Source organism: Carex rostrata, chromosome 3 (assembly GCF_964058835.1).
Source record: "Carex rostrata chromosome 3, lpCarRost1.2, whole genome shotgun sequence".
Classification (NCBI taxonomy): Eukaryota; Viridiplantae; Streptophyta; class Magnoliopsida; order Poales; family Cyperaceae; genus Carex; species Carex rostrata.
In genome coordinates this window covers 13,295,357-13,439,535 of record NC_135920.1, presented here as the reverse complement: position 1 = coordinate 13,439,535, position 144,179 = coordinate 13,295,357, and the positions used below count along the sequence as shown (strand labels likewise).

The 144,179-nt window shown below is 34.2% G+C and overlaps 7 protein-coding genes and 1 long non-coding RNA gene across 19 annotated transcripts; 4 read left to right on the top strand and 4 right to left on the bottom strand.

Moving 5' to 3' along the window:
- The first annotated feature begins 32,103 nt into the window (after positions 1 to 32,103).
- GATA2 (GATA transcription factor 2) lies at positions 32,104 to 33,885 on the top strand. The gene is made up of 2 exons (XM_078299647.1): positions 32,104 to 32,865; positions 32,985 to 33,885. Exons 1-2 carry the CDS (start codon positions 32,521 to 32,523, stop codon positions 33,660 to 33,662), a joined length of 1,023 nt encoding a protein of 340 aa, XP_078155773.1. The 5' UTR covers positions 32,104 to 32,520; the 3' UTR covers positions 33,663 to 33,885.
- LOC144551608 (putative glucuronosyltransferase PGSIP8) lies at positions 32,474 to 128,233 on the top strand. The gene is made up of 6 exons (XM_078299646.1): positions 32,474 to 32,485; positions 124,190 to 124,533; positions 126,158 to 126,416; positions 126,977 to 127,178; positions 127,274 to 127,421; positions 127,507 to 128,233. The coding sequence occupies exons 2-6, from the start codon at positions 124,262 to 124,264 to the stop codon at positions 128,048 to 128,050; spliced, it is 1,425 nt and encodes a 474-aa protein (XP_078155772.1). The 5' UTR covers positions 32,474 to 32,485; positions 124,190 to 124,261; the 3' UTR covers positions 128,051 to 128,233.
- On the bottom strand, positions 37,459 to 40,414 carry LOC144551973 (QWRF motif-containing protein 7-like). Of its 2 annotated transcripts, XM_078300081.1 has the most exons (5): positions 39,769 to 40,414; positions 38,632 to 38,868; positions 38,413 to 38,502; positions 38,220 to 38,327; positions 37,459 to 37,825 (listed from the first exon to the last, which is right to left on the bottom strand). In XM_078300081.1, exons 1-5 carry the CDS (start codon positions 40,288 to 40,290, stop codon positions 37,685 to 37,687), a joined length of 1,098 nt encoding a protein of 365 aa, XP_078156207.1. In that variant the 5' UTR covers positions 40,291 to 40,414; the 3' UTR covers positions 37,459 to 37,684. The 2 variants fall into 2 exon arrangements, with proteins under 2 accessions (XP_078156207.1, XP_078156208.1); XM_078300082.1 differs by lacking the exon at positions 38,220 to 38,327.
- On the top strand, positions 50,876 to 59,167 carry LOC144551607 (uncharacterized). Of its 4 annotated transcripts, none has more exons than XR_013510838.1 (10): positions 50,876 to 51,022; positions 51,243 to 52,427; positions 52,937 to 53,021; positions 53,443 to 53,551; positions 54,338 to 54,450; positions 54,734 to 54,831; positions 55,468 to 55,544; positions 55,916 to 55,990; positions 56,595 to 57,926; positions 58,724 to 58,810. XR_013510838.1 is itself a non-coding variant. In XM_078299644.1 (10 exons), exons 2-10 carry the CDS (start codon positions 51,300 to 51,302, stop codon positions 58,872 to 58,874), a joined length of 1,899 nt encoding a protein of 632 aa, XP_078155770.1. In that variant the 5' UTR covers positions 50,876 to 51,022; positions 51,243 to 51,299; the 3' UTR covers positions 58,875 to 59,167. The 4 variants fall into 4 exon arrangements, 2 of the variants coding, with proteins under 2 accessions (XP_078155770.1, XP_078155771.1); XM_078299644.1 differs by having other exon boundaries at positions 57,864 to 57,926; positions 58,724 to 59,167; XM_078299645.1 differs by having other exon boundaries at positions 50,877 to 51,022; positions 57,871 to 57,926; positions 58,724 to 59,167.
- LOC144551606 (uncharacterized) lies at positions 80,586 to 88,876 on the top strand. Of its 4 annotated transcripts, none has more exons than XM_078299641.1 (10): positions 80,586 to 80,735; positions 80,955 to 82,142; positions 82,652 to 82,736; positions 83,158 to 83,266; positions 84,053 to 84,165; positions 84,449 to 84,546; positions 85,177 to 85,253; positions 85,625 to 85,699; positions 87,573 to 87,635; positions 88,433 to 88,876. In XM_078299641.1, exons 2-10 carry the CDS (start codon positions 81,012 to 81,014, stop codon positions 88,581 to 88,583), a joined length of 1,902 nt encoding a protein of 633 aa, XP_078155767.1. In that variant the 5' UTR covers positions 80,586 to 80,735; positions 80,955 to 81,011; the 3' UTR covers positions 88,584 to 88,876. The 4 variants fall into 4 exon arrangements, 3 of the variants coding, with proteins under 3 accessions (XP_078155767.1, XP_078155768.1, XP_078155769.1); XM_078299643.1 differs by having other exon boundaries at positions 80,587 to 80,735; positions 87,580 to 87,635; XM_078299642.1 differs by lacking the exons at positions 87,573 to 87,635; positions 88,433 to 88,876 and adding an exon at positions 86,304 to 87,540.
- LOC144551612 (uncharacterized) lies at positions 126,331 to 127,037 on the bottom strand. Its single transcript, XR_013510840.1, has 2 exons — positions 126,911 to 127,037; positions 126,331 to 126,429 (listed from the first exon to the last, which is right to left on the bottom strand). It is a non-coding gene; the product is annotated as an uncharacterized LOC144551612 (long non-coding RNA).
- Positions 128,234 to 128,406: 173 nt separating the features above from the next.
- Positions 128,407 to 131,139, bottom strand: LOC144551611 (Polynucleotidyl transferase, ribonuclease H-like superfamily protein). Of its 2 annotated transcripts, XM_078299648.1 has the most exons (6): positions 130,789 to 131,139; positions 130,556 to 130,615; positions 129,941 to 130,053; positions 129,673 to 129,741; positions 129,502 to 129,553; positions 128,407 to 128,783 (listed from the first exon to the last, which is right to left on the bottom strand). In XM_078299648.1, exons 1-6 carry the CDS (start codon positions 131,053 to 131,055, stop codon positions 128,610 to 128,612), a joined length of 735 nt encoding a protein of 244 aa, XP_078155774.1. In that variant the 5' UTR covers positions 131,056 to 131,139; the 3' UTR covers positions 128,407 to 128,609. The 2 variants fall into 2 exon arrangements, with proteins under 2 accessions (XP_078155774.1, XP_078155775.1); XM_078299649.1 differs by lacking the exon at positions 129,673 to 129,741 and having other exon boundaries at positions 130,789 to 131,124.
- A 1,095-nt stretch (positions 131,140 to 132,234) lies between these two features.
- Positions 132,235 to 137,500, bottom strand: LOC144551605 (uncharacterized). Of its 4 annotated transcripts, XM_078299638.1 has the most exons (4): positions 137,078 to 137,193; positions 135,368 to 136,757; positions 134,458 to 134,524; positions 132,235 to 133,974 (listed from the first exon to the last, which is right to left on the bottom strand). In XM_078299638.1, the coding sequence occupies exons 3-4, from the start codon at positions 134,458 to 134,460 to the stop codon at positions 132,547 to 132,549; spliced, it is 1,431 nt and encodes a 476-aa protein (XP_078155764.1). In that variant the 5' UTR covers positions 134,461 to 134,524; positions 135,368 to 136,757; positions 137,078 to 137,193; the 3' UTR covers positions 132,235 to 132,546. The 4 variants fall into 4 exon arrangements, with proteins under 4 accessions (XP_078155764.1, XP_078155763.1, XP_078155765.1 ...); XM_078299637.1 differs by lacking the exons at positions 134,458 to 134,524; positions 135,368 to 136,757 and having other exon boundaries at positions 132,235 to 132,776; positions 132,813 to 133,974; positions 137,078 to 137,500; XM_078299639.1 differs by lacking the exon at positions 135,368 to 136,757 and having other exon boundaries at positions 137,078 to 137,182.
- Positions 137,501 to 144,179: the final 6,679 nt, after the last annotated feature.

The following is a 144,179-nucleotide window of genomic DNA, read 5'->3' as shown; positions in this document are numbered from 1 at the left end:
ACCTAAAACATCTAGAACCACTTAGGACAAATGCAAACACAGAAAAATTTGCGCATTATTACAGGCCTATTTTCCTAGTCACTAACACGGCACAGTATTACAGGCCTAATTTTCTAAAGAGCCCAAAATTGGGACTCATTTCACTATTTCATAGGTTTAGGCCCACAAGCCTGCATTTATATAGAAAGACAGGCCCAATTATTTTTAATGGCCCAATAAAGCTCAATACTTGTAGTGAAAACGGAAAATCAAAATCCTTTGTATGAAAAAATTAATAGGGGAAAACTATCATGAAACATTTATTTAGAATAAATCACGCTTCTGTATGACAAAAAAATATGTAGGATGAGATTACTAGCAATTTTGTAATGCATAAAATTATTGTATGATTAATGAAAGTCTGAAAGTGATAGCCTTGATTCTCTTATCTGTGAATTATTTGTCACTTGACAAATTTTTATTTTTAACAAACTGGTCATTTTTTTTAACAACGATTTACTCATGATAATATTATATAATTTTTTTGAAAGTAATTAGAAGCAAAAATATATTTCACGACCAATAATTGGAGCGAAAAAATATTTTCCAGTCCATAATAGAAAATGAAAACTGTTGCAAGGAAAAAATTGATAGAGATGGAATTAATATAAAAATGGCATCATTTTTATCGAATAAAGCAAGTCAGACGAGCAAAATAATAACATGTAATTTACAAGGGGTTTGTCAGCTAAGAAAAAAGAGGTGAGAAAAACGATTAAGATTAGACAAAAGAAAAAAAAAATATAAGATGAAGAATTATTAGACAAGTCAGTGGTCAAATGTTTGACTGAATCAAACAGTTGTAGTTAGAACTCTATAACAGAATTAGTTAGTGGTTAGAATGTTAGATAGTTTGTTATGATATAAAGCTCCCTTGTAAATACAGGGATCTGTAACAGAGCAATTCAAGAAATGAAATAAATAAATTCAGTGTGATTAACATTATACATATTTCACATTCCAACAGAATTATTCCTCAAAAAGGTTATTTTTATTCGAAGTCCTTAGTAGAAAGATAGAAAATGGATTGCATTCAGGTATTATCATGGTGTATGTACATCATAATGTTATCCTTCAATAATTAAAGCCCAAATAGGCCTGCTTTCTAGCAAACACCAGTGGCCTGAAATGCCTAAAATGTGGAGAGAATCCAACATATTAGACGTTTAATGTATTACTAATAATTCACTTGCATCTTTGGCACCAAATTACATTTTATATTTTAAAATTTTTCAAAGTCCAAACAGAAAGATTCAAACTGTTCAACACGATGAACATATTAAAATGTGCTTGAAGATCAAATTTTATTCTTTTTTATTTTTTTTACCATTTATTAAGTATTTTACAAAATCATTGTTTTCAGACCATTGAATTTTTGTACTCATTTTAATAAATAGTAAAAAAATATTTAAAAATGTAAAATTTAATTTGCAAGCACATTTTAATATATCCATCATGTTGAATGGTTTGAATCAGCTGTTTGGACTTTGAAAATATAGGGTATAATCCGGTATCGCCAAAAAAGAGTGCAAATTGATCCCTCCTCAGGTTTAACAATTGTATCTCTTTCCTGCACGTCCTATTTACAATCCGGATATGTTCATTTATTTTTCCGAAAAATATTTATATGTAATAATAAAAGTGTTATACCATGCATTAGTTGGATTAAAATTTCCCAAAATTGTATTTAAACTTATTCAACAAAATCACTAAAAAGAATTTCCGCACAAACATTCAGTGAAAAGTGATAAACACTTTGTATATTTTGTATAAACATTTTAAAATTAAATATAAATAACTACTGCGAATACTTTTGAAATACAAAAAGAATACATAAATGGAGTATAAGAATGATTTTTCTATATAATTTCGACTCCTTTCATAAGAATTCACATCAGTTACCTAACTGAGCACAATTACAATCAGACGGTTCTTTTAGCCTGACACGGATCTCAAAACGGACCCCTACAGTCTCCACAAGAACCGGATTGAGTCTGGTTCGACTGGGATTAGGATATCATTTTTAAAAACAAGAGAGCACCACCCTGGTAATATTCTATGCTCCATAATTGTGTTACTAGTAATCGTGCCCGTGCACAGCAACGGGAGCAAATTATGTAGCAGAAAACATTAAGCTCCTTAATAAAGAGGAGAGATAATTTAAATCAAATTTGTAGAGAAAAATAGTTAGATACTATATTTATCTACAAGATAACACATGTGAACTCTAGTGTAGTAGTAAGAATTTTGGCACCAACAGAATCCAACTAGGTTCGAATCCCGCCTTCAGCAGAAAAAAAAAGAAAAAGGGTGCGCGGTGCACAAGCTCGGTCTGCAGGTGCCGTGCGTGGTTCAGAGGCTCGGTCCACGGGTGCGGCGTGCGGTCTACGGGCACTGGGATCATATGTGGCGCGACCAATGCATACTTAAGTGTTGAAGCTCATAATTTGGAAAATTCATCTATGTGCGATCTGAAAATTCAACGGCTGAGCATCATTCTGAAAAAAAAACAGTAAATCAGAATCCTTGTAGGATCTAGACATTAAGCTCCTAAATAAGGAGGAGAGATGTACACGGAGGTTAAAAATACCAGTTTAATTACATGCCCAAGTGGCCAAGTTGAAGTCTTTACTTCTAGTTGGATCAAACAATTTTTTTTTACTAAGCCTACCTATGCTCATTGTTTAATTGATTATTAAATGATTTTTCTTAGTGATAAATTGCTTCCACTTGAATAATCCAAAACTTAGTATTTATTACGAATGCATGACGCTTCCTTAAAAAAAAAATAGATATATAAATTATTGTTACGTTGGATACAAACTTGCATGAACAGTGTCCAAGGTCAACACTACCAATGGTTTTGTAGAAACCCAGAAAATAAAAATATTTTAAAAGCCTCGGTACCAAACATTTTGGGGATAGAGTTGCATGCATTGATTGTACAAATGCAATTTTTACATTATATCTAATGTTGTCAAGTTGTCATTTACTGTTTGTGTATTTGGCGACAAAGCACTGGCAGTATGGTGGATAAATTTGTCTTATTACAGTAATAATTTTTTCTATGAGATAACAGTAATAAATTTTAACTTGTTATTCGTTTCTTACATGCCGAGCTGTATTTTCACATGCGTATGTCGTGTACCACATTTTTTGAAATATTATATATATAAGAAAAAAAAAATTAAAGCTCAAAAATAAAATAAAATACAAATAAATAAGAAATATTTCAATTTTTTTTGTGCATGCATAGACGACATTTTAATTTTATGGGATGTTGTCATTCCTCTCAAGTCTCTACACACAGGTATATTAAACGAGGACGGTTCAAATGTCTTTATTTTTTGTGCCTTCATCGTGTCTTCATTTTTGAAAATGTTAATAAATCAAAATTTAAAACTTAAAAGTCAAACTAAAACGGTTGGATATGATCTACGTCATTTTATCTATGCATGTGTAAAAATTGTGACATTTCAACATTATTTTAGTTGTCATCAAGAACTTGTAAACACGTACTAATGTAGATAATTTCTAAATATTGATTTTTCAAATGATTGATTCACATGAAAACAAAATTAAAATGTGATAATATTTTTTTATGAGTACAGAGAGGAAATAACATAGATCACATATCACGGTTTTATTTTGACATTTATGATTTAAATTTTAATTTATTAATGTTTTCAAAAATGAAGGCATGGTGGAGGTACAGAAAATGGAGACATTTGAACCCTCCTCATATTAAATAATACATTTCTCAATTACTGTTAATTTATTCATCTTTTGTCTTTTAACCTGCCAAACATAATACATTTACTAATTAAAACTAGCTCATTATTAAAATGAGTTCAAGTTTTGTCAACGGACACCTCGACCGGTTTAGTGAAAACCTCGACAAACAACTTAACACTGTTTATTAATTTTTAGTGTAAATATATTAACATTGCTATTTTGATTTTATACAACACACAAATAATGAAATGAAAATGAAAAAAAATATATGACTCGCGTGACATATGAACTTTTTCGTTGCCAATATTTTAGGTCCCAATTAGTTCCTGATGTCAAAATTTGATCTCAATTTTTAATGGGCCTTAAAGTATCCTAATTTTATGAGCCATGTGAGAATTTGGATGGAAACCATCAAAATCAAAGAAAGCAGAATAAAACAAAGCTTCGAGGCTATATTTGGTGGAGAAATGTAGCGGAGCGATAAACAGATCCTCGAGCATTCGAGTAATATTGTCGTAGGCTTCATATTTTATTAATTTATGATTACACTGCTTACGGTTCAAATTTTTTACATTGGCTTAGAATTGTCTGTTTTTATTCACAATTGTTGGAGGTAAAGTTATTAAATTATTTAATATTTATAAAGAATTTTTCATTTGAATTTTAAATCTGGAGATATATTGACATGTCAAATCTAGGGGCGGATTCATGTGGTGGAGATCGGGCTCCCTCTTGAAATTTTTTTTGCCCCCTCTGGATATTTAATTTGTAATTCGGGTTAAATTTTGGATTAAAATGAAAATAAATTTCTTAAATTATGATTGGTAATTAGAATTATAAGTTAGAGAATGAGAAATTATAAGTTAAAGCATTGTTTTATCGAGTATCTAATTAGTTAATGGATTTAAGTCCGATTAGTTATTTAAATCTGATTCGATATTTGTTTGTTCGTCCTGACGAAAATACTGAGTCCGCTCATGATCAAATTTGGAGATATAATTGATCAAAATACTTGAGAGGAATAACAAAAGCAATCATGCTAATATTGACATGTCGATAAAAGAAAAGAGTTTCATATAACTTAATATGTACAATATTATTTCTGTTTGATTACAAATTAACAATAATATATGCTTGATCTAATTAACGAACTTCTGCAAACTTTATCCCAGTTATCCGGTACCATTATTTATAGGGGAAATTAGATCCATGCCACTTCAAAACTTCAAATTTAGAAATATGCCACTTCAAAGTTTTGATTTTGTTAAATGCCACTCCAAATCTCACTTATTAAGATCCATGCCACAAATACAATATGAATGTATAATTTTAACTTAACAATTTACATAATAATTGAAGTTACCAAAATAACCTTGATCCAAAACCCTCCTCTCCACACAAAATAAATGGCAGTTTGGGCGATAAAAACAAAATAAATTGAGTTTGAGAGTTCAAGAGAGTCTGAGAAGGAGCTGGTTAAAATTGAGGAGACTTTAGAACGGATAAAGAATGAGCTAAGCGAGACTAAAAGGACAGAGCTGGAAGCTTCCATGAACATGCGTTGGCCCAAATTGGTGACCTGAAATTAGCCCTGAAAAACACAAAGAAGAGTTTTGAGATTATGCTTGATGAAGTAGTGTGCCTCCGTAAAACTGTTGAAAAGCTTGAGACTGAAGCAAAAGCTGAGCAAAACAATCGTGAGTTGAAGGAAAATGAGGTTTTAGACTCTAAACAACAGTCTGAAGAGGAAATCGTGGCCCTGAAGGTGGAGGTGGACAAGGTTGCGGCATCTCTCAAGGGCACAGAAATGGAGATGCAAGCTACAAAGGAGGAGAAGGAGCAGCTGCTGGAGAAGTTACATCAAGCAGAGTTGCAAATAAATGCAGCAAGCAAGGCAATGGAAGAGGCAAGAACAGAGAGCTTGCAATTGAAGGAAAGGACGTTGTTGGATAAGGAAAATGAATTGCAGAGTATCACGCAAGAGAATGACGAACGACGGGTCCGTCAATCAAAGGCTGAAGAGAGGATAGATGAGTTGAGTTCTAAGCTCAAGGAGGTGACTGTAGAGAAAGCCCCAGAAATGCTTGAGGAAGCAAATTCCGTGTTGCAATAGAGAAGCCAAAAGTGGACGAAGAAGAGTCTCTTGATAGGTGCAAAGAGGGTATTTGTGGAATATACGAAAATAATACTCAAAATACAACATTTTATGTTTATTTTTTATTAGAAATGTATAATAATTTGGTATTAGTGACATGGATCTTAATAAGTGAGATTTGGAGTGGCATTTAACAAAATCAAAACTTTAAAGTGGCATATTTCTAAATTTGAAGTTTTGGGGTGGCATGGATCCAATTTCCTCTTATTTATAATCATATCTCATTTTAATATACATATTTTAAGGCAGGCCTACTAGCCAATAGCACTCTTTGGTAGCGATGTACTTCCCTAGAGAATCCAAATTCTCTCTGTTCTATTTCTTCATTTTTTTTTCCTTTAATGAATGCAATCCAAATTCTCAAGTCTCAACTGAAGCAAAGGATGTCAACGGTACCAGCTTAAACGCATTGGAAATGCAGCCCATGGGCCTTCTAAATAAAAAAAAAATATATATATTTAAAGCATTGTAGTCGAGAAGGTCAGCGGTCAGAGAGAACTTTGCTGCCCGAGTCTTCTCTCTCTCTCGTATCTCTTAAGCTTACGTTATAACTTGACTTTAATTTTGTGCTTATGATTTAATTAATTATAATTTAAGGTGGCGGTGAGTTGTTCCATGATTGAAGGAGCTAATTTAGACTAGGCAGGCTACCTTCACCTTGCCTTTGTCTTACATACATACTAGCTAGACTCGAGTTAATTAATTTACATGAGTAGCATCCGTAGAGTTTATTTAATTCATTGTCAAATATATGGAGCAACTTTGTCAAATCAAATTAATTTGATACGATATGATTCTGGTTCTGTCTCTTTCGCTGAATATACAAGCCAAGGCATGTGATCAATTTTCTTTTCTTTTTTATAATTGTTGTGTGACGTGAAGTGGTTAAAATTGTTGTGTCAAATCTCAGAGTATTTAAATTTCAAAACTCAAATCACATGATGTTTTAACATACCGCATAGATATAATTATAAAGAGACGGTTCAAATGCCTCCATGTTTTTGTGTCTCCATCATGCCTCCATCTCTCTCCATCATTTTCAAAGTTCAAACAGTCGATCCGAACCGCTCAATCTAACCTCCATACTAAAATATGTTTGGAGACCAAATTTTATATTTTTAGGAATTTTTTTACTATTTTCTTAGATAGGTACAAAATCAGTAAATCTGAACCATCTAAAAACAGTATTTTTTTACCTATCTAAAAAAATAGTAAAAAAATTCCTAAAAATATAAAATTTGGTCTCCAAACATATTTTAGTATGGAAGTTAGGTTGAGCGGTTCGAATCGACTGTTTGAACTTTGAAAATAATGAAGAGAGATGGAGGCATGATGGAGGCACAAAAACATGGAGGCATTTGAACCCTCCTCAATTATAAAAATATATTTTATTTCTTCCGAAATTTCACCAACATTAATTTACGTGATAATTATGTTCAATTAATTAGATCAAAATTTATGCGGTTTTAACATCCTTTTATGCGGCAATAGTACGACTAGAGTGGAAAAAACGTGCGATGTCGTGTTGTGCCATGACTAAAAAATCAAGGGGTGGTCACGAGACGCAAACGGCCACGTCACGTGAGTCACGTCGTGCCCAAACATGCTGTGATCAAACATGTCCCGCGTGACCATTTAATCATAATTTAAGTTAGTTTATTCAAGATTCACCATTTAATCAATATCTAATGATTTTAATAACACATGTGCGTTAAAAAAAATTAATTAAAATGAAAGGAAAAAATATCACCTGTAGATAGGGGTGTCAACGAGCTGGCTAGGTCCTGGCTCAGCCTTTTAATTCTGGATCGAGCTACAGCTGACCGAGCTGGATCTAGGACATCCGAACTAAAACCTTAGCTTGAATTCGTGACAAGCCAATCCGAGCTAGTTTGTTGGGTCTGACTGGATCTTGTTTTAACAAAAAAATAAATTCTACAAACTTTTTGAATCGAGCTAAACCGAGCTAGACAGTATAAAATGCACACAAATTCATACAAATTCACAAATTGATGCATAGCCGAGCTAGCTCGCGAGTAAGCTTGACCCTAGCTTGAACTAGTTAATTCTGGACCGAGCTAGTGGCGAGCTAGCTCATTAAAAGCTTGGTCCAGTAATGAACGAGCTGTTAGCACACGAGTCAGATACGAGTCACAATCGAGCCACGAGGTACGATTTTTTTTTGCCACCCCTACCTGTAGACTTTGGTTGATGCTACCTCCAATTGTGAATTTGGTGTAATCTATGTAATAAATAATTAAATGCACAAAGAAAATGTGAAAAAAAGAGACTAGAGTTGTAATCAGAATATTTTAATTTGGAAAACGAAGGTTCTCTCGTTCTTTCATACGCAACCTTAAGAATTTTATATTCTGGTATTTGTCTATGGTGGCTAAGTGTTGCTCTTATACAGACGAATTGGTACTTGGTTACATTTGTTATGAATAAAAAATATATAGAGCTGCTCATATGTATGGGTTCCAATGATATACCCTTTTAACCGTTTGTTCGATCCGTATTGTATTCAATAAGGACTGTATAGATAAAGTATTTTTTTTTAATTTATTGGATATGAATATCGGTAAGAATTTTTTTTCTTAACTTATTGGATAAAATTATGGATAAGAGCTATTTTGTACCCATTACTTTAGGGTAATTAATAAATTAAATTATAAATGTCATTTTTTTTATTTGTACATATAACTATATAATTTGATTATTATAATTAGATTGATTTATATTAAATCTAATATTTTTTATTGAGTAATATATAATAAAATTAGTTTTTTCCAACATTTTATGAAGTATTTTTAATTAGTAATCAATGAAAAAAAAATTATAGAGTGTTATATAATTTTATTTAATTAATAATTTATATCTTATAAAATAATGGAATAATAAATTATAATTTTTCATATGTTATGATATTAGGGATCTTAAGAGTAAGATAAAGATAAAACCAATTTTAAGTTGGACATAGTGCAATCAATTATGATGATGTTATAATTTTTCATATGTTATGATGTTATGTTATAATTTTTTCATACACACTCTTTCGCAATCAGTTATTATATATTTTGCTGTGATCAAACATGCCCCGCGTAATCATTTAATTATAATTTAAGTTAGTTTATTTAAGATTCACCATTTAATCAATATCTAATGGTTTTAATAAAACATGACTCGCGTGACTATGTACCGTACCGTGATTAGATTCACTATTTTTCACGTGACGTGCCGTACTGTGCCAAAGTTTCAAAGAATAATCATAGCACGCGAATGATCACAACATAGAACACACGAATCATGACATGTAACTAACACAAGTACCGTGCCGTGCCTTAGCCATCTCCGCCGTGCCATTTTTTCCACTCTAAGTACGACGAATATAACATCACTCAGTAAATTAATGTGTGTGTGTGTATATATATATACACTTAGTAACAAAAGAAACAAGCACATAAACAAAAACCATGAATGCTTCATGGAAATATATAGCCGAAAATTTCGGTGAAAATAGATACACGATTGACACTGATCACTAGCGGAGTAGAATAATTTTGATATCTGACCTTTCACGGGAAAAAGAAATGCGAAGAAATTAATCAAAGCATGCGGTATCGAATTCTTCCACCGTTCCACGTGACATTGATTATCCCTCATTTATTAGCTTAGCTGTTAATCCTTGTAATCCAATTCATGGTCAATGCTAACTTACATGCCTCCTTTGACAACAATATAGTAGCATCATTCGTGTACAGTTCAAGTTTCTCCTAAATTTTTTTAGTTAGAATTTGAAAATAAAATATAAAAAATCAAAAGTTGGCAGTGTATTGAAAAAAATAAATAAATACAATTTAGCTAGCAGGGTGGAACTAGATTTTCGAACAATGAAAGTCAAATACATAATAAGCTGAAATTTTTATTTATACTATATTCCAAAAAAGACCACAAACTCACGTTTTTCCCAGGGTCGCTAATTCAATCTGCGGCCCCATTCTTGAAGGAGGGGGAGGCAAATTAAATTGGAGGCCCCCTAAAAACCCAAAATGCACTGTAATATACTGATATTTATGTTTTTGGGGGCTCCAATTCAATCAACAGCCCTCTAACAATGGAGTTGCAGATTGAATTGCAAGCCCTGGTATTTTTCCAATTCCCCAATTTCATAGGGGTTTTTTTTTTTGAAATGGTATTAATAAAAATTTCGATACAATGAAAGTCAATCATATAAGATTTCTATGCAAAAGATGAAGATCAATTTTACAATTTATTCTAAATTATACACAAAATCACAAAAATATTTTGAATAAATGATCTGTCCTGGTAAATAGGACTCATATTATGTTTGAGTCTCGCCCCTTGACAACACACATACAATGTTTGCGTACCCTCAAAAGAGTAAAATCCAAAAAAGATATTCACAATAAAATTTAAAAACAGTGTGCATACATGTTATTTGTGACATTGAAAAAAACAATTAGTAAAGTTAAGATAAAGTTAGACTAGCATCTACACCCTAGCAACTTAAATGAGTTTCTAAATAATTGTTAACTGCCTTTTAGAAATTAAGATATCTAAAATTTCTAACTCTCACATCCTTGAAATTAATTTTAGAGTTTTTATTAAGTCACGTCAGCAACAAAATAAAAAGGAAAAGCAATTTTAGCCAATTATTTGGTCGGCATATAGTTTATAAACAATTTCTTAATAAAAAAAATTAATGCATAGTTTCTAAATAAGAAATTCTCTCACATTCGTAAAACTAAATTAAAAACTACCACATTATATTATAAACTCTAATAATTTCAGAGATGTAGATGCAATATTTACGAATAATTTTTTATTCAAGATTCAAAACATATAACTTCTGACACAACGGTATTGTTTTTATTCTATTTTACTTTATTTTAACTGTTGTGTGGACCGTAATAATCAGTCTTAAAAATACTCTTTTAAAACCCCAGTGAAAAAATCAACGGCAATAATTTTGAAAAACTCAAAAATTTCGTCATTGTTTATATTCATTGCAAACTTGAGGACTAATATGAAAATTCTTTGCATTCTCATCTCGCTTTCCGTTGTTGGTGATTTGTGGTAACCTTCACCTTATTGATTAAAAGAAATAAGACAAATAAATATATTCTATTGAAAAGGCCCTTATCAATTCAGTACCATATAATCACAACATGTACCTTTCTTTCTCCAAAAAAAAAAAATGCACCTTTCCTTTTTTTTTTACTTGTTCCATTTATTTTTTAACCCCATTAACACTCCCCTTAAATTCTCTCCTTATCTTAATTTGATTCTGATAATATTAACAAGAGATTAGTGTTGGGATTGACTCTCTCCTTCCTGTTTTGTATCCAAATAATGAAAATAAGTTTCTTGATTCTCCCCCAAATATTTTTTTCATGTTTTTAATTCAATTAAATTCAATTGTTGGATATTGCATAGTCATCGTCAGTCACTTCTATATATTGTCGTACTTAAGAAGTGAAAGTTCCGGATTATCTTAATTGTGATTTCAAATTTTGCACGATAGAAACAAAATATGTTTAAAAACAATGTTTCATGCGATCTAATAACTCTATTTAAATTGCATTTATTTTGATAAATTTCTTGACTATCAAAATTTTTTACTCTGATAGAAATTTGAAAGATTAGACAGATTAGACGGCCCTCCATCTTTCTCTAGAAAATCAAATCATTATATCCTTATGTAGACAAATATTAATAACTAGATTTTGTATAAGCGAAATCGAGCAAAGTTATGACTCTAGCATATATGTAAAGCCCACATATTTTTTTTTAGCCAATTTTTAAAATATTTTAATAAAAATAACCAGGGTCTGATAAAAATTTTAAAAATGTCTAAAACGTGAAAAAAATTCACGGTCCTGAATTTTAATTCGGAACCACGAAAAAAATCCACAGCTCCGAATAAAAATTCGGAACCGCGGCAAAAATCCACGGCCCCGAATAATAATTCGGAACCGCAGAAAAATTCACGGCCTGTTTTTTTTTTTTTTATGAAATCATTTTTTTTATAATATATGTATAATGAGGAGGGTTCAAATGCACCCAAATTTTTGTGCACCCAAATGCATCATATCTTTCAAATCCTTTTTCTCTGTTTTCAAAGTCTGAATAGTCAATCCAAACCATTAGATGCGATCTATATATTAAGATGTGCTTCGAGACGAAATTTTACATTTTTTGGAATTTTTTTACTATTTATTAAGCCACTTTGAAAATCGCTGATTTTACATTTTCTGGACTATTGGATCCACGATTTTCAAAGTGGTTTAATAAATAGTAAATAAATTCCAAAAAATATAAAATTTCGTCTCCAAGCACATCTTAATATATAGATCGCATCTAACGGTTCGGATTGACTATTTGGACTTTGAAAACGGAGAAAAATGATTTGAAAGATATGGTGCATTTGGGTGCACAAAAATTTGGGTGCATTTGAACCCTCCTCATGTATAATATATTATATATGTATATGTATATATAATATATGTATATGTATAGTATATGTATATGGAGATAGGCTAATGTGCTTTCGGTAGCATATGGGCCGAAATACACACGGTCCAAATTTGAAATTTTAAAATTCAAAAAGTCGATCTGAACCGTTCATCTTGTGCTCCATATTAATATGTGCTTGGAGACCAAATTTTACATATACATATACATATATAGAGATGGGCTGTGGTGCATTGCAATGCATGGGCACCCTTGTGCATTGGACTATAAATCACGGATTCAAAGTCCAAATGACCAATCCAAACCGTTCATCTTGTTCTTCATATTAATATGTGCTTGGGGACCAAATTTTATATTTTTTGAAATTTTTGTACTATTTATTAAGCCACTTTGAAAAATCACCGGGCCATGGATTATATATACATATACATATACATATACATATACATATACATATACATATACATATACATATACATATACATATACATATACATATACATATACATATACATATACATATACATATACATATACATATACATATACATATACATATACATATACATATATCGCTCGGGAAAGGGAGGACGAGACGGATCCGAATATCGCTCGGGAATTTTTTTCCGCGGTTGCAAATTATTATTCGGGGCTGTGGATTTTTTCCGCAGTTCCAAATTTTTATTCTGGGCCATGAATTTTTTCCGCGGTTCTGAATTTTATTCTTGCCGTGAATTTTTTTTATATTTTGGGCATTTTTAAAATTTTGATCAGACCCTAGTTATTTTTATTAAAATATTTTAATAATTAGATAAAAATAAAAATGTCGGTATGTAAAGTCTACATAGGTGGAATAAGTTTGTCTCAATTGATGTTTCGGTGGTATTCGTAATTCATATGAAAATTTGTATTCTTTTTGTGTTGTTGTTGGTAATATTTGTGTTTATTGGCACTTTTGTTTGGTAAAGTTTGAAGTCAAGTCATTTAATTGTTTTAATATTTATAAAGAATTTCTCATTCAGGTTTTTAATATGCAATCTTTCACACGGAGAGCATGGCTTTAGCCACTAGACTAAAAGTTGATTTTCTTTTTATTGGCACTGTTATTGTTGTCTTTCTTGATATTATTGTTGATGTTGTTATTGTTGTTGTTATTATCTCCTCGTCAGCTACATTAAAAATAAAGATGAAATAGAAATGTAATGTAGATATTCTTATGTTGCATAATGTAGCTGACGAGGATACTAAAAAGTGTTGCGGTAAAAGAGGGTCGATTGCAAACTTTTGTTGGGATACTGAAAAATTATTCGAATAATTTGATCTCTTAAGCATATTTTAACGTGGATATCATGTTAAACGGTTCAGATCTTTTGTTTGAACTTGGTAATCAAAAATAAAATTAGGAGAGTCCGATTGGAGCATGAAACAATGGAACATTTGAGTCCTCCTCTGATCAGATTACACCGTATCAAAATATATATTGTCCAAGCTACATGAAAAACGCTGGGTTGAGCCGAAAAAACACTCTCGAAATAGTAAATTTCTAATGATGTATATTCTCACAATTGAAATATAAAATATTTATATGCATAAAAAAAATTCTAATGTAAAATCGAAGACGAGCTGGATCCCACATAAGATGTTAATTAAACCATTCTTTCTTGTTATTTTATTTTGCTTAGGAGGTCAGTCAAACCATAAAAGGCGATTATATAAAGCTATTAATCTTATTTTATTGTTGGGGAAGTTAATTAATACCAGTTGGACCCTTTTCTGACAAAACGACAAAAAGAGTAGCGCACTATGCTTCTTTCTCATGTTGCGTCGTTAATACAGTGAATAAGGTTCTATATACTTATTATAGTACTCTAGTTTTTAAAGTTTGAAAAAACTATAGCACGGCTGCTAGCTATTTAGAATTATTATATATATAAAAAAATAGTTAATAGCGTTATAACTTTTGAACTCTCAAAAAACTATAACGTAACTATTGTGTAAATATAGCTAATTATTTAGAACCCTCATAGTGAATAATATATACAATAGAGGGAGAATCCATATCCTTTGGGGTTTTTTTTCAAAAAAGAAGGAAAAAAAGACAGAAGTCAAGACTCCAAATTTCATACTCATGTTGAGAAGCGGATTCAGACTTTCAAATTATTACGGGTCAAAATGTAAAGGAGATCAATCATAGAGATCAATTTTACAATATTCATAGTATTTTACTCAAAACTATATCAACAATTATGTATAGATACAAAATTTTTTAAAAAAAATTGGAGGTCATCAATTGAGAATTCAGATCAGCTGAAATTCCAAAGGGAATTTCAGGGTCCTGCAATTCCAAACTCTCCCTATCTCTCTCCTCTCTATTCTTTCTCTCTAATCTGTTGGTTGAGCAATAATCTTTTTCATCTATTTGACTAATTTGTAAAAACATACAATTATTGAATTTTACGATATGTTCTATTTTTTGAAAGATATGTAGGTTCAATTCGAATGAAATTACATTATGGAATACTTTGACTGAAGAAGACATGAAGACACTTATTAAGAATACAAATTGTAAAATCAGAAATTTGGTAAAGTATGTTTGAGGCTGTCTAAACAGGGATAAAACGTTGGTAACGTTTTATACTTGTCAGAAGTAACAAGCTGATCAAAATCAGAAACAAGTTACAACGTTATAACGTTTTATAAACGTTGTGACGATTTAAAAACGTCGTAACGTTATATAAGCGTTGTAACATTTTATGATGTGTTTATTACAATACAAGTAATAAATCCTAGTTGATACTCAATTCGGTTGCAAGTGTACAAACTTGTCAAGTAGTACTTAGGGATCGTCTCCACAGGGACAAGTTGGAATATCAACTCTAACCTAACAATTTAATTTAGTAAAAGCCAAATAAAAAGGTCTTTTGTTTGTTCAAGTGGTTTGTTTGATAGTGATCAAACTGAATTAAACTAAAGTCTTAAGGCGAAATTCGGTTTTTAACAAGAATGAGAAATTAGGGTTTCTTAGTGTCCCTATCCACTAATGTCATGATTAATTGGTTTATTAAATTTGTTCTTATAATTATGAAGGCACAGTTGGATGTTATAAGTACAAAGTGATATCTCTATATTAATACCATCTTTAAATTAAAATAAACGTCACCTCTCGGTACTTAGCTACACTAATCTAAAGTCATTAAGTTCTTTACTGTCCCAATTGATATACAAAGCTATTCTTCACCTCTTGGTACTTGGTATAATTTTCTAACCTATTGGGTAAAGCCCGTATAAGACAAGCGTCGCCTCTCGGTACTTAGCCTATCAAATACCCTGTTCTTTATGGTCGGGACTTAATATTCAATCTCTCAATTGCAAATACCAAATCCTAGGGTTTCATGCGATTTCGATTAAGTCTTCACAATCAATTAAAATAAAGAATAGATCATAACAAAGAACAAGAACATATAAAATAAAACCAACTAAATCATAACAAAAGTTTCAAGTACAGCCCTAATCAACCCTAGAAAAGCCCTTAGCCAGTCATGGCTAAAACACAAATGAAATCAAAAGAATAAAAGAGTTCCAAAAGAAAGAAAATAATAAAACCGGTTGATCAATGGTGTTATCTCCTTCCTTCTTCTCTCTTCCTTGCTTTTCCTTGTTCAAAATCAGAAATTCTGCCTAAAAAAACGTCCTCAATCTATTCTACAAGTCCCATTTTATACCCCCTAGCGAAACCTAGAAATAAATCCCTAAAAATAGCAAATTTGGGCTCTGAACCGCCTTATTGCGGGCTGCAATAACATCTATTATGGGTCGCAATGAGTGGAGGCAGTTAAGAATTTGTCGCGCAGAAAACTGTAAACTCATTTCGGGCCGCAATGGATTTGGTTACGGGCCGCAATGAAAGTGCAGGAAACTGTAAAAGTCAATTTGAAACGTTGTAACGGTTTACAAACGTTATAACGCTTTATGTATGTCAAAATGTTAAGTACAGCTGTACCAAAGATTAAAATTCAAATTTAAACGTTGTAATGTTTTAATTAAATTTGAGCTTCAAAGAGCATCTATTTTGATCACCTTTTTACAGGCGAAAATGTTACATAACGTTTTGCTGAGCTGTCAGAAAATTTAAACCCTAAAATTGCACTTTAGACTAAAACGTTGTAACGTTTTATGTCAAACAACTCATTTTTTAGCTGACTCTATAAATAGGTGATTGGGTTTTCTTCCCAATTCACCTGAGCCGACCCTAATCTTCTAAAAAGCGATTTTCTCAGAGCTTAGCCTACTCCATTGTTGTGAGAGCTTAAAACTTTAAAATCCCTCAAACAACCTCAAACACACTTCACTAATCTCAAATTAGATTAGGCTAGAGTGATCTATTGAGTGTTTTTCTTGAGTAGCTTGAACTAAGAGACCTTGTTCTCATCTCTTTAAGTTGGCCGTTTGACTTCTCTCTTGGTGTGTAAGGGCTCAACGGTTCACAAGTTGTAATCTTTTCGTATTGGGTAATAGAAATGCGCACCACTCAAGGTTGCGAAGCCCCGGAGACGTAGACCTTTGTTTTGCCGAACTCCGTTAACATCCCGCGTGTCAAATTTCTCTAAACTCATCTATTTACTTTCAATTGCAATTTAATTTCCGTTTTTGTTCAATTAGAGGTGCACTTAGTTTAACATAATCAACTCTTTGATGAGAGAGAAAGAAGAGAGAGGAGAGAGATAGGGAGAGTTTGGAATTGCAGGGACCTGAAATTTTCTTTGGAATTTCAGCAGATTCAGATCCATCAATTGAACTCCCATAGCTTGACCATACCTCTGACTCTGCCCATGTTATTATAATAAAATATTTTCTTCATCCGGATTTCAAACCTATGATCTCTACATCAATTGAACTCCCATAGCTTGACCATACCTCTGACTCTGCCCATGTTATTATAATAAAATATTTTCTTCATCCGGGTTTCAAACCTATGATCTCTACATCAGAGACCATATATTTTTGCCACTAAACTAAATGCTAATTCTTCCATATTATTTTAGTTAATGAGATAGAATATTTCAAACTGAAACTAAAATTAGTTCGCTGTCTATTTAGAATATAGAGGGTCCGTTTTAAGATTTGTGACGGTTTGAAATTAACTATTCAAATCTCATCCTGCACAGTCAGTTATTGTATTGGATTGATTTGAATTCATGGAGATGTACAGTGGGACGCTTTCAACTTTTTTTTAAGGATTGTAAATTGATAAAGATATAGTGAAAATAGGTAAAAAGGTTTATCATATAGATCTTAATAGAATGCAAAAAAAAATTAAAAAAAAATGCATTCAATTTGCGCTAAAAAATTTCAATTGAAGAAAACAAAATGTATATCTTGCAAATAAGTTAAACAAGACAATATTAAGTATGTTGAATTTAGATTCTACAAAGTGTGAAATAATATGTAAATATAGTTATCAATATTTTAAAAGTAAATTTTACGCAATATAACTAACAATATATATAAAAAAAAAATTAAAAAATTATTAATTTTTGGACATCATAATTGTTGGACATCATAATTCTTAAAATATAAATGAAGCAACAAGAATAAATCAAATTTGGTTGAGAAAAAAACCAAAATCACCTTTTCAATGACTCTCTAGTGTAATTTATATTTTCCCATCTACAATATAAATTAATTAATTTTATTTATCAGCATGATCATGGATATCCATTTCTCTGTTAGCATAGTGACTAGATACATGCATTACAAGTTACAACATTGGATTGCAACAGGAAAGAAAATTTATTCTAGATTTTTCTTCCTTCAATGAGATTACGCCAACACAGGAAACACAATTTTTCATGAAAGCTACAATACAGACCGTGGTCCATGTACACCTATATGGCGTGGAGCATGCTGAGGGATAACACGTAGGCCCATAACAAACAAGGGCCTATTGGGCTAACTGAGATTAAAGTTAAACAGGACTCCGTAGTCTATTGATTGAACAAGTATTAATTTATTGTTTTTGTGCTTTAATTATGTCTCATATTATTATTTTTATTTTAAAAATTTAAACAGTTGATATGGACAGCTTAATGTGATGTTCATTATAAATAATGTGCTTGGAGAACAATTTATTTTATTTTATAGAATTTATTTACTAGCTAGATAGATACAAAATCACATTTTTTGGATAGATCAGATCTTCTGAAAAACAGTGATTTTATACTTATCTAAGCACATTTTAACATAATTTTTTTAATTATAAATTTAATCTCTAAACATATTTTAATACAAAAATAATAAGACATTTTATCCTTATTTTTGATAGACATAGAGTACCATTACTTATTATGTGCTATAATAAATTAATAATTGAGACACGAAAATAATAATATAATTTAAGCCCTCTTGATGGACGAAGCGTGCCTTTACTTGTTATTTGTTATAATAAATTAATAATTGGACCAAAAACAATAAGACATTGTATCCACACTCATCCATACAAACAACCGAATCTAATATTATAATTTTGTTTTAAAAGGCATTTGAGTATGTGGGCCTACAAATTTTTAATGAAAAACATTAAAAGGAAAGAAAAAAAAAATCTTACATCATGCATCATGCATACCGGCTGATATTAACCCCAGGTTCTGTTTAGGTCAGTCTTGTAAATAACGGTATGCAGTTGTCCGACAGACAGAGTATCGTCAAGTGATTAATCGAAAATAATATAGAATAATCGGTTATAGTCGGAAATAATCAGTTAATTAGTCGAAAAATTCATGACAGTTTGGTCACCGCCTACGACTAGTCTGCTGATTAATCAGTCTAAACGGACGTTTTTTACAACACTGGTTTAGAGTATTTATTTGGTTCATATAATTTGATATCAAGGGGATCAAGTTTTGGCCATAACTTGAAATTAAAATATGATAAACTACCTTACAGATCTCTTTACTAACAAAACATAATTCAGAACTTGCTTTTGAGTGGGTTGAAAACTTCTTTCATTTATTTCATAATAAAAATTTTAAAACTGTTCACACTTGGAGAAGATAAAATGGCAAGAAAAAAAAAGAGTGCAATTTAAACGTTTTCTTTTAAATCTTAGTAGAGAGTAGAGACTACCTAGTCAAGAGCAATTTAAATATTGTTCACACATACGCATGCAGTGACTTCTCTGGTAACACAAATATTTTTCTTTCAAATTTTCGCAAAAAACTGAGAAGTCGTGAGAAAAAATCAACACTAGAATATAGGATGGCAAGGCTGAATTAAGGGCTTTTATGTTTGCTTTAATTTTTCTAGTGCCTTAATTGTAACCAATATCATTTTCTTTGTAATAATTAATTTAGTTGTACTCTAATTTCATCAGTTGCTGGACTTCATTCCCATCATTCTACTTAATTAACGAGCCTTCATTCATTGATTTAATTCCATTCTCTTTACACCCTGTTTGGATGGAGAGTAGGAAAGGAAGGGGAGATGAAAAATAGAAGAGAATGAAATGAAATAGAAAGGAAGATCATCATATTTAATTTCTTTGTATTTAAATGATTAATGAGAAAAAATAAATTTAACTTTCTTTTCTATCTTATTTCTTATTTGGTCTCCAACATAATTTTGTCAACTAAATACTATTTGACAAAAAAAATTCTTTTCGTTCCATTCTCTTCCTTCCTCTACTCTCCATCCAAACAAGGCGATCTTCTCAGATATCCATCTCATTAATATGTTATACCAAACTTCCATGCATGGATAAAAAAAACAATTAAATCTAAAAGAAAAAAAATCTACCAAAAACAGTGTGAAAAAAAAAATTCTCAGAGTCCTGACAAGCAAACCCAATTATGATTGACAGGTGGCAGCAATCAGCACCATTCCTTGGTTAGCAGGGAAGAGAATAACGAGGTGCTTTTGCTTCCTAGTTGTTACCATGAGCAAGCATAATAAGGGGAATAAATTAACGGTGGCTGGGTTATAACCGACACGTGGCAGTCATACGAAAGAGGTATGAAAGCTACTTCCACATGCTTTTCTGCACCATGTCAGAAGCCGAAGGTGGAGCAGGACCCATTCTATGATTCTAATCCCCATAAAAAAGCCCCCTGAGAAGTTTCCAACCGACACCTTCACGTTTCCATATCACTTCTAATTTACTGTACCAATTTCAACGAATCACAAGACGCTCAATATAACAATAATAAATGACGCCATGTCAAACAGTTTTACACAGACAGGGAGCGGCTGTAATGGTTCCATCACACTATGACAGTGATGTAAAATGAGTTGTAAAGAATGTATAAGATATACTGTGTAGCTCCCACATGGTTCTCAAAAAAAAAAAAAAAATGTATAAGATATTTAGTGTATTTAATGTGCACATATTATATACGATATATATCAAATTAATTAAATAAGAGTGCATAAAATATTTAGTATATTTAATGTGGATATATTATGGACGAAATATATAAAATATAGGAATTAATAAGAATAAATAAAATATTTAGTGTATTTAATGTGGATATTATAGACGATATATATAAATAAATTAATCTAAGATGGGCAAAACAAATAATAATATGAAATTCTCTATAGCCTTTATATATGCACGTATGTGAAAGTCACATTTCGATTTTATTTTAAAAGAATTCAAGAGCCTGAATTGTTCAAAACAAGAGCATCCTGATTTCATTGATCAAAATTAGATGAATTGTGTACATAATCATTTTTTTATGTCGTAAAGAAAATAGAGTAATTGTGAATACTTTTGAAATTGGATTACGCGTCCTCTACAATAATGTACTGTTTGAGTTCATTTTTGAACTGTAAGATCAGAATTCATACTAATTCGGTCCACGCTCATAACGTTCAGAGCGACCCCTATAATATTAGTATGGATTTAAAACTGACGGTCCAGAGCTTAATTTAAAAGTTGAGTTAACTCAAAGGATACGAATTCTTCAAATCGTAGGTTTATTATGTGGAAAATAAGAACAAATCAATTTAAGATTAACCATGGTTAATTTGTCTAGAAGAACGCCTTAATAGATTTTTTTTTTTTTTTGCTTTTTTCGCGCTCCATATAAATGTACCAACAGTTTACTTTATTTATATGCATTGTTGGGACTTCCGTTATATGCTAAAAAAAATAGAAAATTTACGTCAATTTACAAATTATAAGAAGATTAGCTCATGACTCATCACAATTTGATCATTTGAATTTTTTTTCCTGTATATAATTTTGCGTACTGTTTGGTACTTAATATAGATATGAATTGTTACACTGACCTAAAAATAAGAAAATATCTTTTTCCTTTTTTTTTTTGGTCTGGCCCACGGATTTATTACACATAAAAAATCTACTTAAAACGGAAACTTTTTCGGAGCATATGCTTACATGATCTTTTGATTGGACACAAACTGTTAATTTACAGGTGAAGCTTTTTAAGTTTCAATCAAAAGATTTTTTAAATATCAGCTGAATTTGTCAGATTGTGGGCCATTGAAAATTGTCTGGATAGTTCCATTTAAATTTTCCTATCAATATCATATCCCATCCCAAGAAACAAGTACTTGACATTTGGAACATTTTGTAATGGAAGTTGAATTAAAAATTCTAACCTATATACGAAAAACCTCATTTCGATGAACTTCATTCATAAATAGAGGTTGAGAATACTTAATCTACAATAAAGGGTTAAAAAAAATGCCGACAAAAATGTATTAAAAAAGACGATCTTAATCCGCAATACGAAATCGGTGTTCAGAAAAATTAAGTCAAAAAAATAAATGATATCAAAAGAGGTTTTATCGAACAATGTCATCATATATAGAAAACAAGATCAAACGAGTCTCCTCCACTTTTCAATTGTGACATATCAGAGGGAAGGATAGATCTGTGTAAAGTTCTTTTTTCATTAGCTAAATTAGTAAGTATATTGGTAAAGACTGTTACACACAAGCTATCTTCTAAGGTCATTATAGAAAATAAAATTACATATATAGATATATGCATATGAGATAATCCAAAATTTAATTTAATTTTTATATATTTTCCAAATACCAACTTTTGAATCTAAATACCAGAGTTTAAATTTATAAGAATCTTATAAAATTTATTAATTTTGTACTTTTTCAGTACAACTTAGAGTCGTATAAAATTTAATTGCAATTAATTACACGTTTCTATTATGATTTTTATATTAAATAGCTAATATATATGTGTAAAAATAATATAGTTTTTTTAACAATTCAAATTGAAAATGCCCATGAAATTCGTTTATCCAACAAAGTAAATGTTATCCAACTTTTATGGTATTCATTCGTTATCTTTAAATTTCGGTTAGATAAGTATGGGTCCCCTCGGATCCCACGGTAAATATCAGAATTGTCCAGACAATTTTCATTTAAGTACTTGAAGTTAAGTTGCTCGCTCCTAACTAGGGGTGTAAATGGATACGGATAATCCACTCTGTATTCGGAGATTATTTTAATTCAGATTAAACAGATACGGATAATTACGGATATAGATATGCATATTTTTTGCATATGGTGAAATAATGATGGATACGGATTATTTCATGAAGGTGAATATGTGGGAATATGCTAGCATGCTACACGCAGCATAGAGGTCCTCCGTGCAACGGCTTAATATTTGACTTTTCAAAATCCTAACGGTCGATCCGAACCGTTCATCTTGTTTTTCATATTAATATGTGTTTGGAGACCAAATTTTTTATTTTTTGCAATTTTTTTACTATTTTTTTAGATTTATTGAAAATCGTTGTTTTCAGCAAATCTGGACCATAAAAAAACAGCGATTTTCAATAAATCTAAAAAAATAGTAAAAAAATTCCAAAATATATAAAATTTGGTCTCCAAATACTTTAATATGGAGAACAAGATGAACGGTTCAGATCGACCGTTAGGATTTTGAAAAATTAAATATTGAGCCGTTGCACGGACGGCCTCTATGCTACACGTAGCACCGTAGCAGGCTCCTGAATATATGTATTCTTATCCGCAATTATCCGAATCCGAAATTGCTCCCAACCAGCTCCAACTTTATTGATTCTGATGGAAGTTGTTATATAATTATCTCATATATATTTTAGTCTTGGTTGTGGGATAAATGATAATACGATATGATTTTCAATTTAACATCTTTTTCGTTAGTGCTGGTGCTAAAATAGAGTTATTTTATTTCCTTTTTACCTTCATTTCTTCACTCTTCATTCTTTTCCATTCAACACTTTAGTCTATGAATGTAGTACGCTTTTAGTCTATGTTAAATTGGTTTTAGCCATTGTTTGAAGACAACAACAATGAATTCTTTTGTATCTTAAAGTGTGTATAACTAAATTATCCAACAATTATTCGTTTCATATACATATTATGTATTTGTAGATTATTCGTTCCGTATTCGTATCCGTTTAAGGCGAATTTAGTTTTAAATTTTAATATCTGTATCCGTATCTGTTCATTGAAAAGTGAATACGGATATAATGTAAGCATTATCCGCTTCGAATCCGCTCTGTTTACACCCGTATTCCTAACCCCCAATAAATTAAATAAAAATAAATAAATAAAACGATAGAAAAACCTAATCGAAAATATCACAACTAATAAATAGAGCATGAGCGCACCGGAGCTAGGATGGGGCCCACAATGTCAATGGCAGCGCGTGCTCTTATCTTGTTAAAGGTCTCATTAAGGAGACAAAGCTAGCTTTTTTGAAGGTTAATAATTGAAACAATATAAGCAACTCCATAGGTTCAGTCACGTGCGTGCAACAGTGCGCACGAGAGAGCACGTGACCCGTTGATTCCGGGCCCCCGCTCCTCGGGATCCTCACCCTCGTCACGTGATTCGATGCCCCCGCACACAGACTATATCCTCTGCAATTTTATTCCCCATCGCACCAATGAAATCATAGAATTATTTTAAAAATAGTTGTTTCCTTTCACAACATCTTGGTACGATATACTGCAGGACTAGGATTCTGAAAACATCAGATCAAAGAACAATAAATAATTTGGCTTGATTTTTCTAACAATTAAATTGACAAATTATGTAATTTCAAAATTCGATAATTCGGAGGAATTGGAGAGGACACAGGGTAAGTGCACTTGGGTAGACGGGGGTAACCTGCTGCTCTGCCGAGAATTTTAAAATACCATTTATTTATCAATTTGCTAGCATTTGTCAAAAGTTTGTAATTTAATCACATACTGTACGATTAATTCTGTCGTAAGTTGGTCAAAATCGGATTTAAAAGTTAGCCATGTGCAGGAGCAAAATAAATTTTCTCATGTGAATTCCCCGTACCTTATTGTATCTGTTACTCAAAAAGTTACAACTCCTTTTGTGTTGTGAACATTAAGGATCTGTTCGACCGTTTATTGTGCGTGTGGAAAAAAAAATATTTACTCAGACTTCTCAAAAATCAGTCTACACGCACATTATTTTAGCCATTCAAAAATTTATATTCCCGTTCTTATTTCTGTTCCCTTTAGACGGCCGAACAAACCCTAAAAAATATGATTCTGATGGGAATTTTGGTTTGACTAAAATTACCAAATTTTACTCTGCAAAAAAATTATATTGACAAAAATTATATTCTAAAAGGAGATTATTTTATAAAATTGGTTTTATATCTAGTAATTGTTGGAGAAAATATATATTTTTTTAAAATATTAAAAAGGTATATAAAATAAGCAAATACGTTTAATTGGTGAAATTTTTTTTTCTCAAGTGGATTTTGAATCATAGGTATATCAAAGATAATTTTAAATTAAGACAAGAGAAATTAGATATACGAGTTATCTAATATATATAAATAAATAAAAGACAAACCAAATTAATGAGAACACATGATGTGCCGTGACTAAAGAGTTTGAAACTTAACCCTCTATATTTATTATTATAAATTTGAGAATCTAGTAATTAAATACATCTAGATTGACAGAAATTTTAACAAGTAAAAGATTAATGGCAAACATTCATTTCTGCAAATATAGTCATATATTTGTGTATATCAAATGTCATTAGTGCGCATTACTACGAAAATACATTAATTACTTTTTGACTTTTTGGTGTTATAACAACTATAATTTTAATTTTGTGTGCATATATTGATGCTCCAATATTGTAATTGAAGTCTTTTTTGACAATTTCGAATTTAATTTAAAATATAAATCATAAAATAAGGAGAAACACATGCACAATCTACTGTGCGTGCAAGGGTGAAAGGGGTGCATATGATGGATAATACTTGCCCTGTTGCCCAATGCGTTGCACACTTGTACAGTTGTACTTATCCATCATAGAGTGTATCAATCCAATAAGTTCAATTTAAGATGAACGGATGAAATTAACTGAATTCAAAAAGGATAACGGTGTTTCATGATAATTTTTGAGCAAAGCAATAATACTGCTTTTGTTGGAGGATTTTGGAGTGGTCCTGGACCGTACAACTGGCGGCCCGATGCGTCTAGGACCTGTGAGAGGGTAAAATGTGGGGCCCGCTCTACCAGTTGTAGGCGCTCAAGTTCCAGTTGCATAATTTATTGGCTTAAGTCTCTCAGGATGTTGTTATAATCTGTGTAGCCTTTCGTGTGGTATATTGGTCGTTTAAATAGAAAACCTGACTGGGTGGATAGATACAGAAAGTAAATTGAACATAATCAAGAAAATATTTTATGTATTGAAATATTTACATTCAAAATGTCATCTATGAAATTAAATTTTAACTCACATTCTAAAATAGAATAGCTAGAGTTTCTTAATTTATTATGGGCTATTAGAATATATAATGGTTATTAATTTCTCAAATTTTAGACATAATAGCTAGTGTTGAGTTAGACTTTTCAACAATAAAATAGTTAAGATAGATAGGGAAATTTTGGTCTGTTAAAATTTCAAATCGAATTTAAAATTTGGTAGTTTGAGAATTGGATCTCGAATATGTAATTTTGGAGTCAAATATTCCGAATATTAACTACTAACTAGGTTACAAAGTAATGATCATTTTTTTTTTCAAAAACTCTCCAAATTATTTTTTGAATTGTACATGCAACAAGATAGTTATCCAATATTATACATGAACTTAAGAAAAACATTTAATTTAATTTTAGAAAATGTCAATATATATATTGATAAAGTTTTGCATAACAAACAAACAAAATATTTTTATATTATAAACATATTATATTCCAATTCTAAATTGGACTAAATAGATTGATTTCCAAATCACAACTTGTCATTGGGGGTGGAAAAAAAACTTGTAGGTCGTCGCTCGATCATAACTCGTATCTGACTCGCTCGTTAACAACTTGCTTGTTACTGGACCAAGCTGTCAACGAACCAGCTCACCACTAGCTCGGTCCATAATTAACGAGTTCAAACAGGGGCCTAGCTTGTTCGCCAACTCGCGAGTTAGATTGGCTAGGCATCAATAAAGAAAGAAAATTGATTAAAAAGATATAATCAAGAATTTGATGTGTGTACAATAGCTATGGGATTAGCAGGGGCATCTTTGATCCTGGCCGGAGGAACAATTACTAGATGGCCCCTATGTAGGACAAATACAAATATAGATGTATTAATGATAGAAGCAGAAGATATGCTTGAACTTTGTAACACAATTACAGATATTTATGCAAAAAACACAGGTAAACCTATAAATATTATACAGAAGGATCTGGAAAGATACTCTTTTATGTCGGCAACAAAAACTTAAGATTATGGGATTATCGATCGCGTAGCAAAGTTCAAAAATGAAAATGAATTTGTGAGCATTTTAAACTGCTTAGCTCGGTCCAGCTTGGTTCAGCTCGATCCAAAAAATTTGTAGAATTTATTTTCTTTTTAAAGTAAGATCCAGTGAGCCACCTTGTCAGCTCGCGAGCTAGCTTGGGTTGGCTTGTCACCAATTTAAGCTGAGGTTTTAGCTCGAATGCCCTAGGTCCTGCTCGCTCGGTTCAAAATTAACAAGCTGAGCTAGGACCTAGCTCGGACCGAGGCAGCTCGTTGCCACCCCTACTTGTCATTATGAATTATGATTCTGAAATATTTTAGTAGTTGCAGCTGTGGTCTAGATGCCAGTGACTCGGTGCGTCAGGGTGGTCTCTTAACCCCGCCACGGAGGATAATGCTATGAACAGGCTGTAAATGTCGGCGTTATCGACCCAATGCAGGGGAGCAGCACACAGCCGTTTCATTGGTGGAGACCTGACTGCTATGTTCGGATTAAGCATGTATGTTCCTCTCCATTTCCGAGAATCACTTGTGCCTCCTTCACTCAAGTTAAAGATGTCTCAGTGTAATTTTAAATCTAACCTCTCCTAAACTGAACCACTCATTTACCTTGTGGGGACAAGTAGAGCAAAAGAAAATGGAGACAACCATTAAAGAAAGGAATGGCGAATATTACCAAAAGGAACTTTTACCGCTGGAGCCAGTTGGCGCGCGTCGGGACTTTGACGTCGGATAACCAGTGTTTAATTTGATAAACTGCAATTATTTTTCTACTCTGGTGCTCCCAACGGAACTTTGGTATGGGGATGTTGAAAAAAAGTATACTATTCCTCTACAATAGCTCTTGGTAGAATTAACATGTTCTTCAATTTCTCTAGGACAAGCAAAATTGTGTCGTGGCAGTTTTTAATGACAACACATATGTTTCCTTGAGCTGTTTCCATTTATACCTTAGAAAAAAAATAAGTATAGATTTCTTATTTGTTATTATTTTGTACTTCCAATTTTTTTCTAAACAAGAATTAAATTGTAAAAAAAAACACAGAAGAATTCAGGAATTAAAGGAAATTCTAGAAGAAAGAATTCTACAGCACGCTCTGACAAGGAGTGGGCCGTGGTCACTTGGGACAGGTGAAAGAAAAATAGTTAAAATTAAAAGTAAACGCTACGGAGGGGGGAGAGAGGTGCGGCGGTGGTCCCAGCCTGCGCCGACACTGTCCACGTGTCATGACGTCAACACCCTTTATCTGCGGTAACAACCTTGGTATCTTCTTTGCTCTCTTGGCCGGGTGCCAAACAGAGAATAACACCAATCAGACATCTCATTTTATATCCAATCAATCGCGTTTCGTGACGTGTTGCGCAGAGAATTGTGTTTGGTGTTTCTAGCTCTACAGGGATATTTTCAACCAATGCTTAAACAGCATTACCGCCGCAGTAACTGCACAGCCAGCAATAGCACTGCCAGTTGGCGTCACCACTATCATTTTGTTGTCAGAAGTTGGATGGTAGATTGATAAATGCACTCCTGCTTTTGGGCTTGTCATAAAAAATTGCTTAACCGTATATCTTTCACATTTTACCAATGCCGCAACGCGTAATCAATCAGCGATTCAGCGGTCATTAAACTCTTTCATGCAATTTTTTTTTTCTTTCTAACAAATTTATAGTTACTGGCTCAGAGCATCTCCAATCCAGCAATTAAAATTAATTGCTAAATTAATAATTATGAAAATTTTAAAAATTAAGCAATCCACTCTTACATTAGTGCAATCAACCAAATAATTGAGAATTAAACATTTGGTCAACTCATCTTTAGAAAAAAGATTTCTTATTAAGCAATTCTTTCCAACAATTGCTAAATAAGCAATAGCCATACAACCCAGCAATTACAAAAACAATTGATACATCAGCAAAAAGCAATCCATAAGCAATCACTGTTGGAGATGCTCTTACTGCACTCTGATCGAGTCATCCAGGGATCCGTATTCTCTCAGGTACCTGAATCAACACAATTAAAATGGACGGTTCATATTTACTTTTAACCGGTGCCTGCTCAGGATGCTGTAGGGGCAGAATTATTTGTGCTTTGAGATTTGTGTCAAGTTAAAAATTTCATCTTCAAGCCGTCCTATTTAATTGTACGGAGTCGGGTGACCTGAGAGGATGTCCAGTACTCCACCCTACTCCTTTCCAACTTTAGAGTTCGTATCCTATATATACTGCAAATTTCAAGTTCGGAATTTAGACAGTGTGATTATAATTCGAATCAATTCAGTTCAAATTGAAAATTCAAGAGGCCTTGTTAATATTTGTGTCAATACAAATCAAACTGTTCAAATACTCAGTGGCAGAACTAAGACATCTATTGATCATCTAGCCTCCCATATTTCAATTTTTTAGTTTCATACTGCAAATGCTTTCTTTAATAACTCAAATTTTGAATTACTGCAGATGATATGAATTTTCCAATTTCATAGGTCATGTAACTTGGTTCCTGCTAGAAATTAAACCAAGGTCCTTACCATGGAAAAAAAATGTCGCGATTAGACTGTAGTCGGTAGCGATTTCTTTTTTTAAATCAATAAGAGTTGATGATCCCCATAAATTTTTTTTTTCAAATCTGATAATTTGTTTAATTTTACTGTATATATCTAGGTCTACCACCATATTTTTTACTAAAATACTCCATTAATTGAACACTTTACTTATAGGAACTATATATATATGATTAAATTAATAACTATGGAATTCTAAAGTAGTAAAAGTATATAGTTGGCTTATTTGTTTTTGTTTTTTTGCATCCATCCATGACAATAGAATCAGTAATGTTTAACTCACCCACCGTAATCACTTTATTTTGAGGTCAAGATGAAAAAAAAGATAACTAGCCAGAGCAAAATTGGTAAATTCGTCAATCGCCTTAATATACCCGAATTCATATCCTCTGCATTAACAGAACATCCGTCAGTATATAGATCTGGATCATCCAATTTTGATCCGCACTAATATTAAAGAGCCTCGTACATCATAGATTCATAGGCGTGGGCCGGATTGGCTCCAATCCTGATCAGACGGTCGAGATGAATTGAACTCAAAAGATGCTCTTTTGAGTTAATGCAGAAGATACAGACTCAATATACCCCTCGTCTCATTGGGGAGGCTACAATATATTTACCACTTCAGAGTACTGCCTCATGTCATTCACTATACTAATAAATGTAGTACCCGTCCTTGTACATTGACAGTTCTTGTACCGTATGTACCATTTGGTACCAACCTTATAATTATTGAGATTAGCCCTACAAGCCTGTAAGGTACAAAATTAAATTAAGGTCATTTTCTAATATATACTTTTGTGTAGGAATTGATGTGGTTGTATGTTTTAAGAGAAATTGCATTTACACCTTGTTTGGATGGAGAGTAGAGGAAGGAAGAGAATGGGAAGGAACAAAAACTTTCTGTTGAATCGTGTTTGGTTGATAAAATTATATCGGAGGTGAAGAATATAGAATGACTACATTGTTTCCTCTCTCTCTCTCTCTCTCTCTCTTTTTCTATTGCGCTTAGTTATTTTGAAAGCTTAAATTAAAAATGTTTAAAGTACTTTTATAGTCATACCAATTCACACAATTTTAATTAATTTTGTCAGTAATGGATTATTCATTTTTTTAATTTAATTGCTATATTTTTTTTTGAACCTTTTGGTAAATAATATTATTAGTTAATTCTAATATCGTTTGTGTGGAATATAATACTTGATTTGACCCACAAGGAATTGATTTCCAAAAAAAGGTTAAGATGTTATATCCCCAAAATTTTAGAACTATTTTGAGAGTAGTTTTGTACTTATTTCAAAACACAAAAAAATTACAACAAATTATTTTTGGATATGTTTAATATATTTATTATGGTATTGAAGAGAGTCGTAACTCGTAAATAACCAATTTTAGACATTTCTAGTTTTATCTTGTATAAGTCTCTAGTCAAGTCAACCATACAATGATCACTGTATATATACTTTAAACCGAATTGACATGTCACAACACCTTAAAATAAAGAGTGGTGAAGTAAAATTAGTACAGAAAACGTGACGTAATTAATGATATGAATACAAGTACAACTATGGGAGATGTGATGTGAGTAGAATTGCAAGTAACTAGGGGTGCATTTATCAAAAATAGTAGAGTTTGATGGCAATTGTCCCTGTTAGTTACCATTGATCACATCATGCATGTGCTGATGTGCAATAGATGGACTTTTTATACCAAAGTGAACTCTGAAGGATAGCAAGGTACGTAAAGGCCGGTGCTTCATAGCCTTATAATGTACTCTAAATGTTCCTCTATATATGCTTCTCCCATTCATGCCCTTTACGGTAAGCGACAATTTAACAATTATATAAAGTTACATGATCAATAGCTATGCAACTTTTTTCTCATAATTGAGCTTAGAGATTTTCATACTAATGTATTTATTCCCCATTTCTGTTTGAGACTTTTGTATATCAAATAGGCATAAATAATTGAGAATATTTTTAACATTTTTTTTTTCCAAGGTCCTTTCCACATTCATTTGTAATTAAATTCCAAGTCCATGGATGATGGATGTATAAATCTAACAAGGAACTACGTAGGTACGTACGTAGGACTTTTCTCTAACTCAATAAAGTGTGTCACTATTCCCATGTTTTGAGTGGCAACCGAACAGTCCTTACTGAAACCAGTAGGAAAAGGGAATTAATGTTGTTGGCGATATATAGCTAGTAAAAGTAAATTGAAGGGTGCATTGAAAATTTGCAACGTACTTGTAACAGTTAGAGTGTACAGTCAGTGTGCCAGTAGTCTCAGCTTCCTAAGAGGAGCCGCCCCTATGAAGCTAAATTCTTTAAAGGGAAAAAAGCGCGTTAATAAATTAACCTCAAGTCATGCAGTCACATGGACAGAGAGATAAAATAAATTTATGAAAGAGAGAGAATCTGAGAAGAGAGAGAATAGAAGCGGTGAAAATAATTAATTAACTAGAATTTAAAGAATTACATTATAAAGGAGTACTTGAGAAAGAGAATGGGACTTGGTATGGATGCATTGCATGGGTCACGTTGCTCCTGTTGTCATCCTGGGTTGCAGTCTCTTTTGCTCCATTATTACCTCATCCTTTAACCCTTCCCTTCTCTCTCTTAAATTTATCCACCATTATTTTTTTTCCTTGCCAGCTCAATTTAAGGTGCCAGATTAAAATCCCCCAAAGCCTCTCTCACTATTTCTCCTCACCCCACTCTCACTCCTACTAGGGGAAACAAAAGTAAAGAAACGAAAGCACAGTCGTACCTTGAAACAATGGCACATCAATGGGAAATGCAAATGACAATGGATCACTATGGCATGGGCATTGGAGGTTCCTACTCAAATTACTCAAATATCAACGCTGCACAGATGAATAGCGCCAGTGTCTCTAATGTGAATCCAGCTTACTATTATGGGGTGCCATCAAATAACGATTCTGTTCGCGTCGACGAAATGCTGGATTTCTCCCATGCTCAGGAGTTGTTCCCCATTGCTTCGGCCTCGCCTTTGGCCGATCATAACCATCTAATTGCTGTGAAGGCTGAGCAGTCTCAGACCGCCAGCGCCAGAAACTCCGTCTCCTCCTATGATTCCTTCGCCAATGAATTTTATGTACCCGTAAGTATTAATTGTTACAAAACCCTTATTAATGAAAATGTACATCGTAATTAAACAAACTCATATTTCCGTGTTCTAAGTTCTAACGAATTATATTTTTTGTTGTCGTGAAATTGTAGAGTGATGAGGCAGCAGAGCTAGAATGGTTGTCGAAATTCGTCGATGATTCGTACTCCGACATGCCTTCCAACATGGGCGCCAACATGGCCAACTTTATGAATGTGTCAAATGAGACAGGCCAACTCGGTGCGGAGAATTCATCTGCCTCGGCAGGCCGTGGGGCTCGCAGCAAGCGTTCTCGGGCCACATCTGCAATAGCAGCTGCGTGGCACTCGCTAATTCCACCGCCACAGTCGTCCCCCTCAACCTCTTCCTCTTCTTCAGATTTACCCAGTAAACCCTCCAAGGGGGGCTCTGCAAACCGAGGCAAGAAGGCCGGCATCGGAAATGGAGGCACCGAGGTTGGTCTCGAAGGAGGCGTTAGGCGGTGCACGCACTGTGCGTCAGAGAAAACCCCGCAATGGCGAACCGGGCCTCTCGGGCCCAAGACGCTTTGCAATGCTTGTGGTGTCAGGTTTAAGTCAGGTAGGCTCATGCCCGAGTATCGGCCAGCGGCGAGCCCAACTTTCGTTCTGACTCAGCACTCCAATTCGCACCGCAAGGTAATGGAGCTGAGGCGGCAGAAAGAGATGATTATGATTCGTCACCGCGACAATCCTTCCGCGGCAGCAGCCGCTGCAGCAAACGCAGCTGCTGGAAGGCCTGAGATGCTCTACCACGACTATGGCGTATGTTAGTGTGTTCTCAGAGTGTCTTGGATACTTCTCTTGAGTAGAATTGAGTTCGTTTTTCCATTTTTTTTTTCCGATCCTGTTAATTGTTATCTTCTTTTTTCTAATTTTCTGATGGAACTTTTATGTCAGCATAAAATTCAAAATTTCTGGGGGTTTTCTTGGACGATAAATTGTAATGATCCGACGAAGGAAATTTTTTTTTTCGCGTATTTTGGCACAATTTTCCATAAATTCCAGTTTCTTGTAATTTGCGACCATATTGTGTTTATTATACGTGCAGCATGTAAACTAATTTGATCGTAAAACTAAGAGGAGAGATGCTTTCCAACTTTTAATTTTTTTAACTTGTGAAGGGGAGAAAAAAAAGGTGGGAGTTGATTTCAATAATGGAGAGAGGAGAGAGAGGAGAGAGAGGAGAGAGAGACGGGGGGAACGGGTGAGGTGGGGAAGGGGGAGTGGGAAGGCACGTGATCACGTGACTTGCTCCAGTGGGGGACTGAAGCCTTTGTCAGGAGAAAAAGGCGAAATAAAAATTCTGGTCACGTGATAGGTCCGCTGATGACGATAGATGAGGAAAAAAAATCGAATCTGAACCTGGCGTGTCCTCTCTTGTGGCCAACTCTGTGGGCTGTGGCTGCCACTCACTCTCTTTGTTGGCTTCTGTGGACAAAAACAAGTACGGTAATTTGTCGTAAATAAAATACATATATATAAATGGGATGCTATTGTTCTCTATTCAAACTTCCCTAAATCATGACGCCACACTTCTTTTATGTTATCCGTTTATTAAAAAAAAGTAGGTCAAACTTGTATATGTTTACTTTTGAAATGTACAAGTTTACATTTGGAAACAAACTTTTTTCATGCCAAAAGACTCCACACCTAGGAATTGTCATCATTGGACGGTATTAGATTCGCTATCTCGTCTCATCCCGCATTCCCGTTCATCTTTTAAAACAAGCTACACACTAGTAAACTTACCATATTTTGCATAGTGTTTACGTACACAGTCATATTTTGCAAAGTGAATGTTGTGCTGCTTTTCATATTGTTACCAAACTTGAGGGAAGCCTTCACAAAGCCCTTCCTCATATAATGGGCATCATAATTTTTAAAACACGCCGGCATTGCTACCGTCTTGTTTAGTTTTATAAATTTAACAAAAAGTTTGCCTGCAAATTATTTCTTATACTTTTCTTATACTTTGAAGGATTGGGCCTAGGCCTTGCTAACGTTGGGCCATTGATGGAAAACGAAATTTTGAGAGAATCGGTATAATTGATCAGCCTCTAAAAGTCTTTTTTATTTTATTTTTTTATTTTGTAAAGTAGTGGATTCAAAATACACCAATTTTATTAGAAACTATAAAGACCAAGTTCAAGTACCTAAAACAGATAATCTATAATTCCTTAATAATTTCCAAAAAAGGGTCCTGGTGACTGTCTTCCTCCATCTCTGCCAGGGATGTGCGGATCTCCACCACCTCCTCCTCCGCTCGGATTTGATCTGGTAATTCCTTAACATTAGAGGAAATTATGAGGTTCAAGTTAAAAAAGAATCATCATTCTGAGATTGACACCAGAAACAAGTTAAAGCTATAATTTTAGTCCCTAAAGCTTTGGCAGTGGAAGGGGCAGTCTTGACTTTGTTACGCACAAGTCAAACTGTCCAAATTACTGCCCCTATGACCATTTCTAACAATAATCTATCTTTAAAAGATATACATGCATCTAAACCATAGATCCTAAAAGTCTGTTGTCAGTGAAAGCATTTTCACTTTTTTTTTATGATAACATGCAATGATGCACATGTACTGATGTCCACTTGGATAAAGATATTGATAGAGTTAGATTGACATAATACAGTGCACAAGCTATAAAGTCAAAGTGAAAAAGTATATTACGGTTGCGCTACAAGAAGTCAGTACAGCTCTGTCAAAATCTTTACTCAGTACACTATAGGTTCATTTCAATTATTAGCGGCGCACTACAAATCGGGCTAACATAAATGTATTTCCATAAAAAAAAAACATAAATGTATTGGATTAGTTAGTTTCATAAATCTTAAGATGCTATGAGTTGAAGCAAAAATTGGTTAAATTTTTTTTCCCTTTTTTTCTTTTTATCTTGAAGTCACACTTGCCGCCACCGGGACAGGTTTGTGGAGCTATTAGGTCATAGATCATCTTCTCTTTGAAATGGTTACACAGGCTTCTAGTTGTTTGTTGTCGGGCTTGGTGAACAAACTGTTTGACACCTAGCAAGTAATTGTCAGGTATGGAACAGATTTAGAAGAATTTTACCTGGTCACTTGAAGAAAAAAAAAACACAGCAACATACCTGGTAGAAATACAAGAAAAACGCATAATAGTACCAGTGTACCAGGGGCACAGTTACTGTTTAGACTACAAGTGAGGTAATAATTTGAGTACATTTCATTAATTCACCTTCTAAGTACTTTATAGCACAGGGACAAGAACCAACCAGGTACTGAGATGGGTGAAAGCGTACCAGAATCAAATGCATGAGGTAACTGCACAAGCTGGAACGATAGTTGAGGAGATGGTCATGCTGTCAATCTATTTGGTTGTTGCTTTGAGCTGGAAAATAGAATCATAAGCAGTTTGGGACCTCTGGCGTGATTTACTGGATTTAATCTTTTTTATTTACTCTTATGCCCCTTTTGATAGAGGTTATCGAAAAATACTATAATTAATGTACTTAACGTCGTCAGCATTTTTATTTCGAAAAAACCACTGTACTGAAAGGTGGATAAATATTTATATTTGCAATTTTGTAATGGATCTAGTTGTCTAATTCCACAGAACAGTGATTAGCTATGAACTTAATTAGCCGTATCTAACTCAAACTATGTCAACCTGTATGTACAATTTCATAAAAAAGATTTACCCTCTCCTTTCTACACAGATTATGAGTTTTATAATTTTGAAACAAAAAAATACAATACTTTGACTTAGCAATTTGCCTTGACAAGAAATAGAGGTGGTCTAAATCCCAAACCTAAAGTCCATATAAAAATAAGGGGAAACACATTAATGTTTAGTGAGATCATGATTACAAAAGCTCCTCAATGACATTGTACTTTGAGGAGCCACGACGAAACAGAGGCAAGGAGATCTCTTGCTAGACCATTTAAACAGCCATTTGGTTTTGATTGCAAAATTGGTTTTTCACAATTTCACTTCCATATTTTAAAATTGGATTTAAGCAGCAATGAGACACAATGTTGTGAGCTCCATTGGCTTGGTTTCTATTTGGTTTTATCTTCTCGTTGCAGTTCAAGCTATGCTTTATAATCCAATGATTGGCAGTAGCCTCAGAAAGAAGAGATTGAAGTAGATGCCTATCAATTTTTTATATATAGCAAGTAAGCACATATCATTTATCAGAATTCACAGATAATCGACATACAAGTACTCAGAAATGATTTTTGTTTGATCATCACAACCACATTAGGGTTTCTAGCGTCATATTACTTGGCAAAAATAAGTGAAGATTCAAACTCTTGCTATTAGATTAAAGCATTACCAGCCTACACAAGGTAAAATTAATACAAAGAGGGAAAATTGAACCAAAGCAAACCATAAAATTAGGAACAATCATTCTGATAGTATAGGTGTGTCATATTTAGATTGGAGTGTCTGCTTGGGATCAGATACAAAATTACTTCCCTATCATGAAATTTGTAAGTAATGGAGCAATTCAGATTAAATCAGACAAACCAGACTCAACAAAGGCACAAACTGATGCACTGTAGAAACCAAAGTACAGAATACCAAGAAACTTATTATCCATGCTTATATTGAAATCAGCCTGATATATTAAAATTAGGTGCAAATACATGTGCAGTCAATAAGTATAATTAATTGTGAGTCTAGTTCATGTACAAGGCTATTGCCTCTGGCTATCAAATTGCCGTGGTATACTCTGAAATGATCACCAGCATACATTATCAAAATAAATATGTCATTGCTTGTGATAATTAAAAAGAATTAGTTAGATACGTTAGAAATCAATGGTAATAGACACAGGCATCTGCCTTAATGTCATATACCGATGCAATGCCAATGGCTTGGATAAGGCAAGCTTCTCGTCCTCTGATTTTGTTGCTTGAATCAAGCTTGCTCTTAAGCTTACTTCCTCCATCTGTATGAGAGGAAAAAGAAAACGAATTTAATTTCTTGAGGGTTTATTTCATAAAGTATTGATCCTTGATTGCCTTAACCAGTTCAACACTATACCATCATCGGCTACATCATGTTTTAGCAATTGTTTTGAAGAGAAATTAATTTTAAAATAGTATAATTCAGTTAAGTTTAGTAAGGGTAGGAAATATCTGCAACATTCTAAGAAAACAAACTGTATTAAGTAAAAGTATCAAGGTTCTTGATTTTATGTCGGAATTGTGCAACTTCAGAGGAAATTAACTTAAATCTTAAATAAGAGAGAAAACCAACTCTTTTTGTCAATTTTTTTTTTCTTTTCAGTAAAGAAAAATATGCTATGCAATAAAATTTAGAGGAAAAACTCAAAAGTTTACTTGTAGCCGAGTTATCTTTTGACATAGATTTGTTAGCTGCTGTAAACCTTCCATCTCTAATAGGATTGTCTTGGTTAACTCGACGAACATTAAGCTGATAGTTTCTGCCTACAATTTAAGAAAAATGAAAAAAAAAAATTGGCTATAGTTTACAGAAAGATTTAATTTCGAACTTAGATAAAAATTTGCATACCATAGAATAGAATATCTTGGCTTTAACTTCAATATCTTTCATTATATCCATGGATACACGCAAGCATCTGTGCAGTGATACAATATTTGCCTACAATATATTAACATTACACATCGATCACAGCAAAAACAAATATAAGAAAACTAATTTCTAGATAGTAATTTTTTTTTTAATTTTGCAATAATTGAAGAAAAATGATGTTTCTGGATGTCTCTGTACCTGAGCTCCCTGTACCAAAGGAAGAGAAAGGCAGGTGACACCTAAGACCTTGCCAAGCACAGCCACGGCATCGACGTGAGGTCGTGCCACTTGCTCCCATTTCATAAGCAATTTCACTTGTACTATAAGCATCGATTGCAGCTTCAACTTTAGCCTCCCTCTCTGCAAAAGAACTCGCTTCGCTGTCACGACATTTCTCATTTCTGCAAGCCTCAGCCAAGCATAGAATAGCTTCCTCTGTCCATTTAACCCATATGAGCATCAATTTTTTGAAACTCCAATACTTTAAAATCAATATTATGAAAGAAAAAGATTAGAAGGGAAAGAAAAATGTAACCCTGTGTTTTCTTTATGGTACGACGCTTAACCCTTTGATTTCAGTATTTATTATTTATATAAAATTTCTTGATATATAAAAGAAAATCGAAACGGTTTTACCTTTCAAATATATAGTTTAGTTCTGCATAGTAAATCAGCCCGTAATTTTGAAAGCCCAAACTTACAGCCCATTTTGATATATGGGCTCCTGTTTTTATTTCGTATATCACAATTTGACCCGCTAAATTTAAGGGCTTAATAATAGAATCCAACAATTAAATGCTTCCCACAATCCCACGTCTCTCTAGGAAAAGACAAATCTCGTTCTTTTTCTCCACAGAAATATTTGTAGTGAATTACTGTATTACTGATTAATGAACTTTTATATGACTAGTCACATAATTTCTGCCACATTGATATCCAGACAATTCAACAACGAGGCGGGGCTCCAAGCGCTACAGTCCAAAAAAAAAGATTCTTGCCAATAGTCTGTTCTCACTTCTCAGTTCCCGTACAAAAATTAAATCACATAAACAACCCATTAACATTTAACCATAAAAAGCAACATTAATATACTAATAATCAAATTATTAGTTGTATCCGTCAACCTATCTCTCAAAAGTCGACCTTCCCTTCTTTAAACACCGAAAGTTGTGATAAATTAATTTAATTGGAAGAAAACCTCCCTTGCACTTACAATGTTGCCACGATTCTTAATGCGAGTCAATGAATTGCAAACATAATTTTTTTGCATATTTAAAAATAAAATAAAATAAAGAATAACAAATATGCAAATTTGAAAACTTCCATCCAACCTACCTGAGACACAAATTGCTGGCGGTTCTTCACCGCGTCGGCACGGGCATTGACGAACCTCCATTGCACCAGCTGCGCCAAGATAATCCTCAACTGATGCACCGTCTCCTCCTCTGCCGGGTCCACTTTCTTCCTCCTTGCGAACAACCCCATGACACCTCCCATACCGCTTCCAACTCTTCCTAAGTCGAGACTTTTTCGCTGTGGTACTGCTGTCTCTATCATATCCAATGACCGGCCTGGAGAGAGCGCCCATGCAGAGGCGCCACGTCTCGGGCTTGGCTTTCGACATGAAGTCTCGGTGCAAAAAGAGCGCCTCGGTGAAGAATAAGATGTGCCTTTCAGAGGAGAGGTGGCAGTTTTCGTGAAAGAGCGAGTGATATAAGATGCGAAAGGAGAGGAGGTGTGATCGGGCGAGGAGGAGACCGAGTGACGGTAAGGGGATGCAACGCTACGGCTGATCGTTGGGTCTTCTTGTTGTTTTTTCTTCTTTTTCTCTGATGTGATCTTTGACCTGAAATCCATTGTATGGTTTAGTTGTAGATCAAATTGAATTTTTGGTTTGGTTTGGTTTTGGTGCGGAGTTTCTGGCGGGAGGGGTTGCGAAAAGGGAAGGAGGACTTGTTCTTGTTTTATTGTCGTTGTTATTTTAAGGCTTTGGTTATTATTTAATTATTTGATAAACTGTCAACCATTTTGGGGTATACAAATAGGTGAGATATAATTTCTCTGTGTACTCTCCAATATTAATTAATTAAAGATAAAGACATTTGATAATTGACATCTCTTTCTCCAAATGTAAGTTTTCCTTGTGTACTCTCCACGATATTTTGTAATGATCTTCGCTTTGATAATCTTCATTACAAACTTCTATAACATTGACGCGACACACTAACATATAATATTATATAGAGAGGGTTCAAATGCCTTCATTTTTTGTGCCTCCATCATGTAGAACTTTAATAATTCAAAATTTAAATTTTAAAAGTTAAAATAAAACCGTTAGATATGATCTATGTTATTTTCTCTATATACTCATAAAAAATTATCACATTTCAATTTTATTTTTATGTGAATTAATAAGTTGAAAAATCAACGTCTATAAATTATCCACATTAGTACGTTTTTTACAAGCTCTTGATGACAATTAAAATAAAATTGAAATGTCATAATTTTTTATGAGTACATAGAGAAAATGATCTAGATCATATCCAACGGTTTTATTTTGACTTTTAAGTTTTAAATTTTGAGTTATTAAAGTTTTAAAAAATGGAGGCATGGTGGATGCACAAAAAATGGAGGCATTTGAACCCTCCTCATAATAATATATTATAAAGAGTGAAACTATGTTACTTTGCAATACACATATAGATTAATGCATGTGAACTGATCAATATATTTGTAGACAAAATTTTATAATTATTTTAAAAATTACTAATTTTTACAATAGATAGAAATTACGTGATCTAAAAATTTTAGACCATTCAAATATAATAATTTTATAAATATCTAAACAAATAATGCAAAATTTCTAAAAAAAAATATAAAATTTAGTCTCAAAATATATTTTCACATAAAAAAATTCATATTAAACAGTTCAGATCAACTATTTATAATTTTAAAATGTAAATATAAATCTATAACACAAACTTTATCCGCATGGTAAAGTATCATAGCCTCACTCATAAATTCATAATAATAAAAATGCATTAGAGCAATTGGAATATCTAAGAGGAGTAGAACTAGGGTGTTCTTAAGTTCACCAAATTCCTTGGTGAACTCAAGTTTAAAACCTATAAAATTGGCTTTAAATGACGAATCTGAATTGTTGAAACCCGCCTACCTTATGTGTGATACGTCTACATGCGAGAATTTTAAACATTCTAATTAATTTAGTATAAAGCCAATCGGTCAAAATTAGAAGGTTAATAAATTAATTTAAATACATTTATTTTTTGAACATTTTTTACCACTTGACTTTATACTAAATTAATTCGAATATTTAAAATTTTCACATGTACACGCATTACTCGTAAGATAAACGGATTTCAACAGTTTAGATTCATTATTTAAAGCCGATTAAACGAATTTTAAACTTAGGTACACCAAAAAACTTGGTGAACTTAAGCACACCCTAGTTCTACTCCTAAAAGCAGAGCTCTTGTCATCTAGAGACAAGAGTGAAAAACGAAGACATGAAAAATTAAAAATTTCATTCAATACAAGGTTAATATCTAGGTTGACTGTTAGCACGAATAACTAGATGTCAGGTGTATTTCCAATCTTTAATTTTGTACAAACTAGGATAGTGTTGTATTGTTAAAGCAATACAGTATTGGGGAACGGGAAGCCGACCCTGGCCTAAGAATAAAGTTTATTGAAAAAAAAAAAAGAATAAGGTTTTTATTTTAATGTTGCATTTATGAAAGGAGCGCTTTTAACAATGCAGATAACGATTGTGATTCCAGTATTGAAGTATCTGTTGTTAAGAAATAATTAAGGACGAGATAATTGAATAATCTTATACATAAAAAAACACAGGGAAGGTGACTAGAGAATTTTCTTCAAGTATCCGATGGTGACACGGTGGACATTGGAGATGGTAAATGGGACCTACTAGAGTCAATTTGATTCTTCTACCGGATTTAGAAAATTGTAAGTTTTGCAAAAATTGAAGTACAAGTATGGTGTTTTTAATTTTATTTAAGAGGTTTGATGAGCTTAGCTCGAAAATTTATCGGATTAATTTCAAACAACTAATTTAAGTAGTTGTAAATTATTGACTTTACAATTCAAAATTTAGTATAAAGTTAAGCATTAAATAAATCTCTGAGCGTCCTTTCAAGTATTTAATGTCTAACTTTCATTTTTAACACTCATATCAAAGTGTTTAAAACTATGTTTATAACTTTTTATAATATTACTCGCAAATTTTTAACCTCTATCTACAAACATTTAAATCCTAAATCTGGATAATTTTAAACTTCTAACAACTTTTGTTTTAAAAACAAAAAAATCCTTTTACCTATTAATTTTTCCAACGATTCATTAATAATTTTGCAAATCTAAAAATACGAATATTTTCACTCGATTTTCTCTTTAAAATAAGATCCATGAAGAAATATTTTTGAATTATTTTCAAGTCATTGTTTTTAATTTATTTTTTTTAAAGTAAAGTCATGAGCACTTTAAATTCTCAAACTTTTAAACCTATAGACATCGGGGTGCTAGATGCTGTGGCGAGAGCGTAACAGGAAACTACTCACGCGACATAACAAAATGGTGATGGATCTTGCCAACCACACCGCATTAGATATTTTAAATTAACATAAAAATATATAGACGAGTTTGATTAAAAAAGACATGATCCTAGAGTGGACGAATATATAAATAATTAGCTAAAACTTTTGTAAATAACTATTTTCTTAATCAATAAAAATGTCAGCTTCCTCTAATTTAAAAAAAAAAAAAAATCTGTCACGAATGTTAAAAAGATCCGTAAAATTTAACTTGGTAAGATTGATGCGCATTATGATCAAGTTTATTTATTTGAATTGAAAGTAGAGGAAGGAAATAAGAGAATAAGATAATCTCGTGGCTTATTCTTATTTGATTAGATGTTTAATGAAAAATTAAGATTAAATGGTATCAATGTTACTCTTTTATTTTTATTTTAATATTGTAAAAAATTTATTTTGTTAATTTTCAAATCGAAGTGTAATAAAAAGTAAATAAGAGAATGAAAAATATAATAACTTTTCTTTCCATTCCTTTTTCTTTCCCTCTTACTTTTCACCTCCTTTTTCTTTCACTTTATGTGAACCAAATATAGAAATTTTTGTTTATAAACTATAATTAGAAAAAAGATTTTGATGAAACCAACATGATTATCTTTTTTTTTCTTACAAAAATCATAAGATCCGAAATGCCATTTCGGTCCTAGCCATTTTCACAGATTTCAAGAAAAAAATACGTTAAAAAATTATAAAAGTACATGGGACCGAATTGTCATTTCGGTCCAAAAAAAAAAAAGAAATTCAGGACCGAAATGCCATTTTGGTTCTTATGATTTTTGTAAAAACAAAATTAATCATGTTAGTTTCATCAAAATCTTTTATCTAATTATGGTTTATAATTTTTTTTCCCAAATATAGTGTTAAGAGATCCGGATACCTAGTGATGAGAGGAATCTAGCAGGGGGAGAGGGGGGGTGTCCGATTGGCATCAGACCAAATCCCGTTCGATGGGCTGATGGAATCGTCGAATCTGCTTTAGGATTCGCGCCCGCAATTTCGCGTCTGCTTTAAAATCCGTACACACGAATCCTAAAGCAAATCCAACGGTTCCAACAGCCCATCGAACAGAATTTGGTCTGATGTCCATCGGAAACCCCCCTCTCCCATCTAGCAGGACCTTTTTTCATATGTACCGAAGCCTATACAAATACAATTAAAGAAAAATAATAAATAAATAAATAAGACTTAAAAATATTTTTTTAATATACAGGACCACTAAAATCAAAATAATACCACATCAAACCACAATAGATTATTCTGATTAAAAGCAATTATTGCAACCCTTTTTAGTATTTTTTTCATCTTCATACAACAAACATTTTTTTTAATTCACATCATTAGCCAAAAGGCTCTAAACCGTTGACTCCAGGTCACCCCCAATGCAAGTAACTTAACATTAAAAAAAAAAATCTAAAAATATTTTTTATTTGTTGGAATTAAAAGCATATGAATGATTTAATTAAGACTTCCAACTATTTTAATTCCGACCTAGATTTGTTGATTTTTTTTATGAGAAATTTGTTTGAGGGCCATTATCTTTAGAGTTGGGAGTACAAGGACATGTACTCTGACACTCTACCTATACTTTTAAAATTTAAATATTAAAACGAAATATATATTACACTGTAATTAATAATCTATGATGAGCACTTCATGAAATTGAAGAATTGCCTGTATTAATTTGGTTATGGACTATTCATTATAAATGTGGTGAACGACACCTGTGACCAAACAAATTTATGAAATCAAAATAAGAGGAAAGATGCATGACTTGCTTACCTCAAAAAAAAAAAAATTAAATGAGAGAAAAATCATTAATTTTAACGTTTTATTTGTCTTCAATCATTAGAGACAGAGAGAGCTAGCAACATTGGTGAAGGAAACAGACAAGTTTTTATCTCTCTCTGTTTTTTTAAGAATAAAATGAAGGGTTACAATTTTCGAATCATTGTAATAATTTTGAAGTTACAAACTCTACCGTAGAAAATAATATTTTAATTATTAAATAAGACATGATTTTTCGCTTACTTTTTTTATTGTTTTCTCTCATTTCAATTATTAGAGACGTGAAATGGGACCTGATCATACTCAGCTCATTAAATAGTCAATTTGAGTTGATAACGAGTGAGTTATTAATAAATTTTAGCGAACAAGTTACAAACTATTTACATGCACTCTGAAAATTTTGAGTTATTTGAAATTATGTTTGAAAATACAACATAAAGCCCTTCAATATTTTTTCTTCATTTAAAAATAAATTTTCTTCTAATATTTTTCAGAATTCTGACACCTTCTCGATTTTATTCAGACATAACTTAAAAATATGAATGAAATAACTAAACGTGAAAAGTCATGTCACATGAGTCGCAACATAACTGAACGTGATGTTTTTTCTCTGGTTAATTTTGACACATCACGTCACATAGCTGAGTTACGATATATTTTGACACATAATATCGTGTTATGGAATATTTTCGAACAATAGAGACTAGACTATATCTGATTATTCTCTCTTTTGTGGGTTCATACAAATTATAACTACAATAAAATCAACAAAAGTAGAATTAAATTTTAATCTACACTAAGAAGCTCATTTAAGTTGCCTTAATTCCTAGATAGAAGCTAGGAAATTTAATCTAGAAATAGAAGCATTAAGCACAAAGATTTAGATTTTAAGTAAAAAGAGACTAAATAGAGTAATCTTAATATCCACTGACAAATTAATATTTTAAAGAATTAAGTGATTAAGAAAATCAAAATAAATGTTGGCCTTCTCGGTAAACACACAAATTTTGTAAATGTTCAAGTTTGCTAAATAAGTTGAAATTAAGAAGGAAAACAATGAAATATGTTGGAAGCACGCCCGAGGCTGTTAATTCGATGAAAGAGATGGAAACCAGTTTGCAAAACAAAAGTGCACACATGACCTAATTAATTTGAGATCATACTAAAAGCAGAGCGCACGTCATTGTAAAATATATTTTAATAAATGTCAACATTACACTAGGTCTTCTTTCCTTTCGGTTGTGACTTAGAAAGAAACACTGTTTCCATCCAGGGACCTACAAAGAAAGATCCAAAATTTTTAAATATACCATAACCCTAAAAAAAAAAAAACAAACCACCACATTTTCTGAAAATTTTGAATTTTGACACGGCCGCATCCACAAAATGCGACCACTTTTCTGCGGACCGCATCTAGGAGATGTGGCCACCTTTTTTTTTTTTTTTTTTTTCCTTCTCGTGCAGTTCAATCTGAACGGAAAAAAAAGGGTGGCCGCAACTAGGGGATGCGGCTGTGTCAAAATTCGAATTTTTCAGAAATTGTGGTTGTTTGGTTTATTTTTACGAGTATGATATATTTAAAAATTTCAGAAGAAAAATACTTTTAAACTTTTTTTTACAGCCTGAATCTGTGAAATATTTTCCCAATTAATTGGGAAAGTTAAAAATGAATGCATATTTGGTTAAAATTGGTTAAAATTGAGGTAATTTTCTAATTGGTAAGTCATCAAAAGTCTTCCATGTTTTGCACATGAATATTATAAATTAAAACTTATACATCAATACTAGGGAAATTACCTGCTTATCTTAGATTGAAATTGGCATCTCATCTTTCAAAGCACTAGTTGACAAGTATCACCCAATGAACCGACGCTTGACTAGGGACCTTTTTGTTTATTCTTTTGCACTTAACATAATTCCCCAGATCACATTTACTGCTGATCAAATGTGGCCCAAAAGAAGGTTATTGGTACCTTCATCATCATTTCATTAAAATAAATTGAAGTATATTAGAATGCTCATATATGTTTTGTTGACTTTTTATAAAAGATAATGTTCTAAATACTACCGACAACCCGGTCTTCTACCAAGTTAGGCTGGGAGTGCCTTGAGAGCAGGTATTTTGAAAAAATAAATTATGTATCCAATAAAATTTGAATACAATGATGATGAAGGTACCAGCATTTTTAGCTTTTGAAAAGTATATTAGAATGTTCTTTCATGTAGGGGTGGCAACGAGCTGGCTTGATCCGAGCTAGATTTTAGCTCAGCTTGTTAATTTTGGACCGAGCTACAACCGAGCGAACTGGACCTAGGGCATTCGAGCTAAAACCTCAGCTTAAAATTGTGACAAGCCAGTCCGAACTAACTTGCTGGGTCTGACTGGATCTTGTTTCAAGAAAAAATTAATTCTACAAATTTTTTAGATCGAGCTAGACCGAGCTAGACGGTATAAAATGCACATAAATTTATGTCTAGACAGAATTTAACAAATTGTGATAATTCATTTTATCTTTTTTTTATTATTTTGACAATAAAAACCCGTAGTAGCATAAAGGCTTATCCAAAAAGAAGATTTCTCAATTCTCATAAAGTTTATCCCCAGAAACTAGAATAACATCAACATATTACAAAATTTCTCACAAAATTAAAATAGAATTCAAAAGCCCCCAAAAATAGAGCTTAACACATCAAGTGACAGAAGCTAACATTGCTAAATAAAATAAAGTTTTATAAAAAAAAATCCATTTAACCTTCGCTAAGCAAATTAAACAAAATGCGACAGCTATCTTCTTGTCAGTTTTGACAGCCCTACATGTGACATACACACAAATATCTCCTTGTCAAATACCTACAAATTTGCATTATCAAAACAATAATAATATGTTTATTGCATAATTAAACAAGCAACAAGTAGAGTGGAAAAAAGTGTCGTGCCGTGCTGTGACTAACACGCCGTGACTTTGGTTTCGTACCGTGCTGTGACCAAAATGTCAAGGGGTGGTCACGACACACGAGTCACGCCGTGACTCGCGTGCTGTATCCAAACGTAAATGGTCACGTTTAACTATTTTTTCATAATTTAAGTTAGTTTTTTCAGGATTCATCATTTGATTAAGACCTAACGGTCCTAATTACACGTGAATCGCGTGATTACGTCCCGTGCCTTGACCAAAATATCAAGGGGTGATCACGGCACGGAACAGTAACACATGCCGTTCCGTGACAAAGCCGGCTCCGCCATGCCATTTTTCCCACACTAGCAACAAACACAAACCAGAAATATACAAATTTATTGCATAATTTAGAATTAAATCTTACTTCATCTATCATTGCTCGTTGGGATTTCAAATTCCAAGTTCTCTTCCTCTTTTGCAAATTGCTACAAAAAAATAAAACAAGTATTAGTCTACATTAAGTATCAAGAAGAATTTAAATTCTAAATACATAGAAAACTGAAATTCAAGTCTTACCTCTAAAGTTTGTATTGCAGTTTTTAAGATATTTAACTCCTCTAATTTTCCCTAATTTATTTGAGATTAAATGTGGCAAATTTGTAATGAGCGAGTTATGAGCAATTTACTCACCCCTACTCTCAATCAATCATTCTTAGAGCATCTACATCCCTAAAACTATTAGAGTATCTGACGTGGCAGTTTCTAATCCAGTTTCAGAGTTGTGGGAGAGTTTCTTATTTAGAAACTATGCAGGAAAGTTTCTTATTAAGAAACTGTTTATAAACTCTATGTTAGCCAAATGATTGGCTCAAATTGTTTCTCCTTTTTAATTTGTTGCTGACGTGGTTTAATAGAAACTTTAAAATGAGTTTCAGGGATGTGAGAGTTAGAAACTTTAAAGACTATAATTTTTAAAAAATAGTTAATAGTTATTTATAAATCATTTTGAGTTTTAGGGATGTAGATGCTCTTAGATTGTATTCTCTCTAATTTCTCTTTTATTTGTTCTCCCCTTAATTTTTTGTATTTTCTCTGATTTTTCTTTTATTTCCTCTTCCCTTAATTTTTTGTATTCTCTCTTTTTTAATCTTCGAATTACATTCAGATTGTCGGATTCTACACTGTTTTTTCTTTCTTTCTTCATTTTTTTATTAATGATTTGGTGATTATTGATAATATCAGTATATCACACTTTTTATTTACGTTTTTAGCTGATGCAAAGCCTTGATCTTGTTTACTAATTATCCGAATTTGAGGAAAAAAAATTATTTTTTTCGTGTGGGTCCAATCTTGTAGCAAAATTTTCTTAAAATTACATGTTTCAACAATTTTGCAAGAATGACCCTCACATTTTAACATTTTTTGTACCGATGGTTTTAATTCGAAAATTGTCCATTCGGATTATGAGATGAAATAACAATTTTACTTGTTCCTCTTCTCATCTCTTTTCTCCATTATTATCGAGCTCTAGCTAAATTTCTGAAAATTGTCCAAGCAGCTAGCTTTTTTGGCTCAATTGCAATTTCAGGTGGCATCGTCAGATTAAGGATCTGACAGATTTCTCTGATTTGTAATTGAGTTGATTAATAGTGAGATAATTGCTTTGAAAACGAAAAAATTGCTTGAATCTTACAGTTTACCCCAGCATGGAGGATCGACTATATCTGATCTTACAGTTTTAATCAAAAAAATTTGTTGTTTGTTTTCTGTTTCACATCTTTTAATTAGTAGACTACGATAACATCTAAAATAATTAGTAAATTTAAGAGTGACATGATGCTTCTTTGGTGTTTCTGACAATTAAAGGGAAAAGAAGTGTGTCAGAATTGCCAAACCAATATTCCAGAAAATTTAGAATATAGAAAAGTAAGCAGCCCCATAGTTGATGCCATGCTAAATTGCTAATGGCAAACATCGCTAGTTTGGTTAAGTAGTTTGCTTTTATGTTTACTATCTGGTGCAGCAGAATGAATTCTGAAATTTTAAAATTCCTATTAATGGAATGGGCTTTGTCTCTTTTAAAAGAAAAAATAATTGTTAATAGCCATTTCGTAGAATTGTAATTGATATAATTTTATTTTCTGAATTGGTCTGCTGGTATAATTTTATCTGATGTCGACATTTACTATACTAGAGCCGGCCACAAGCAAACAAACAAACAACATACATAACACTGGTACAAGGCTTAGCATTAATTGCGTTGGCAGATCTTACTTGATTAGGTGGGTCATTTAGAAATTTTATAGGTTCTGCAGCCTGTGGCCTGGCTATGCATTATAATATTGTACCTGTGAATAGTCTAAATGAAATATATCAGCTATAGCTTAAGAATTTCTCAAGTAATATTTCTTTTGTTGCCAGGGACTTGGCCGTCTGTCAGTTGATGCTGCTTCTGCTGCTCAGTCAGCAGCAACCGTTGTTCAGGTTGGAACCAAGGAAGTTCAATCCAAGGTACCATTTAATGTCTCATGCCTTTTAATAAAATTACTATTTTATGGATGAGTTTCCAACTGTTCTGGAAGAGCTTGGCTTGTATGCTATTGTTATTTAACTTGCTTCATTTTGTTATTTTCGTCTACTTGTGTGTTGTATTGTCACTGGCTAGCACTGACTCACCTAAGCTGCTATGAACTCTCCAATCTTGTAGCAATTTTTTTTTAAAATTACATGTTTCAACAATTTTGCAAGAATGACCCTCACATTTTAACATTTTCTGTACCGATAGTTTTAATTAGGTTTGAACCGAATGAACCGAATTTAATTACTTCCGTTTGTTTGGTTCGAGTTTTAGTCGGTCAATATATTAATTCAGTTCGATTCGGTTCTATTTTTGAAAACTAAAGAAAAAATTGGTTTGATTTTTTTTATTTCGGTTTTAACCGAACCGACTGTTTGAACACCCCAGTGTTACGAGACGGAGAGACGGAAAGAGGTTCTAGCGGGTTTTATTTTGCGTTTGATCTATTAATCAAGCGAAGTTACAAAATCCTGATCGGACGGTAGAAACTGCCCATCGAACTGACACCCCCTCTGCCCCTTGTGTGCCTGGTATTAAAAAAATTCCAAAACCCTAATTCGGGTGACAGAAAAACCAACACTGATAGACAGATAGAGGGAAGAGAAGAGAAAGAGAAAACACGAACAGCCGGAAATTGACGAGGGTTCAGTCTTGGACGGTGTTCTCTACTTCTCTCCGCTTTCATTTTTCTTTTCGAGAAGGTGCTTGTTCTCCTCTCCTCTTTCCGATGAATTACCTCTCTTCAACTTTAGTGGTGAAACTTTTAATGGCAATGGTAGTAGATAGACGAAAATATCTGAGTAATTTTCATATTATCCAAACAGATTTTTCTTCTCTCAATGTTGCTTCCGATCAAATAAAATTAATTCGAAATGAACTCCATTCTATTTTATTTTACTGAAATCAATTCAATTCTAACAGGTTTAGCTTCTGATCAGAGCCTTAAACCTCTAATTAATAATTTCCTTACAAAGGAGCATGCTGGAGGAGAAAAGTGGCGAACAAATTAAATTCAAGGAAAAGAAAGACAAAAAGGAAAAGGCTTTACAAGAGGCTGAATCTGCTGAAGATGACCAATTTGAAGAAAAATTGAATGGAAGGAAAGAGAAGAAAAAGAAGAAGAAGAGGAAGAAGAACGAAGAATTCGGATCACATGGTACTGATTCCCCTTCTAGGGTTAGTGAAAAATTGGAGGGAAGTGAAATAGATATGGTTGCAGAGAAAAATAAAGAAAAATTGGATGGAAGGAAAGAGAAGAAAACGAAGAAGGAAGAGTTCGGATCTCATGGTACTGATTCTGCTTCTAGGGTTAATGAAAAAATGGAGGGGGGTGAAATAGATACAGTTGATAAGAGAAATAAAAAAAAATTGGATGGAAGGAAAGAGAAGAAAAAGAAGGTAGAGTTCAGATCACATGGTACTGATTCCACTTATAGGGTTAGTGAATTTGATGTGATTGAGAAGAAAAATAATAAACGAAAGAGAGCAATTAACAGAGAAGATTTAGCACAGAAAGAGAAGAAGAAAAAGAGAATGAGCAAGGGGAATAGTGCTGGTTTAGATAAGGATATGCTTGATAAAGAAATGTTTGATATTTCTCGTGACAATTTAAAAGTGAAGGAAAAGAAAAAAAATTTGAGCGGTGCAGGCGCTATTGAATCAGAGGAGAGAAATAAAGATGAAAATGGAGATGACAGGTTGGAGAAGAGAAAGCAAGAGAAATATGAGGCTGAAAAGAAAATGAGAAGGAAGAAAGAGAAAGGTGGGAACTCTGGTAATGTGGAGAAGGAAATCATTGAAGAGGAGAGAAACTCAAAAGAAGGAAGCAAGACAAATAAGAGGGTCAAGAAGGCATTTAAATCTGAAGAGAAAAGTAAGAGTGGAAACAAAAAGAAACGGAAGAAGACAACAACTGGAAATAACAAGGAGAAAAAGAACAGTGAAAACCGAAAGGAAAGAAAAAAGGTTCAGTTTTCGGATAAAGTAGAAGTATTTTCTGAACCAAGCAAAAGGTTCAGGGATGAAAGCGAGGGCTTTGTATGGGGTAAGAGATATACAAAAGAAGAAGATGCGACGCTCCTAAAAGCTATTGATGATTATATAAAGGTTTTTAGTTTCAACTTTAGTTGGTGCATTTCCGAAGTTATATTTCATGAAATGGCTTAGTCTTGTATGGCAATACTTTACATCCGATTTCCTGTCGAATTGCATGATTTATGTTAAGATTGCAAAATTTGGAATAATGGGTGTAATTACAGAATTGCACTTGATTAAATACTGACATCTGTCTGGTCTAAATACATGCGTGTATGCTCTTCCTGTGTGCCCTTCTAAAGATTTGAAATTTCACATTATCTTCGCAACTTATAAATTCTTTGATATTTAAGAATAACTCTTGAGTTAATTTAACTTCAGTTAAAATTGAATGTACTACCATCTACCCTTGTTTTGTTACAAGATATCAAGTTTTATGTTTACGAATTCACTATAATTGGATATTATTGTTTTCAACTAACAGGATTTGTTGCAGGTTTTAAATTTTGTATTTTTTCTTTCAAATTCTTAAGTTATCATTTATTTTGCATTATTGTCTGTAATACTCTTATATTTTACAGGTTAAGCAATTGGGAGAAAAGGGAAGGGAGATTGTTTTTGAATCCAGGAAGCACAAGCTGGAGAAGAATTTGTGGTCAGAAATTGGTAAGCCTTGAAAACTGTACTTTGCACCCTCTTTATTTTGTCATTATTACCCCAGACCTGTAGTTGAAACATTTTTTAATTACCTTGACAAAGCTCCTGTAGGCTTTTCCAAAGAAACTTGAGCAAGCAAACTCTCAGGGGTGAAGATGGAAATTACCATAGTTTTTAGGAGTATTGGAACTTTTTGGCCTGCTTGCATAGATTTGGACGAATACCACCTGTTTATTTGTTCAAATTTAGAAACTTAGGAGCCTGTTAAAACGTGAACAAAACTTTTTAATTGACTTGGAAGATGAGTCTAACCCATTTTGGCTTTAATTCTTGAATAAAGAATACTAGCTGCACTGTTCTGACTGATTTTCAACCCCACCTTCCATTAATTAGAGATCTGGTTTGACAGTTTTTTATTTATAATTTGCAGCTACTTGCTTACCACAACGGCATAAGTTATCGATATATTTAAGAGCCCGAAAGTTGCTTCAGAGAAATGCAACTGAATGGACCCCTGAAGATTATGAAAATCTCCGACAGTCAGTATAGTATTTATTGCACTTAATTTTGCCCAAGTTAGGGTTCCTTTTTGGCCATGACCTTATGTGCAAGCTTTACATGGATCAGACTGCAAGAGTTTAAATTCATGAGATCTATATATTAATTGAAGTTTTAAAGAATTAAACATTCGGTAAACTAGAATTTGGTCTGTTTTTTTTCAACATTTGGTTTGTAAGACAGTACATACAACCTGACTGAATGGAAAGCTTGAACAATCTGTAACAGATTAACAACAACAATTAATAAAACATCAAAATAACATATATTTAGCTAGAGCATTTGATGAAAATAAATAAAAAAGCTAGATTTATAAACAATTACATGATGTTACTAGTTTAACTAATATTCATGTAAAATTTGTTTCCAAATAATCTGACTTTTTTATTATTATCTATAATTTGATTGTTAATTATTAGAGACAAGTGGATACCAAAAGGTGAAGTTTTTTCAACTGAATTTAAAAAAAGAATTGCCCTGAACCAAATAATATTAATTCTGCTCAGAAAAACAAGACACTGGACTGAACAAACATACCTACCCTTGAATCAGGTGCTACTAAAATGGTACTGAAATCCAAAATCATCATGCATTGTTGCTATAGTGATGTACTAATTGAAAGACTTAAGTATGCAAGTGAGTATACCAAAATAACTTTCTACATTAAACAATAATTTAGCATGCTTGACTCACATAATGTAGAGTGAAATACTTAATGAATTTACTTTGGCACTCTTGTTCAACAATTTATTTCTTTTTTACTATAGGTTTCAAGCAGCCCATGGTAACGATTGGAGAAAATTTGCAGATTTGTATTCCAAAAATTGTGGCTCTGTAAAAGATGCATGGCGAATGATTAAACTTTCAAATCAGAAAAAAGGTTTAGTGTCTAATATCTTTTATTATTTCATCGTTGAGTGTACTTTTAGTACAGATCAATTTTAGGAATGTTGCATGAAGAGCTTCATAGAGTTATTTGTTGGTTGTTTGCTGTTAACCTTTGGGGCATTGGACGGGCACTTTGATAAGTAAAAATGACAGGAAAGTTATTTGCATGCATTAAATTCTAGATCTGACATATTAATTCGATTGGGTTTTAATAAATGGTTTTGATCTGGTCTCATCAAACCCGGTAACTAGTTTTGTATGCATAAGTGCTACAGGAACTTGGAGTCAACAGGAGATTCAAAATTTATTTGACTTGGTCAACTTGGACTTGCGGCTAAAAGCTTTCTCCAAGGAACCCGAAACACATCACGTGGTTAGTGCTCTCTCTCTCTCTCTCTGTTCTCTTCTACTTCCTTTTATGGGCACACATGGTTGTACGTGTGAATATAAATCTAGAGTGAGGTTATGGTACTATGCATCACGCAGATTTATCTGTACTATGGGTCAATATCTTCGTTTTCAAAATTCAAATAGACGTTTTCAAAATTCAAATAGATGATCTGAACTGTTCAATATGATCTCCTAGTGAAAATGCACTTGCATATATTTTACCATTTTTATATTTTGTTTACTATTTATTTAGATAGATAGAAAATCACTACTTTTGAATGGTCCAGAATTTTTAGATCAAATGATTTTCTACCTATCTAAAAAAAAGTAAATTTTTTGTCAAAAATGTCTAATTTGATGTACAGGTACATTTTTATATGAAAATTACGTTGAACGGTTCAGATCGACTATTTGGACTTGTAAAATGGTGATATTGATCCATAGTACGGACCATACCGCGCTATACACAGGGGAATGGGCACATTCATGTGATATGTGCATGTGTTTCTTACCTGTTTGTTTGTATGTACATGTACAGATTGTACATTCATAGACAACTGATGACATAGTCTATGTTTCACCGAAATTCAATCTTTAACGTATCCATCCTTTTGAATAGTTACGGGACAATATTTCTTGGGAGGCAATAAGTGCCAAGTTAGGAACCAGAAATTTTTTTACATGCCGCCATAAGTGGTACGTTTTGAATCTGATTGTTTCTTAATTGTCATGTATACTGGTATTTTGTTTGATAAATTCAGTTGAATGTTTGGATATTTTGTGATTTATGCTTTTGATTAGATGGATTTTTCCTAATAATTGTTTGTTTTGGTTAATTTATGTAAGAGTAAAGATAATAGAACATATTCCGTAATCTAGCAAGCAATAAGTGTCAATATTTAATTAGTGTTTGCAGCTTGCGTTCCATTTCTTACTAAACAGATATTCTTGGTAATACCTTTTACATTCCAGCTTTAATACATTTTGTACAGATGGCCTGTACACTTTTTGGTATCCCTTGATTGATTACACTCCAATAATATAAATAATATGATTGGGTTATTTAGGTACCGTGAATTGACCTCATCATTGGTTCATGATGGTCTGTGGGCTGACACCGATGATTATCGATTGATAACAGCGTAATTCTCTCTCTCTGGTTTTTTTTTTTTTTTTTTTTTTTTTTGAAAACTTGACAGGGGCTGTCAAGCGTTGCATTGAATAATAAGAAGTTTTACATCACATTATAACAGTCTCTAGTGCCCACTTAGCACAGCAAATAAAATAAAAAATTACAACTCTACATCTCTCTCTCTTACTTGAAAGATTGGCAGAAGCTGCCAAAATATATTAAGTAAAAAAATTGAGTACAATTACGACAAACACTTCACTTCATGCTATACTACAAACCACAGCTCATTCTGTACTACAAGTACAATTACGACCTAGCAAAGAAATTCCCATTGAAAAAACAACTACAAACAAGACACTGAAACTGTACCAGAGACTCTCACTCTGGTACCAGTGATCGGTACCACTATTTCACCACAACAACAGCGTTTGGTGCTGTGTTAAAAGAGTACAAACCAAAGGACCTCAGGGAATTTCAAAGTTAAAAGTGAAATCAGAGTGAAACAAAAAAAGAAAAACTGGTTAAAAAAAACAGCACTTCATCGTGTTCCCTTAGCAGACCCCTTAACAGTACTTTGCCAAACCTGTTAAGATTTAATCCGGATCCGGTAACAGGTTTGTGCCCATTAAGCGCCTTATACCACAATTGCAGAATTTCAGCCACATTGTTCCGTTCTGCACTATCATGTCTGCCAGCAAGCGTGCCGGGATGGTCCTTGCTGCGAAGATTGTTTCATTTCTTCTCTTCCATATCAGCCAGCATGCACACCAGAAAATAGGGGCCCATTGTCGATAACAGTCCCTTCCTCTTGATTTCGCATAATCCCTGGATTTCAACCAAACTTCTTCAACAGATGGTGCCGGCTGCATAAATCTGTATCCAACAGCGATTGAGACTTCATACCATACCTCAGCTGAGGTCGGACATAAGAAGATGAGGTGTAAAGCTGACACCGAGGGGAAGCTTAGACACATTTGGCAACCCCCATCGACACCCATGTTTCTCCTCTGCATGAGTGCTTGCGTCAGAATTTGGATTTTGAGCAGGAGATATGCAAAGATTTTGACAGTAGGCAGAATCGGAAGCTTCCAAATTGACTTGTGAACTGCTGCAATTTTTCCACCTGCTATCATGGTGCTGTATGCTGAGGCTGCTGTGTATACCCCTCTATTTGTCCATTTCCATAGGTGTGCGTACCTGTCATCGGTAAAAACAACAATGTCAGTTTGTACCTGCTGGCCGTTTCGTGTATGCTTGATCGGATAGGCATCTCTTAAGGACAAACGAGGTTGTGTGGGTCTCTGATTCTGCTCTAGGCCATGTATGAGGGGAGTGCCACTGTGCCACTCCATGGGTCCTTCCAGTAAGATGCTTCCCGTCCATTTCCGACGCACCATGTAATTGAGAAGTTGTAGATAGGCATCAGTGCTAGCAACTTTTTCCAGAAAAATGGTCCCTCGACTGACCAGAACTTCGGGCCAGTTACATATGCACTGGTTGATCCAATTACCAAGACCACAGAGGTCCATAGGCTCGTTGGTGAGTTGTAGGCACGCCATCACCATCTCAATAAAAGTGCCACATTGTGTAGCCTTAAATCCTGCACACTCATACCCTCCCACCTGATCGGCAAACATGTTGTATCCCAATTGGTTAATGAGATCCCCCTCGAGTCGCCGCTATTTTTGCCCCAAAGAAATGACCTTCTAATGTGGTCAATTCTTTTCACCATCCATACGGGAAGCAAGAAGCAGGCCATGAAATAAATGGGGATCAAGGAGAGGGCATATTTGATCAATTGCAACCTTCCACCTCTCTCTCTCTCTCTGCAAACATGTGAATTCATTCTATCACTGACATATTATTAATTTTGTGAATGTTAGGCTGCAGGATTTAGATGCGAGTTGTATTGAAGAAGTTGACTGGGACATTCTCCTTCCACACAGGTAGAATTATATTTTCCTAATTGACATCTCTTTCTCTCTCCCAAATAATTGTTTTCCCTTGGTTGAAGAATTATGGTGATCTGGGATGGAATTTAGGCCAAGGAATGTAGTTTCTGGCCAACAATTGTGTGCACCTCTCAGTACCGATTTGATACTGTGACACCCCGAAATTTTTAACATCATTAGAAAAACCATTTTTGTACCTATTAGTATTTTCAGAAAATTTTAAATTAAATTGTAAATTTTTAATACTTGGTATTAATTACATAAAAATTAGAGGTTTAAATTGTTCTGAAATTGGTAATGGAATGGTTAGATCCAGGGCACGTGTGCCCTGAGCTAAACTTATAAATATCTATCAATTTATTTAGTAATGCCATTTTATTATTAATGATTGTGGGATTTATAATGGTGTGTTACTGATATGATTTGGGCCCATATACTTCTTTTCCCAGTAGGGAAGAAATATAATTATGGGGCCTGTCTGACTGAAGTGAGAACCCCGGGATGTTATCCATTTATTCACACATTTGTAATATGACATAGATTAAAAAAAATGGAGGTTAAGAAAATGCTATCAGAGTAGAGTAAAATAAGTTGTTCTAAATAAGATACAATCAGGCTTTTCAAAGAAATTGGTGGTTTCGGGCGAGATGAACAAAAGATTGCTAAAACACAATTATATACTGAAATAGAAAGTGTATGCATTATACCAGAAAAGATGGCTGCAGATAGTTGTATCAAATTATATATATGCTCATATTTAAAGTATTTGGTTGTATCAAAAATTTTCTTAGGGATGGAGAAATATGCCACAAAAGATGGCGGCAGATGGTTCGTTACATGGGAGAGCACAAAGAGAAGCCCTTCATCGAACAACTTGATATTCTTTCTAACCGCTACTGTCCAGAAATGCTAGAATATAGAGCTGAAAAAGATAATCTCTAGTAATTTTTTTATGGCCCTTGCGAGGAATGTGTTGAAAGACATGCCTTCTTGCACAAAATGTAAATCTAGCGGGATAGTTGTTTATTCAACAAAGACTAGATGGTCTTGCTTCTAATTTCAGACATTACATTGGCGTTTAGGAGGAATGAGAATTTTAATCGCAGAACGGTTTTATGTTTCATTCCAGTTGTTTTATATGCTTCTAGGGGAGTACTTAGTTTGTGCTATTTATGTATACTGAACATTGGACTTTGTGCAGTGTATTGGTGAGTATATCTGCTGTTTCTTCTAAAGCTTCTTTGTGTTCTTTTTGAAAGTAGTAGCTTCACCGATTCTATTGATATGGGATTTTTTGCAAGTTGGATTGTTTGACTTCTAACCCTCTTCTCAAAAACTACCAAAAACAGATCCCTCTCAAAGCCTATTTTGAGATCTTGAATTAAAATGAACTGTTCATTTCACTTGGCACGAATCTCAAAGCAGGCCCCTACAACCTCAACAGTTACCGGATTGAGTTTGGTCTGGATGGAATTAACCTGGGCCGTCCGGTTTTATTAATTGCACCTCAGGTACTTGGGGTTGGGGAGAAGACTCAGCTGAGGGACTGCAACAAAAACACGTGGATGTCTCAATTTGCTAGTAATCATCAGACAAATCCGGTAGCTGCACCGTACCATTCATCTTGCCACATGCCCAATATGTAAAATGGAAAAAGAGTAAGAGAGGTCAATAATTGGCAAGATGTTAGTATCAGATCTCTGGAGTTTGTATTTGTTGTCATAGTTGTAATGGCAGAGCAACTATGACATGCAATCTCGACTATTGGTTGCAGCCCGCAATGTGTTTTTTTTTTTTTTTATGGAGATTTTCTGAGATTGCATGTGAATTCCTTATTTCTCTACCTGAAGATCAGCTTAATTTTTTTCACCCCACTGCTCACAAAACTGGGATTCATATTTTGTGCAGTAACTCAAATTTTGAGTTCCTGCAGATTGAATGCCCGTCCACTCCGTATTGGCATGAATATTGAATATAGACATGGACCGGATTGGTTCGGATTCTGATCGCATTCGTTAATGATGAAATTAAATTGTTGATCACGATTATCTTACAAAATTGTTGCATTTTATGTGGAGTAAAAGTTGGAGCTCAAGCCATCAAACTATTTAATATCTATGTTATTATAACAAATAATTTTTTTCGTTTGAGTTTTGAATTCATGATCTTCCATATCAGAGATCATGTCTTTGTCACTTGATTAAAGATTTGTTCTTAAAATTGTTGTATTAGTCTTGTGAAATTTGTAAACAGTTGTATTAGTCTAGTGAAATTTGTAAAATTTCGTGTTATTTTTATACACTAGTATTTAATAAATATTTTTGACCCGCAGCACAAATTTTGATCACATTAATTAAAAGGCTCCTGTATAGAGTCCGGCCCAACAAGAAACATCAGGCCCACTACTGAATTTTTTTTTTTTTTGAAATAGTGGGGAATCCCACCAGTTTTTATTGAAACTTATAAAGGATGGCCATAAAAAACTCCAAATTTGGAGAATGCAATAGCATACAAGATCCACATTACAACACATAACAAAAGAAATAAGAAATTCAAACTACAACATATAACAGCTTGAAACCCTAAGCTAAACCACCACAAACTACAAGAATGACAAAACAAGGCATATTAGCATTCAATTCAAGTCAGAGCCAGAAGAAGGTCGGCACCAAGCATAAGGGTTCCATCGTTGTGTTCCAGGGAAGTTGGTATAACCTCGGCCTCTTCCCCATCCTCTTCCTCTGCCGAAGGAGGATTCATATCTGTTGTATGAATAATCAAAGCCTGACATGGCAAAGAAGTAGTATCGATAGGCAAAATTAGATGTAAAGAATGTAACAAATTATTACTAAGAGTTGAACACCAAAATTTTGTCAAAGAGATTATCTTTGATCCCACTGTCTGCAAAGAAGGAATATTAGAATTTTGAAAGCACAATTTATTTCTTTCTAACCAAAGTGTCCATAAGACTACTCCTCGAACAAGTTCAATTAATAATGGTTCCTTTAAGGGAATAGGGGCTGCTAAGGACCATATATTTGACATAGTAGAACCAGAAAAAGTGTAGTTATTATGAGCTGCAATCCAACTCCAAATCTGAAAAGCAAAGTAGCAATTAACAAATAAATGATCAGTTGACTCAAAAGCACCACAAAATGGACAAGAGGTATCTCCAGTCCATCCTCTTTTAGCAAGATTGGCCTTTGTAAGGATTTTATTCCTTTTCAGAAGCCAGAGAAAAATTCTTATTTTTAGAGGTATTTTGGCATTCCAAATGGAGGCATACTCCATATTAATAATTCCTCCATACTCAAGCCACTTGTAAAAAGAATGAACATAAAAATTACCACCTGATGACCATCGCCATAACAAAGAATCAGATTTAGATGGGTCAGGACTAAAAGCACTTAGTAGAGAGTGAAGATCAGTCCACTCTGTTAACAGTACCCCTGTCAATTGTCGATTAAACTGAATGTGCAAAAGACCCGATGAATAGGCCTCAATAACTAAGAGGTTAGGATCACATGTGATAGAAAATAAGAATGGATAAGTAAGAGATAATGGAAAATCTGAAATCCATCTATCATGCCAAAATAAAATTGTTTGCCCATTTCCTAATTGCTTCAAAAATCCCAAGTGAACAATATGAGAACCCTTAAGAATATCCTTCCAAAAAGGAGAGCAATTGGAAGAGTAACCTGTAAAGCCATATTTATCGATAATAATAGATTTCCAAAGACCTGTAATTTTAGGATCTTGAAACCGTACCCACCATTTCGCTAAAAGAGACTGATTAAGTCGGGAAAGATCTAAGACTCCTAATCCTCCCTGATTCTTACTCTTGCAGACGGCCTCCCATGAGACCAAGTTATATTTTTTCCTTACTGAATCACCACCATACCAAAGAAAACGTTTCCTTAATTTATCAATTCGCATTCTGATTTGTGTTGGCATTTTAAAAACAGATATCCAATAAATAGGAATTGCCGATAATACAGAATTTAATAAAGTAACTCGCCCACCAATAGATAGGAGTTTTTCCTTTCCACCCCTGAATACGATTGGCAATTCGATCAATAATAACTTGCCAATCAGCAATAGAAGGTTTCTTATAATGCAAAGGGATACCAAGATACTTTAGAGGAAGGGAAGAGATTGGACAGCCAAAAATATCAGCCAAAAAATTGCCTTCATTTTCAGAAATATTGAAAGGAATCATTTCAGATTTGGCATAATTAATCTTCATTCCAGAAAGATTTTCAAAGGCAATCAAGTGCAATTTTAAAGCTTCAACCATCCTAGGATCAGCTTGTAAGAAGATGAGAGTATCATCCGCAAATTGCAGATTCAAAACAGAACCAATACCTGAAAATTGGCCCAATCCTTGAATAAAACCGGCACCTTGAATTTTTTGAAGCGATTTATTTAACACATCAGCAACTAGGTTGAAAAGAAGAGGGGATAGGGGATCACCCTGACGTACCCCCCTCTTACAATGAAAATATGCACTTAATTCACCATTAAAATTTATACAAGATTTACCACTCAGTAAAATAGCATGTATCCAACTTATAAAAAGATTTCCAAAACCTCTAGCCCTTAAAATTTCAATTAAGAAATCCCAATTAACCTTATCAAATGCTTTCTCATAATCGAGTTTAAAGATAACACCTTTGAGATGTTTCTTTTTAACTTGATGGAGAACTTCATGAGCACTAGCAATATTATCAGTGATTAACCTGCCCTTAATGAAAGCTGTCTGAGAATGATCAATCAAGGAGGAAATAATTGTTGATAATCTTTCAGTAAGGGCTTTTGTAATAAGCTTGAAAATGCAGTTAATCAAACTGATGGGTCTATAATTAGTAACCAGTTTAGGATCATCCTTTTTAGGTATCAAACATATGGAAGCTAGATTAAGCTTTGATAGATCAAGAGAATTGGTATAAAAATCTTGAAACAGATGAAATATATCAAGCTTGACTGTGTCCCAAAAAGTTTGATAAAATTGGAACGAAAATCCGTCAGGGCCAGGAGCCTTATTAGGATTACAAGAGAACATAATTTTTTGTATTTCATCCATTGTAAAAGGAGATTCCAAACTGGTTGCTTGAGAAATAGTTAAATTTTCTGAAGAGGGCCAAAGATTTGGATCTAAAGTGATGTCCCTACTAGTGGTGGTGCCAAGCAAGGATTTATAGAAGTCGACAACATGCTGTTTTAGAATCAAAGGATCAGAACACTGATTGCCATCAATTTCCAAAGAAAAAATAAAATTTCTCCTCTTACGAGAAGAAGCGGTAACATGGAAGAATTTGGTGTTTAAATCTCCCTGTAAACACCATTTTAATCTAGCTCGTTGTTGCTAATATATCTCTTCATCTAAATAAATTTTATGAAGAGAAGATTGACATGTCTTCCAATTTTCTAAGTCAACTAAACTAAGATTATTAGCTTCATCTAACTCTTCATAATGAGAAATTTGAGAAAGTAAACTATGTTTTGTCCTTTTTTGGGCACCCATGACATTAGCATGCCATCCACGTAATTTTCTCCTTAAAAATTGTAATTTAAGTTGCCATTGTCTGCCTAAATTAGGCAGAATTGAAAAAGAGTTCCACCATGTGATTAATAACTCATGAAAGCCCTCTTGAGCAAGCCATACTTTCTCAAATTTAAAATTACTAGTATCATGAAATACAGAAGAAGAGGTTTGTAATATTAAAGGGTTATGATCAGACATGAACTTGGGAAGAGAAGTTAATTTATGAGAAGGATATTGAGCCTCCCATGGAATTGAACAAAAAACACGATCTAATAAAGCTTTAGAGGTAGAAGTGACTGATCGGGACCAAGTAAATCGTCTATCACTTAGGGGCAATTCAATAAGAGAAAGTCGAGCTATAAGGGCATTAAATCTGGTACTTAAAGTATGATTAAAAGAAGGTCCTACTCGTTCAGATCTGTGACGAATAAGATTAAAGTCACCACATACTAACCATGTCGAAATATTATAACTAGCAATCAAATCTAACTCACTGAAAAAATCACTACGCTTAGATGAGAGAACAGGACCATAGACCAAAGAATATTTCCATTCAAAAAGATTATTTTTGTTTTGGAAATGAATTGAAATAGTAAACTCGCCTATCCAACTATTAATCAAATTGAATTTAGAAGAATCAAATCCCACAAGTAAACCTCCAGACCTCCCCACAGAAGGTTTTTGAATCCATGTAGTTAAATTGGAACCTAAAGATGAGAGTGTTCTATCCTTGAAGGATTTTGTTTTCGTTTCAACAACACCAAGAATATCGATAGAATGATCTTTAACATAATCTCGCAGGACACGGCGTTTTTTAGACATACCTAGACCCCGTGCGTTCCAAATAAAGAGTTTAAACATTAAATAACAATCAATTCCCAAAAGATTGTGCATTAAGCACAATCTCACTAATATCAGTAGGTAAAGGCAATTTCAAAGTGAGGCGTTTTTCCTTAACTTCATCCAGTACAGAAGCTAACGAATTTTTAGAAATAGTCCTAAACTTATTAACCACTTGTAATTTAGTAGCCTTGGACGAGCCCAATAGAAAACCCCCTATTTCATACATCTCAATAACCCCAGAATCAGTCAAATGTGCATAAGGAAATTGATCTAAATATTTTTTGGTACCTGGACCAGCAGTACGTCGGATGGGTTTGGTGATCTCATCCTTCTGTTCAGAGGTGCTCATCAGCTTGACACGCAAACTGCTTCTAGTATCAACTGACGAAGCCTTGTTCGTACCCTTTTGGGGTTGATTCTCAGGAATAGGATTGACAGGAAGCACACCCGAATTAGCACCCCTCTCTTCCACCACACGGTGATCAGTGATTTGTGGGACCACCTTCTCAGTTGGCACAATAGTTGGACGCACTTCGACAACAGGTGGTTCATGTGGAGCAGACTGATCCCATGGATCATGGTCAAGGGGCTGAATAGCAATTGTAGAGGGGTCTGGTATTGGATTAGGGTCATCGCCTAATAGATCCAAATCGTCATCAGCAAAAGCTGAGAACCGATTACTAGTAGAAATCGATGAGGCAGAGGGGTGGAATGGCAGAGGGGGAGGAGGGGGTAACGCCTCAGAAGAAAAAAGTGGAGGTGGGGGAACCATAGTAGTAGGAAGGGTAGATGCTGCTTGAGGCTGGAATGTTGGTGTCGGTGGTATCAGAGGTGGGGGTACCACCGCTGAATCAAGTAAAGGTGGTGCAGGAGGCAGCACTGGTGGTGCTCGGGATAGGAGCGGAGGAGGTGGGGGTACCACCGTCTGATATGATACTTGAAATTGCGGCTGATCGCTAGAAAAAGAAGCGGGAGTCTCCTCGACAAAGAAAAAGCAATCATGGTAGGTGACAGTTTTATCTTCGTCAGTAAACTGAAGTCGTCGACAAGAAGGTATAACCGAGCGATCAGGGACCCCAATTTTAATACGCAAAATTTCCAAATCAAAACAATCATATGATTGAGGGTCAGTTGCAATCCAGAAGCCGCCAATATTTTCGGCTAACCTTCTGATCTCAGCCGGACACCACAGATCATGTGGAACACCAAAAACATTGATCCAAAAAGTCTGAGGTTTGTACCCCTTCGAAAACCGAGCGAAAGAGTAAGATTCAAGAGGAAACATCACATCACCTAATGAAATGCACTTCTCCCTTAGAGCAATAGCTCGCCATTCCTCATCAGGAGGATCAATTAAGTAGAATCGGGGGGCAAGCTTGCGCGGAAACCAAGGCCAATCCTTCTTATCATGAAAACGCGCTCGAAGATGAGACTGAATGAATTGGGAGCCGCGATTCTGTTGATCAAACAGAACAACGCCCCTAGCAAGAGTGACCCGGAGAGTACGAGTATCCTTATTCGAATAAAACTTCATATTAGTACGAGAGTTCAAGGACTCCATTGATCCAGATGAAGGAATATTAAACAAAGAAGGTTTCTTGCAAGTAACAGATCGATGTCCTACTTTGCCACAAGCAAAGCAAACAAGCGAGCTACGGCATTGAGAGGCTAGGTGACCACGCTCCCCACAACGGAAACAAGATCTGATTCTAGGTTTAGTGGTTGTGCGGAGAGAAGAGATTTTTCGAGAAGCCTTTGATGGAGAGATGGGAAAAGGAGGTTTAGAAAGAGCTTTGTTAGGGTTAAGAGGGTGCGGTTGAGTATGGGGATGCGGCTGTGTAGAGGGACACGAATGAGTAATAGGGTGAGAATTGTGCCGCTGTAGTTGAAAATGGTGTTGTGTAGAAGGATGCGGGTCAGGATGTGAGAGAACGGGAGATTGACGCAAGGAGGAGGTAAAAGGTAGAGGCACAGTAGATCCGGAATGAGCATCGGGGAGAGGAGAAATGGAGGGCAAGAAAAGCCCATGACTGGAGGGTTGTGGTTGAACGGAAGGCCGTAGAAGAGGAGGATACGATGTATCAGCCGCTTGAGCAGAGAGGGAAGAACGAGTCGCTGGAAAATCAGATGGACCACCCCGATGGAAAAAGTTCAAGATGCGCTTTACCGAAGCTTCTAGGTCAGAGAAGGCATTAGAAAACGCCATCAATCGCGAATAGGCAGGAGATAAGCCCGCAAAAGCAATGGGCCGTGAGTCAAGATCCAAAATCTTGAAAATCCGGCCAACTTTCCACCATAGACCTTTTTGCTCTTATCTCGATTGATATCGAAGAAGTCTACCAAAAGTAAATACTGAATTAAAATAAAATAATGAGCATAGTTAGACTCACCTTATAATTGAACCAGTAGATCAACCGCATTCATGAGTGTGAGGCGGACTCAACCATGTGGCATGGTGTACGCTCCGCTCTATGCACCGCGCACGGCTTGATTTCTGCCAATGCGCAAGCTTCTATCCCAGTCAATGTGTTGGGTTTTCGTGAACGGTTCAAACCCATTTAATTAGCTTAAGCTGCGGAAAGAGTAAAACAAAATTTTTTACATCTAACTTAAGCTACGGATTAAATGAATCAAGAAGATTCGTTTAATCCTATTTACAGATCTACTCCATAATTGATTTCCTAAAGCATTAAATCTATTTACAAATTAAATAGATTAATATAACAATTTATACCTTGATTCCAAATCTCAGTTGGAATGCAGACCGAGCGAGTAGAGCCTCACCAGGGATGGAATCGACTCGCAGTATCACACGTGTGAGACCTCTATTGGTTATCCACCAGGACTAACCGGAGAGCGATTTACTTCTTCTGCCAGAAATACCGTAAACCGCGGAATTCTGCAGAAACACTATTCACCGAAAAAGGGACAATTTAAATATATTTAAGAATGCAAGTTATTCCGTTTTACTAATAAAGCAAAACATGAAATACCGCAGAATCTAAAAATATATTTTTCCGAATCTCGTAATAACCGAAATCAGGGAAGAGAGGAAAACCGATTAACGAAGTAATCAGATTAACACGTGAATTAGTGAGTCTTTCTCTCTACCCCTACCCCTCTATTTATAGACTTTTGAGGAGGTTGGCAAAAGACCAAAATACCCCTCAAAACAAATCTATTTACCAAAAGCCCTTGACACCTCATCCTTTTATCATGTGAAATGACCAAAATACCCTTGCCACCTCACATGACACATGTCAACACAAGGGAAGTCGGCATAGGGTGGAAATGACCAAAATACCCTTGGCCCATTAAGGCATGAATAGTGTTGGGCTTTGATTTTGGGCTTTGACTTTGGGCCTTTAATTTTAATTAAGGCTTTGATTATTTTGGGCTTTTAAATCCATAATTCAAGCCCATAATTAACAATTAAAATTCCAAATCATATATATATAATTGTCATGTACAATTATATTTCTTTTCGGTTATTGTTCGGTAGCTTTTATACAACGTAACGTGTACGTTTATAAATTAACCGTTGTTTCTGCTTGTCATTCTAAATGACATTTATAATTTAATTATATCACGTATAATTAATTATAACCATCTTAATATTAATTATAATCAATTTATAATTAATCAGTAAGATTCTCCGAGTAGCTCCTATATGGTGTGACCCAATAGGATCTGTGTTATGTTGGTAAACAGAGTTAAAACTGTTTTAACTTCTGTTAGTCATGGGTGGCATCTGGCAACACATCATGACCATCCAATTACACAGATGATGCTGTACTGTACAATATCACGATCCAGTAAACAATTTACTTGTGTCAGTTCTTCTGTCTCATAGCTATCAGATCAGTTTCAAGGTAGATGTGTGTCATCCTTGGTAACTGTATCTTTTCTTGATCTTGAGTAGATTATCAAATATAATTACTCTTGTAATTATACCGCATGCAGATAATCTAACTCTATCAAGGGGCCCAGTGATGCTATAGCTCGTATAGAGATACGAGGGACAAATAGTATTCTTGGCAGACTATCACTTCCTCAGCTAAGTTATATATATGGAAATGCTACCGTTATGGCTGCTTTTTACGGACAGCGGTAGATAACACTCACTCATATATATTTCTTAGTGGGAACGATAAATACCTCATACTGTAGAACTTTGACACTGAATGAAAACATTAATGACATGAACACAATTCTATTTAATGTTTCATTCGGGGTCTGTCAAATACCATGTTCCTAGAACATGTATCTATGTGATTAAAATGACATCTCGTGTCAAGTGGTTTGTAAAACTTAACCATCTTTTAATCCACATACTAACCTTATAGCGGTAATTAGTGTTCCTGCTAATTACCTTGGTTAGTGACCTTTTAAGAGTATATATCATCTATATTATGGAGTTTCACAATTTCAGTCATGAATTCGAAATGATCCATAAATGCAATAATACTCACGGCAACAAAATGATATAAATAAACATTCAATTCATGAACAAAGCTTTATGATTAACTTATCGTATTATTGACTTCTAGATTATTACAAACTAACAATCTCCCACTTAAGCTAGGAGCCAATCATCGTAGGCCCTAGTTACACAAATCTCTAGTATTCTAAAAATCTCGTAGATCTAAAGAAAAAACTCATAGCCAATCTCCTATGTGTCTCAGACCCATAGAGGCAATATGCATCTGGTGCTTGGCTTGAGGAAGAGGTTTCGTGAGTGGATCAGCTGTGTTGCTGACTGTGTCAACTCTACATATCTTTACATCACCTCTATTTACGATCTCTCGTATCAGGTGAAAACGCCGTAGAACATGCTTGGATTTCGAGTGCGATCTCGGTTCTTTGGCCTGAGCTATAGCTCCATTGTTGTCACAGTAGAGGTCCACAGGGCCTTGAACACTGGGAACCACTCCAAGTTCGCTAAGGAACTTCTTGATCCAGAAACCTTCTTTAGCTGCCTCGGATGCAGCTATGTACTCTGCTTCGGTGGTTGAGTCTGCTGTAGTCTCTTGCTTTGAACTCTTCCAGCTCACAGCACCACCGTTGAGTATGAACACATACCCAGACTGTGATCTCGAGTCATCATGGTCAGTTTGGAAACTGGCGTCAGTGTAACCATTAATCACAAGCTCGGAATCACCACCGTAGACGAGAAACATATCCTTAGTTCTTCTCAAGTACTTAAGGATATTCTTTGCAGCAATCCAGTGCTCTTTGCCTGGATTAGCCTGATATCTACTCGTCACACTCAAAGCGTACGAGACATCAGGGCGAGTGCACAACATGGCGTACATGATAGAGCCAATAGCCGAAGCGTATGGTACTCTACTCATAATGCTTCGCTCATCAGTTGTCGAAGGACACTGAGTCTTGCTTAGCTGAACACTATGAGACATTGACAGGAATCCTCTCTTAGAATCCTGCATGCTGAACCGATTCAGCACTTTGTCAATGTATGTGCTTTGACTTAAACCTATAAGTCTATTTGATCTATCTCGATAGATCTTTATGCCTAGTATATAGACAGCCTCGCCCAAGTCTTTCATTGAAAAGACTTTCTTCAACGAAGACTTGGCTTGTTGCAAAAGAGGAATATCATTTCCCATTAGTAGTATGTCATCTACATATAGGATAAGAAAAGCGATGGCACTCCCACTAGTCTTTCTGTATACACATGGTTCTTCTTCGCATCTGACGAAGTCAAGCTTTTTGACTTCTTCATCAAATCGAAGATTCCAACTCCGTGATGCTTGCTTCAGTCCATAAATGGATTTAAGAAGCTTGCACACCTTCCCAGCATTCTTTGAATCCTCAAAACCCTCAGGTTGTGTCATGTACACATCCTCTTCTAAATTTCCATTTAAGAAGGCGGTTTTGACATCCATTTGCCATATTTCATAATCATGAAATGCGGCAATTGCTAGGAGTATCCGAATTGACTTAAACATAGCCACGGGCGAAAAAGTTTCATCATAATCTACACCGAGAATCTGTTTAAAACCTTTCGCTACTAGCCGTGCTTTGTATACAGTCATCTTACCATCCATGTCTGTTTTCATTTTGAAAACCCACTTGTTAGCTATGGGTTTTATCCCATCAGGTGGTACAACTAGGTTCCAGACCGTGTTGTCATACATGGACTGTATTTCGGATCTCATGGCCTCCAGCCATTTATCAGAGTCGGGCCTATCCATTGCTTCCGCATAGGTCAAAGGATCTTCAGTGTCATAGGCTGAGATCTCGTGCAGTCCCAAGTACCTTTCAGGTGCATGGACTACTTTTGTTGACCTACGTAGTACTCGTTCTTCGGGCTGTTGAACTTGATCCACAACTGTCTGCGGATCCAGTTCTACTTCAACTTGCGTTGAAGTACTTGAGCTCGGGACTAGAACCTCATCCACAGCTACTTGTGGATTTGGAACTTCCAGATGCTCATCAGCCGAAGTATCAAGAGGTGGGTTAATCTGATCTGGTTCAGATATTGTATTATGTGATGTATCTTGAATTTCTTCAAGTATTACATTACTCCCACTACTTCCTTTTGCGAGAAACTTGTTCTCCAAAAATATACCATGACGAGCAACAACTATCTTGTTCTCGGATTGGTAATAGAAGTAATATCCTTTTGTTTCCTTAGGATATCCTACGAAGAAGCATTTGTCAGCTTTGGGATCAAGTTTGTCAGACGTCGGACGTTTGACAAATACTTCACAACCCCAAATTTTAAGATAAGACATAGTTGGGATTTTCCCAAACCATAACTCGTATGGAGTCTTTTCTACTGACTTGGATGGAACCATGTTTATTGTTCGTGCAGCAGTTTCTAGTGCGTGCCCCCAGAAGGATTTCGGCAGAGTGGCTTCACTCATCATGGATCGAACCATATCAAGTAGAGTTCGATTCCGTCTCTCAGAAACACCATTCCATTGTGGTGTCCCTGGAGGTGTGAGCTGTGAGACTATCCCACATTCCTTTAAGTATTCTTTAAACTCAAAACTCAAGTATTCGCCTCCACGGTCAGAACGTAGAGCCTTAATACTTTTGTTCAATTGATTTTCTACTTCAGTCTTGAATTCTTTGAACTTGTCAAAGGATTCAGACTTATGTCTCATTAAGTAGACATAACCGTATCTACTGTAATCATCAGTAAACGTGATAAAGTAAGAAAAACCATTTCTTGTGCAAGTACTCATAGGTCCACATACATCCGTGTGTATAAGACTTAACAAGTCACTTGCCCTTTCGCCCTTTTTGGAGAAAGGCGCTTTGGTCATTTTACCTCGTATACAAGATTCGCATGTGTTAATTGATTCCAGATCAAATTTACCAAGAAGTCCATTTTTATGTAACTTCTTGATGCGTTTCTCATTTATATGACCAAGGCGACAATGCCACATGTAAGTCGTGCTTTCATGTGATGCTTTGAGTCGTTTGTTATTTATGTTAAACACGGGTTTATTCATTTCCAGTATATAAAGACCATTCATCATATAAGAAGATCCATAATATAATTCATCTTTGTATATAGAACATCTATTGTCCTTTATCACAAAAGAGAAACCATTCATCTCTAAACATGAGATTGAAATGATGTTTCTGGAAATGCTAGGAACAAAATATACATTTTCTAATTCCATTACAAGCCCGCTGGGCAAATACAACTCTATACTACCAGCTGTTACGGCTGCAACTCGTGCTCCGTTTCCAACTTGGAGTTGTATCTCCTTGTTACGTAGCTTCCTTCTATTCTTTAGTACCTGCATATTTGAACAAATATGAGCACATGATCCAGTATCCAATACCCAATCATTTATAGAGGTAGCAACGTTAACTTCAATAACAAAAATACCTGAGGTTGAAGCCTTGGAAACCTTTCCAGACTTCAGATCCGCTAGGTACTTCAGGCAGTTCCTCTTCCAATGACCCTTGCTATTGCAGTAATAACATTAAGAGGAAGCAGCAACCTTTATCTTGGGAGGATTCGGTTTAAGAATCTTTTTCCCTTTGCCTTGATACTTGGGAGCCACCTTCTTTGGGGCTTTCTTTATCTTTTTCCCACCAGCTTGGATCATGAGAACAGAAGACTTTTTCTTCATGTCCCCATCAGCGATCCGAAGCATCCCTTGGAGCTCTTGCAGACTTTTATCCATACCAAGCATATGGAAATTCATGATGAATCCCGAAAAGCTTGGAGGAAGTGAGTGCAGGATAATGTCCGTAGCAAATTCCTTGCTTATCGGAGCATTCAGCTTCTCGAGCTGCTCAACATCGCTCGTCATACGGAGCATGTGAGTTCCCATAAAGCCTCCCTCGGTCAACCTGTGACCAAGTAGAGATTTTGTCACTTTAAATCTCTCGATACGCGCTTGCTCTTGAAACATGTTCTTGAGCTGATCGCATATGATATAAGTTTTGGTATCCATGAATCGGCGTTGCAATTCAGGACCCATAATACTTACTACGAGACCTTGTACTTGTACATCAAGCTCATCCTCTTTGTGCTTGTTGTACTTAGTGACGTCCTCTGGTTTGCCATTTGTTCCTGGCTCAGCAGGGACAGGTGAGTTTAAGACATATTCTTTCTTTTCACGTCTTAGTACAATGGTGAGAGCACGGAACCAATCAGTGAAATTGGATCCGTCCTCTTTCAGTGTTTGTTTCTCGAGCAGGGAGCGTAGAGAGAAGGATGTTTCTTTAGCCATATTACTACAATGTTTAAATGTAAAGATTTTAGCTTTGTTCATGTAATGTTTTATTCTAATGATAAAACTCCCACTGCAAATTTGTTTTATTCCCGTTTTGCAGTAGGACCAAGATCCCTATTTTCACCAATAACCAAGGCAGTGTATGCATATCATGGCTATCAGTTATCTTAGGTAAGCAAACTTGCTAATCACACCTCTTTGTGATTCTTGGTTTCGTTAAAACATCACGTGTATTTAACGAAAACTTTGCTAATCACCCAAAACTGTTTTGGAAATCATTGGTAAGTAACCTCACTCTATTTGGTTTGATATGTCGGACATAACCCTCGACCACCAAAGGTAAAAGGCGATGTCTACTGAGTAGTTTAATCATCAACCAATGAACAATGGTTTGAGGAGGATAGAGTGGGAAGGGCATACTACTTAGTATTTAATGGGTTGGTGTTTATGCTTAACAGTGCCAGCAATCTCTAAAAGAGATATGTCAGGAAGAATGATTAATGTGATTCTATTCGTATCTTTAAGCGACCTCTTTCATATGCTTCATTAAGCAGTCGTGGAAAGGAAGTCTAGAGTACGAAATGTGATCGCATTATTTTCTATCCTTAACGTGCCAGAAAGAACGACTAATGTGATTTTATTCGTATCTAAAGAGACCTCTTTCATATGCTTCATTAAGCAGTCGTGGAAAGGAAGTCTAGAAAGGATACCGAATATGATCCCCATTACTTTCTATTCTTAGCGTGCCAGAAAGAACGACTAATGTGATTTTATTCGTATTTAAAGAGACCTCTTTCATATGCTTCATTAAGCAGTCGTGGAAAGGAAGTCTAGAAAGAATACCGAATATGATCTCCATTACTTTCTTTTCTTTTAGCAGTATCTCTTTCATATACTTAGCTTTTGTTAAGCAGTCAGTTCTTGCAACTGACTTTAGACATTCTAGCGGACACGTGAAAGTCGTCTGCCAGAAAGACAACGGTGAGTTCCTTCACAAATCTTTCTTTGACATCACGTTCTTTCACGGTTCCATGAAAGCGATAAATCTAATTTATTCAGTTCATATCAAAGCAGTAAATCTAATTTACTTATATACGGGACCAAGTCAGGTATTTATATTTATCAGTTCCTAATTCTTTATTTTGCAGCTATGCTCAGTTCTTTATTCTATACCGTTTAAAGCATATAAACAGTTTACATGTTTTTAAAACAGATATTCTTTTCGTTCCATAAAGCAATTTGGTAACGTGACAAAGTTCCTTTTCGGCCAGCCATTAGGACATGTAAAAGGGGCTCCCAGGAAAGATCGGGGTCACGAGGACCGCTTAGACTCAATCTTTCCTAGACATAACCATCTCCTTTACGGTGTGGAAATGACAGTTCTTACTAAGGTACTTTATTGCTTCATCACATTCTTCGATGAACTTTATTTTCCGAAGGTTTTCGAAAAGGCAAAAGATTTACACTAAATTTTGCCATTTCAAAAGCGTTAAAGCAATTTGGTAACGTGACAAAGTTCCTTTTCGGCCAGCCATTAGGACGTGTAAAAGGGGCTCCCAGGAAAAATCGGGGTCACAAGGACCGCTTAGACTCAATCTTTCCTAGACAGAACCATCTCTTTTACGGTGTGGAAATGACAGCTCTTACTAAGGTACTTTATTGCTTCATCACATTCTTCGATGAACTTTAACGCGATCAAAAGTTTTTGAAAACGAAAATATAAAGAAAGCATAAAGAAAGCGTAAATCTAATTTAACTTTCTTAGTCGGAAAAACCGAACCAAGAAAATCTCATTTCTAATCGGTTTTGGACTTGTGCTGCAAATGTAAGAATTTAAACCGATACGCGGTACATGCACCTTTTTTTTTTTTTTTGCATAAGTTATAACTTTAGAAAATCAATCAGCGGGAGAGCCTTGAGCTCTGATACCACTGTTGGGTTTTCGTGAACGGTTCAAACCCATTTAATTAGCTTAAGCTGCGGAAAGAGTAAAACAAAAATTTTTACATCTAACTTAAGCTACGGATTAAATGAATCAAGAAGATTCGTTTAATCCTATTTACAGATCTACTCCATAATTGATTTCCTAAAGCATTAAATCTATTTACAAATTAAATAGATTAATATAACAATTTATACCTTGATTCCAAATCTCAGTTGGAATGCAGACCGAGCGAGTAGAGCCTCACCAGGGATGGAATCGACTCGCAGTATCACACGTGTGAGACCTCTATTGGTTATCCACCAGGACTAACCGGAGAGCGATTTACTTCTTCTGCCAGAAATACCGTAAACCGCGGAATTCTGCAGAAACACTATTCACCGAAAAAGGGACAATTTAAATATATTTAAGAATGCAAGTTATTCCGTTTTACTAATAAAGCAAAACATGAAATACCGCAGAATCTAAAAATATATTTTTCCGAATCTCGTAATAACCGAAATCAGGGAAGAGAGGAAAACCGATTAACGAAGTAATCAGATTAACACGTGAATTAGTGAGTCTTTCTCTCTACCCCTACCCCTCTATTTATAGACTTTTGAGGAGGTTGGCAAAAGACCAAAATACCCCTCAAAACAAATCTATTTACCAAAAGCCCTTGACACCTCATCCTTTTATCATGTGAAATGACCAAAATACCCTTGCCACCTCACATGACACATGTCAACACAAGGGAAGTCGGCATAGGGTGGAAATGACCAAAATACCCTTGGCCCATTAAGGCATGAATAGTGTTGGGCTTTGATTTTGGGCTTTGACTTTGGGCCTTTAATTTTAATTAAGGCTTTGATTATTTTGGGCTTTTAAATCCATAATTCAAGCCCATAATTAACAATTAAAATTCCAAATCATATATATATAATTGTCATGTACAATTATATTTCTTTTCGGTTATTGTTCGGTAGCTTTTATACAACGTAACGTGTACGTTTATAAATTAACCGTTGTTTCTGCTTGTCATTCTAAATGACATTTATAATTTAATTATATCACGTATAATTAATTATAACCATCTTAATATTAATTATAATCAATTTATAATTAATCAGTAAGATTCTCCGAGTAGCTCCTATATGGTGTGACCCAATAGGATCTGTGTTATGTTGGTAAACAGAGTTAAAACTGTTTTAACTTCTGTTAGTCATGGATGGCATCTGGCAACACATCATGACCATCCAATTACACAGATGATGCTGTACTGTACAATATCACGATCCAGTAAACAATTTACTTGTGTCAGTTCTTCTGTCTCATAGCTATCAGATCAGTTTCAAGGTAGATGTGTGTCATCCTTGGTAACTGTATCTTTTCTTGATCTTGAGTAGATTATCAAATATAATTACTCTTGTAATTATACCGCATGCAGATAATCTAACTCTATCAAGGGGCCCAGTGATGCTATAGCTCGTATAGAGATACGAGGGACAAATAGTATTCTTGGCAGACTATCACTTCCTCAGCTAAGTTATATATATGGAAATGCTACCGTTATGGCTGCTTTTTACGGACAGCGGTAGATAACACTCACTCATATATATTTCTTAGTGGGAACGATAAATACCTCATACTGTAGAACTTTGACACTGAATGAAAACATTAATGACACGAACACAATTCTATTTAATGTTTCATTCGGGGTCTGTCAAATACCATGTTCCTAGAACATGTATCTATGTGATTAAAATGATATCTCGTGTCAAGTGGTTTGTAAAACTTAACCATCTTTTAATCCACATACTAACCTTATAGCGGTAATTAGTGTTCCTGCTAATTACCTTGGTTAGTGACCTTTTAAGAGTATATATCATCTATATTATGGAGTTTCACAATTTCAGTCATGAACTCGAAATGATCCATAAATGCAATAATACTCACGGCAACAAAATGATATAAATAAACATTCAATTCATGAACAAAGCTTTATGATTAACTTATCGTATTATTGACTTCTAGATTATTACAAACTAACACAATGGGCCCGCTCTTTGTCATCCCTCGGATTTCTTGTTACGTCACCGTCTTATTTTTGGGTCCCATTCGTCAGTGGAAATACTACATTGTCTCCCTACGATTAGAAGAAAGAGACACTTTCTTATTCTCTCGTGTTTGCTGCAATTTGTTGGTCTCAAGACTAAAAGAAGGTTGTTGGTACCTTCATTATCATTTCATTAAAATAAACTGAAGTATATTAGAATGCTCATATATGTTCTGTTGACTTTTTATAAAAGATAATGTTTTAAATACTACCGACAACCCGGTCTTCTACCAACTAAGGTTGGAGTGCCTTGAAAGGAGGTATTTTGAAAAAATAAATTATGTATCCAACAAAATTTGAATACAATGATGATGAAGGTACCATCATTTTTAGCTTTTGAAAGTATATTAGAATGATCTTTCATGTATTACAAATTAAGGATGGCATTTTTCTAGTGTTTTGCTAAATCCGTTAGGGGTTCAACCCGTTTTGCCCGGTCCGTATCCATTACCCGAGATACCCGTACCCGTTGCCCGGGTACAAACAGGTAGACGGGTACGGGTAATAAATGGACCGGACTACCTAATTTGAAAAAAAAAACCCGTTGTACCCGTACCCGTCTACCCTTTACCTGTACCCGTACCTGACCCGTTACAAAATTTGAATTTCAAAAATTTTTTGGCAGCCTACTTTTAGAATTCAGATCCAGTGCAATACCTGACTGAGTAGAATGAGATCTGAGTCGTCAATTTTAATTTGGCATGAATCTCAAATTTGACCCCTATAGAATTCATATCCAGTGCAATACCTGACTGAGTAGAATGAGTCAATGAGATCTGAGTCGTCAATTTTAATTTGCATGAATCTCAAAACGGACCCCTATATCTAAACGGACTCCGGGATATGTCCTTTAACTTGGCACGAATCTCAAAGCATAAAAATTAAGAAAAAACAGAAAAAAAAACCCTCCCGTACCCGTCAACCCGCAACGGGTACGGGTAATAAACGGGTAGGGTAGAGGTTTTGAAAAAACTACCCGTCTACCCGTTGCGGGTTGTACCCATACCCATCCTACCCGTCTACCCGTCCTACCCGTTAGCAAACCACTACATTTTTCATTCACTCATTATGGTTCAGATTTTGATCCGGTTTCTTGGAGGTCTTGAATGATTATTATTTTTAGCTCCAAACAGGCTTAAACCTACATCTAAGTAAAAGATCCTTAAATTTATGTAAAGGAATACTTCCGTGCTAAATCAAATTAAAGGAAAATTGGAGAGGAAATTATGATTTGGTCCGGCCCAATAAAATGTGAAAATACGAAGATAGGCTTTTATGGTAAGGCCTCAAATTAGTTAGCCCATGATCACTTGATTATTGAACCTTCTGTGAATTAATATCCACATAAGCATCTCATTGTTAATAAGAGTATCTACATTCATGAAACTATTAGAGTTTCTAATCTGACGTGACAGTTTTTAATTCAGTTTCAGAGATGTGGGAGAGTTTCTTATTTAGAAACTATGCAGGAAAGTTTCTTATTAGGAGAAATCTTTCACAAGCGCTCAGGATGACATTTCCCTTGATATTCTTCACAGAGCACGACATCATAATAATTTCAATTTGAAGTTCAACATTAGAAAAATAGCAACTTTGGGGGGAGGGGGTTAGATGAACTTTATACTAAACAAATTGAAATGTTTGGGAACTTCCAACTGATGAATCTACCTTGACACTGATCTCGTAGATGAGGTAGTGACGAACATAGCTCCGAGCAGAGAAAAAAAAACAAATATTTAAGTTCTGAAATCGCAATTTCTAAATTAAACTTAGTGAAAAAAATAACAAAGAGATAGAAAGAGAAAGGGTGAGACCTTAAAACTTGAGAAGCGTTGACTGAACACACTGCTCCGTCTCTTGACCACAAAGAAGCGTTAGGGTTTACACTTTGGGACGGCGGGGAGGAGGTGGTACATAGGAGAGGCGTGTAGCTAGGGTTTGGGTCTGGCGCTTGATTTGTGGTGAACTTTGTGTACCGAGAAAAAGAATCCGAAGAGAGAAAAGAGGGAGGAGATGGAGGAGCGGGTGGAACAGAAGAGAAGAAAGAAAAAGGAAAAAAAGACGCGTTTTCAGTGTGTTGGAGAAGGAAAAAAGTGGAAAAAGAGATGCAATTTTCATGTAGTTTAGTATGTGGCGAGTTATGCATAATATCTCATATTTAAAATTTGTTGTTTGTTTTCTGTTTCGCATCTTTTAATTAGTAGACTACAATAACAACTAAAATAATTAGTAAATTTAAGAGTGACATGATGCTTCTTTGGTGTTTTTGACAATTAAAGGTAAAAGAAGTGTGTCAGAATTGCCAAACCAATATTCCAGAAAATTTAGAATATAGAAAAGTAAGCAGCCCCATAGTTGATGCCATGCTAAATTGCTAATGACAAACATCGCTAGTTTGGTTAAGTAGTTTGCTTTTATGTTTACTATATGGTGCAGTAGAATGAATTCTGAAATTTTAAAAGGGTTTTGTCTCTTTTAAAAGAAAAAAGAATAGGTAATGGCCATTTCGTGGAATTGCTAATTGATATAATTTTATTTTCTGAATTGGTCTGCTGGTATAATTTTATCTGATGTCGACATTTACTATACTAGAGCCGGCCACAAGCAAACAAACAAACAACATACATAACACTGGTACAAGGCTTAGCATTAATTGCGTTGGCAGATCTTACTTGATTAGGTGGGTCATTTAGAAATTTTATAGGTTCTGCAGCCTGTGGCCTGGCTATGCATTATAATATTGTACCTGTGAATAGTCTAAATGAAATATATCAGCTATAGCTTAGAATTTCTCAAGTAATATTTCTTTTGTTGCCAGGGACTTGGCCGTCTGTCAGTTGATGCTGCTTCTGCTGCTCAGTCAGCAGCAACCGTTGTTCAGGTTGGAACCAAGGAAGTTCAATCCAAGGTACCATTTAATGTCTCATGCCTTTTAATAAAATTACTATTTTATGGATGAGTTTCCAACTGTTCTGGAAGAGCTTGGCTTGTATGCTATTTTTATTTAACTTGCTTCATTTTGTTATTTTCGTCTACTTGTGTGTTGTATTGTCACTGGCTAGCACTGACTCACCTAAGCTGCTATGAACTCTCCAATCTTGTAGCAAATTTTTTTTAAAATTACATGTTTCAACAATTTTGCAAGAATGACCCTCACATTTTAACATTTTTTGTACATATAGTTTTAATTCGGTTTGAACCGAATAAACCGAATTTAATTACTTCGGTTTATTTGGTTCGAGTTTTAGTCGGTTAATATATTAATTCAGTTCGATTCAGTTCTATTTTTGAAAACTAAAGAAAAGATTGGTTTGATTTTTTTTATTTCGGTTTTAACCGAACCGACTGTTTGAACACGTGTTACGAGACAGAAAGAGGTTCTAGCGGGTTTTATTTCGCGTTTGATCTGTTAACAAAATCCTGATCGGACGGTAGAAACCGCCCATCGAACCGACACCCCCTCTCCCCCTTGTGTGCCTGGTATTCAAAAAATTCCAAAACCCTAATTCGGGTGACAGAAAAATCAACACTGATAGACAGATAGAGGGAAGAGAAGAGAAAGAGAAAACACGAACAGCCGGAAATTGACGAGGGTTCAGTCTTGGACGGTGTTCTCTACTTCTCTCCGCTTTCATTTTTTTTTTTCGAGAAGGTGCTTGTTCTCCTCTCCTCTTTCCGATTAATTACCTCTATTTAACTTTAGTGGTGAAACTTTTAATGGCAATGGTAGTAGAAGACGAAAATGTCTGAGTAATTTTCATATTATCCAAACAGATTTTTCTTCTCTCAATGTTGCTTCCGATCAAATAAAATTAATTCTAAATGAACTCCATTCTATTTTTTTTTACTGAAATCAATTCAATTCTAACAGGTTTAGCTTCTGATCAGAGCCTTAAACCTCTAATTAATAATTTCCTTACAAAGGAGCATGCTGGAGGAGAAAAGTGGCGAACAAATTAAATTCAAGGAAAAGAAAGACAAAAAGGAAAAGGCTTTACAAGAGGCTGAATCTGCTGAAGATGACCAATTTGAAGAAAAATTGAATGGAAGGAAAGAGAAGAAAAAGAAGAAGAAGAAGAGGAAGAAGAATGAAGAATTCGGATCACATGGTACTGATTCCCCTTCTAGGGTTAGTGAAAAATTGGAGGGAAGTGAAATAGATATGGTTGCAGAGAAAAATAAAGAAAAATTGGATGGAAGGAAAGAGAAGAAAACGAAGAAGCAAGAGTTCGGATCTCATGGTACTGATTCTGCTTCTAGGGTTAATGAAAAAATGGAGGGGGGTGAAATAGATACGGTTGATAAGAGAAATAAAAAAAAATTGGATGGAAGGAAAGAGAAGAAAAAGAAGGAAGAGTTCAGATCACATGGTACTGATTCCACTTATAGGGTTAGTGAATTTGATGTGATTGAGAAGAAAAATAATAAACGAAAGAGAGCAATTAACAGAGAAGATTTAGCACAGAAAGAGAAGAAGAAAAAGAGAATGAGCAAGGGGAATAGTGCTGGTTTAGATAAGGATATGCTTGATAAAGAAATGTTTGATATTTCTCGTGACAATTTAAAAGTGAAGGAAAAGAAAAAAAATTTGAGCGGTGCAGGCGCTATTGAATCAGAGGAGAGAAATAAAGATGAAAATGGAGATGACAGGTTGGAGAAGAGAAAGCAAGAGAAATATGAGGCTGAAAAGAAAATGAGAAGGAAGAAAGAGAAAGGTGGGAACTCTGGTAATGTGGAGAAGGAAATCATTGAAGAGGAGAGAAACTCAAAAGAAGGAAGCAAGACAAATAAGAGGGTCAAGAAGGCATTTAAATCTGAAGAGAAAAGTAAGAGTGGAAACAAAAAGAAACGGAAGAAGACAACAACTGGAAATAACAAGGAGAAAAAGAACAGTGAAAACCGAAAGGAAAGAAAAAAGGTTCAGTTTTCGGATAAAGTAGAAGTATTTTCTGAACCAAGCAAAAGGTTCAGGGGTGAAAGCGAGGGCTTTGTATGGGGAAAAAGATTTACAAAAGAAGAAGATGCGACGCTCCTAAAAGCTATTGATGATTATATAAAGGTTTTTAGTTTCAACTTTAGTTGGTGCATTTCCGAAGTTATATTTCATGAAATGGCTTAGTCTTGTATGGCAATACTTTACATCCGATTTCCTGTCGAATTGCATGATTTATGTTAAGATTGCAAAATTTGGAATAATGGGTGTAATTACAGAATTGCACTTGATTAAATACTGACATCTGTCTGGTCTAAATACATGCGTGTATGCTCTTCCTGTGTGCCCTTCTAAAGATTTGAAATTTCACATTATCTTCGCAACTTATAAATTCTTTGATATTTAAGAATAACTCTTGAGTTAATTTAACTTCAGTTAAAATTGAATGTACTACCATCTACCCTTGTTTTGTTACAAGATATCAAGTTTTATGTTTACGAATTCACTATAATTGGATATTATTGTTTTCAACTAACAGGATTTGTTGCAGGTTTTAAATTTTGTATTTTTTCTTTCAAATTCTTAAGTTATCATTTATTTTGCATTATTGTCTGTAATACTCTTATATTTTACAGGTTAAGCAATTGGGAGAAAAAGGAAGGGAGATTGTTTTTGAATCCAGGAAGCACAAGCTGGAGAAGAATTTGTGGTCAGAAATTGGTAAGCCTTGAAAACTGTACTTTGCACCCTCTTTATTTTGTCATTATTACCCCAGACCTGTAGTTGAAACATTTTTTAATTACCTTGACAAAGCTCGTGTAGGCTTTTCCAAAGAAACTTGAGCAAGCAAACTCTCAGGGGTGAAGATGGAAATTACCATAGTTTTTAGGAGTATTGGAACTTTTTGGCCTGCTTGCATAGATTTGGACGAATACCACCTGTTTATTTGTTCAAATTTAGAAACTTAGGAGCCTGTTAAAACGTGAACAAAACTTTTTAATTGACTTGGAAGATGAGTCTAACCCATTTTGGCTTTAATTCTTGAATAAAGAATACTAGCTGCACTGTTCTGACTGATTTTCAACCCCACCTTCCATTAATTAGAGATCTGGTTTTACAGTTTTTTATTTATAATTTGCAGCTACTTGCTTACCACAACGGCATAAGTTATCGATATATTTTAGAGCCCGAAAGTTGCTTCAGAGAAATGCAACTGAATGGACCCCTGAAGATTATGAAAATCTCCGACGGTCAGTATAGTATTTATTGCACTTAATTTTGCCCAAGTTAGGGTTCCTTTTTGGCCATGACCTTATGTGCAAGCTTTACATGGATCAGACTGCAAGAGTTTAAATTCATGAGATCTATATATTAATTGAAGTTTTAAAGAATTAAACATTCGGTAAACTAGAATTTGGTCTGTTTTTTTTCAACATTTGGTTTGTAAGACAGTACATACAACCTGACTGAATGGAAAGCTTGAACAATCTGTAACAGATTAACAACAACAATTAATAAAACATCAAAATAACATATATTTAGCTAGAGCATTTGATGAAAATAAATAAAAAAGCTAGATTTATAAACAATTACATGATGTTACTAGTTTAACTAATATTCATGTAAAATTTGTTTCCAAATAATCTGACTTTTTTATTATTATCTATAATTTGATTGTTAATTATTAGAGACAAGTGGATACCAAAAGGTGAAGTTTTTTCAACTGAATTTAAAAAAAGAATTGCCCTGAACCAAATAATGTTAATTCTGCTCAGAAAAACAAGACACTGGACTGAACAAACATACCTACCCTTGAATCAGGTGCTACTAAAATGGTACTGAAATCCAAAATCATCATGCATTGTTGCTATAGTGATGTACTAATTGAAAGACTTAAGTATGCAAGTGAGTATACCAAAATAACTTTCTACATTAAACAATAATTTAGCATGCTTGACTCACATAATGTAGAGTGAAATACTTAATGAATTTACTTTGGCACTCTTGTTCAATAATTTATTTCTTTTTTACTATAGGTTTCAAGCAGCCCATGGTAACGATTGGAGAAAATTTGCAGATTTGTATTCCAAAAATTGTGGCTCTGTAAAAGATGCATGGCGAATGATTAAACTTTCAAATCAGAAAAAAGGTTTAGTGTCTAATATCTTTTATTATTTCATCGTTGAGTGTACTTTTAGTACAGATCAATTTTAGGAATGTTGCATGAAGAGCTTCATAGAGTTATTTGTTGGTTGTTTGCTGTTAACCTTTGGGGCATTGCACGGGCACTTTGATAAGTAAAAATGACAGGAAAGTTATTTGCATGCATTAAATTCTAGATCTGACATATTAATTCGATTGGGTTTTAATAAATGGTTTTGATCTGGTCTCATCAAACCCGGTAACTAGTTTTGTATGCATAAGTGCTACAGGAACTTGGAGTCAACAGGAGATTCAAAATTTATTTGACTTGGTCAACTTGGACTTGCGGCTAAAAGCTTTCGCCAAGGAACCCGAAACACATCACGTGGTTAGTGCTCTCTCTCTCTGTTCTCTTCTACTTCATTTTATGGGCACACATGGTTGTACGTGTGAATATAAATCTAGAGTGAGGTTATGGTACTATGCATCACGCAGATTTATCTGTACTATGGGTCAATATCTTCGTTTTCAAAATTCAAATAGACGTTTTCAAAATTCAAATAGATGATCTGAACTGTTCAATATGATCTCCTAGTGAAAATGCACTTGCATATATTTTACCATTTTTATATTTTGTTTACTATTTATTTAGATAGATAGAAAATCACTACTTTTGAATGGTCCAGAATTTTTAGATCAAATGATTTTCTACCTATCTAAAAAAAAGTAAATTTTTTGTCAAAAATGTCTAATTTGATGTACAGGTACATTTTTATATGAAAATTACGTTGAACGGTTCAGATCGACTATTTGGACTTGTAAAATGGTGATATTGATCCATAGTACGGACCATACCGCGCTATACACAGGGGAATGGGCACATTCATGTGATATGTGCATGTGTTTCTTACCTGTTTGTTTGTATGTACATGTACAGATTGTACATTCATAGACAACTGATGACATAGTCTATGTTTCACCGAAATTCAATCTTTAACGTATCCATCCTTTTGAATAGTTACGGGACAATATTTCTTGGGAGGCAATAAGTGCCAAGTTAGGAACAAGAAATTTTTTTACATGCCGCCATAAGTGGTACGTTTTCAATCTGATTGTTTCTTAATTGTCATGTATACTGGTATTTTGTTTGATAAATTCAGTTGAATGTTTGGATATTTTGTGATTTATGCTTTTGATTAGATGGATTTTTCCTAATAATTGTTTGTTTTGGTTAATTTATGTAAGAGTAAAGATAATAGAACATATTCCGTAATCTAGCAAGCAATAAGTGTCAATATTTAATTAGTGTTTGCAGCTTGCGTTCCATTTCTTACTAAACAGATATTCTTGGTAATACCTTTTACATTCCAGCTTTAATACATTTTGTACAGATGGCCTGTACACTTTTTGGTATCCCTTGATTGATTACACTCCAATAATATAAATAATATGATTGGGTTATTTAGGTACCGTGAATTGACCTCATCATTGGTTCATGATGGTCTGTGGGCTGACACCGATGATTATCGATTGATAACAGCGTAATTCTCTCTCTCTGGTTTTTTTTTTTTTTTTTTTTTTTTTTGAAAACTTGACAGGGGCTGTCAAGCGTTGCATTGAATAATAAGAAGTTTTACATCACATTATAACAGTCTCTAGTGCCCACTTAGCACAGCAAATAAAATAAAAAATTACAACTCTACATCTCTCTCTCTTACTTGAAAGATTGGCAGAAGCTGCCAAAATATATTAAGTAAAAAAATTGAGTACAATTACGACAAACACTTCACTTCATGCTATACTACAAACCACAGCTCATTCTGTACTACAAGTACAATTACGACCTAGCAAAGAAATTCCCATTGAAAAAACAACTACAAACAAGACACTGAAACTGTACCAGAGACTCTCACTCTGGTACCAGTGATCGGTACCACTATTTCACCACAACAACAGCGTTTGGTGCTGTGTTAAAAGAGTACAAACCAAAGGACCTCAGGGAATTTCAAAGTTAAAAGTGAAATCAGAGTGAAACAAAAAAAGAAAAACTGGTTAAAAAAAACAGCACTTCATCGTGTTCCCTTAGCAGACCCCTTAACAGTACTTTGCCAAACCTGTTAAGATTTAATCCGGATCCGGTAACAGGTTTGTGCCCATTAAGCGCCTTATACCACAATTGCAGAATTTCAGCCACATTGTTCCGTTCTGCACTATCATGTCTGCCAGCAAGCGTGCCGGGATGGTCCTTGCTGCGAAGATTGTTTCATTTCTTCTCTTCCATATCAGCCAGCATGCACACCAGAAAATAGGGGCCCATTGTCGATAACAGTCCCTTCCTCTTGATTTCGCATAATCCCTGGATTTCAACCAAACTTCTTCAACAGATGGTGCCGGCTGCATAAATCTGTATCCAACAGCGATTGAGACTTCATACCATACCTCAGCTGAGGTCGGACATAAGAAGATGAGGTGTAAAGCTGACACCGAGGGGAAGCTTAGACACATTTGGCAACCCCCATCGACACCCATGTTTCTCCTCTGCATGAGTGCTTGCGTCAGAATTTGGATTTTGAGCAGGAGATATGCAAAGATTTTGACAGTAGGCAGAATCGGAAGCTTCCAAATTGACTTGTGAACTGCTGCAATTTTTCCACCTGCTATCATGGTGCTGTATGCTGAGGCTGCTGTGTATACCCCTCTATTTGTCCATTTCCATAGGTGTGCGTACCTGTCATCGGTAAAAACAACAATGTCAGTTTGTACCTGCTGGCCGTTTCGTGTATGCTTGATCGGATAGGCATCTCTTAAGGACAAACGAGGTTGTGTGGGTCTCTGATTCTGCTCTAGGCCATGTATGAGGGGAGTGCCACTGTGCCACTCCATGGGTCCTTCCAGTAAGATGCTTCCCGTCCATTTCCGACGCACCATGTAATTGAGAAGTTGTAGATAGGCATCAGTGCTAGCAACTTTTTCCAGAAAAATGGTCCCTCGACTGACCAGAACTTCGGGCCAGTTACATATGCACTGGTTGATCCAATTACCAAGACCACAGAGGTCCATAGGCTCGTTGGTGAGTTGTAGGCACGCCATCACCATCTCAATAAAAGTGCCACATTGTGTAGCCTTAAATCCTGCACACTCATACCCTCCCACCTGATCGGCAAACATGTTGTATCCCAATTGGTTAATGAGATCCCCCTCGAGTCGCCGCTATTTTTGCCCCAAAGAAATGACCTTCTAATGTGGTCAATTCTTTTCACCATCCATACGGGAAGCAAGAAGCAGGCCATGAAATAAATGGGGATCAAGGAGAGGGCATATTTGATCAATTGCAACCTTCCACCTCTCTCTCTCTCTCTGCAAACATGTGAATTCATTCTATCACTGACATATTATTAATTTTGTGAATGTTAGGCTGCAGGATTTAGATGCGAGTTGTATTGAAGAAGTTGACTGGGACATTCTCCTTCCACACAGGTAGAATTATATTTTCCTAATTGACATCTCTTTCTCTCTCCCAAATAATTGTTTTCCCTTGGTTGAAGAATTATGGTGATCTGGGATGGAATTTAGGCCAAGGAATGTAGTTTCTGGCCAACAATTGTGTGCACCTCTCAGTACCGATTTGATACTGTGACACCCCGAAATTTTTAACATCATTAGAAAAACCATTTTTGTACCTATTAGTATTTTCAGAAAATTTTAAATTAAATTGTAAATTTTTAATACTTGGTATTAATTACATAAAAATTAGAGGTTTAAATTGTTCTGAAATTGGTAATGGAATGGTTAGATCCAGGGCACGTGTGCCCTGAGCTAAACTTATAAATATCTATCAATTTATTTAGTAATGCCATTTTATTATTAATGATTGTGGGATTTATAATGGTGTGTTACTGATATGATTTGGGCCCATATACTTCTTTTCCCAGTAGGGAAGAAATATAATTATGGGGCCTGTCTGACTGAAGTGAGAACCCCGGGATGTTATCCATTTATTCACACATTTGTAATATGACATAGATTAAAAAAAATGGAGGTTAAGAAAATGCTATCAGAGTAGAGTAAAATAAGTTGTTCTAAATAAGATACAATCAGGCTTTTCAAAGAAATTGGTGGTTTCGGGCGAGATGAACAAAAGATTGCTAAAACACAATTATATACTGAAATAGAAAGTGTATGCATTATACCAGAAAAGATGGCTGCAGATAGTTGTATCAAATTATATATATGCTCATATTTAAAGTATTTGGTTGTATCAAAAATTTTCTTAGGGATGGAGAAATATGCCACAAAAGATGGCGGCAGATGGTTCGTTACATGGGAGAGCACAAAGAGAAGCCCTTCATCGAACAACTTGATATTCTTTCTAACCGCTACTGTCCAGAAATGCTAGAATATAGAGCTGAAAAAGATAATCTCTAGTAATTTTTTTATGGCCCTTGCGAGGAATGTGTTGAAAGACATGCCTTCTTGCACAAAATGTAAATCTAGCGGGATAGTTGTTTATTCAACAAAGACTAGATGGTCTTGCTTCTAATTTCAGACATTACATTGGCGTTTAGGAGGAATGAGAATTTTAATCGCAGAACGGTTTTATGTTTCATTCCAGTTGTTTTATATGCTTCTAGGGGAGTACTTAGTTTGTGCTATTTATGTATACTGAACATTGGACTTTGTGCAGTGTATTGGTGAGTATATCTGCTGTTTCTTCTAAAGCTTCTTTGTGTTCTTTTTGAAAGTAGTAGCTTCACCGATTCTATTGATATGGGATTTTTTGCAAGTTGGATTGTTTGACTTCTAACCCTCTTCTCAAAAACTACCAAAAACAGATCCCTCTCAAAGCCTATTTTGAGATCTTGAATTAAAATGAACTGTTCATTTCACTTGGCACGAATCTCAAAGCAGGCCCCTACAACCTCAACAGTTACCGGATTGAGTTTGGTCTGGATGGAATTAACCTGGGCCGTCCGGTTTTATTAATTGCACCTCAGGTACTTGGGGTTGGGGAGAAGACTCAGCTGAGGGACTGCAACAAAAACACGTGGATGTCTCAATTTGCTAGTAATCATCAGACAAATCCGGTAGCTGCACCGTACCATTCATCTTGCCACATGCCCAATATGTAAAATGGAAAAAGAGTAAGAGAGGTCAATAATTGGCAAGATGTTAGTATCAGATCTCTGGAGTTTGTATTTGTTGTCATAGTTGTAATGGCAGAGCAACTATGACATGCAATCTCGACTATTGGTTGCAGCCCGCAATGTGTTTTTTTTTTTTTTTATGGAGATTTTCTGAGATTGCATGTGAATTCCTTATTTCTCTACCTGAAGATCAGCTTAATTTTTTTCACCCCACTGCTCACAAAACTGGGATTCATATTTTGTGCAGTAACTCAAATTTTGAGTTCCTGCAGATTGAATGCCCGTCCACTCCGTATTGGCATGAATATTGAATATAGACATGGACCGGATTGGTTCGGATTCTGATCGCATTCGTTAATGATGAAATTAAATTGTTGATCACGATTATCTTACAAAATTGTTGCATTTTATGTGGAGTAAAAGTTGGAGCTCAAGCCATCAAACTATTTAATATCTATGTTATTATAACAAATAATTTTTTTCGTTTGAGTTTTGAATTCATGATCTTCCATATCAGAGATCATGTCTTTGTCACTTGATTAAAGATTTGTTCTTAAAATTGTTGTATTAGTCTTGTGAAATTTGTAAACAGTTGTATTAGTCTAGTGAAATTTGTAAAATTTCGTGTTATTTTTATACACTAGTATTTAATAAATATTTTTGACCCGCAGCACAAATTTTGATCGCATTAATTAAAAGGCTCCTGTATAGAGTCCGGCCCAACAAGAAACATCAGGCCCACTACTGAATTAAAATAAAATAATGAGCATAGTTAGACTCACCTTATAATTGAACCAGTAGATCAACCGCATTCATGAGTGTGAAGCGGACTGAACCATGTGGCATGGTGTACGCTCCGCTCTATGCACCGCGCACGGCTTGATTCCTGCCAATGCGCAAGCTTCTATCCCAGTCAATGGGCCCGCTCTTTGTCATCCCTCGGATTTCTTGTTACGTCACCGTCTTATTTTTGGGTCCCATTCGTCAATGGAAATACTACATTGTCTCCCTACGATTAGAAGAAAGAGACACTTTCTTATTCTCTCGTGTTTGCTGCAATTTGTTGGTCTCAAGACTAAAATTTTCGAGTTTTTTTAAAATACACATTTTATAAAATATTTTAATAAAAATAATCAGGTTTGAAATGAAATTTTAAAAATACTCCAAACCGTGGAACATATCAACGGTCTGAAATTAAAATTGGTATCTCATCTTTCAAGCAGTAGTTGAGAAGGATCACAATGAATCGACGCTTGACTAGGGACCTTTTTGTTTATTCCTTTGTACTTAACATAATTCCCCATATTAGGGGATGTTCAAACAGTTAGTTAAGCAAAATAGGGTTTTAATAAGATATAACCTTAGTAGAAGGGAGTGGTTTGGTAATTCACAATGTGTTTACTGTTATGAGATAAAGTCTGTTGATTATTTATTTGTCAATTGTCATTTTGCTAGATCTATATGAGCTTGGATTGCTACGTATAATATGTTTGTTTTTGTATGCACTTGTGTTGTTGATTTATGAGATCTAGATTATGGCATCCCTCTTAAAGATGCTAATCTTGTTGAGATAATTCGGGAGTTGTTTTATGGAACATGTGGCTGGACCGAAACAAAATTTTATTTAATGAAGGTCATATATACATTGTATAGATTTTAGGAGCCAAGATTATTGCTGTAGCTAACTTTTGGGCTATAAATCAAAAGTCTAATCTTACATCTCAACTTAATCTAATATTTCCTTCTGATTTGAAGGACCTCATAGGTTCCACTACGGTTTCCATGGAGATTATACAGAATTTAATCCATATGCATGGACCAGGGATAGCTTTGATGGATGACGTATCCGATTCCAGCTCCTCCATATCCTCTACCAATTTATAGACGTACATGGTCTTTTTTACTATTGGCATGTCTATGATGTTTGTGGTGTTGTTATAGCTTGTTACTTCGTTGATTACTTGTTTTGGTTATGCTAAGTTGTAGTAGGTTTATATGTGTTGTTTTGTTTTGTTCATGTATCGATCTTGTCCGGTTGGTACTAATTGAATATTGTATGATTTTTTGTTATATGAAAATCGGTGGCTAAGCCACTTCTTTCAAAAAAAGGGGGGGGGGGGGGGGGGGGGGGGGGTGTTCAAATGGTTTGATTTGTTCAGTTTTTAACCGAACCGAATTTTTTTGGTTTAAATGGTTCATTTTTTCGGTTTAAACGGATTTGTTCGGTTGAAATTTTAAATTATTCCGGTTTAAATGGATCGGTTCGGTTTAGATTTTTCAAAACCGACTAAACCGAACTGACTGAATTATATTAGTTTAATATGATTTATATTTTTTTTAGTTCAATCATTTTTTTTTAGTTTAAACATTTTAGAATATCTACATATTTTGTATGAAATTGAACAACTTGTGTATGGACATGTGTAATTTTCGTCAATAATGGTATCAATAGGTTTACTTCGTTTTGAACCGAACAAACCAAAATCTACTTTGGTTTGTTCGGTTCGGTTCTTAATCAGTTCGATTCAGTTCTATTTTTGAAAAGTTTGATTTAGTTATTCTAGTTCGGTTTCAACCGAACCGACTGTTTGAACACCCCTGGCCCAGATCACATTTACCGCAGATCAAATGTGGACCAAAAGAAGGTTGTTGGTACCTTCATTATCATTTCATTAAAATAAACTGAAGTATATTAGAATGCTCATATATGTTCTTTTGACTTTTTATAAAAGGGTAATGTTCTAAATACTACCAACAACCCGGTCTTCTACCAAGTTAGGTTGGAGTGCCTTGAAAGGAGGTATTTTGAAAAAATAAATTATGTATCCAACAAAATTTGAATGCAATGATGATGAAGGTACCAGCATTTTTAGCTTTTGAAAGTATATTAGAATGATCTTCCATGTATTACAAATTAAGGATGGCATTTTTCATTCTCTCGTTATGGTTCATATTTTGATCCGGTTTCTTGGAGGTCTTGAATGATTATCATTTTTAGCTCCAAACAGGCTTAAGCGTACATCTAAGTAAAAGATCCTTAAATTTATGTAATGGAATACTTCCGTGCTAAATCAAATTAAAGGAAAATTGGAGATGAAATTATGATTTGGTCCGGCCCAATAAAATGTGAAAAATACGAAGATAGGCTTTTATGGTAAGGCCTCAAATTAGTTAGCCCATTATCACTTGATTATTGAACCTTCTGTGAATTAATATCCACATAAGTATCCACTTGATTAGTTAAAGGTATATTTGGATGAAGTGAGAATAGCTAGAATAGAGAGTTATTCTAGAATAGGGGCTATTCGGAATAGCAATGTGCATCCAAACAACATTTTTGCTATTCTCTATTCCTTCTAAATGTTGGAATAGCTACTATTCGAAAATGTGAAGAGAGAGAGAAAAAAATGCTTCATTCTCATATTTCCGCTAACACAATCCCAGAATTATAAAATTGACACTACTTCTGTTATCTCCACGTTGTGACAATTCATTTGAAACCCCACTTGCCTATCTTTCCTCTTAATTAGAATCTTGTTAACACTGTTCTTTATCGATTACAGCTATTCACTATTCCAAATTTACAATCAAAACAACATTTTTACTAATTTAAATAACACCATTTTTATACTAATATGAAAATCACTATTTATTTTCTATTCTCATTTTCTATTCTTAAATTTCACTATTCTAGCTATTATAACTTTCATCCAAACCTACTATTTATGGATAGAAATACATCTCATTGTTAATAAGAATTTGAGAGCTGATATTCTACTATCTTTATTTCTATTTTTTTATAATTTACTTGGTAACACTATTATTAAATTTAAATGACTTCACTATTTTTTTTCTCGACAATTCAGTTCAATAATAACAAACAAATGCAAAAAAAAAAAAAAATGGCCAGAACGGGGCACATATTTTTATTTAATCACTCACAATTTCATAACGTGTAATTTCTAAAATAAAGGCTACTGTAAATGAGCCGAGTTCGAGCAGTTACTTCCAATTCGTACTTAGCTCATTTAGTAAATGAGTGAGTCAACTCGAGTTGAGATATCAATAACGAGCTGTAAAGCCAACTCGAGTTCAGCTCATTACAAACTCAAGTTGACTCACAATTCATTTATAACTCGTTTGATCGGTCAATTTTCTTAGTTATAGTTATATATTAGTAAGAGTTTATCTAAGCACAAACAATTTAAATGATTTAATAAAAGTTTATTTAAACACAAACAATTCAAACATAAATAATAAGACAACTAACAAATAAAAAAGAGGAGGGTTCAAATACCTCCATTTTTTGTGCCTCCATCATGCCTCCATTTTTAAAAACTTAAATAATTCAAAGTTTAAAACTTAAACATCAAAATAAAACCATTAGATGTGATCTATGTTGTTTTCTCTATGTGCCCATAAAAAAAATATTACATTTTGATTGTTGTTTTTATATGAATTAATAAGTTGAAAAATCAACGTCTAAAAATTATCCACATTAGTATACATTTTTACAAGCTTAAGATGACAACCAAAACAAAGTTGAAATGCCATAATTTCTTACACGTTCATAGATAAAATAATATAGTTCATATCCAACGGTTTTATTTTAAATTTTATTATCTAAATTTTGAGTTATTAAAGTTTTTAAAAATGGAGGCACACAAAATGGAGGCATTTGAACCCTCCTCAATAAAAAATTCAAATAACAACTTATGAGTCATTTAGAAGGGCATGAGATTTATTGTGACGAATTTTGTGTAACTCGAGTTGTTAATAAACGAGTTGGGTATGCTCAAACTCAGTTCATTTATTAAACGAGTCAGTTAACTCGAGTTGGAACTGATTCGAGTTATAAATGAGTGAATTAAAGTGAGCGAGTTACAAGTTTGAGGGATTTTATACAGCTCTAATCTGAATGATTTTTGTTAGAATTTAGAAAGAGTAGTTTGATCAGATACAGCGATGAGTCAACTATGATTCCCGCCACCAACGAGAGGGTAATTAATTTTGTGTTAAGTAGATGGACAACTAACACAAAACCACATGGAGGGTTGCTCATGGTCGGCGAAGGCCATGCCACGTGTGCAGACAGAAATAAATTCAATGTTTTATGTTCCCACCAGATCTGCTAACACTTGCTTATCTGGTAATTAGCAATCCAGCATATCAAGACCCAACCCCGTTTTGTCTATTTTTGTATGTGCGGGAATTTCATCTATATCCCTCAAAATATTGAAATTATGTAATTTTTTTTTAATTTATAATATCATATTTACCCTTTCGAATTTCTAAATCTCGCAAATTACCCAATTAATTGTCTTTTTTTTTAATTTATTAAGATGTGTTCCATTTTCTGATTTGTTGGTTTGTGAGAACAAAATATTTATTTTCCTTCTTGTTACACACACAAGCATATACTTAAATGTTACTTTATACATGTTATAAGTAAAGAAAGAAACCATTCATCTATTTTTATTATTATTTATTAAAGGGTAAAATGAAAATTTTATAAATTTAAAATGATTTAGTAAAAAGAAGTAATAAATTGGATAAATTTGAGAGTTTTTGAAATTTTAAAAAGTATATATGAAATTGCCCCCTTTATATATTTATTTGTCAACTTGCCTCCCAACCAGCTATTGGCAGTTGGCACACTAGATAAATATGAAACAATTTTTTTATATTATATATCAGAATCTATCCACAGTCCACACTCTCTTGTGACAACGAAATTGACGGAATATAAGATAACAGCTTCCAGTCAAAATTGAATAGTACACGCGGTAAATGCATCTTTTCCCAAGGACTTTTTGTAAAATAAATAAAAAACAAACAGACTTATTGGACTAAAAATTACGCTGCGAATCAGTCATGAAAAGTCGCGTGGAACTATCTTTTTGGTAGAATATAAACTTTGCAAAAGAAAATTACATTCGTTGTTTACATATCTCAAATTTTGTTTGTAGCAATAAGATTGGACCTATTTTGATATATTAAAATAAATCACAAAATCTCTACTATTGAAGTTGGGCCGCATAATATATTACATTACATTAATTTCATGAAAATAATATGTGATTTTAAGGGAAGCAGGGCGCATCCAATTAGTGTTTGGTAAATGCCCCCGGGGCTCAACTCGGACCGGACCGTGCCCGTGTCATGGGTATGCACGGGTACACGGGCACGAGTATTAAACGGGCCGGACCCAGACCCTCATACCCGTGAGTCCGTGCCTGTGAACCCGTGCGCCCGTGCCCGTGCTTGTGCCCCTGGCCTTGCTCGTGAGCCCGTGGCAGAATTTTTTTTTACTTTTGGTTTAAAATTCAAATTTTAAACTCAAATTCCCCCCATGTCAAATGAATAGAGTTCAAATATAAGAAATTTAAGAAATCTATTGATTTAAGAAATTTATTGATTCAAATATTATTTTTTAATTTATTGATTTAAGAAATCTTTGATTTATATTTTATTATAACAAAAATTATTGAGTTCAAATATACAACCATGTCAAATGAATTTTAATTGGTATGAATTTGGATTTATAATTTATTGGTTTTCAAAGAAAAAAAAAGAAAAAAAAAACATAAAAAATAGAAAAAAATCAGGATCCGGACCGGACCGCCCGGCCTCCCGTACCCGGACTGTCCTGCCCCCGAACCCGTGATGGGCACGGGTATTAAACGGGCAGGGCAGGATTTAAAAAAAAAAACCCGTGATGCCCGGCCCGTTGTACCCGTGTGCCCATGACGCCCGTGACCTTGACTACCCGTGCCCGTGCCCAGGTTTTGGCCGGACCGCCCGGCCCGGCCCGTTTACCAAATACTACATCCAATGGATATTGAATTCAAAATCATCCGATTCGTTTCATAATCCGCACAAATATTGAAGAGGTGCGCACAATTATTGAGACATCAGACCGATTTGAGTTCAATATCTATAAGAGGATCCACAACAGTAATTGTTTTAAGATTACTAATGTGATGTGTTAATTGCTAACATAATTACTAAAATGTATTATAATTGCTAAATTAACAAATTTATTTTATAAGAAAACGTTTGCTTAATAACACGCTGTCTAATTAATTGGCTCAAAATTTTTCTTAGTGTTCTCTCTCTAATAAAAAAGAAAAATGCGCTGATGTAGACATAAAAAATAATTTAATTTAATTGCACTAATGCAGCAGATTAATATCTAAAATTTCTATAAAAAATATTTAATAATTAATTTTAATTGCTGAATCGGAGATACTCTGGTAGACGCCCCGCTTCTGATTTCATGTGCCTAAACAGTAACCATCCACATCAAGGAAACAAACGAGATGATATCACCAGTGATATGCTCCTTTCCATTGCGGACATTTCGTGTCAGGTCACAATTGGATTTTGCTTGGAGCCTTTGAGCAATAAAGCAATTGACCATAAAGGTCGGCTTTTTTTTTTCTTTATTGAGCGATAGTGCTTTTCATTTTTTATGAGAGCTGATACAGACTGGTCAAGAGAAAAAAAAATCAGATATTATGAGAAACGTGTGCGGTGTAACAATGCATTGTTTGACTAAGAAAGATAAGGCCATAAGGGCATGCCCGTTGAAAATTTTGGATAGAGAAAGGTAATTTAGTTTATGGTAAAATAAAAAGAATGAGCTTCCGAAATTTGCGTGTTACGTTTCATGCTATGAATATAGAGTAGAACTAGGGTGTTTTTATGCTTACCAGAGTGTTTGATGAGCTTAATTTTAAAATTCATCAAATCAGTTTCAAATGATGAATTCGAACCGTTGAAACTTGTCTATCTTATGAGTGATGCATCTACATGTGAAAATTTTAAACATTCGAATTAATTTAGTATAAAGTCAATCGGTCAAAATTAGAAGGTTAATAAATTAATTTTAGTGCATTCATTTTTGAACGTTTTTTGACCGCTTGACTTTATACTAAATTAATTCGAATGTTTAAAATTTTCACATATAAATGCATCACTCGTAAGGTGGGTGGGTTTCAACAGTTCGGATTCATCATTTGAAACCGATTTGATAGATTTTGGAGTTAAGCTCACCAAACACACTTTGGTGAGCTTAAGAACACCCTAGTTCTATTCATGAATATATATCTTATTTTTAAAGTTTAAACAGTAGATTCAAACTATTAAATATGATTTTTTTTATAAAATTATATTTAAAAATAAAATTTTATAGATTGAAATCACTATTTTTAGATAGTATGTCAAAACACAATATGACTAGGTTACTTGATGTGATGCGTCCAGAGGCAGATTCAAAATTTCTATTAGGATAGAGTATTAATCGGATTTAAATAGCTAATTGATTTCAAACCTATTAACTTATCGGATAAACAATTAGAACTCAATCTCTATAACTATGTTTTTTTTTAAATATGTTACAGTTATAAAATCGATTGATACAGTACTGAAATATTTTTCCTAAACTAATTAAAAATTCGTTTGGCACAGTTCAAAGTGGGACTTTTCTTAACAAATTAGCAAATTGAAGTCAAAACTTTGATACAAATTTAATTGAAATCCAATTTCTTATAATTGTAATGATAGGTCCTACTATCAAACCTTTCTTGTTCTCTTCTTTTCCTTCATTGTATTTACAAAATATATTGAGCATCGCCGATCCAAAAAAAAATACTCAAAATCAACCAAAGCTTAGAAGAAATCGGTTAAAGAATCAGACTAACTCAGCTCAAGAGTAGGCACACTGAATAATTAGTACCGGGTAAAAAAAAATGTTAAATCTAAGGATAATCAAGTGCCTACATCTGTTTCTTGGATCCGCCAATGGATGTGTCAATAGCTGAGAGAAAACATGTCACGTCATGTTGCATTTAGTCATAGAAAATATGTTACAAGTTATAATTAGTCATGACTTGTATGGCGTATCGGTTCAGAATGTTATGTTTCATATGACGTGTTGTTCACAATTACTTTTTTCTCTCTCGATTTTGAAATCGTGATAAATAAAATTGAAAATACTGAAAAAACAATGTTTTTAAAATGAAGAAAAAAATACTGGAATTTTTTTGGTCACATTTTACGTTATCAAATAAGCTTAAATTTTTGTATTGAGACAAAGAGAAAACAAATTGATGTAAAAAAAATGTAAATAAGTGCCTAAATTCGACAATATTATATTTTCTGACTTGTCATGTGTCGTGTAGAGTATGTATTAACTGCTTTTTTTAGGGAAGAAATAGGACCATATAATTTCAATTCGAGCCATGCTATTTAAAACAAATGCACTGAATTAATCCGATTTAGATTTAGAATTTAAGAAACTCTTTTACATGAAACTAGTTTGCTCAATTTGATCGAACAGTTAGATGTGATCCTATATATTTTGATTTATTTTTTCACTAAAAAACCACATTGCATAAAATTCATGTCATGTGACGAGCCACGTTAAGTAATAGAAACATATGACGTAACGTGCCGTTTATTTGTTATTCGTCTGGTTTTACGATGTTAATATGTAATATGACATAATATGATATTTTTTTTCTTAGATATAAAGATGAATACACGTACCTATATTTGATTTAATTTATTTATTTATTTATTTATTTAGAAATAAATAAATAGATTTAAACGAAACAGATAATTTAGGTGTTGGAATTTTGAAAAACAACTCTACTGAAGTACAGTGGAGGGCAAAAACATGTCATGAACCTTAAAACTAAATTCTCCACCCTCTATCGAGACAATACTTTGGTATAACTGTTTTTCAAAAGGAAGCTGATAATTGTACTCCAAATAAAATATCCGTCTGTGTCCTCCAACCTTCTAGAATATCAGCGACAAAAAGATCAGGTTTTACTTCATACATAAACATTTCTCTTTTCAAAATTCTAACACCCAAGATACTTGATTCGTTTAAATCAATTTATTTATTTCTAAATAAATCCTATATTTGGATTACATTAGAGAGCAAGTCCAATATTAATAGGTCATTGATCAAATCCACAATGGTTTCTGATCCTTGCTTGCCTCCATGTAATTACTGAGTTAAAGATTTTGACGTTATAGGTGATTAGGTGTCACATAAAGAACAGGTCAACATGATAAATAACTCTCATTGATTTCAAGCTTTATAATTATAGTATACAAGATATGAACAATGCTATTGGCTATAGTTTATATCCTTTTATTTTTTGTATGCATTATTGTGTCTATCTTTATCCTATATTAATATATATTTAACGATTAGAGATGCAGCCCCTAGAAAACAGAGACAGCTAGCAACGTGTCGAATAAAATTATATTCAATTTCATACAGAATATAAGTTTGAGAATTTATTTTATCCGTATGTGAAAAAAATTAATAATGGATGGTTGTTAATTTAAAGATTTAAGAAGTGATGTCGATGCTCTGGGAGGTAAAGAGGGTGTTTAATTTTCGCTTATATCTCTTTTTTTTTTAAGTTTAAACAGTCGATTTGAATTTTTCAACATAATTTTCATATTGTAACATGTTTGGGAGACCAAATTTCACATTTTTTTGTTTATTAAATATTATTATATTGAATTCTTGGCGAATTAAATTTTGATAATACGGGCAAATTTTGATATCAGGATGAACAAGAGAAGAAGTAAACTAATAAAAATATGAGAAAAGGTTATCCGATTTTTTTATATATATCCAAAACTTCAATCAAATTACAAAAAATAACCGAAGCACCGTTGAAATTCGATTTTTACCCAATCCGGTTATCCAATAACCGGAATTTATAGAAATGTCCGGTTAACCACTCCCCGGACTCAAAATGCACAAATCCGGTTAATGGTTAACCGGATTTGTGCATTTTGCCTTTTTTTTTTTTTTTTTTTTTTTGAAAACAGAATTTTTTTTTTTTTTTTGTATTAAAATATTAGAAATATTGAATATATTTCTTTGAAAACAGATATAATACAATATAATTTGATTTATTAGAAAGACTGCAACAAATAACCCGGATCAATATTTTTCAGATCCGATTTTTCACGGCTGTAAGAAAAATTAATATATTTCTTTATGTGTTATTGGAAAAAAATAAAAATAATTAGATTCCGAGTTATTGATCCCGGTTCAAAAGTCACTCCTAAGTAATCCAGAAAATATTGTGACCTTTCTAGTACATTTAATTAATAAAAAGTTGTATCTATTTTGAGAATTCTTTTTGAAAAACAATAATTAAATAAATTAAAGTTTTTGATTTTTTTCAAAAATAGATACAACTTTTTATTAATTAAATGTACTAGAAAGGTCACAATATTTTCTGAATTACTTAGAAGTGACTTTTGAACCGGGATCAATAACTCAGAATCTAATTATTTTTATTTTTTTCCAATAACACATAAAGAAATATATTAATTTTTCTTACAGCCGCGAAAAATCGGATCTGAAAAATATTGATCCGGGTTATTTGTTGCAGTCTTTCTAATAAATCAAATTATATTGTATTATATCTGTTTTCAAAGAAATATATTCAATATTTCTAATATTTTAATACAAAAAAAAAACAAATTTCTGTTTAAAAAAAAATAAAAAATAAAATAAAAAAAGGCAAAATGCACAAATCCGGTTAACCATTAACCGGATTTGTGCATTTTGAGTCCGGGGAGTGGTTAACCGGACATTTCTATAAATTCCGGTTATTGGATAACCGGATTGGGTAAAAATCAAATTTCAACGGTGCATCGGTTATTTTTTGTAATTTGATTGAAGTTTTGGATATATATAAAAAAATCGGAAAGGTTATTGTCCATAGGTTTTTGTCCACGGTTTGTCCACAACTAACGAATTAGTCTACTTCTAACGAATTTTATCCGATTCCTCCGACCTTCCTTTATAAGAAGTTTTCTTTTTAATTTCCGATCTATTCTTCAGATCTCTCCTCTCTCTCACCTCTCATCTCTGCTCTCATCTCTCCTCTCTCTGTCACCTCTCATCTCTCATCTCTCTGTCCTCTCATCTCCTCTCTTTGTCACCTCTCTCTCTCACCTCTCATCTCTCCTCTCATCTCTCCTCTCTCTCACCTCTCATCTATCCTCTCTCTGTCCTCTCACCTCTGATCTCTCCTCTCTCTCATCTCTCTACCGACGGCCGCAACGGCAACGAGAGTGGATAAGAAAGAGGTGATCGGATCTCACCTCTCGCCTCTCATCTCTCCTCTCTCTGTCCTCTAATATGACAGATGAGCAACGCGACGGTGATCGATGAGAAGGTGTTGAATGAGTGCTTGAACGAGATCTCTCGTGCGTTGCTATAATCAGATGTACAATTCCGTATGGTGAGAGAGATGCAAACGAGATCTCTCGTGTCGAATCATCCAGCAGGTTGGTGATGATTTAATTTAAATTGAGGGAATATGTATTTGATTAGATCCTTTAATTTTATTGTATTGCCCCGTTAGTTTTATAGTATTCATTTTGTCATTTTACAGTATTCATCTTGTGAAAATCTAGAGGAAAATAGATGATAGAGAGGTGATATGGAGTATTGATTTGTTAATTTTACAGTATTGCCTGGTTAATTTTTACAATATTCATCTTGTCATTTTACAGTATTCATCTTGTGGAAATCTGGAAGAAAGAGATGATAGAGAGGCGATATGGAGTATTGATCTGTTAATTTTATAGTATTGCCCCGTTAATTTTACAGTATTCATCTTGTCATTTTACAGTATTCATCTTGTGGAAATCTGGAGGAAAGAGATGATAGAAATGCGATATGGAGTATTGATTTGTTAATTTTACAGTATTCATCTTGTAATTTTACAGTATTCATCTTGTAAAAATATGGAAGAAAGAGAAGATAGTGAGGCTTCTTACTCATCCGAACAAAATTCAATTGAAAATTCTACTGTATACAAGATTCAATTTTACATTTCTGCTGATTCAATTTTGCAGTATACAAGATTCAATTGTAAATTTTACTGTGTAAAAGATTCAATTTTACAGTATACAAGATTCAATTAAAAATTTTATTGTATACAAGATTCAATTTTACAGTATACAAGATTCAATTTTACAATATACAAGATTCAATTTTACAGTATACAAGATTCAACCCAGTGCGGACGCTAATAACTAACTCTAACTGCCAATAACTTCCTATAACTGTAATTTCCGAAAGTACAGTTTGAAAGTACATTTATTTTGTCCTATTGTGCAAGTTGCAATCTTTTTCTAACTATCATGGACCACTTCAAATAGTTGCTGGATGTTTTGTGATTAACTGATATATTTTATGTGATATATTGTATAATTATACAGCATGTAGAAGTAATTTTACAGTATTCGCGCAAGTCAAAGCTGTGGACAAATGGTGGACAAAAGGCTGTGGACAATTAGACGCTTCCAAAAAAAAAAAGATGCAACTAGGCAGGTGTTTCCTAGTGTAGGGAAATTAATTAAATATTAAAATCATAATTTAAGTAAAAATAAATAAAATGCAACTAGACCGGTGTTTCCTAACTATCTAATAAATAATAAAATTATTTTATTTTTGAAGGTTGATTGTTCAATGTTCAATGTTCAACAGAATAAAGAGTCTTATAGGACAAAAAAATTATATAATAAGAAATACAGATGAGAGAAGATAAGTAGAATAAATGAAGCAGCTGTCAATTTATTTGAAAAATATCTTCCCCTCATTCCATAAATGTCCAACATATAACGATCAAAAATGGAATTTTATTTTCGTGTTGCATCAGCAGATAGAGAAGGATGGTTTTTGAGCCAATTTTTTTTAGGAAATTAATTGTAATAAAAGCTATCGTTCAAATTAGAACGAGACACAAGAGCATTCCAAAATATTGGTAGGTATATTAACACCACACACATTTATATTAACACAACATCTTTACAAAAATTTAATGTATGAACAATTTTAACCCTCATTAAATCTCTTCCTAACTACCATATTTTTTCATAATGTAATTAATATAGCGATCACTAAATTATTTGATTTCCATAATTGATAGATTTTTATTTTTCCTTTTTTTATATTTTGCATTCATATGAAAATATGAAATCAAAAGTTATGAACACTTTCGACGTACAATGCACACAGTTTACATTATTAGGAGGAATTTATTTTCTCGCAATGACGTTTTTCCTAATAAGTTAAATCATTGTTATCAGAACTGGACCGCAAATCGAACGGTAAAGGTTCGGATCAACGGTTTACCAGAAGAATCGATGGTTCAACCGGTTCAATTGTTGATTTATTTAATTACTCACATACGTATGAAATATGAGAATTGTTATAAAATAATATATAATAAGATCAAATTTAACATTGAACTTAAATGAAAATACTACATTTATTAAAAGGAACTGAATGTTTTTAAATAAGGTAGAAGAATATAACAACCAATTTTTTTAATCTAATAATTACCAAGACGTTATTTTATAATAACAATAAATTTTGTTTTTTTAAAAGATAATAACAGATGCTTTTTTAAAATATCTTCAATCTTGAGGTCTCATTTGTAAATTTTATAATATGAAACAGATTATATAATCCAGCAATATTGCAGCACAATTAGCCTAGTAAATTTTATAACGTGACTTAACAAGTTCACATGTTGTAATTTAAAAAAAAAAAAAAAGAGCTCACATGTTGTAAAGTACCGATCTATAGTCTAGCTAGTAAGCTAGTTAGCTTCTTTTTTTTTTTAGACGATAAGCCCTTAGGCAAGTAGGCTAGTTAGCTAATAGTGATTCTCTACTTTTTCTCTCATTTAATGCAAGAAAAAGCACAACATCCCAAGCACGACGAACACATATTTCTTATTAACGAGAACTGAGAAAAACGACATATGATGACATGAATGATCTGATTAAGATAATTAAAAGAGGTATAAATGAGGGCAGAGGGTTTTTGACTTGTAATATGGTCATAATTGTCTCTGTCTAAATTCGGTGACAAATTGTAGGGAAATGAATCAATTAATGATTCCATCGATGGATAAGATTGATGCTGAATTTAGTTACGACTTACGACCTAGCGCCCTCTCTTGACCTCAGGTGGACCAAGTCAAAGAATTTAGTATTATTAAATTCTCTATTTATTTTAAAAGAAACTACACGGTGGATGGTGAGTCGGCAGTGGTGTCAACGGGTAAGAAACGGGTTGGACGGAACTACGGAAGCAGGAGCGGATCCAGTAGGACCCTGGAATTTCAAAAGAAACTACATGTATATATAATATAATATATGTATAATATATGTATATGTATATATAATATAATATATGTATATGTATATATAATATAATATATGTATATGTATATATAATATAATATATGTATATGTATATGTATATATAATATAATATATGTATATGTATATAGAGGTTGGCTAAGATCAAAGCGGTAGTTCCTGAGCTTTAGTGCTACCAATTCGTTTTTCAATTTTCAAAGTTCAAAACATCGATCCGAACCGTTCAAGTTGTTCTCCATATTAAATTGTGTTTGGAGACCAAATTTTACATTTTTCTGAATTTTTTATTTATTTATTAAGCCACTTTGAAAACAGCTGATCCAACAGTGGCTTCTGATTTTACTGTTTTGTTAAGTCATCGTTGGATCAGCGATTTTCAAAGTGGCTTAATAAATAGTAAAAAAATTTAGAAAAATGTAAAATTTGGTCTCCAAGCACAATTTAATATGGAGAACAACTTGAACGGTTCAGATCGACGTTTTAAACTTTGAAAATTAAAAAAGAATTGGTAGCACCAAAGCTCAGGAACTACCGCTTTGATCTTAGCCAACCACTGTGTATATATGTATATATAGAGTAAAGCTAGGGTGTGATGTGCTCACCAAGAGAGTTTGGCGAGCACAACTCCAAAAGTTCATCGGATTGACTTCAAACGTAAAATTCAAACCGTTGAAATCCATGTGCTTCATGAGTGATGCATGTGCATGCAAAATTTTGAAAGTTTTGAGTTTATGTGCTACACGGTCAAGCGGTCAAAGAAATAATAAAAATTGACTATATAAAACAACTTATAAATTAACTTAATAAAATGTTCATTTCTTTGACCGCTTGACCGTGTAGCACATAAACTCAAAACTTTCAAAATTTTGCATGCACATGCATCACTCATGAAGCACATGGATTTCAACGGTTTGGATTTTATGTTTGAAGTCGATCCGATGAACTTTTGGAGTTGTGCTCACCAAACTCTCTTGGTGAGCACATCACACCCTAGCTATACTCGTATATATATGTGTATATGTATATCAAATTTGGCCTTTGCTGGTAAATCAGCAAGTCTGGACTGATACAGGGTCTGCAAAAGTGATTAGACCAGCATGTAGAACATTGAAAAATACACAGAATTGACACAAATTTTAACTTTTTTGGATTTTTCTACAGTTAGTTATGAATTTTCAAAGTTTAGCTTTTCGAAAAAACTTCAAACAGCCATAACTTTGGCTACGAGAGTCAGATTCGCGCGTATGATGACTTTTGGAAAGGGGGGACGAGACAAATGTGATTTGTCCGATGGAACACCGGACATCAGAACCATCAGAATTTCAAAAAAACATCTTTTAGTGCCTCAAAAATGCAATTTAAGTTTTCGTATGACGGTAGGCATAAAACGATCGGTACTTTGTTTGGTATCATTTAGGTTTTTATAGTGTAATTATTAATTGTGGAATTTTTTAGTTTGCATGTATATAATTATAGAAAAACCTTAATTATATATAATTATATGTATAAATATAATATATACATGAGGAGGGTTCAAATGCCTCCATGTTTTTGTGCCTCCATCATGCCTCCATCTCTCTCCATCATTTTCAAAGTTCAAACAGTCGATTCGAACCGCTCAACCTAACCTCCATACTAAAATATGTTTGGAGACCAAATTTTATATTTTTAGGAATTTTTTTACTATTTTTTAGATAGGTACAAAATCAGTAAATCTGAACCATCTAAAAACAGTATTTTTTGTACCTATCTAAAAAAATAGTAAAAAAATTCCTAAAAATATAAAATTTGGTCTCCAAACATATTTTAGTATGGAGGTTAGGTTGAGCGGTTCGGATCGACTGTTTGAACTTTGAAAATGATGGAGAAAGATGGAGGCATGATGGAGGCACAAAAACATGGAGGCATTTGAACCCTCCTCTATATACATATATTTTTTTCTTTCTCCAAACTCTAAAAAAAAAAAAAATTCAGGCCGCGAAAAAAATCCGCGCCCCGGAATAAAAATTCTAAAAAAAAAAAAAATGCGCAGCCCAAAATAAAAATTTTGGGTCGCGGAAAAAATCTGCGGTCTGGGTATTTTTAAAAATTCTACCGAACCGTGGTTATTTTTAATAAAATATTTTTTTTTGGATAAAAATAAAAATCTCGGGATAATGGATAAGGAACTGTACTCTTATCCTTATTTAGGGACGGACTTGGTAAGAGCAGAGAGGGAGTGAGACAAAATCTTCTAGATTTTGAAATTTTATGAAGATTTTTAGATCCAAATCAAGTTTATCCCCATTCTCTAATAGATTTGAACCCGATTTGTTATTCTCTCTCCCTCCCTCTACTTCCATAAAAATCCTAAAACTGTCTCTGTTCTTATCCATACTCAATAAGCTAAACGATTTTTTTTTTATTTGTATCCGTCTTATCGAATATGGTCTAGATAAATAAACAGATGAAAAGGTGCCATTTACCCCTCTAGTAGTGACCATTAAGCACAATTGGGATTATAAAGACTAGTTAGTATTAATAAACACAGTAATAAATTAGATTAAAGTTGGCCAGCTTTTTATGCTCGTATAATGCACCAAAACATAATGTATTATGAAAAAATATTATTAATTTAAGTGATAAGTATTATTACTAAAATCTTATAATTAACTAAAATATAGAACAATAAATTTGATTTATTACCTCACAACAAAGCTTCTGTGGTTGATCATATCATTGCCTACTTTGTAGAAATTAAGTACTGCCAGTGTGGACGCTGCTGCCTCTTTAATAATATTAAAGAAACTTGGTATTGTAATTGGCGCATTATCCCCAAATTAAATTTTATAATTGCTGGCTGAGTAGATGTCCTGAAAGCTAACGACGGGGGAAAATAAATAATATTTGAAATTTTGAATACATCTTCAATTAGTTGGTTTTGTATGGCAATTTTTCAAAACCCTATATTTGATAGTCTTTGTTGCATTTTTTTCTTTTTTTAAACTTGGCAGAGGCTGCCAAGCTAAACTTTGTTGAATTTTTTAGTGCAGTTTTTGGTGACATTTACACAAACAAATATATAAATTTTGATGAGACAGCGTCCCGTAATTTTTAAAAATATCATACCCCAAAAAATAATAAACCAAACAACTACGTTTTCTGAAAAATTCGAATTTTGACACGGCCGCATCCCCTAGATGCGACCACCTTTCTGGGAGCCGCATTCCCTATGCGGCCATGTCAAAATTCGAAATTAAAAAAAAACATGGTTGTTTGGTTTATTATTTTTTGGAATATGATATATTTAAAAATTCCGGGGTATCGTCAGTTGAAAAATAGTTAATTTAATGAAAATTAATATTAAAAATAATAGAGTGTGAAATAATTATTATTTTAATTTAACAAATCCAGAGAGCAAGCTATAGAATTTTATGAAAAATAGTTGCAACTAGCCAACTACGCATGAAATTAATATTTTTTTTAACTACTGGGAAAACTTGGCCATTCTTGGTCCCTTTAAATCTGTCCCTGAATTCGTGCTAAAAATATATACATTTCAATTATAAACAAGGGTTTAAATGGCAATTATCGCGACATAGCAGAAAGGCAAAAAAAAAAAAAACTATTGCGAATAGCGTAGCTATAACGAAAGCTATCCATTATAGCATTTTTTGTTTAAAAAATTATATTTTATATTTCTACTAATTATCAACATATTCTAAAATCTTATAGAACACTAAGTAATACAAAATTGATTAAGAAATTCGAATATTAATATTGCCGAAATTTTTAAATATACCACTATCCCAAAAAAGATAAACCAAACCACCACTTTTTATCAAAATTTCGAATTTTGACATGGCCGCATTCCCAAAATGTGGCCACTTTTCTGCGGCCCGCATCTAGAGGATGCGGCCACCTTTTTTTTTTTTTTTTTCCTTCTTCGTGTAGTTTAATCTGAACGGGAAAAAAAGGGGTGGCCGCACCTAGGGGATGCGGCCATTTCAAAAATCAAATTTTTCAGAAATCGTGGTTGTTTGATTTTTTTTTTTTGGAAGTATGGTATATTTAAAAATTTCAGTTAATATTGAATTAGTACTGTCATGACCCCGCCGCGGGGCCGGAGATCACGACAAGAGAGGCACCTATGCATCCATCCATCGTCCTGTCCACCTACATCGCAACAAAAATAACAAGTAGAAACAATACGATGTCAGCTACAAAGCTCAGTAACCGGTTATTTAATGACGCGCTTCTCTATAATTGGTTCAATTAAACAACAATTCAAACAAACTAAATTAATCCACACAAATTAATATCAAATTATGCCTGCATATTTAAACGATGATAGCACAATATTCTCACTTTTGGAATGTCTGCCATAGACAATTCCCACATTCACAGCACACATAATCTCATCAGTTCAATCAAATTCCAACCTCAGACCCGCTATCCCGTTGAATATGCCCTCATAATCCAATACCCAGTTCAAATATCCAATTCAACCATACAAATCAAAACAACATATTATAGAGAAGTCCGGTTACCTGTTAGTGATCAGTTCAGAAATCCAATTTGAGTTGCAACGACTGCTCAAAATCAACGCAACATAGTCGGAATTCCAATCAGATATAAAATCGAACAGTAATCAATATCAAATTATTTACAAATATATCTTTCTTTTATTTTTTATTTTTCTCTCATTTCTCGTTTCTTTTTATTTTCAGGTTTCATTTTTTTTTTTGCTCTTCATGAACCGAATTACAAGAGAGAGAAGGAGACATATTATACGGGGTAAAAGAACAGAGGAGTTTACCATGGAAAAAGCCACGTGGCAAGGAGTGCCACGTTGGCACTTTTTTATTATTCTTTGCAAAGGATAAGATGGAATTTTACATATTAAACCTTCATATTTACTAATATTGTAAATAAATTCAAAATAAATTTCATAATAATAAATAAGATTACCGGATGTTACAAGTACAAAGTCCAAATTGCTATTCAAAATACTCATAATAATATCATAAACTATCTATCTTTTTTCATTCAAAATAACCTAAACATCATGGCATAAAATATATATTTTTTTTTCTATTTAAAAAAAAGGCATCATGAAATAAACTATATATCTTTTTCTATTTGAAAGCAAAATCAATCTGGATTTTTGAAAAAATTGATCTTTAAAATTAATTTCAACTTGGGCCATCATATAAAAGTTTATGTAGCATAGCGCGTAGCGCAGATAGCGGACCGCTATTATCGCTATAGCGGTCGTAGCTGAAATAGTGCACTTTTTATCCCATAACGTAGCGTTCAAGGTCTGAAAACACTATAACGCACTATTTAGAACACTGATTATAAACTTTTTAGCTCGGTGGGAAACATTAATGCAAACTTTTCAAGGACACTCAAGAACAATTAAAACAAACAAATTATTTTTGCTCCCCCTCATAATCAGAAAATACTCTTTGTATTTCTTCTTTTAAATAGATTAAAAAAAAATAAGACTTAGAACTTCCAAATCTTTGTTGATGTCTATCAATCTTAGAATCCATGCACAAACAGCACTATTCATTAAAGTCGGCCAAACTATACATTTGTACTTTATACACAAACTATAAAAAATTAATTCTACACATTAATTCGAAAATTCAAATTTTCTGTATATACAAACTAAAATTTGTACTGTGTACACAACTACACAAAATTATAATTACTTCATTTTTAACACAAAATTAATAAACACTTGCTAGAATGAAAAATATAATTTTAGATGTTTTGAGTTCTTCTAATAAGACAAATCTTAGAATTATGCAATGAAAATGGATCCCTCCTCATAGTGTCGCTGTACACGGTACAAAAAAAAAATGAAATAAGCTCTCACTATAAAAAAAAAGTGCTAAAAAACAATGAAAATAACACCGGGAAATTGATGGAACACATGTCCATATATCATTTGGAGGCGAATCTGACAGTTGAAACTTGAAACTGCTGGCGAGAAAAAAAAAACCTCTCTAAATTATAATAATAGAGACGTTGAAGAAAGTTTACCAAGAAGGCAACAAGAAACAACAACTCTCTATTTTAACTTTTTTGTTTTTGTTTTTTAAGGGGGACTTTTGAATATCTCCATAAATATAGGGACTCTTTCGAATTTTTCATATTTCATAAAAAGATATGTTGCGTGGATTAAATTACCTGGTATTAGTAAATTAACTCCGAGTTCGGATCTGATCCTGAAGTAACTCAAATTTTGAGTTTGGATCCAGATTGTTCACAATCCTATTCAATCCATTCCAAGTAGAATATACGAAGTTCTTTTAATATTTGCATCAAAACATATCACAATCCGGATTTAGATTAAAAATTTGAGTTACCTGAGATGATACGAATTTCATTTACTAGCAATCTAATTAGAGAATTCAAAATCCATAAAGTAACTCAAATTTTGATTTTGAATATGAAAGTTCAAATCCGCTATGATCCTCTTTCTTTCTTTCTCTCTCCTAAGAGAGAAAACAAAATTACAGAATTATGCTATTTGTTGAGTATAACAATAGAATCATGACCATTAAATATGTTTTGACACAAATATTGTAAGAATTTTGTACATTCTACTTCGAACCAAATTAATCCATATTATTATCTAACGGACGGATCTAAATTCAAAATGTAAGGTACTTCAGAGGGTCCGGACTCCTTGCTAGATGCATCTAGCATGGCTACTTGAATGAGTTCGGATCTCCCAAAGTAACTCAATTTTTAAGTTTAGATCCGGATCGTTAGATTCGAATCAAACCGTCAGATTAAAAGAGTCCCGTGCGCTTCACTTCAGACCAAATTGGCCCGGATTTGAATTGAACAGTCCGGACCTAAACTTAAAAATTGAGTTCCTTTAGGGGATCTGGACCCTGCTTGAATTACCCATTAAATAGTTGCAAATTTCCAACATGATACAAGAAACCTGAAAGTTCCAGAGAATCTGCATGGAATAACCTCCAAAGATACCACGCGACTTTCCTCCGTATCATTTGAGGAATCAAATCTCCTGTCCCCTGGGGTGCAGGAAATTCCTGCCCCTAGAGTCACTGCGGGGTGGGCCCGGTTACTGTTAAGGGTTTAGGATTAAAATGGTTTAGAGTTTAGGGTTAAAATGAGGGCCCACTCTGCAGTGACTCTGGGAGCAGGAATTTTCTGCCCCCAGAGAGGTAGACGATTCGGTTCCATCATTTGATGTAAAGCATGGGCCATGGGCTCAACCGCTCAATAGGTTATTGCTATCAATTTATCCCATTCCCAAATTTAATGGCAGTTTGTATATTAAGGAAATATAATAATATATGGTATCTACTTCGGAGGCATTTATCAAAATAAAATCTTACATATTTAAATATTTTTAAAAAAAATTTAGGTGTTGACCTTCTATTCTTAGTTCAACTTTCAATGTCAGTCACCGTGTGGCCTCCATGTCATCATATTATATTCCAGTGTTAATTAGTATATCATTAGATGAAATAATTAAATAAATATCAGCTTCAAAACTACCGGACAACCATTTTATCTTATTTTATCGTCTATTATAACAATTGAGAAGTACTTTGGGAGGAACTGTTAATATTTTATTCAGGGTGGTGTCCTTAATAGTTTAAATTAGCATCTTAATTAATATAGCTTTTCTATGTTTTCATTCCTTTCATATGTACAATCTTCTTAATTTGGCTTTCCTATGCATTATGTTTTTCTGATATCAATATCATGTGTGTATAAATTAACCAAACTAGTCCTTTCCAAAAAATAACCGAATTCTGAACATGAAGAATTGACATTTTAATGGTGAAGTATAAATTGTCTTTGTTTACTATTAAGGGGAGTCAGGCTTTCAGACAATGGGGGTCAAACATGAATAGAGGTCAAGTATATAAAATTGTATACTATAAATGGGGTCAATTTCACACTATCCATAATATTTTAGTTTAAACTATATTCAAAATGAGGTCTAAAAATAAAAAAATAAAAATAAATGGGGGTCAACTGATCCCCATTCATTAATTGTGTATTCGCCCCTGTTTACTACTCTGATCACTTATCTTATCAATAATGTAATAAGGGGAAGAGTTTAGTCAGGAAAAAAAACTAACACCTTGTTTGGATTGGATTGTGTTTATTAGATTAAACATGTGCATTTAATTTAATTTTAATTTTAATTTTTATTCAAATTAGGTTCTATAATATCTCCATTTTGTTCAATTTTCAAAAAAAAAAAACATTATCTTTCATTCAAAAATAACAAAACAAAAAAAAGGGTCATGCTCACTTCAGAGGTGCACATGAATGTAGTGCACAGCTCTGAAGTACGCACTTAGTAACATGTGAATTTTTGTGAATTTTTTATAAACTAATAATAACATCAGAATTTTAAAATATTGGGATGGTAATTGAAAATATTTCGTTGCATTTAGCCAGTACTTTTCAGTTTTCATATAAACTAAAATTATACTGCACTTTTTTTTTTTTTTTTTGTCATTCAAAAGCCCGTAGGCATAAATTATACTGCACTGGATTATTCAGCTCTCAATATCATTTTTAAGGTTTTGTCTCTAAGGGTGTGCTCCGTAATTGAGGGTGAAAACCTTTATTAATGGAAGGGGAAGGAAGACGCTCACCCACGAACAGTAATCTTTACACCCCGATTTGGGGGTGAAGATTGTCGCTAAAAATCAGTACGTGTTCACCTCCGCACAGTATGCGTTCACCTCCGCTTCCTCTCCGCTTCTTCAGTTCTGAAGCAGGCGAAACCTTCGAGCAGCTGCGGTCTGAGACACCGTTCACCTCCGCACAGTGTATTTTCCTTCTTCTCCCTCCGCGTAATCTCAATTGGAGCACACCCTAAATGTACTGTAGTTTCAAATGATATTTTTTTTTTCCCACTCGAGTAATTAAAACTATTTTTTTAATTAAATTTTTAATATTAGACGATGGTCACAGTGCAACTCACTTTTAATATCAACATTAAATTGCCTACAATTTTTTACATAAAGATTAATTCCTTAGTCACTAGTCTAAATATGATTTTTTAATTCTTCCTTTAACAAAATTTGCAAATAAATGTTGTTTTTAATTCTTGTTTAAATATAATTGGCAAATAAACTTTAAAACCACGATAATTTTTTCTTTTCTTTTTGCAATATTCTTAGAATTGAAATTTTCTACAAACTGTTACGAACAAACGCTCATTCCTCGCAAATAAATCAAAAATCAAAGCACAGCTCAGGAGCAAGACCTATTCCAATATATGATGCTCATAACCACAACTGGTCAATAGAGACCAAAACCCCTCTTTTGCGACTTAGTCAACGGTCGATGCTTCATTCATTCAATGACTTGTTTGTTGTTTCTAGTGTATACATGCCTGTCATGCCTACGGCTACAACCCCACAAGTCTCTATATTTTTACAACTATTCAATTAGGGAGAGGGGGGTGTCCGATGGGCATCGGACACAAATAGGGTTCGATGAGGGGTTTAAACCGTCGGATCTGCTTTAGGATTCGTGTGTACGGATTTTAAAGCAGACGCGAAATTGCGAGTGCGAATCTTAAAGCAGATCCGACGGTTTAAACCCCTCATCGAACCCTATTTGGTCCGATGCCCATCGGACACCCCCCTCACTCATTCAATTAAGCATTTCGTACGATTTGGTCTACGCACATGTACTCAGCGTGTCCGGACCCACCAACCATCCCATCTGGTTGGTTTGGAAATAAATCTGCTGCGATTCTTTGGGATCGCAGGGACCCTGCAATTTTAAATCTCACCATCTATTTTGTGGAATCTACGAATCTTAAAAGCAATTATTTTCTTTGCACGAATCTCAAAATAAATAAAAGGGTGGATGTGGAATTTCAGGGTCCCTGCGATCCCAAAGAATCACAGCAGATTTATTTCCGGTTGGTTTGCTTTTATCTTAAGGTCATAGCTAGGGGTGGTAACGAACCGAACCGAACCGAACTTACCTTAGGTTTGAGTTTGGTTTGAATTAATTTCGAACCGAACCTGGTTTGATTCGTTTCGAACCAAATCCATTTTGAATCGAATTAATTGCGGACTACACATTTTTCGAATCGAACCCGAATCGAAATCACGAACTAAATTATTTTTTAGCAGTCCTAGTTATACCGATAGTTTATACATTAATTTTTTCTCGCGGGACAATTCACATGGCTTCCTTTTACCGGTATGAACTATGAAATGAGTGTTTTTAAGTTGAAAAATTGTTCATGAAAAAATACATCAAAGACGACTTTCCTGGTATGAACTATGAGAGACGATCGAAGAGAGAGGAGAGACAGTCAGTCGCCGAGAGCGTCGGCTAGATTTTAGAGCTAGAGGGAGAGTGAGTTAGGGAGAGGTGGAGAGAGAACTAGGTTATTGAGATTTGAGAGCGAGGGAGTGTCAGCTAAGTTAAATTATGATTATCTATCTTGAATTTTAATTTCATCAGGTAAATGGACGGCCGATGTTATTATGAGATTCGAACCATAAAAATGATCGAACCCATTTCGATCGAACCAAAGTAGGTTTGGGTTTGATTTGAATTAATTCCGAACCGAACCTGGTTGGGTTCGTTTCAATTCGAACCCATTTCGAATCGAATTAAACTCGAATCAAACCCGAATCGAATCACGAACCTCGAATTTTTTTGCCAGCCCTAGTCATAGCTACCGACTTAACGGAGAAGCAAATTTAAAAATTTCATTGGATGATTTCGGATAAATGTGAACGTCATTGCAAATCACGACCAAGCTTTGTTTGCCTCATCTTCATTGTTCATATACCACGAGCTTTTAGATCATGAGTTTATTTTAAAGGGTTGTATACTCTCGTGACTTTTTTAATTTCTTATTTACCCTCAAACAATTCAATTTATCTAATTTATCCTTAAACTCTGAAAACTCTTTTTTTTTTTTTTACCCTTTACACAGTAGATATGAATTTGTTAAAACACAATCCATAAGCTCGACGTATAAATTTAATTAAAACTCAATAACGGACTTACTTAAGCTTGACTTTCTTTTAATTTTATGGAAAACAAAACTGGGCGAAAACAGCGTGAAATAAAGATATTTCATATTTCTGGTGGCGTTATTTAATTTATAAACAAATCTAGGGAAAACCGCCCAAGGAGAAAATCCTGATAGGATAACTACAGCTTAAAACAGATAGTTTTAAAATGCTAAAATCAGTGACATTTAGTCATTTAGATGATATTTTAAAAATTTATTCGAAGGTCTAAACTCTAAACCCTATTGCATGCTACCTTTATACTTGCTTTATATAATAGTTAACATAGTCAACACAATCGGCACCATCCAAGGATGTGCCGTGTCCCGTGTCTCTTTCAGTGCTTGCAAGTTGCAAGGCTCCAAGAATTTAGATCGTGAATTCGACGCAATTAACGGAATCTACTGGTAATATGCTTTGTCACGAGAGATGCCCGGAACACTTCCATTAAATTTCAAAAAATAGAAAAAAAAAAAAAAAACTTTATAGTTTATAACATCAAGTATAGTGTAGTTGGACATTATAAACCATAACGTCTATAGTTAATCTGATTGTTAATGATCACTAATTAACCAAGTGAAGCTACAGTGTTTTTTTCCTTACTATATCTAAAAAAAAGAAAAAAAAACAAAATACCGTAACTGGACTTTATAGACAATAACGTCCAGTTAGAATATTTTTTTCTTAATTAGTGACCATAGTGTTATGGACATTATAAACCATAATGTTTTTTTCTATTTTTCAAAATTTTACAAAAGTGTACTCCATAATTGATATTTTATTTTTATTTTTTCTATTAATAAAAAAACCGGGAGAGATGCACCTCATCATACAGGGTACGAAACTGGGAGATATGAATCATCTAATTAAACTTTTATTGTAAAAGTAGGGTGCGTTATTAAAGAACAATCAGCTTCACATCACCTCATAATTTGAATAAAGTTTTATGTAGCGCCTTCGACACGTTCAAAAGCGGAAAATTTTCATTTTTAGAAATAGAAAAGTATTATAAAATAAATATAAATAAGCATAAAGAAGAATAAACAAGATAGAGGAAAAAATATGACAATCTCTTTATTCATACATTTCTCATATATGTACAATATAAGAGTACGAATGCTCTATTTATAGGCCATAAATTATAAATGAAAAATCATCTAAATTAATTACAAGAATAAATGGAAAATTGAATTCGAATAGTAGTGGTCATCAATATGCATGGAGTAGTGGGGGAAATAAATTGAGGGTTAATATGAGAGTTACAAAATGAATGACATCTACACATTTAATATATATTCATAACACTCTCCCTTGGATGTCAATTATATAAGAATATGCCTCATTAAAACCTTATTAGGAAAAACCTTATGGGATAAAAACCTAGTGAAGGAAAAATAGTACAATATTTTTCTAAATACATAAATACAGCCTTACCAGAAAAACCCAGTGGGAAAAACCATGGTTAAGGAAAATATAGTGCATATTAACTCCCCCTCATGACAGCATCAATCAAGATCTTTAAGTCGACGAACTCCAATGTTACGAACTAGTTTTTCGAATATTGCAGTAGGGAACGCCTTAGTGAATAAATTTGCTGGATTTTTTTCACTTGAACGGATTTGCTGAACATTAGTAACATTATTCTTTTGGAGATCATGTGTGAAAAAGAATTTTGGTGAAATATGTTTTGTTCTATCTCCTTTAATGTATCATTACTTTCATTGAGTAATACATACAATATTATATTCATATATGATCATCGGGATCACTTCTCTAAAAGACAAGCTACATGTCTGACAAATGTATTGAATCACATATCTTAACCAAATACATACTCGGCTTGCTTTTGTGTATTACTAAATTTTCTCATAGATAGCGAAGTATATGTTTAATTATATGTCAATATTTTCGCGTTGGAGAAGAACTATATCTTGCTAATAAACATTCACTTAAGTGCTCATATTGCACTAAGGCATGGTACTTCATGACCAAATAGTTCTTCATTATTTTCTCGAGGTCTAAAAAGATCTTTATTCGCATCTAATGATCTTACAACCATTGGAGTGCTTAATGGATGTTAATTATCCATATAAAATTATTTCAGCGCTCTTGCAATATAATTTTCTTGATACATAAAAAATATCATTTTTAAATGTTTAATTTGCAATCCAATGCAAATTTTTGTTCTCCCAAGATATTTCATCTCAAATTCTTCCTTTAAATAATTTATTACTTTTGAAAGCTCTTCAGGAGTTCAAATGATACTTAGATCGTCAACATAAACTGTAATTATAATAAAATCATTTCTATATATTTTCATGAAAATACATAGACAGATCGTATCATTTTTATATCCATGTTTCAATAAATATTCACTTAAACGATTATAACATATGTGTCCATATTGCTTTAATCGATATAAAGATTTATTCAATTTAACTGAATAATGTTCTCGAGAACCTAAATTACATGATTCAAGCATCTTAAATCCTTCAGAGATTTTCATATAAATATCATTATCAAGTGAGCCATATAAATAGGCTATAACAACATTTATTAGGCGCAAATCAACTCCTTCATGAACTGCCAGACTAATTATGTACCGAAAAGTTGTTGCATCCACCTGTATTTCACCTTTCTCATTTCTTTTTCGCATAATACTCATTTATATCATACTAGTTCTACACATTCAGGTATTGGGACTACAGGCCCAAAAACTTTTCATTTTTCAAAGGAGTTTAACTCTGCCACAATTGCACCTTTCTATTTTGGCTAATTATTTATTTGTCGACATTCTTTAATAGACTTCTAATCATGATCCTCAATATTTATTATATTTAGCGCTATATTATATACAAAAAAATATCATTGATATCAATTTTATCTCGGTTCCATCTTCTTCCATTCATGATATAATTTATCGAGATCTCTTTACTTTCATAAATTTCAGATACCTGAGTTTCTGCTGAAACTCCAATATTATTTATAAATTTGATTCTCTTCTGGAGCTTTATCTGAAATTATCATATCCTCGATTTGACCATTTTCATTATTTGCTCCTTTTTTTCGAGGATTTTTATATTTTTAATCTTTAGAACTGATTGCTTTTCCACGCTTCATGTGTGTTATAATTAGTCTATCCAACATGGACACCGACTTTAATTGGAGCATTAGCAGCTGGTACATGTGATTTGGTCACTTTCTTTAAGTCTGTGAATGTGTCTGGCAATTGATTCACTAACATTTGCAAATAAATTATCTTTTGAACATTTAGTTCACATTCTTTAGTACGAGGATCAAAATAAGACAATGATAATTCATACTAATATATTTTTTCCAGCTGATAGTTTTCTTCCCTTAAGGTAGGGAATTTTTATTCATCAAAATCACAACCGACAAAATTAGCCATAAATAAATATCCCATTAATGGTTCTAAATACTCTATTATATATGGAGATTCAAATTCAATATAAATTCCCAACTTTCTTTGATATCCCATTTTAGTGCATTGTGGTGGAGCAATTATAACATATACCGCACATTCAAAAATTATTATATGGGAAATATTAGGTATGTGACCAAAAACTAATTATAAAGGAAAGCTTTATAATAGCTAGTTAGCATGATGCAAATTAGTTTTGTTGTATGTAAAATATCATATACATGTGATCATCATGTTGATGCATCAATTAAAACCATAACATATTCAAATGGTTCACATGTTGGATATAATGTTCCACAAATATCACATTGTATACGTTCTAGAAATAAAATCAACACATAAAAATTCATCAGATTAAAGAATCTTCTGGTTCTTTGATGAGTGTTCACATTAATTCTCTATTTTTTCGCATCATTATTGATTCGGAATGGCCCAACCGGTCATGCCAAATTATAAACATATTCTTGTATGTAAACTTCTGGTTTATAATAACATGTACTTTAATTGTACTAATATATGCGTAGTACAAGTCAGAAGAAAAACATATGCATTGTTTTCCATATATTCAATATTTTTTTCATTAGTTGTCTCAACATGATATCCGTTTCGACGTATATTTTTAAAGCTTAACAAATTCCTTTGAGACTTAAAAGAATATAATACATCATCAATATAAATTTGTATTCCTCCATGTAATAACAAAATAGATCTTCTAGAACTTTTCAATCAATTTTTGTACTACCCAAAATAATACTAATATTTGATTCTTGCATTACTAAATAAGAAACATTTTTTTTAATGCATCGTAATGTACATCATATATTAAATTTTCCATCATTTATGCTCATTAATAGATTGTTCATATATAAAAATATAGAATTAAAAACGTATATGTTTATGCATTTTTTCTTTTGGTGACCCATACTAATGGTTAGTGTAAATTAGAACTAGGGAGTGCTAGTATTATCTTATAATAAATTATAGTACAGTACATATACACACTAATGATAATGTATCTGAATTTAAATGATAGAAATAGAAAGGTAAAGTTGGTGGTTGCTTCTTTTCTTTTTCTTAAATTGCAAACCATACAAAATCGAATAGTCCATCTATCATATATAAATATTTTATTTACAGATGTTATATTGCTAAGTTATTATTATTTTTTTTATAAATTTCTTACAGAAAAATAATTAAGAAGAAATATAATCAAAATATTAATATACTTTATTTCAATAAGTATATATTGAACAAAGATTTTCGTTATTCTTTTTCTTAAAAAAAAACTGAGATTCGAAACATCAAGAAAAATAAAATAAAAAATAAGCAAAGATAAATGCCGTTTATATACAAATCCAATATAAATTATAATATCATATGTGGTAAGATTAGACATTTATCTAATATGAAATACTTGATAGAAGTAATAATAATGATACTTTATGTAATATATGAATTTCTTCGTTAATGAAATCAACACCATTTAAATGAGTAATATTAATTTAGTTAAGATCGAGATCACACTCACAAATAAAATTTTGTCTCAATCTTCTTCTCCTATTTTTTTTTTTTAATGATGCATTACGTAGGTGAACATGATGTTTTAGTGTACTACAGGTACATTGGCATACAACAGGTACATGACCAATGATAATATAAATTTTCTTGTTTGTTGTTCTTTCTATTATTCTCTTTCTCATTATTTTTTTCTTTATATTTCCACTTTGAGTGGAAATATGTGTTTGTAGAATTATCACCATAATGATAACCTCAATTTTGTCCACATGACGAGTTTGTCCATAATAGCACATTCACTTCAGGGAATGGAGTAGAACTAAGTAGAATATTTTGTTCAACAACTCATTATATAGTTCAATCAGAAAGAGATAATAAATCAACTCATAATATTTTTGAATCTTCTCCAGGAAGATTAAATTGTTGGATGAAAATTAGTATGAACATCATGTAAAACTTGCGCATCATATAAATTTTCTTCGACTTTTCTTCAGAAAAATTTCTTAAAATCTTCTTACATAAATTATATTTCTTGAAATCTTCTTCAAGAAGATCTTAATATCTTTTGAAATCTTCTTCAAGAAGATTAAATTATTGAGAGAAAAAAAATAAAATAATCATCATACAAAATTTGTACATTATATAAATCTTCTTCAGGAAGATTTCTTAAAATCTTCTCAAATTAATTTTTCTATATCATATATATCTTCTTCCGGAAGATTAAAAAAAAATTGCACTTCTTCTAAAATTATATGAACCACACTAAAAATCTTAAAAATAAATGTACATAAATTGATAACTTATTCCATTTAACAATTACTTACTGTAAGCAATTAAGCATTATTTATTTAAATAGAATTTAAATAAAATATATCAAAGTTATCTCGAATCTTCAACTAGTAGAACTCTCGTGCTGATAACGTGTTATAAAATAAATATAAACAAATACTCTTGTATTGTACACACATGAGAAATATATGAATAAATAGATTGCCATTTTTTTCTCTCTATCTTGTTTATTCTTCTTTATACTTCTTTATATTTATTTTATAACAAAAAGTTATTTATTAAAAAATGAACCCATTTTTTTTTTTTGAGATATAGAAAGAACCGAACTATTGATTCGATCCCTTTTATTTTCACATTTGGAATATTAAAGAAACAGAATTATTTGTTCAGTCCCTTTAACCTCTGTCCAAAAAGACCAAATCAATAGTTTCGTCCTTTTAATTTTTTGCAAATTTAGGGTTCGATTTTGATAGCTTTTATTAAAACTGAATAAATGATTCAGTACCTATCATTTTTTAATTTTTTTGTTACCTGATTCCTAACAATTTATGAAAATTATAGGGAATAGACCATTATTCTGTCCAAAGGAAAAAAAAAAAATCCATCTATTTACCTATAATTTAATTTTTTTAATACTTCTAAATATATATATTTTTTAAAGCCACGTGAACTCGTGAAGCATTTTGGTTCTTTTATCGAATCGGAGCTTAGAGTCTTTGAGAAGCAACGAACCAACGGTGGAGACTCAATGGTAAAACAATGAATGAAAATTCTTAAAAAAATTTGGCATCTTTAAATCCAAAGGTGAACACAATTTCCTTCTAATGAATGACTTCATTGAAAAAGAATATTTTTTTGTGCAAAGGTATTGAAGGTAATCTCATGGTCATCGGTCAAATAAATTCCCATTCCCTATCAAAAGTATCCCAAAACAATTTTCTTCCATAAATCATATACAATAATTTCCTCCAAAAATTGGTCATTAATCTTATACGAGGAGGGTTGAAATGCCTTCATTTTTGTGCCTCCATCATGCCTTCATTTTTAAAAACTATAATAACTCAAAATTTAAAATTTAAAATTCAAAATAAAACTATTGGATGTGATCGACGTGTAAAAAATTACGACATTCCAACTTTGTTTTGTTTGTCATCAAGAGCTTGTACAAAAATGTACTAATGTAAATAATTTCCGGACATTGATTTTTCAACTTATTGATTCACATAAAAACAAAATTGAAATATGATAATTTTTTATGAGCACATAAAGAAAATAATATATATAGCACATCTAATGGTTTTATTTTAACGTTTATGATTTAAATTTTGAGTTATTATAGTTTTTAAAAAATTGAGGCACGATGAAGGTACAAAAAATGGAGGCATTTCAACTCTCCTCATCTTATACATGTACTCTTTATGAAAAACCTAATTTGAAATTGGACTTTTATTTAAAAAAAAAATAGGAATCATTTGACCCCATTTATAATGTGATTTCATAATTAGAAATTTTCAATTTGAGGTCCTTGAATCATTGGATGATAAATATCCAAGATACTTTTTATGATTTGTTGATTGTGTTTGGAACTTTGGATATTTTCAGAAAGGAGAATCAAGCCTGCCTAGTCTTCATTATTATTTTTAAATCGTTCATACAATAACAAATGAAATATGTCACACATTTGCACTAAACATAATTCAACTCTTTTTTATACCTAAAAATATATATATATATATAAAAGCCATCGTGCATGTTTCCTTTCATTTTCTTAAATTATAACAACTTGAAGTATTTTACAAGAAACCAATTGTGTCCTTGACTCTTTGGACATAAACGCTATCCCCAAAACTTCTTCTTTCAATTTTTTTTTTTCATTTTAAATTCATCAATCAAAAGCCAGTATAGATAAGCTCATGCACCTCAGGTCCTCAGCTACCCAGCTGAAAGCGCCGGTGACTTAGCAAAGCCTGGTCCACGATGCACCGAACACCCACGGTCTGGAAATCAGGAGAAGAGAACACCCTGATTGTACCATAAAATAAAATATATAAAAAAATATCATATTAATATAAAATTTATTGTTATTAACAAACAAGGAATTGGAGTTTTGGACAAAATCTCATTCAAAGTCGGACTTTATTATTTAATTTGTTTTAAGATTCGTACCAACATATTTAAAATTTAATAACTTAAAATAACTCTATGAATCTAAACCATCTGTATAAATTTTAACACAGATCAGACGATTTACAGCTGACTTTGAATAAGATTTTGTCGGACTTTTGACAAAAACTCCACCCAACTAATGTGTCAAATTTAATATTCTATTTTAATTTTATTCTTTCTAATTTGGACGAGATTCCCAATTAGAAGATATTTTGAAAGCATTTATGAGATAAAGGTCGGAAATAAGCACAAAAGAAAAATGAGGCATCAACATCTATAACAATTTGCCAAATGGACTGGATATAAATATAGGTTGTTTAAAAAAGGTTAGGCTTGTAAGTTATGTTATCCTCTCACTTTAGAAACCACATTTTTACCTCAATTCTATTATAATAATAGTAAGAGCACATCCAATTGCCTGTTGCGGGCTTCCTAGTATAGCTCCTCCCCATATCATTATTCATTACAAATATCTCATATATACCCCTTCTTCTCTTTCCTCAAAACCATACCAAATTAATTTATTATCTATCTCTTACACTTCGCCAGATCTTCTTCCTCTTCCCTCTCTCTCCCTCTCTCTCTCCGGCGAAAGGAGAGAAGAACCGATATATCCTTGTTTTGATTTATAAGGAGAGGGAAAGAGAAGCGCAAGCAATAGCGCAAACCTTCGATTTCATATCCTGGTGGTGGTGAGAGAAGAGAGAGGGGAACATTTTTTTTCTTCTTTTCTCCCAAATTTCTGGTGCCGAGGAATCAGAAATTAAATTGTAGATGGCAGGAGGCACAATTAGGTACTCGGTGCTGGTGCTGGCAATTTTTCTCTTGGTAACAAATGTATTAGGAAGACATGAATTAGAAGAGAAGCGGCGTGATGTGAAGCACCGGCATGCGTATGCGGCTATGATGTACATGGGCACGCCGAGAGATTACGAGTTCTACGTTGCATTGAGGGTAATGATGCGGTCGCTTGCCAAATTCCAAGTTCAAGCTGATCGCGTCGTCATCGCCTCGTCGGATGTCCCTGTCCAGTGGGTCCAGGCAATGTATGTTGCTTCTACTCTATTTACATTTTTGTTATTTCAGCTTGGATTAAATTCATCTCATCCTTAATTAGATTTGTTCCTTTAATTTTGGGAAGAGAATTAAAAATATATTATGGGATTTTGGATCTTCTGTATTTTACAGAGATATTTTGACCCGTGTAGCGACTTAATCATCAAAATAAACCTCTGGCACCAACCACCAATTATCTTTAGGTTTAAATAGTTAAATCTCGATTCGCTACGCACTGTTGCATCGTCGTTGTCGATTTTTTCTCTTTTTTATTGGTTGTGGACGGTTACTTGTTGACTTATCGCCATGGCTCTCGCGACTTTGTCCCAAGAACACGCGTGTTTTGCAAATTAATTTTATTTTAGGGTAAGCAAGCAAAACGACAATTTCGTAACATAAACTTGTAAAATCGAAGCTACTGCTTGGTGGCAGTTTGGTTTTGTGAAAATTTGGGTAACAAACACTCCAAAGAGTAAACGGACGAATTAAGTCTAAAAAAGTTGACTTTTCTTCGATTGTTTGCTATTTTCTTAGCTCTTGGAAAGTTAAAGAGACGCGGTTGGACAACTTTTGAAACTTGTTTATTATGAAAGTACCCTTTGGTTTGAGCTGAAATTACGGAATCTGCCACCAGTATTAGCTGGAGCTGGAATAAAGCACCGTGGTACTCCGTCATTTTGACTTGGGTGTGCTTTGCGTTTGCTTTTGCTGGGAGGGACCTTAGCTCGGATATTTTTGTTTACAAGTCAAACAATCCATTTTTTGTTTTCCTATTATCAATCTTCTGTTTCTTTGCGTGTACAAAGTCTAATGTCAAGTCGACCTCAATAAAGTATTTCTGAAAGTTAAAATCATGACGAGGTTCTGCAGTTGGTGCCAGCTAAATATTTTGTTTAGTCAAGGAGAAAATTTTATTGGAAGAAAATCAGCAAAGAACAAATATATAGAAACAGGAGAATATCAAAGAAGGGAAAAGGATAGAGCGAGAAAACTTAGGCTTGTTTACTAGTACACTAATCAGGATGTCAAATTCAGCAAAGAGCTGCTTATTGATAGTGATAACTTTGAAGTAGAGAACGCTTAGGTTGAAAACTGTAGTACCTATTTTGTCTTTTATTTTATTTTTTAAAATTAGTGGTTTTAATGTCTACTAACAATTTGATTGATAAAAAACGTATTTACAACGAGTCAAGTTACTCTATTTTTTGAATAATAGTGGGTATACCACTGATTTAATTCGAAACCATTAGAGCACCTGTTAAGGTATCCAAAATGGGAACCTAAAACAAGTACTGAAAAGTATTACATCAGTTCTTTTCATCGAGTCAAGTGACTCTAATTTTTAGATCTACTCCTTTATTCTCACGAAATCCTCTAAATGACTCAAAATTACTCTAATCACCCTTAGTCTCCCTCTAAATTCCTCTTTTAACATCCTCTTAATATACTTGCACTAGAGTTGTTTAGAACAAAATAGTTATGTTTAAGAAAATAATTAGAATTATAAACATTGCAAGCAACTGGTTCACAAAATCAGATTTATCTCTTTTCTGTCTTTGGGAGAAGAAGAAAAAAATAATCATATTAATCTATAAATTTGGTGCCTGAAAACAGGGAAAAAGAGGATGGCTTGAAGGTAGTGACGGTGACAAACTTGAAGAACCCGTATGAGTTCCAAGGCGGCTTCAACCCACGGTTCAAGCTAACCATGAACAAGCTCTATGCCTGGAGCCTGTTCGACTATGATCGGGTTGTCATGCTCGATTCAGACAACCTTTTCTTGCAAAACACTGACGAGCTCTTCCAGTGCGGCCAATTTTGCGCTGTCTTCATAAACCCATGCATCTTCCACACCGGCCTCTTTGTCCTTCAGGTAATATCAAGTTCTTCATCAGTACATTTACTGATTCCAATAGTGGTTCATATTTTGGTTTCTGTTGGTCTGTGTACTGAACAATTGAGGGTAATTTCACAAAATTTTAAATTGAGACTAAACTGCGCCTCCCTTATGTACTGTTTAAAAAAAAATTTAGAAAACTGGGTGCAAAATTTTGTCCAGTTCAGTTTTATTTATATACTCGGGGGTTCATACATAGAATAGGGAAACTGGTACTTCATCATACAGGATTATTACGCAGAATATAAAAACTGGTACTTCGTCATATGATGTAGTTTATCAGTTGACAGGTACCAGTTAACTTAGAAGTTTGGTATTTGATCAAATCTAATTACTTGAGTTAGCATGAATAGAGGAACTAAATACAAATGGAAAAAGTAATATACCACCAGTACAAGTCTGTTACCAGTTCGATACTTACCACTGGTTGGATATAAAAATCCATGACAATGACAGGTCTGTGTTTACACGAATAGTGGTTGGAAACATCTTGCTCATGAGATTGATTATGATTTTTGGGTACTCTAATGTTACAGCCTTCAAAGGACGTGTTCAACAACATGGTTCATGAACTAGAAATTGGCCGCAACAATCCAGACGGTGCAGATCAAGGTTTCCTTGTTAGTTACTTTCCTGATCTGCTCGACCAGCCCCTGTTTCATCCACCTGCTAATGGTACCAAGGTCAATGGCACATATCGACTGCCTCTTGGTTATCAGATGGATGCTTCCTACTATTGTGAGTATAACTTTTGTCCCACTGTAGTAACTCAGCTTCATTTTTCTTTTTGTTCTATCTGCTCAATTATAAGGATAATATCAATTTTGTTGCAGATCTAAAACTTAAATGGAATGTTCCCTGTGGACCAAACAGTGTCGTCACATTCCCTAGTGCACCATGGTTTAAACCATGGTACTGGTGGTCTTGGCCAGTGCTACCACTTGGCTTCTCATGGCATGAGCTACGGCGCAGTAATCTTGGGTTAGTAATTATGCAAAACAAATTAATCTCTTTGTTTTATCTTCAACTCATGTTTTCTAATATGCTTTAATTTAAATTTGAACAGCTATGCATCAGAGCTGCCACTGGTACTAATTGAGGCCGCTCTGTATATCAGCATAATCATTGTAGCTAAGCTGGCCAAGCCTACATGCTCAAAGCTATGCTATAACCGGCGTCCCGAGAAATGTTCGGCCTTCATGCAAGTGATGCTCAAGGTGCTAGTTTTGTGGTCTATGGCAGCCACATACACCGTCCCTTTTTTCCTCATTCCACGCACAGCTCACCCCCTCATGGGTTGGCCTCTCTATCTTTTGGGCACCTTATCTCTCGCCATTGTTGTTTCCAGTTTCTTCGTGCTTCCTTCCCTAGCAGTTTTGACTACATGGATAGGGTTGGCTGGTTCTCTTTTCGTTATGGCTTGCCCCTGGTACTCAAGTGGAATTGTCAGGGCCTTGGCAGTGTTTGGTTACGCATGCGGTGCTGCACCATTTGTCTGGGCCTCATTAGTTAAGATCCTGGACTCAATGCAGACGCATCTCGAAAGAGAACCTTACTATCCCAGATTGGGGGAGGTCGCACAAGGTACCGAGTTCAGCAAGTTGTACTGATGTGCTTCTTAGGTTGGTTTTGTTTGATTCTTTCCCAAAATTTTCGGTTCGATTGGGTGGAATTCTTTGTTGTGAGACCTGCACATTTAATGGCAGTTGTATAGAACACTTGGGTTACAACAGGAGATTGCGGGACACTTTTAGGGATGTAGAAGGGGGATTTCGAATATCAGTATTTGTTACTATTCATTATGTCTTGTTACTTTTTCTTTCTTTTCGACTGTTTTCTACTTGATAATCTTTCTTATGTACTTATTAGTCCAGTAGGTTAGACACTTTCTGGAAGAAAAAAAATGGCAACATCAAATTAGACATTAATACTGCATCCATGCAACAAAAAAAAGGCCTCACCAATCTACAATGCAGAGAACGACTGAAAAATAAGCTTCTTTGGTACTCTTATGTCATATGAATTTGTTTCCAAGTTATCCTCTACAGTAGTACCGGAAGTCAATTTGAATAGGAATTTGGCATAAAATGGCTAATGTCAGCACTATTTACAAAAAATCAGCATTAGCTTGAAGCCATTCGATATACAGAAAAAATGTTATTATAATACTTAAAATAAGTCAAAGATGTTCCCTTCTGACTTGCCGTCATCCTTCCATAAGCGATCATCCAGGGAGGGATGCGACTGCACTCCAGCCCGTACCTTTTTGCGTAGCTCGGGTTGATTGGGAAGAACAAGCTCCACATGGTAACCACGCATCTGGAAGTACCTCTCCAATAATATCTGTTTAAGAAAATATTATTTTTACTTGCAATTGTTATGTTTAAAAGAATAGAGTAGCAAGTACTACAATTTCATATTCAGGGTTTTTGCCCCAATCCAAGTAAATATTATTTTTACTTGCACTTGTTATGTTTAGAAGGAATAGTAGCAAGCAACTACAATTTCAGATTCAGGGGTTATGCTCCTCTCCAATTGTATGAATATCATCAGGGTCTCACAAAGATCCACTGTCCATTTAAAGATCGGACTGTCCAGAGTAAAGCCTGATGTTTCACAGGCAGAGCAGACAAACAATCATAAATATACAGTCAGTATTGATGTGTACTGTACATCTGAAAGACGGCACAAACCACCTAGGAGTCTCCAATTAAATCCATACATTTGGAGAAGATAACAACTCCAGATTCAGTATCAACTGTCGCTCAATTGATACCGACTGTTGGCCAGCATGTTGCAAGAGAAATCACCAAAAAAAAAAAAAAAATTGTTGCACAATTCTAAAAATATACACAAGCTCAATAGAATTTCAGGCTTATTTGTAATTGAGGTAAATTTGAGATAAAGTTGGGGGTTCAGTATATATAGCATATATATGCAATATTTGGATAATTAAGACTTAACTGCATAGCATATGCAGTCTAGGCCAGGTATAGTACCCACCTAAAATTAATGTATGGGCAGAAAATGCAACAAAAGTAAAGAGAATTGTAAATCTTACGACAGCTGAATAAGCATCTGACTGAACTCTCCTAGCAGATTTTTTCACTCCGCTGTAATGAAAATTTGGTTTTACAATAACATTAGAAAATTTCAAACCAATACCTTGATTAGTATCTTTAGAAAAAAAAAACAAATAAAAGAAAAGAAAAAGAGCAGGACGGATGATTACATATCAATCATGTAGTCTAAGGCATCTTTTGATGTCCCATGTTCGTCTTGCAGGTAAACTCTCAACCCTCTGCTCTATTTTAAATCAATGCAATCAGTAGCAATTCAAGGCTAGTAATTATTACATGTAACTATAGCCCCAGAATAAGTAGCAATTCAGTTGCTCCTAAAATAGATAGTTTCCAAAATTTTACATGTTCCATAATTCCTTAAAAAAAAAAAAATGTAAAACCAAGTGCATAACATGAAAAAAACAGAGAAAAACTCACTTGTCAGCAGCTCGAACTGCCAGTCCACGGACAAAGCCACGGACCTTGTATGACTGCGGTGTTTCTGCACCAATGTTTGATGTTGGAAGGCCAACTATTAGCTCATCAGCATCCTACAATACATCTACATATTTATTGACACAGGAGTAGCAAGAATAACTGTTGCAAGCACACTCAAATGAAGTAAACAAGTCTTTTAACTTTTTAGACAAGCCCAAGAGATACATCCAAACATCTCTTCTAGGGCTGTGTTGATTCGGAATAAAATAAAATACAAATAATGCCTAACTAGATAAAATAAGAAAATAGTGTCCTTCCACTGCCGCCCCCCTGTTGCGCTCTAAAAATATTTTACAGGCAAAACAGATATATTATGCACAAGTATGGAATTTCGCAGTCCGCAAAATATTTTTGCTGGCAAAACAGTGAAATTCCAGGGAAACAGAATTTTATGTTCTTGATTTTGTCGGCTTGATTTCCTTCTTATTCTTGTCCTCCCGGCCCATATAATTCTTAATGGCCTGCCCCACATCATTTACTAAGTGCAGAAAACAGTATTCTACTAGTAGCAAATAACCCAGCAAGTTAAGCAAATTTGATTGATTTACAACCAACCTCTTCCTCGGCAATCTCGACAAGTCTGGCCTCAAGCTCCCGCCCCTTCATCCTCAGAACCTAACACAATAGGCCAAAGAAATGTAACACACATAAGACCTAACAAAACATGTTTAATCGGTTGTTTAATAAGAAAATCATAAGAATTTAAACACGTAAAGGAAGTTGACCTCGACTCAATCTGAAAGCAATACTTAGTCAGAAAAAGAAAAAAGGAAGTGTTAATACAGTACTGTGAGAGGTCGAGAGAAACCAAGGCTGGTGCCGACAGCGAGGCCGGTTCTGACATTTCCCAGATCGACGCCGAGGCTGGACCCATCGCCTTCCCAGAGGGGGTCGTGTTTCCGCCGGCGAGCGTTAGGCATCAGCTCTGGTTCCAGTTGCTCCTTCTTCTCAGACTGCAGAAATCGAGATTGCGAGCGACAAACAAAACATGCTCTGGTTCGCCTGAGATGGAACGGAGATGGTGGGATGGGAATCGTCCGTACGAGATGATGCATCTCTTAGTTCTCGTGCCGTAGAGTATGCAGCAGCAGGTCGACTTATCTCATGTCAGTATGTCACCGAGGCGACAAAGAAAGTGGAGAGTATGAGAGGGACGAGATGGGCATGGCTGGGTTGGATTGGAATTTAGTCCATGAATCAAGCCCATTGGTCTTTTAAGACTGGCTGCAATGGGTGTTTTTTTGCCTCAATAGTCTGATAGGCAAATTTAATATTCTCACGGACAAAAGTCTGATAGGCAAATTTAGCCAGTTGTAGGGGTGGCAAAATAGCTCGTGGATCGATTGTGACTCGCATCTGACTCACTCGCTAACAAATTATTCATTAGTGGACTGAGCTGTTAACGAGCCAGCTTATCACTAGCTCGATCCAAAATTAACAAGTTTGAGCTGGGATCTAACTCGCTCGCGAGCTGGCAAGGCAGCTCGGTCCAATTATGAATTTGTGTAAATTTAGTATACATGAATTTATTTTGTGAACTAGATTTGTATGAATTTAAAGATTTAGTATTTTAATATGTATGAATTTAATTATAAACTTAATTTATGATAATTGATTTTATAATACATTATCTAATACATTTGAACTTTTGGTCCACGAGCATTCACGAGCTGGCTCGGCTCGCTCGTTGTCAAAACAAGTGAGCCACGAACCACTTTTCCAACTCGAATCCGAATGTTGGCTTGCTCGTTGCTAAAACGAACAAGCCATGAGCTTGGTCAGACTTAGCCGGCTCGTTGCCAGCCCTACTCCGTTGGTTACCTAACGAAAGCAATCACTGAACATGCAATAAGCACATATAATAAATTTGTCACATTGAGAAGTTTCACTTAATACAAAACAAAGTTCTATTAACTTTTTTTTTTTTTTATCTATAAACGTTTTTTAGTATTTAACTTCGATCAATGTCTATTCTGTTAATACTGGACAAGCAGTGAGACTGGGACTCCAGAAAACTTGCCCGAAATTTGTCGCAACGACTCGCAAGGGTGCCCTGCTTTCTATCTTATGTGGCGTTTTATCTTTTTTTATAACGGCCCCAAGTTTTCTGTAGTTTTTTCTAAAAGTCCGCATTAAAACAAAAAATTGCTGGAAACGGGTTTTCGAGAGAAAAATGCAGTGATATTCTAACAGAATTTCTGACTGCTCGGAAAGTTGGCACTTAAGAACTCAAATTGCAGCGCTCCACTGCTAATACAAAGTATTTCAATCATACAACTAAACGAGCTGCAAACTGAGTTCTTAACTCTCATGAATTAAAAGTAATACACCTATCACAGTATTAAACCAACCATTCTCCGCCAGAGGAACTGTTATAGAGCAATAATTTGATACAAAAATCAGACTCAGCAGCTAAGTCTTAAGGCATGAACTACAATTAAGATACTACCAGTAGAGAAACACGTCAACCTAATATAGAACGGGATGCAGACAATCACACTTTAACGACAGATGCCAGACAAATTAAACAACACATTCCCAACCAACTATTTTTCCCCCACTACAACTTCCTCAGATACTTCTGCTGTGGTTTGCAATCCTGGCACAGCATCATTATTACTGGGTCCCACTTTACTATCTTGATTCTCATCTGCAGCAGTGCTGTCAACAGTACCAGGAGTAGGTTCCACCACTGATTCATTCTGCTCTTTACTTTGCTCAGAGTTGGTTACACCATCGGTACCACTGTTTATCATCGCTTCATTCTGACCATCAACTATCTCTTCTGGATTTTCATCCTGCTGACCATCACCTTCAACTATCTCTTCTGGATTTTCATCCTGCTGACCATCTTCACCTGCACCCTCCTCTTCTTCTTCCTCGTCTTCCATCTGGTCCTGCATTAACATCTCATGCTGCTTGATCAGCTCAGGTGTCGTCAGACCATAAAAGACAGGCTCGGGACCATTATGGGGATATGGTGTTGGCTGTCCTGGTGGAATAAATACCGTAATCGGCCCAAAGACAGTGTTAGGTCCCTGCAATTTACTGATGCGGGTCTGGTGCTTCTTGCCCGAGAGATGCGTTTCAAACACTGCAGGTGTATCACAGCTAACATTGCACAATGTGCACACAATAGGTCGTACCCTTGGGAGGTGTGAAGCTGGACCAGGCATCGGCATAGGAGGCATCATCGGCATTGGCATAGGCACAGGAGGCCATGGCTGGAACTCTCCAAACCGTCTGGGACGTTTTCCCCCGCGGTCAAACCGTCCACCCCTCCTACCTCCCCGATCAAACCTGCCACCACCATAGCCGTACACAAAACCAAGGCCATATCCATCAGGCCTGGGTCTCTTAATGAAAGGTCGTTTACCAGAAGCAGCAGCTTCTGCCTGAGTAGTGTCTGAAGGAGGCAGTGCTTGTGTCCCACTGGCCTCAGCCTTGACAGACTCGGATGGCCCCTCAGTAACGGGCAGGTTTTGAGGTCCTGTTTCCTTGTTATGTTCTTCAGGGATCTCCACCTTAGCAGGAGGGTTGCTTGTACTTGCCTCACTGGCTACTAGAGTACCTGATGCTGCAACAGGTGCTGGTGAAGTTTGAGGCACACTCTCAGCTACGGATGGACCTGTCTCAGTGGTAGTAGAAGAAACAACAATAGTTGACTGATAACCAGCCAATTGTTTTTGTTGAGCTTCATACTCTTGGATCCGCTGAACAGTGCGCTTATGTCGCTTCCCAGCCTTGTGCTGCTCCAGGATCTCAAGGCTGTTGCAGTCAACACGGCAAATATCACACCAAGCATGGGGCTTGGGTTGGCGTGCTGGTTTAGGTGGAGGTGGTTGTGCTGGCTCTTGCCCCCTGCCACCACCCCTGCCACGGCCACGGCCTCTAAAATTGCCTCTGCCAAAGCCTCCCCTGACCCCCCTCCTACCACCTCGCCCTCTGAATGAACCCCTGCTGCCGCTGCCACCCTGCAAATATGAAAAAACAAAAAAGAATTTCTGCTCTGTAAATCAAAATGTAATGAACTGTTTTTTCAAGTTCTCTAAAGCTGAGAGAGTTCTTTCTGCTCAGTTATTCAAATAGTAAACATTTTTTCAAGTTTACCGAAGCTGAAGATTCTCTGATTTTGCACTATTAGTGTCGTTTTGTGCTTTCAGATGGTGCAAAACCAGAGAAACACAAGTCGATCAATAAATTAGCAGCGCAGATGAGTGCTATAGTATTTTTCTTTTCCATAAAAATGGTATCAGTAAACAATCAAGAAATTTTGAGAAAAAGTAGAGAGTTATTTTCTAGGAAAAGAAAAGAAAATAACAGCTAGCTGCTCCCTATTCCTGTTCTTCTCCCAACCATGAAAAGCCAGTGACTAGGAGAAGAGACAGCACTGAGACACAATATCAGAATCAACAGGAACTAAAATAAATAAAAGAACAAAGAACCAAATAAAGCACCATTCTTAGGTGACATGCAGGACCTTATAACCGAAGTCGCACACACAAAAACCAAATCACAAGGAATCTACAAGAGAAAGAAAATAAACAGCAAGAGTCAACTTATATATTTAGATCTCTAATTTCACTGCACCTACTACATAAGTTGCTGCACAAATCATTATCAGTATCTCAAATCAAGCACTAGATGTTAATTTTCTAGTCAAGGTGACAACAAGATTGGTCGAATAGAATTTCTTGGAGAGAAGAATCCCAATCCTTCATTCCAGGGAGCAACAACAGCAAAGAAGCCAGCTATAGGGTTAATAGCTTGAGAGAGGGTAGGCATTGCCACTAGGTGTTCCCATGAGTGTTTCCCGGAACTAAATAGTAAGCACTGGCTTTTGACTCAAAAACACACTTAGCAACACCCAAGGGCAATACTGAAGTCGCCCTGGTATATCTTGTTTGAGTTAAAAACAGACCAATTTCCAGCTATTAGTTGTCATCATTTGATTTGAGAAAATAGGCGATAGCACACAAGATCTCAACAATCTAGCAGGAGGTCCAGAAGGCAAATCTATCGTGGACATGGATATAAAATTTAGTTCCTGCAAATTGAAGGAAAGGAGCAGGCCACCTCGCATCACTAGATTGTTGGATTAGATCAAGTCTGGATCACAGAACATCAGTTGCACTGATGATATGATTACAAAAGGGTTAATTGCTTCAAGCTGGTTCAACCAACTGAATCAACAACCTTATTACTGCATTCAATTGGAGGTTATGAAAGTGAAGGGAGGGAAACACTGGATTATTGGAGGGAAAATGTCAAATATCTTCACATATGATACATACAAGGGCCTCCCTCTCCTTCTCTATCCATTACCACCACTTGGCTAAATAAGCCATCACAAAATTGCTAACTTACCTCAACCGATCGAGTTAACCGATGACGAAGCCATGCTCCTATCATATGAAGAAAGATATCAAAGTGTCTTTTATTTGCAAAAAATGACTTCGAACACCGTAAGTCCTTGAGTTCCTAACCTGTCAAGCTCGATAACTATACAAATGTATTTGCATATATTCATATTCTGTTTTAGCTTATTAGAAGGCTATAATAATTTTTATGATATCAATAATTGTAGGAAACTTGAGTATGATTAAAACAAGTAACTAATTTGTGAAGACACACGAGCACTAGTCAGCCACAAATTATTCAAGTGTCCTTCTTTCCACAATGTCTGTGACAGCTTATTAGTACAAATTGAATATAAGTTAGAATTATGGAGGTCCACTGAGTCCGTTGTGTAAGAATTACCCAAATATCTTATAGATACAGTAATAAGACGGATCATGCCAGCTTATAGAAGAGGTAAAATTTTAATGGAAGCACCACTGCTTAGCGTGTCAATGAAAAATGATACAGGGCTTCACCAATACAAATTTTGACCTGACTCTATCATTCCCAAGGAATGGTTGACAAGAATGGGGAATGGAATAGAAGAATTAAATAATCCTGAATAGATTCGATCGATCTCCACCTAGGAAACAAATAAGTTTGCTTAATAATTCATGAACTTTTTAGCAACAAAAGGAGAAGGCCAACAAATGCAGCAGAAGCACCTTCAACTCAACTTTATTGAAACGTAAATTAAAATATTTCTTAAGCATTGGAAAGGAATACACTATAATGATCATCCAACTAGAACTACATCCTCTGAATTTGGTTTATATATATTTTAATTAAGGATGGACCTATGGTGTTAGACAATGGATGAACATAATGCTAGTCCAAACAGAGCTATATAAATATCAAACAAAAGAAAAATATGACATCTAAGAATAATTACATTTGTTTAGAAATTTTGCACAGACCTTCCATGGGAGCATCCACTGAAGGAGGATAAATCTAACACCAGAATCAGTGTGAATACAAATTGGATCCCAAAATGGCAATTGCATCACAATTGCAAGTGTCCATCAACAAATTTAACACTTATGGAGAGTATAAAAAAAACTATGTCGTTAACTATATTAATTGGTTAGCTTATGTGGATATTAGTTTTTTTTTTTCCAAATATTATATTTGTTTATGTATATTAGTTTAAAAATTACTTCAAAATAAGTTGCATACATTGTATGAGGTTTGTGCAAATTATAATCAATATCCGAATAATATTAGCATTCGCATTCATATTCAACTATTGATATATGCTTATTATATCTTGTTTGTATCCATAACCGTTTAATATCTAGTCTGATCAATCCTTATCCATTTGATATGAATCCAGGACTGTCCATACCCAAATCTGTATCTGAAATATAAAAAAAAAATAATGATACAGACGAAGTCTCACCAATTGCATCTGATCCATTTTTCAACCCCTAATGATAAAAGTAAACTGATATACAGGCAACCAAACAATCAAACAAAAAAAACTAAATACAGGATAATTACAAGTACAACTTAAGGTGCCTCAAGATCCTGAATTTTGACCACATGTTTATATTATCACATTAAAAGCTAAAAGATCCTGCTTGTTTTGTTCTTAAAAACTACTCTAGTAAGAGAGGGAGCTCAACATGCACTAACTGAAGAACCAAATAAACACAAAAAAAATGGTCAAAAATAAACCTGAGCGGCACCACCGTTCCCCATGGTCGCGTCCATCGGCACAGCATACTCCGACGAATGGGGGAAGGCGGCGACCTCCATCCCCTCGTTCAGAGGCGCCGGCACGTAATGATGGTGCGTGGGGTCGACGCCGGGCGGAGGCGGCTGTTGGTAGGAGGTGGAGTAGTCGTAGTACTGGTGGGAGTAGGCGGAGGATTCGTACTGCGGTTGAGGGTAGGAGCCATAGTAGGCTTCGTAGGAATGGGAGGGATCGTAGGCCTGCGAGTGGCTGTCGGATTGGGCGTATGGTTGCTGGTGGTGATGCAAATCCATGGCGATGGCTAAATTGGGAGAAAATACAGGAATTGTTGGCGAATTGGTGTCGTCGCCTTGCGCAGGGTTTTGCGATTTTTGTTTCCTAGGTTAGAGTTGGGTCGGGTGGACTCAAGTCCGGATCCTCTGAGATAACTCAAATTTGAGATTGAATACGGGCCGTCCGATCAGAATCTCAATCAGGTCAGGATACACTATACCTTCAATATTCGTGCGTGACCTCTGAGATATCTCAAATTTTGCGTGACCGACGTGTCCGGTGTCTATTCGGGGATGACGTGGGGGCCAATATTATTTTAGCTTTGAGATTCTCGCAGAACGTATTGTAACGGTTGAGATTTTCCAAAAAGTCACGCAAAATATAAGATATCTCAGTGGATGCGAATTCGGACTCCGGAGAGGTGAAATTGCCATTGGCTCGACATCGGATGGAGTAATTAGCGGGTCCCAGATGTCAGATACGTAACAGCCCAATTGAAATTGGGGGATTGAGAGAGGGAGACGGGCTAGTTGAGGCCTAGTTAGCTTGATTTATTTAGGTTAATTGTTGGAATAAAGATTTATGGTAGGTTGAAATATTAGCCTACCCGGCTCTCCCTTGGTTTAATTATGGGCTAGAAATGATCACATAAGATTAATAAAATAACTCTTAATCGATCTATAATACTTTTACTACAAATAATATTGTTACAAGAATAAGGCAATTGAGAACCACCATTTGGTATAGTGGCATAGCTAATATTTTCGGTGTGGGAGGTTGCAAGTTCAAAATCCGAATGGTGATTCTAGAGGCGGATGGAGCATGTATGAATGGGGGTCAATTGACTCCCATTTTCTAAATTTATTTTTATTTACGTATGATTTTCTATATAATTTAAAGTACATTGTCATGAGTACTATAAATTGACTTTCATTTTTAACATTAAAATTTTATATGATTAACTTCTATTATGTATTTGATCTCCGTAGTTCGGAAGTTTGGCTCTGCCCATGAATGATTCCTTTGTGGATATTAAATAGTTTGGTAGCTTAACCTTCAATCTTTGCTAAAAAAAAAAACGAGGCTATGAAAATGTACATATTACGTACTGATCCATGTTATAGATCCAGATTTTCATTTTTAAAATTAAAAAGGTCAATCCGAAGAATAATATGATCTTTGTTCACACAAAAGCGTATGCACAAAGTTTCAGTATAACAAGCTATACCTTTTAAACCTTGGTTACACCTTTCGAGTCAGATTGCAATTGCACAATCCTATCGAGCAGTATATTCAGGTATTGATCCAAGGGACGGTTCAATTATTTACCAGATTCTACATAAATTAATAAACGACTAGAAGTGAGAAAAAATTGGTTTTTTGTATTTAAGTTCTTAATCAGTTCAAAGACAATAATTAAATGCAAGAAAGTAAATTAACTTGATTTAAATCAATAATAAAAAAGGCGTTTTCAGGGTTAAGATTTCATCTCAGTTCTGCCTCGAGGCACCCCGTTCGTGTAGTTTCCTACAAAGGGCCTTGTCAAGTTATACGGGCCGGATACTGTCGTACACGGTCCGTGTGGGCCTCGATTTAATGCACCAGTTACTGTTTCTTTGTGTTGTTCCTTTGTGTAGGGTTCTACTGACCAGACCTAATGTTCCTAAACCTCAACTATCGTTTATTGGTTCATTAACTTGGTATGGAATTGCAATATTTGCCCTCGTCGGATTCTAGACCTCAATTTGCGTATATTAGTCCGAATTACCTAATTGCTTGTTTGGTATTCTAAATATAATCTCTTATCCGTCGATAAGAGGAAATGTTCACCTTTCGACTACTATTTGGTTTCACCTTTCGGATCACTAAACCTACCTCATGTACTTAGTTTGGTTGAAAGATTATAAGGGTTGAAATGCCTTGTAGATGTGATCATGCATCTAGTGGCAAACAAATAAAAGTCAAACAATTTAATCTAAGCAATTAAAATCAAACACAATCAAGCAAACACAAATTTCAACACAAAAATTCAATAACTAATATGCAAAATAAAACATTCGATTACATCCAAACCCTAGAAACTAAGGAATCTACTCAAACATAATTCTAAAGCAAATAAAACAAGTAAAATAATGAGAAATCATGATAAAACCCAAAGAAGAAGAAGATCCACAAAAAAAACTCGCGTCTTTTGCTTCTCAACTTTGCCTCCAAGCAATAGCCGCCAATCCAAACCCTAGAAAATGCCTCTCTGCTCCAGAATGAGCTCTCTGGTACAAGAAATCTCGCTTATAAGATTTCCTGGTCGACCTTCCTTCAATAGGCCTTGTTTTCATATTCTGGATCTGTTTCCGGAATTGCCTGACACGGCCCGTGTGAAATCCTATACGGGCCGTGTGCCTATGTTCCTTCTGTGGTCGAGTCAGCGGTCGTGTCTGTGGTCGAGTCGAGGTTGATACGCTCCGCACAAGATGGTACACGGACCGTGTAAAAATTTCCGAATTCCAGATTCTTCATCGATTTTGCCTGAATCCTGTAAAATAAGAACAAACTTGCAGTAGTACCACATTCTATAGAAATTTCAATGAAATACGACCGATTTAATGGTCTAAACACAGGTTTTGATACAAAATACAGGTCAGAATATATATAAGTTTGCGAGATATCAATCCTCACATGAAGATGTATTTGAAGTTCAAATTTCACATTTTTTAACAACTTTTTCTATTTTTTTAGATAGGTAGTGAAATGAAAATGTATTTGATGATATATTTTTTTGTAAGATCAGTGGCTTTAAATACTTACTAACAATTTAATTGATAAAAAAAAATATTTACAACGAGTTAAATGATCCTAATTTCTAGATTTACTATTTTATTCTCAGGAAATTCTCTAAACTACATTAATAACCTAATCCTATTTATATACACTCTTAATCACTCTAATAACTTAATCCCCATCTCTCACCATGACCGGATTCGCTCTTTTGACTACTGCCACGCTCTAATGTGAAATTTGAATAATGTCAACAATATTCTTATTAGACCCGGCCCATCTCTCACCACTCACTATTATGCTCCGATCGAAATAGGTATAAACTTTATACTCCGAGCTCTAATAATATCGTGTTTTCAGCTCCAGTCCCTCCCCTCTCACTCTCCTATTGTTCTAGCAATAATTTTTTTAGTCTATTTGACTAATTTGCAAAAACATACAATTATTGAATTTTACGATTTCTTCTATTTTAGAATTATGCAGGTTCAAGTCAAATGGAATTGCAATATGGAATACTTGAACTGAAGAAATCATGAAGACTTATCAAGAATGTAAATTGTAAAATCTAAACTTGGTAAAGTGTTTTTGATTTTGTTTCAACAGGATAAAAACGTTGGTAACGTTTGTAAAACGTTATAACGATTATACCTTAAGAAAACGCTGTGAAACAACTCGATCAAAGTCAAAAAAAGTCAAAAAAAAGTCAAAAAACATTGCTGTAACGTTTTAAAACGTTGGTAACGTTTTCTGTAACGTTTTAAAACGTTGGTAACGTTTTAATTAATTTCCAAACTTCAGAAATTCCTGATTTTGATCAAGTTTTTACAGTACAAAACGTTATGTAACGTTTTATAAACGTTGTAACGTTTTGGATGAGTTAGCTGAGCTGTCAGAAAAGTGTAAACCTAAAATCGCATTATAAGTTAAAACGTTGTAACGTTTTTGAAACGTTTGTGTAACGTTTTGGTGCAGCTCTCGGACTTTTGAAGTTTCATAAAACGTTACCAACGTTTCTGGAAAACGTTGTAACGTTTTAGCTCAAACAGCTCATTTTTGAGCTGCCACTATAAATAGACTGAAGGGATCACTTTCAAATCTAACCTAGCCGTCCCTAAACTTCAAAAGAGGCGATTTTCTGAGAGCTTGGTTCCACCATTGTTGATTGAGCTTAAAACTTCAATATCTCTCAATCAATCTCAAACAACCTCAAATCCACTTCACTAATCTCTAGTTAGATTAGGTTAGAGTGATCTATTGAGTGTTTCTCTTGTTCTCGAGTTGCTCGTGTGACTTCCCTTGGTTGTAAGGGCTCGCCGACGCTCATCTCTCGTTGGCCGTGACTTCCCGTTTTGTAAGGGCTCACGGTTCACAATTATAATCCTTTCATATTGGGTAATAGAAAGGCGCACCTAGAAAGAGGTTGCGACGCCCCGGAGACGTAGGCCATTGTTTTGCCGAACTCCGTTATCATCCCGCGTGTCAATTTCTCTAAACTCATCTCTTTTATTTTCAATTGCAATTTATTTTCAGTTTTTGTTCATTTAGAGGTGCATTAAGTATAACATCTTCTCCTCTCCATCCGAAGAGGTAGAGTCGAGAGTGAGGGAAGAGGTGTTGTGTCTAGAGTGAAGTCTAAAAGGAGCAGATTGGGAAGAGGAGATAATGAAAGTGTGAAAATGTGGCAACTGCTTCTAGGGTTTTGATTCGCTCCTTTAATGACAAAATTTTATATATAATTTAGAAAAAAAAAATTAGATTTGTAAAAAATTACTACTTTCAAAAAAGATGATTTTCAATTTATCTAAAAAGTAATAAAAAAATATAAAATTTGATCACCAATTACATTTTCATATGTGAAGATCATGTTACATTTTCATATGTGAAGATCATGTTGAATGGTTTAAATTGTTTAAACTTTTAAATTAAAATATGAGTATATTATACGGACATATGGACCCATTGCAAAGTACTATAGCCTCACTCTTGTTACGATATAAATAATTCAATAATGTCAACAATATTTCTCATTAGACCCCGCATGTAGGGGTGTTCAAAGGGTTCGGTTTGTTCTGTTTTCAACCGAATCGAACAATTTTGGATTAAATAGTTCGGTTTTTTGGTTTAAAGATCGGTTCGGTTGAATTTTTGAATTATTTCGGTTTAAATAAATCGGTTCGGTTTAGAATTTTCAAAACCAATTAAACTGAACCGACCTAATTATATTGGTTCAAGTATGGTATATTTTGTTTGGTTCAATCATTACTTCTTTTCTTTCATTTTAGTTTAAATATATCAGAACATTTACATATTTTGTATGGAATTGAACAACTTGTGTATAAACATGTGTAATTTTCGTTAATGATGGCATCAATAGGTTAACTACATTTTGAACCAAATAAACCGAAATTTACTTCGGTTTGTTCGGTTCGGTTCTTAATCGGTTTATAAGTTTAATCAGTTCAGTTCGGTTCTATTTTTTTAAAACCGAAGAAATATTTAATTTGGTTATTTTAGTTTGGTTTCAACCGAACCGACCGTTTGAACACCCCTACCCGCATGTGAAATCATCATCATCAGTGTTTGCAGCAATATGCCTCAAAACTATATCCCAATTTTAAGACCAGCTTCATTCCAAAATCGTTCCAGTGCTCTACAATGTGTGTGAAGAGAGATAAAGAGAGAGCAAAGCAAGTGAACAAAAAGAGATGCATGCCAACTACATGCGCTTCTCTTTCAGTCCTGGTCCCAAAGTTCATACCAATATAACAACGAAATAAAGCCCATCCCCATCTCACAAAAAGCTCAATTAATTAAACAAACAACCACAACGCAACCACCACCAGCCAAAAATCAAAATGACAATTGTAAACGAAGGGTACAAAGCAAGAATCTATCTGGACCCAAAAGCTAGCGTTAGGAAAGAAAAAAAGTGCAAGTGACCAAATCAAAATGAGATGCATGCTGATAGACTGATTCAGGTTCCTTGCTAGTCAATTTCTCATGTCTATTGCAAGAATCAAATGCAGAGAATATGTATGTTCTTTTGTTAAATAGGTGCTTAGGTAATTTAGCTTGGTCCCCCAAAAAGGGCAGTTGCTAGTTTAGTGCAGAAGTATGAAGGATAAAAATATTAACAACGTTGTTTTGACTTTACAGAACGCACGAGTAAAGTGATTTTTTTTATTTTGTCAAAACAGTAATGTTGATATTTTTATCCAACTTGAGGTTGTTGTGAATGTTGGCAAAAAAGCTCGTAGCCCGTGGCTTAATCGTGACTCGTGCCTTGCTTGTTACTGGACTGAGTTGTAAACGAACCAGCTCGTCAACGCCACTAGCTCAGTCCAAAATTAACGAGTTTAAGCTGGGGCTTAGCTTGCTCGCCAGCTCGGCTAGGCGTCAATTTGTGAATTTTTATGAATTTGTGTACATTTAATTTATACTGTCAAGCTCGGTCTCAAAAGTTTGTAAAATTTGTTTTCTTTTTAAAACAAGATTCAGCCAACTCATCAGATCGCGAACTAGCTCGGTCCAGCTCGTGACGATTTCAAGCTAAAATTTCAACTCGAACCCCCTAAAGTCAGCTCGCTCGTGACTCGGACGAGCCAGTTCATAACGAGTTCAAATTAGATACAACTCATAACGAGCCAGCTAGTTGCCACCCCTAATTGTGATAAATAATATCATATTTCATGTCTCGTCAATTTGCGGTTCAAACAAAAACGAGTATATATGCAATATGCTTATTGATATATCTGGCTTCTATTTTTAAGTGTAAAGCTTGCCCTATATGATAAATTGTGTTGGTAATTTGGTATATAGCAGGAGACATCAGAGAAAAATAAACAGAAATAACTTGGTCAACATTCAAATTGCAACAAATCCATTAATTCAACTACTCAAGTAACTTTTCAAGCCTGCTGTATAAATATTTCGAAAAGCTTTATAACATTAGGATAAATTTTTATAACAATTCGGATAGTTAAATAAATTAATAAATAAAATAAATCAAGTTTCGATCGTGTACGAGACACTGTC

Coding starts and splice junctions, on each gene's coding strand:
- GATA2 (XM_078299647.1), top strand. CDS start 32,521: ATGGCACATCAATGGGAAATGCAAATGACAATGGATCACTATGGCATG. Junction 32,866..32,984: donor CCAATGAATTTTATGTACCC/GTAAGTATTAAT, acceptor GTGAAATTGTAG/AGTGATGAGGCAGCAGAGCT.
- LOC144551973 (XM_078300081.1), bottom strand. CDS start 40,290: ATGGATTTCAGGTCAAAGATCACATCAGAGAAAAAGAAGAAAAAACAA. Junction 38,869..39,768: donor GCCAGCAATTTGTGTCTCAG/GTAGGTTGGATG, acceptor TTAAATGGACAG/AGGAAGCTATTCTATGCTTG. Junction 38,503..38,631: donor CTTTGGTACAGGGAGCTCAG/GTACAGAGACAT, acceptor AATATATTGTAG/GCAAATATTGTATCACTGCA.
- LOC144551607 (XM_078299644.1), top strand. CDS start 51,300: ATGCTGGAGGAGAAAAGTGGCGAACAAATTAAATTCAAGGAAAAGAAA. Junction 52,428..52,936: donor CTATTGATGATTATATAAAG/GTTTTTAGTTTC, acceptor TATATTTTACAG/GTTAAGCAATTGGGAGAAAA. Junction 53,552..54,337: donor GATTATGAAAATCTCCGACA/GTCAGTATAGTA, acceptor TTTTTACTATAG/GTTTCAAGCAGCCCATGGTA.
- LOC144551606 (XM_078299641.1), top strand. CDS start 81,012: ATGCTGGAGGAGAAAAGTGGCGAACAAATTAAATTCAAGGAAAAGAAA. Junction 82,143..82,651: donor CTATTGATGATTATATAAAG/GTTTTTAGTTTC, acceptor TATATTTTACAG/GTTAAGCAATTGGGAGAAAA. Junction 82,737..83,157: donor GAATTTGTGGTCAGAAATTG/GTAAGCCTTGAA, acceptor TATAATTTGCAG/CTACTTGCTTACCACAACGG.
- LOC144551608 (XM_078299646.1), top strand. CDS start 124,262: ATGGCAGGAGGCACAATTAGGTACTCGGTGCTGGTGCTGGCAATTTTT. Junction 127,179..127,273: donor GATGGATGCTTCCTACTATT/GTGAGTATAACT, acceptor ATTTTGTTGCAG/ATCTAAAACTTAAATGGAAT. Junction 127,422..127,506: donor CTACGGCGCAGTAATCTTGG/GTTAGTAATTAT, acceptor AAATTTGAACAG/CTATGCATCAGAGCTGCCAC.
- LOC144551611 (XM_078299648.1), bottom strand. CDS start 131,055: ATGCATCATCTCGTACGGACGATTCCCATCCCACCATCTCCGTTCCAT. Junction 130,054..130,555: donor TCGAGATTGCCGAGGAAGAG/GTTGGTTGTAAA, acceptor GATGTATTGTAG/GATGCTGATGAGCTAATAGT. Junction 128,784..129,501: donor CAGATGCTTATTCAGCTGTC/GTAAGATTTACA, acceptor TTTCTTAAACAG/ATATTATTGGAGAGGTACTT.
- LOC144551605 (XM_078299636.1), bottom strand. CDS start 137,389: ATGGATTTGCATCACCACCAGCAACCATACGCCCAATCCGACAGCCAC. Junction 133,975..137,077: donor GGAACGGTGGTGCCGCTCAG/GTTTATTTTTGA, acceptor TCATATTTGCAG/GGTGGCAGCGGCAGCAGGGG.